The sequence below is a fragment of the Lytechinus variegatus genome, chromosome 19, assembly GCF_018143015.1.
Source record: "Lytechinus variegatus isolate NC3 chromosome 19, Lvar_3.0, whole genome shotgun sequence".
In the NCBI taxonomy this organism is placed as follows: Eukaryota; Metazoa; Echinodermata; class Echinoidea; order Temnopleuroida; family Toxopneustidae; genus Lytechinus; species Lytechinus variegatus.
The window spans coordinates 5,082,838-5,227,016 of NC_054758.1; the positions used below are offsets into that span (position 1 = coordinate 5,082,838).

Below are 144,179 nucleotides of genomic sequence, written 5' to 3' on the forward strand. Positions count from 1 at the left end.
TAATTATTCATTCAGTCGTTCATTCATTCATTCATTCACCCATTCATTATTTCATTCACTTGTTCACTTCATAATTTGATCGTTATTCATTCATTATATTCATTCATTCATTCATTTTTTCATTCATAACAGCTGACACACCCATATCAATCCATCCATTAAAGGACAAGTCCAGCCCAACAAAAAGCTGATTTGAATAGATAAGAGAAAAATCAAACAAGCATAACACTGAAAATTTCATCAAAATCGGATGTAAACCGGGGATGTAAAATAAGAAAGTTATAACATTTTAAAGTTTCGCTTAATTTGCACATCCTGTTCAGTATATATGCATATGAGCAATGATGAGGATACTGATGACATCACCCACTCACTCACACAATTTCTTTTGTATTTTATTATATGAAATATGAACTTTGATTTTCATTGTCATGTGAAACAAAGTACATCCTCCCTGAACATGTGGAATTCCATTGCTTTAACAGTGTGTGGTTCAAGCATGGGGGTCAATTCAATTCAATTCAATTTTAATTGAATTGAAAATTGAATTCAAACATGAAAAACAAAAGAGATGAGCGAGTGATCACATCCACCCTCTCATATCACTGAATTGAGCATAGAACTGTTTTGTGAAAGATAAGCAAAACTTTAAAATGTCATATAGTGCGCTAGTGACCTTTATCCTCATTACCAGGCCCCTCGGAGAGAACCTTATTAAAGCCGTTGGTCCCCTGGTTGCTTAATTGCTCACAGGCACTCGATCAGCATAACTTTCTTATTTTACATCCGATTTCGATGAAGTTTTCAGCGTTATTCATGTTTGATTTAAATCAACTTCTTTCTGGGGTGAACTTGACCTTAAATGTTGTTAATCATTATTATTATTAATATTTCGTTCGTTCGTTCGTTCATTCATTCATTCATTCATTCACATTTTAATCGCGTCGTCGAATTGTGGCGCTACGCTAGCATCCATTTCCGCAATCTCTGCCTTTCTGGATCGATGCAGGTAGAGTTTAACGTTACATGTAAGCAGTATTTTGTTAATTTTGTGAGATATTGTTAGCCATATAATCAGCGTGATTAACGGTCCGTAAAACTATAATGTATTATATTTCATTTGTTTCATTATCAATTCTATTTCTCCGTCTATTTTGCACTGTTTCTTGTGATAAACTTCGGTATTGTGAATCTCGCAAATCCCATAAATTCCATATTTCTGAAACCGGGATTTAGCTCGTGTGTGTTTCGAGTGATAGTATCACAGATTCGTGATATCGCAAATTCATATGTGTGCATTACAATTTTGTGCATGAGCAATATCGATGCCTTCTATTGTGTGTATGTATTCGGAATGAGACCTGTGCAGCATGCAGAGCCAACTAGAGCTGCCAACTGTAAATCTCTACTGTATGGCAGTGTATCCTATTGCCGGACACCTTTATTTCAGTGCTTTAAAAATGACAACTAGAGGAAATACAATGAAGAAAAATTATAGTTTTATACCTTGCTATTCCAAATATTCTGAAAATTATGAATATGATGAAATTATTTCATATTTTCCAACCGTTTTCTTTGCACCGCACTTGCCGCATACCCCTCCGCGAAAAACAATTATTTTCGTGCGTGACAAATTACATCATAATTCCGGACGCGCGACGGACGGGTAAAAATATTCTTGATTATAATGATGTAAGAAAGAGTTGGTGTGATTTTTTCATGATATATCATCTCATGAGTAAATTCTAAGTTTTTGTTTGCTTTCTTATATCGATTTTGAGCAGATCTTTGTAATAAATTGGTGTTTGCTAACTAATTTCATTTTAAATTTTTTTTTTGATTGCGTGTTCGATATGGCACTTTCCAGTATTAATGCTCGTTCATATCGTGACCCTCAGTCAAGTTCTATCGATGCGCAGACGATCGTTGACGGCTCTCTATCTACCTACCTCGCGCACGGACGGCCGGGGTACATACCTTGAGAACTAGCCGTCGACGATCTGATCGATGGAGCGGACGAGATTGAAATTCGGCGAATCAGGCCCGAAATTAGGTCCGTATTGCCATCAGAAAATAGACCGATTGGGATCAATTGTTAATGCAAAACTATGTTGTATGATATTTTAAGCATTTTCTGTCATTTTAGAGAAAAATAAGGTAAAAGTTGGATTTTTTCGCCTTGTTTTTGCAAACTTGTTCTTTGAATTGATCTGTGAAATCGAACTGCGGAAGTCTTACGGTACGAAATTGATTTCGTACGCAGTATACAATATGCGCGTCCGGAAATATGATAATGTCCGGTAATACAATACGTGACTATACTTGTTGTGTGTATTAAGTACCGGTACTGAAAAATGGAAAGAACACTGAAGGTTTCATGTAAATACTGATTATAATATAGACTTTGTTCCACTTCCAGAATATCTAGAATAGATGCTTGATTGATGAAGACTTGAAGTTGAACTAGGCCTAGTTTAGATCTAGACAGTAACAACAAAGTTAGAATACTTCAACACCAGTCCAGGGGCCCGTTTCTCAACACATGGACAAGTTAGTCATATCTTTATCCACCAACCATGGAGTTAGTTCCAATCTTACTAAACCTGCCTGTTTCTTGAGAGGCTTCCTACATGTCCTAACTAGAATAACTTGATATGGATACTAACAGTAAAAAGAGCAGACGAGACGTAGCCTTAGACTTAGTCACAAAATAGCATAATTTTCAAAAAGAAAAATTATGACAAAATTGCAAATATTGTGATAAATTGGGAAATAAATCTTTTCAAAATAATAGCACAGGAGGATTATGCATCATACATACTTAGACCATGAAGACTGGAGCATTCAATTGCAGAGAAAATTAAATAATGAATAATTCATTTCATGACTAAAAAATCACTTGTGGACGTTGAGATGGGTACCCCGGGATATCCAATTTTAATAGTTTACAAAAGTAAACCATAATGGTTTTATTTGTAAAATGATGACAATTATACGGTCTTACGATTCCAAACGTCATCAACATATAGTGTAACAAAACATTTTTAATCATTGACATCGAAACATACGGTATTTGACAAATTATATGCATTATTAAAGATACAATTTATCTTACTGTTAATAGGGGTCTGAAAACAACAAATACGAGATCAGTTATGGATGGCGTGACGTGGTAGAATCGTTATCGATTAAATTAATTTAACTATTTCAAATTGAATGGTTGCCAACAGTTTTTATAGTTTCTTTATAAAAATATTACAATTATCATTGAATGCATTAACCCACTTGTTTTGTGATTTAATTTCAACCTCTATGATTCATTACGTAAGATTATAATTTTCAAATTTCCAGGCACTTTCGTATGTCATAGTCTACCCACTCATTCAATGAACAAGGTTATGATATAACCTTGTTCTCAGTTATATCTCCATGTGTGGCAAAATAAGGGTGGCAATGTTTGGCTTATTTTCCCTTTTCCTTTGGGGCAAATGCTTGATTTTTTTACACTGACAGTTTTCATTACACCTATTATTCATACAACTTGGCTCTTATTTAAATTTGATTCTTTAAATCATTTTATTTCTTAATTAAAAATAGAGATCAAAAAATGAAAATTTTCTTGCCATATTACTTTCCACCAATAGAGGGCGTACACAAAAATATGCCCAAAATTCAAGTTTTTGAGCGCTCTGGTGAATACAAAAATTATTCCCAAGTTACTAATGAAAAATAAATTGCAACTGTATGGAAATTAGTAATTTTGGTCACAAAAGTGATATTTTAATAATTTTTTAAAGTCTGCTCTGTACAGCATTGGCATACCATAGTCCTACCTGTAGATTCTCCACAGGCAGGGTGGTAGCAGTGAACAAGTGAGTCTACCCACGTGATGCCACTACTTCATTAAGATTAAGAAAGGAGTTATGACAGGTTCGGAGGCGTCATAAATATTTAGTGAGGTTGTTGTACCCGATCTTGGTAAAGAGGGCTTCGTGAAACGGTTAGCGGACAAGTAGTGCACTATCTCCGATTTAGTCAAGAAGTTAGACTTATGACAGTGTTGAGAAACGGGCCCCAGGCTACATAGCCCCAGTCAGATTGCAATGGACACACTGAATGAATGGAACTCAGGAACTCGCCCACATGATACATCGAGGCATGGTCAAACTTGATCTAGCTAGATCAAAATAGGGTCTAGAAATAAAATAACAAAATTAATTTGTATGATGCCTTAGAAACTTAAAGCCTCATCAAACAAAGCCAAGGGACTTGTTGACATAAGATTTCTACTTGAACCAAGTACATGTAGTAGGATGGGGGTCGGGTGTCCGGACAGTTTATCTTTTTGAAGCCTTCTTTTTTGTCTTTGGATTATACTAAAATATGAATTCAATACTTGTAATCATCTTCTATTTTGTTCTTTATAATATTTCCTAACATTTTGTACGAGAAATTGATGAAACTTCACTTTTTTTCCAAATGACTTTCTAAAATTGATCGTCCGGACACACAACAACTGGGTATATCATGATCTGTTTCCGTCAATCCATCATTTAGTGTGCCTCTTTCTTTTTTTTTAAACAGGGTACAACCATCTTAACAATTTGTTAATAATAATATTATATATTATACATAAAATTTATACAGTTCAGATATTGCAGCTTGAGATCATCTCCAGCGTTCACTCAAAGCACAATGTATTTCATTGTGTGAGGAGGCCGTGGTCGGCTTCTGCTTTCCTGTGACAAGGGAGACCCTCCTTCATAATCTTGAATGCGTCTCTGGCTAGGATGGAAGGCACTTCAGATGCAGGGTCAAAGGTGAAAGATGAGAGGTCAGACGAAGATGAGGTCACTATAGTTGAGGATGCAGATGAAGCACAGGAGAATGGAGGTGGAAGGTCAAGCGAGGGCACTTCAGCTAAGAAGAAGGTATGTTTCTCTTCTCACTGCAGTTCTTCCCATCCCTCCCCTTTTCCCAATAGCAGAATCCCCAAGGGTGAATAGTTTTGTTCAATGTATCAACTACTAGTATCTTATGGATTTGAGAAGTGGAGGTTAAGATGAGGGTGCTTTAAGGCCGGGTTGCACCAAAGTCAAATCCCCCCCAAGATTCTGTCCATATTCGCCCTGATTCAGATGGTTTTGGTTGATTCAAATGTTCCTGAATTCCCCCTGAATACAGAATACTCCTGAAACCACCCGAGTATGTGTATTTAGATGAATTTGCAGCTGATTTGGTTCCAGTGTATCCCTGGCTTTAGCGAAGATGAAGGTACATCCTCCTTTTTGCTGCAGATCCCTCACCCCAAATCTGCAACACGTTCCAAATCACTTTGATCATTGTTTATTAGCAAATGTGTAATGCCACTATTGATTATTTTTTTATGCAGGATGCTGTATATGTATATATACTGGGAAGGGAGCTAAATATGATTTTTATGCAAATGTTTATTCACTTTATTTGAGCGTGACAATGGGTGATTTCAAGTTTGGTATTCGGAGTTGGTGTTGAAAGCGCAATTTGGATTGCGTTTCCTATCTCCAAAACCTATTCTATTTCTAAGTTCACAAAATGATAAAGAAAGAAATTTTAAAAGCTCAACACTAATAGTTAGTGACTTTTCAGGACAAATTTTGTTTTAAGTTTGGTGCTATGCTCATGTAAAAATTGACAAAACGCCAACACCAAAAAGGTCAACATTGAACTTGAAATCACCATGAAGATTCTATGACTGAAGTCCCAACAGGCAACAAATTTATTCAAGCAGCTGTTCATTTCTAAAGAATCACAAAAGAAAGAACAGCAATAAGGACTTTTTGATGTGTCTGCCTTCGAAGCCGCTAGTTTCAGTGTAGAAATCCGAGGGGTGAAATTTTACAAATATCCATTTCAATATCAATTTTCCATCTTTCATATTATTAAACAAACTGAAATTTGAATGCATGACAAAAAATCAATAACCAAGCACTATTACGACAAGATATTTGCCAAGATTTTAATTATACAATCTACCTTTAATTGGTGAAAAAAGAAAGAATTTGACCTTTATTGAAACTAGATTTTAACACTTTTCCGATTGTTTGCGGCGAATGAAAATTTCAAATGTGGTCGGTGGAATATTGTTGTTCATTACTGTATATGCCAGATGAGTGCCCGCACATGCCCAGACAAGCAAATTTCAGGACATATTGCATAGTTTATTTTCGCATGCCTCCAAATTATGTACTACACATATATAACCAGATCAAGATGCGGCGATAAGCATTTATCACAAAAGCATATTTCCCTTTATGTATGACCTATAGCTGCGGAGTCATGCAGGAATCATTTGTCTACGCAATTGCAAGAGATGTTGAGCAAAGTGCATGCCAGACATACTTTCTGCTGGCGGCTTTTAACCTTGTTCAAAGAAATTTTATTTGCTGTTACTCCATCTCATTTGAAACCTCCTTGAAATCACCTAATAAATTTTGAATATCTGAATATCTGGACTAGAGTTTCAATATCTTTGAGTAGAACATGCAGACATATGTAGATGTATTGTACATTCAATGAATCCATTATGCTTTAATACAATTAGATAATCACTTTGATCATTGTAGTATTTTTAAGTGTGTAATGCCAGTGTTTATGCATTTTTTTAATGTAGGATGCTGTTGACCAGGAGAGGAGCCAGAGTTCTAATGTCTTTGAGTACAATATGCAGTCTGTCCTACATGTAGATGAAGATATGTCTCCAATAGAATCCAGACAAGGTATTTTTAAAAAAAATACAAAAGTCTGTTCATAGATATTATTTAGATTAATGTTAAATATATGATTTGAATGAGAAGAGAAAAAAGTTATTGTGAAATGGAATATGCTTGAACATTTGTTTGTACAGTGCGTCCCACAAAAAAACTAAACTGAGACTTATATAATAGACAAATGATCTACCAATGTAAAGCTTTAACCTCTTCTTTCATCTGAAATTACTTGAATTATTTCTCATTCACGCATGAGTGAGTAAAAACAATTTGAAGAGGGGATACCAAAAAGTCATTTGGTGGGCTGTATCTGGGTTTCAAAAAGAAAACCATATTTTAAAAAAGTTCAATATCTTATCTTTAATTTGATACCTCAATTACAGAAAATGGTCAAGAAATAACAAAGTTCTGGTTATTTGAAATAAGGCTTGAATTTCATAAAATGAAGAGGTTTTACAAGCTAGCGTTCAAACTCACTGGACACTCCGTTTTGTTTACAATCAGCCATGCATTAACTATTTTGTTAACCATGCGATAGCTTCTGTTGGAAACCGGTGAAACACGTTTATTTAATGAAATTATGGAACAAGCATTGTTTCGAGGGAACATAACATCTTGATCATTTTTGTGATTAAGGTATCAAATAAAAGAGCAGATATTGATTTTTTTAGGCATGTGATTTTCTTTTTAAAATTCAGATACCCCTCGCCAAATGAGTTTTTGGCATCCTTTCTTCAAATTAGTTTTGCTCACTCATGCGTAAATGAAGAATAATCTAAGTAATATCAGATGAAAGAGGAGATTCTAAGCTTTACATTGGTAGGTCATTTGTCAATTGTATTTGTGATTAAGTTATGATAAATCTAGTTAAATCATAGCTTAATCTCGGATTCGTTTTTTTTCTAAAATGCACTGTATAATTCATGTTAACTATTTTACTTCTGTAAGTATGCAAGTTTTCTTTTACTGTAAATGAAATTTCCCATTGGGGCAAAATTATAGAAAAAATGTTTAATCCATGGTTGAATTTAATATCAAGCGATTTTTTACAAAGAAATATCAAAGATGATATGACACCATTTGAACTGGGAACATTCTTCAATTGGGAATTTGCTGAATTCTTTCAATTTTGCAAATTATTTCCATTTTCTTGTTAGTCATTTAAGCTCATAGGTATTCATAAGTTAGAAAAACATTGCCAAATTGTATGGTAAATTGATGGTTGAATTTAATATTAAGCGATTTTTTACAAAGAAATATCAAAGATGATATGACGTCATTTGAACTGGGAACATTCTTCAATTGGGAATTTGCTGAATTCTTTCAATTTTGCAAATTATTTCCATTTTCTTGTTAGTCATTTAAGCTCATAGGTATTCATAAGTTAGAAAAAAAATTGCCGAATTGTATGGTAAATTGATTTGGACAGATCCATTGTGTTGCCAATTTGAGGGACTTTAGTGATTATTTTCCTTTAAAATTGTTTTAGATTTAGAATAAAAAACTGAAGAAATTAGAATGGGTGCTTTGCTAGTAAGCCTTTCCCTATTTTTTTTGTGTAAGTGTTTTTGACAGGTGATTGGTATCATCATATTCAGGTCTCTATATTAAAGGTTATTTCCCCTTGAATTTTGTTTCCGTGATTTTTTTTTTCTTCTTTGTTTCAACCAGATTCTCATGGTACCAATGTAGACTCAGATTTCCAGGCATCCATGGACCAGGGCCTGGACCAAGGGGGATGGTCCTGGAACAAGGAATCAGAGGTGAGATGAGATAGGGGTTTATAAGCAGGGGGTGTCTCACAAAGATTTAAGTATGAGTTAAGTATTTAAGTATTACTTACCGGCGTGCCTAGTTCATGCATTATAAATGGCATGGCGGCATTGGTCCGACGCGCAATACTTCGTATTGATCAGTAAGTTCGTGCGTTGCATATTACGACTCTAAGTCATACTTAAATCTTTGTGAACTACCCCCCATATCTCACATAGCAATATGACGAGAAAGGCAATCTTTTTTTCTGAATTTGACATTTATTTTTTTAATTTTGTCTTTCACAAAAGTTGGAAGAAATTTCACTCAAATGTGAGTTTTTTTTTCTCCTCTGAATAGAATATTTTTAGTATTGTAGTATAATAGTAATCAAAATTTACAGTGGAAATTGATGTTACAATATTTTGTTGACATATGATGGCGATGGTTGTTATTAAGTTACATAGTATGTAATTGTTTTTTTTTTACTTCTTTTGTAATATTCTTCATTTGTTGATATCATTTGTGTGCTTTTACGTTTTGTGAATCATTTGCCAATTTCAGCTGTTAAAAGCTGCAATCATATGCTTAATAAATCTTGAATCTTGCATTTATCCTATTTAACATAGCAAGTTTGGATGATGATTGGTTAATGATTTATTGTCACATGAACTCAGACAGAATGAATGCTAACTTTCATGATTTTATGAACTTTTCTTATAGCATGAATCACATTTTTGAAAACAATTGGTTTGAAATCAACCTTTTTATGTTATACAGCACCACCTCCCTTGTATATTCTTCCCCATGTCTATTCTGTCACGAATATAAACTTACTGACATTTATTCAGAATTCATATATGAATATTGATAAAAAACAGTAGGGATTCATAAATGAGAATTATGAGTGTCTTCATATTTTTCCCCATTTTCCCCTCAATAATTCTGTATTTATAACAATATCTCCATTTACTCTGCAATAGTGAAATATTTTGTAAATGTCCTCACCTGATCTCAACATTTAGAAAGCATTTCATTAGCTTGGGTATTAAAGTGGTCTTTTTGCAGCAGTGAGAGTGATGCTCTTCAATATATATCCTTTCTTCCAAAGATCATCCAACCAGATATGAGTGGCACCCCCCGTAGCTTCTTTTTCGAGTGTGAAATCTGTCACAAACGGCTGTCCTGTAAGTCTAACCTTGGTCGCCATATGAAGGAGCAGCACAGCACCGTGAAGCATGCCTACTCTTGCCTCCAGTGCTTGGCGGAGTTCAGACGAAGGTGCGACCTGAAGGCTCATTATGTGAAGCGCCACCCGGACGATCTCTATGAGGCCGACACTATCCCCTACCAAGCCTCCAGATTTGCTGCTGCCTTTACAGATCAGCAGTCTCCTGCAGACTTCCAGGAAATGATCCAAGTACAAAGACAGGAACAACAGAACTTGCAGTCATCCATGATTGTTGTGACACCGAATGTCAATCCTTTTGACCATCATGCTTCAATAACCAGTCAAGATAGCCTAAGCCCTCATACTTTCACACAGGATATAGGCCCACCAAACTCAGAAACAGACTTCTTGTACCAAGGCACGCGAAGAAGTCAAGCTTGTTTGGACAGTGGAGCGGTCCAGAGAACTTCTGATCCTGTAGGAATAGACAATGCTAAGGCTAGACTTGGAAGAAGTGTGACTCAGGGTCAGAGGAACAGTGGCTTTTCTATTTCCAATAGCCCAGTCAACCAAATGGCTACCTCTGTCATCTCTGACAGACCATCACCAAGACAAATTGGTGGCAAAAATACTGAAAGTGGTGCAGGACATTTGCAAGTGCCACCTGGTAAAAGACATCGCTCTGACAACACTCAAAGTGCAGTTCAATCTGAGACTGATGTCCAAATTGTCAATGTGGTTGGTGCAGGTGACCTAGAAGGTAGACATGGCCATAATACAGGCAATGATCGTGAGGGTAAAAGGAATAACACTGGTCAAGGAGCACTATTAGAGATACTGGAGAGCAGGTTTCCACATGACATGCCACAGTATCCAGAACCTGTTGATCAACCTAGAACATCAAATAACAAAGCACAAAACAAACAGAATACACCCATGATGCTTAATACTGTTAATGAGAATTTAAGCATAGGTACACATAATGAAGGAGATGATAGTGTGAATGATATACGTTCTGAGAATCAGAATAGAAAATGCTCTCTTAGAAAAAATGATATTCCCTCTACCCTGAAGAAGAAACATGGCAAGAGATTAAAAAGAGGTCGATACCAAATTGATGTTGATGATCAGCAATGTAGAATGCTACTGGGTACCATATCCAAGTCAAGAACTTTACGCAAGAAGAGGAATTTGTATGTCATATGTAAGCAATATGTGGCTGCTTATGAGAAAAGAAAGCACAATGCATCAGAAGAGAGTTGTACTTCAATGCAGACTCCTGCAGCTGTGCATACAACGTTGAAGACACAAGGAGCGAATTCTGCAGTTCTTGGAAGTCCCTCAAATTTGTCTTCTGATGGTCAGTTTAATGTCTCTCAGGTACGGCAGACCACCAGTACTAGAGGAACTGCAATGGATACTACTAACAAAAACGCTGCAGATGAAAGCAAACAGGAAACCTGTGCAACACAAACTGACCTGTCATTGGACAATGATCAGAGAGAATGGACGGATACAACTCTTCGTGAGACGAAAAGGCAACAGAGAGTCGCAGGGCGCTGCCCTGAAACTGCCTCTTCTTCAGAAACTTCACTTCCTGTCTTGCTGGACTATTTTGGTCCTAGGCTGACTGAATATGAGGAACGTTCTATCGTTGAAGACTTTGGAGCAGATGGAATGCTGACCCAGCGTACAACTACAGAAAGAAAGTACAAACTAGAGCCAGGGGAAGGAAGGTCTATTGTCAAAACTGAAATAGGATAAGGTACATGTACTTTGCTGCAAAGTGTAAGGTGAAGCGTAGCCACATTCTTAGGAAATATACCAACATGTGAATCCTTTGAGCTTTTGTTTGCATTGACTCAAACTAAAACCAGACTAAGCAACGTTCTCATACAAACATTTTTCTTCTTCTCTGTTTCAAGGTTCCACATGGCTCAAGAGAGATTGTGCCAGCATCGAAAGGATCGGCCAAGGTGCGCAGGTTCCAATGTGGCATCTGCGGGACCAACTTCACTCTCCTCAAGAACGCCAAGAGACACTATCGATGTCAGCACCTGAATTACTTCTACTGGTGCAAGTATTGTCCCAGGGGAAAGGAGACGAGGAGGTACACACGAAGAGAATTCCTTGAGGACCATTTCCTTTCGTATCATCCAGATATTATGTGCGAAGTTGAGGAAGTGGGTAAATCTTGTCCCACTGATGAATATAATATTATATGTGTAGACATCTATGAAGATGAGGTTGAAGAAGATGATGTAGGTGTTGATGTAGTCACGACAACCGATACTATACCCCAAGGAACATCGACACTTGAACAAGCTTCTTCTAGAGGGATATTTGAAGGTTCGGTTCTCCTACATAATACAGAGCAGAGAGATAATGTGAGATCCGAGACAAATATTAGAGGCAACTATATAAATCTTGCCGATTACCATGGCTTCGCGAATGATTCGCATCATTCAAATGGTTCGGGGGCAGTTGCGGGTTCTTCTCAGAAGCGAATGCAACGGACGTCCCCGGTGAACCAACAGAGTAACAAAGTAAGGAGGGTTGAGAATGAGAGAATTATCAACATGGATTGTGATATGCCATATGCTGAAGGAATGCTTCATGAGCGAGATGTTTCACAAGGAGCCAATAGGTGGGTGTCTCCCGTTGGTCAGAGTCACCAGTCTCAGGTGAATTTAAGCGTTCCAAATCAAAGTGCCTCAACTAGTTCAAGGAGTCTCGGTCCGTTTCCCAGGCAAGACGGATCTTATGTTAGCCATCCAATGCTCCATGCTCAATCTGCAAACACTCATGATTGCCTCGTCATTGGCAGTGCAATCACACCCCTGGAAAAAGACACTATGACACCTTCCCCTCCATCAGTCCGACCTTCTAGCAAGCATACATCTCCTCAAATAGCCAGTTCCAGTACACGGCCACCTTCAGGCCAGTCAGTAATGCAGAACATGCACCAACCAAAGAGAAAAAACCACTTCTTGCCTAATCAACGCCAGCTTATCAGTCTAGGACCTGAAGCAGGAAGGAGCATGAATGAAGATGGGAATGTTGTAATATCGAGTAGTGATGCATCTTGCCGCAAGCAGCCGAGAGAGGCATCACAACGACAGCAACGCTCCAAGGAAGTTGTTGTCATCGAAGGAGATGCCCCTGCCACAACTGTTCTCTCCTGCAAAGAAATCTTTGAGAAATACCATGATAGCATCGGCAAGTACAGCAAGGAGATCGATTTCAAGTATGACTCGAGCGGGCGAGTGGTGAGACGAAAAGTTATCAAACACACGTTTGTTTTTAGCAACTCACAGATGCCAGTATCACTGGCAGAATCAAAAGAAACTCAGGCGGGAGATAGAAGTGCCTCTAGGTAAGGAGATGGAAGCTAAGAGGTGGAAGAAAATGAAATTTTGCCAGTTATGCTTGATGTGATTACAATTATGAATTTACAATTGCTATTTACAATTTTGTATCATCAGGACAACAAACCATTTACAGATTTGTGCCTCTGATATAAAAGGGAAACCGAACAGGAGAATTAGGGATTGGATTACAGGGTGCTAAACAAGTTCACCAAGTGCTTGCTTGCTTAGTGGAACTCTCAAAGGACAATGAAATTTTAAATGTAGGCCTCTCTCAATTGATTGAAATTAGTTCGTTCTAATGTGTATAGATGTCTTTAATACAGCAGAGGCAGTAGCTTGGCAGTCCTACTGAATATTCGCGTCTTTTATAGCATTTTTTTATGGGGCAATGACAGACAGATCTAGTTTATACTTTGATTGATTGCTACTATGTTCAATGCTATTCCATCTGGTGCTAATTTGATCTTGTTGCATATGGTTTAATTCTATTTTGTCTGTAAAACTTTTTGCCCACAAATATAACTTTAAATTCATTGGAATCACCACAATGCAAATTCAACAAGTGACTACTAAATTCTTGAAAACCCAAAGGTTTTATTTTAAGAGATTATTTGGTTTCAGAAAGCAATTGCTTTAAAATCTTTATTTTCCTTCATTTGCATTTCTAGTTTATGTACCAGACAGTGTTTCCCCACTTCATCTTCATGTATTGCAAACTTAGTTGATCAAAGACTACAACACAATTTTCTCTTTGTAATTGTAGATAAACTCGATACCAAATTATTGCTAAGCAACTTTGGGAGAATTAAATGTGTAAATTTGACTGTATGATCATGAGATGCATCAAATGATTAAGTTTGGACAAAAGCCAGATAGATAGGACAAATTGTTTTACCCATAATGGTGTAAGACAAAAATCAACTGATATCGGATCAAGAGACTCAACCTGGGACACATCGTCCCGATGCATGACTTTGCCATGCAGTGGTAACTTCCATAGAATCCTTGATTCTGATTGGCTCTTGATCAGCGTTACCATGGTACATGTATTTACCATTGGATGGCTTAAGTGACCATAGTAGGAACTTTTATGAAAGGGAGCTCTGGAGTATTAGAGCTTGGTAAAAGGAAGCAACCAACAAATATGTTATTTTCTGTAAAGTAGCAAAATAAGTCTCATTTGCACAGATGTCAATGCAGTAGCATGATTGTTAACCACTTGTATGGTATCCCATAGCAAGATTGTTTTTTTATAATTTTTGTCCCTGGAAAATGAAATGAAAATTTGTGAAAGAAGAGAACATTAACAACTCATATTTTTTATTGATATTAGATGTTACGACATGGCTTTATATTATCAGAATATATGTACATGTACAAGTAGTTATAGAGTGCGTCCCAGAAAAAATGGAAATCGGGATTCTCATGTCTTTTTTTCTTCAAAGACAAATGAATTATGATATTTACATCATCATGCAATTCAATTATTCCTGTGTATGTTGAATTGATGATACCTAATATGAGACTAACATTTCAAGCATTAATGAGAAAGAGGAGTTTGAAAACTTAATGTCAAAATCAGGAAGTGCAGTAAAATTGGTCAAGACTCGATCGTGATACGGCGACCTTACTTATTCAACGATTGACACAGCATTTCTTTTGTATTTAACTATCTCTCACTGATCCTTGACATGAGAGGTGATTCAGATTCACACATGAGTTTCTGCACAAATTGCTTAGCTGTTGTTCTCAAATGATGAGATTCCACTCTTGTCAGAGGTATCAAATCTATGGTAACAACATACCGTGGAGCGTTGTGGCCCAGTTGATTAGTCTTCGGGCTTTGAAACAGAGGGTCGTGGGTTCGAATCCCAGCCATGGCGTAATTTCCTTCAGCAAGAAACTGATCCACAATGTGCTGCACTCAACCCAGGTGGGGTAAATGGGTACCGGTAGGAAATAATTCCTTGAAAAGCTGTGTGCGCTATGAACGCCTAGCTTAGCCGGGTAATATAGGAGCGCCTTGAGCACCTAACAAGGTGGATATGTGCGCAATAAAAATACCCTATATTATTATTATTATTTTGGAATTGTGAAATCTATCTCTGAACGGGTTTCCTTTTTTGTGGGATGCTCTGTATATCATGGTGATGGAATTTGTGAAATCTATCTCTGAACAGGTTTCCTTTTTTGTGGGATGCTCTGTATATCATGGTGATGAAAGGGCTGTGCAACTTAACATTTTCCGATAAAAGGCATTGTGTTATATTGTTTCATACCATGCTTTACCATCCCGTACAGCATTGATGAATAATGTTGCCTACCAAATTGATTCGCATTTAATGTCATAAAAGATAAGTTCTCAACTCAGTTCTGTTCAGTCCTATACACAAAGGACATTTTGTGTGTCAGTCTTTTAAATTGTGGAGCAAATTGCTATGTGATGCCAGGAAAACTATTCCCTGCAGCATGTAAATGTCATTTATGACTATTGGAATGTTCCAGTATTCTAAGTATTTCAGTATTGTGAATATTGTCGTAATTTTTGTCCTTAAAACGAGGCATTATATGGTGTACTTATTTGCATTTGAGCAGGCGTGCTTCTTAAATGAGATATGTGTAAAATACTGCACAGTTTTATGTGCATGCAATGTGCCTTAAATGTATGATTTCAGTTTTTGCAACTGAGGATGATTTGTTACAATCATATGTATTGCAATTTGGGTTTGCAGGGCATCTAAAAGAAATATTTTTTTCATAATTAGTATCATAATTATTCAAGATTTCCTTAGCCAATTTTGTGCAATGTATGGATACTTGTAATGTCCAGGGAGTGTACACAGCCCATTACAAGGTAGTGTGACTTTGAAGCAGTGCCAATGTGCATAAACTTCATGTATTTTTAATGCAAAATATCCAATACCATGGGCCTCAGAACTGGAGGGAGGGGGCTTTAGACTTCCCCTTTTTCAGTATGCACAAAAATTTGAAAATAACTAAGCCCCACCATCTGCCCCCTTCAAATTTGTTGTGCGACCACCGAATACTGTGATACATTTAACATTGCAACTGTGATTTGCCTGATTTTAAGTCATACTTAATTTTTTGTTATCCCCCCCTCCCATTATGAGTCAAACAAGTGGAGAATAATCTAAATTTTGCAACTATGTAAGCATATTTAAGGAAGCACATAAAGAAGAAATAGAACAATGGAAACATTGCATCACATATGAAATACAGTAATTTCTGCTAAGTCCACCTTCTATTATAGGTAAAATAATTGCCCAAGTCAAATCAGTTTTACATTATTTACCTAGTGTAAAATGAATTGAATTCCTCTATGTTACAAAACATCTGTGGTTTCAAGAGATATGACTTACATAGATTTCTTATACTTTTATTGCTTGTGGAACTTTTCGGGGGGGGGGGGACAAGTCCAGTCCCCCCCACATACAAATATGTATACTGTATGTCAGTGCCACCATTCCAATTTATTTTTAGATTATTTGATTGCGTATGTCCTAAAACAGCTTGTGGTTAAAGAGATGGAACTTGTGGCAGACTTGGTATGTATCATGCCTAGTCCAAATCTTGAAAACAAGCATGACTGTTGTGTGATGAAATGGAATAAAATTACCTTTTTGGTTGATACAAACCCTGAAACTCTCTAAGGGCCCATTGTATAAAACTTGTTATAATAACAAATTTGGAATGACGGTTTAAATCTATTGAAATCATTCAATGCGATTGGTGGATACTGGAGTTGATAGAGAAACTGTGAATTTGTTATTAAAACAAGTCTTTATGACACAGGATGTTCTTTTTATTGTTGTCTATGGCCCGTATTCTGAAGTCGGGTGTAATTTAAACTCTGGTTTTAAGTTGTGATTTAACTATGGAAAGCCAGTTGTTACATAAATCTCTAACAGTAGAGGTTTAGTGTGTATCAGCTCATATGACTCCCAAAACATTGATTAACTGCCTGGGAAGGACAAGTATGACGATTGTCTCCACCAGCACAGTTAACATGAGAAGCATTCACTGTAAACAAAATTTTGAAAATGTTTGGCTTCCCATAATCTTAGCACAGACTTAGACCATGGTCTAAGTTAAACCTGACTTCAGAATACGGGCCTATGAATTTAAGATAGATAATTGCCTTTTTCTTTTGTTATATTTATGTCTAATTACATGTATGTGTAATTTATATTATTGGACAATGCAGAGCATGCTTTATTTTTACAGTCACTTGTCTATGAACAAGTTTTCCTCCTATGAAAAATTAAAAAATATAACTGTATAAAATGTCTTGTGTTGTTTCTTATGAGGTGGAATATAATGTGATTGCCTTTAGATAAGATACAGTCAACCCTGTCTAAGCAGCCGGTGACACCACATTTATTATATTATGTTGTAATTTTACTACACTGCAAAAACTCTGGTGTTGACTTAACACCAGCCCGGAATCTATATATGTCCACACCAGAGAAGTATGGAAACAACACCAGTTTGGAATCAAATTGATGCTGTTTTAATACTACATGCAATTGGTGTTGTACAAACACCTATCTGGTGTTAGACCAAAGCGAAACTGGAGTTGTTTAACACTTCTCTCGTGTGGACATATATAGATTCTGGGCTGGTGTTAAATCAACACCAGAGTTTTTGCAGTGTAGTGATAGATCAATCTTGGCTGTAGCAAGTCAGATTAAACTTCTCGTTTCAAGAAGCAGATTAGCAATCAATCGCAAATTTGCAATTAACTTTCAGAACTTATCGATGTAGGGACCGAAAATAGACTTGCAATTGATCGCATGTTTCTTGCAACGCCCCATTATACAGGCTTGACTCTGTATCAGTCCATGTTTGATTTTCGTGTGTCATAAAGCAATCTATGATATATGATTTTGAGAAAATGGAAGGGGGGGGGGGTATGCTGCTTGTTGGTGATGACCCTCCTTTCACTTTTTGAATAATGGTCCTTGTTATCAATCCCAACAATCCTTGTGCCTTATTAAAGGGGTACTCCAGGCTGAAAATAATCACATCTGAATAAATAAAGTAAAATTCACCAAGCAAAATGCTGAAAATTTTAATAAAGTTTGTTAGCTAGTAACAAATTTATTGAATTTTGAAGCAATGTTTTGTGTAAACTCATGTTATTTTCAACCTTGAGTATGCTCCTTTAAAAGCCTGACTCCCTGCTAAAACAATTACTATTCAAAGTTGATATTGTCAAGAATCATAAGATTTTATTCTTCCCAAGAGGGGGGGGGGGTAAAAATAATTCAGATGTGGAAGCAATGAAGAAGATGAAAGAAGAAAAATATAGGAGAGAAGGAGAATTTAAAAGAGAAAAATTGGGGAGGAGAATGGAAAAAATGCCAAGAAAAGAACGAGTAGATAAGATAAAGAAGGCAGGGAAAGAAAAGGTTGCATTAATTGAGGTATTTGGGTAATTCAAAAGAAAAACATGGGGGATATGCCAGATTATTGTAAGATGATTAAAACATGTGGTTAAAAATGAGTAAAACAAAGCATATTATAACCTATGACAAGACGGGGGAGGGTGGCGTAGAGTTACAAGAGTTTAATGTCCATTTTATTTATATGATATAATGACAAATAGATGAATCAGGAAGCTCCTGAAACAAAATAGTTTAAAACTTCATCTGAAAAATATTTAAAAAATAGCTGCTGAAAATAATCTGAAAAAAAACACACACACAAAATAGCTGAAATACCATCTTAAAAAAAGAACTCTCACACCCCTGTTATATGACGGTACATACAGCTATGTTGTTGGGTTTCTATTATTATTAACGATAAAAGAGAAAACACCAGGGGGGGGGGCAGGAAAGACAGAAAAATTCGGGAGAAGAAGAAAAAGAATACAGTCATTTTTCTGAGGAAACTATTGAGAAAAAGTTTAGGGAATTCTTTTAGCGCCATCTCTTGTTCATCAATGATAAAGAGGCGGATCTCGCACATCAAAATAAACTTCTTGGAAGTTCCCGCTGCTGACGTCGACTGTTTCTCTGCTGTGGACGTTGTGTAAGTTCCATCAAAGCATGTATTTTCATATTAATTCTTATCTAAATGGCTAAGAATGTTCACTGGAACACACGCATTTTACATAAATTGTTCTTGTATGGGTTCTTTAAAGTGATGTTATGTTTCAGATATGTGTGCGAAACTCGCTCGGTTTAATCAGTCCCATCCATCGAATTCTGTGTATGCATGGTTCCTCCAGAAGAGGACGGTGGGGGGGGGGGTAGACCAAAAGCTTCGGTCTCTGTTATGTTGGTTGTTCAGCTGAACTTCGTTGGCTTCACTCACCAAATACATAGACCGAAGTTTAACCGTCGTCTGTACGGGGGCTCAATGGCCACGGCTAATTTCTTGTTTTTCTCCTCAATACCGTGATATTTTACACAAACAGTGCATTCATATGCACCTTTAGGTGATAATGTTTAAGTAACGACAGTTTCTTACCCTAAATTCCCGCTTTGAAACTGGCATTCAGAGGATTGTCTCTAAAAGTTGACACTTGCGACTCGGAGAGTGGGCAGCCATCTTGATAATGAATTATTCATGAAAAGTGGCCGGCGAAAGTTAGACTCCGCCCCATGACCTTTACGTCACACATATACAGTGCCCGGATGTTGAAGTTTTATCAGCTTGCCTGGCGAGCGCGAGCAAACGTTGGAAAAAATATTAATATTCATAAGCCTGACGTAAAAGAGATGATCTGATTGGCCAACGGTTTCGATAAGCAGTTGACCCGGAAGTTCATCCCACCTCATATGTTTGTGTACATTATCGACTTCGGAGGAACGAGTGAATTGGGAGCTACACGACAGCCGAGGAAAGTCACTGTTTTTGTTCCTTTCGAATTGATTTTTTACCACTTTGATGCCAATTAATGCCTAGAGGAAATAACAAGCTGCATTTTGGTAAGCTTCTTTTTATATATAGTTTTTTCATTAAGTTAACAATCGATGAGCCCCGCCGGGGGGATTTTGCGTTGTACCTCCCCTAATGGCGAGGACACGCTAGCGAGCCGTCTGTCGACGAGGAGAAATTAAAAAATTAAAAAATGTTAAAAAACTCCTCGAAACAGACGGCTGCCAGCTGTCTACGGGGGGGGGTGCCTGCCAGCCAGGGGTGTATGTATTTCTTTGAGACTCGGATGGTGACTGTAGGTGTATTGTGTGTAGTGCTGTCTTGTGATGATTGTGCACTAACCAACTTTGACAGCTGGCAGCCGTCTGTTTCGAGAAGTGGCCTCATCATTTTCAATTTTTGTCTGTATTTCATAAAAATATGAAAATAGAACTTTAGAACTGGATGAAAATCAAGATAGATTATTCAGTTTTTTGGCCTGACAATATTAAATGCATGAAAACTACCTGGAAAAAAAATAAAAGGGGAAAAAACAGTGACTTCTTTCAGCTGTCGCGCAACTCTCACTTCCCTGGTTTATCCGAATTAAAAGAGAAATGCCAGTAGTTGCAGTAAATACTGATTTCATGAGAAAGTCTGTAAAACAAGGCTTAAGTGTCAGTATATCATCGAGGATCTAGATCTTGTACAGTTACGTAAACTGAACTTTGTGAAATCTTGAAATCTACGCTGAAAAATGTTCACACTGAAGATCACCAACACAGATAAGCGCACGTGGGACAGTGTTGCCTTGAATGTCGTGCCCGACGCTTGACCCAAATCCTGTGCTTATTTGCTGATTTCTCAGCAATTACACAATTTCTTCCTTTTGGCACATATGTTTTATTTACACAAACAGACACTTTGGTCGCGTCATTTCATTGGATTCTGTACGAACTCATTTTGATTTCATTACCACAACTGGAATTTACCTTACATAAACATATGGCCATTGAGTCCCTGTCCAGATTGAGTTAGAACTTTAGTCTCTGTAATTGGAGAGTAGAGCCAACGGAGTTCAGCTGAACAACAACTTAACAGAGACCGAAGCTTAAGCGTTTGGTCTAATGCTAAGTATTATTGCTTGTTGTTAATTGATTCCGAATTGTAATATCAGTCATTGACATTCATTGTTCAAAATCAAATTCTTGAACTTCAAACAACCAAAACTCTTAACTTAATAGTCTTAATGTTAAAGTTTAGTTTCCATATTTTTAATTTTGTCAATTCAGTCTTTTCTAGCTAGCCATGCAGATGCCATGCCATGTTCGTCAATCAATTTTCGCTGTTGTAACATTGACATTCTGATTAGACTATTAAAGACTAAAGTAAAGAGTTGAAGCATGCGCATGTGAATGGTATAAAAAGCAAGAGGAGATAAAGAAAAAAAAAAAATCGCTCTTTGATTTTATATTTTTATATTTTAAGGAAACAAAGTTGAAAAAAATATGAAGGCAAAAATAGTCAAATTGACTGGTTACCAAATAATAAGACCCCCCCCCCCCCCGAATTTAATTGTTCATGCACAATACTCTGCTTGCCCACCTCTTTAAAAAAAAAAAAAAAACCTTTTGATCACATTGTTCTGGAGCCACTTTTTCTTTGATCAGTCCTTATTCTATTTTTGAAAACACACACAAAATGATATTATGTATGTGTGTATGTGGATATATATACATATATGTGTGTGTGTGTATATGTATATGTATATATATAGATATGTATATTTTGTAGCAGGGCTCCACACTAACCATTTTTTCTACTGGTCCAACCTATTCATGTCGGACCAGTAGATACCCAGTTTTTCAAATTTTTACTGGTCCAAACCTAAAATCTACTGGTCCCAAAAAATAAAGAAAACATTAAGAAAAGGCGCAAGTTTATTTTTCTAGCCTTTCGTTACCCCCCCCAAAAAAAAAAATGAAGGAAATGAAGGACAAAAAGAAAGCAAGACCGAAACGAAGAAAGACAGAAACGAAGAAAGAAAGAAAGGAAGGAAGGAAGGAAGGAAAAGAAAGAATAAAAGAAAGGAAGGAAGAAAAAAGGTAAAGAAAGGATAGATGTGAAAGAAGAAAAAAAAGAAAGAACTAAAGAAGGAAAGGAAGGAATAAAGAAGGAACAAATATAAGAAAGAAAGAAAGAAAGAAAGAAAGAAAAGAAAGAAATGAAGGAAGGAAATGAAGCAAGCAATACAGAAAGAAAGAACAAATCCAGAAAGTAGTAAAGGAAAGAAAGAAGAAGCAATAAAAAAGAAAGGGTAAAAGGAGAGATGGAAAGACGGAAAAAGAAAGAAAGGAAGGATTGAAAGAAGGAAGGAATTAAGGAAGAAATGAAGGAAAGGTAAAATGATAGATAGAAGGAAAGAAATAAAGGAAGGAAGGGAAGGAAAGAAGCAAGCAATTATAAAAAAAGAAAAGGTAAAAGAATAGATGAAAGGAAGAAAAAAAGAAAGACCGAGAGACAAAGAAAGGAAGGAATGAAAGAATAAAGGAAGCAAGCAGTCAAAAAAAAAGGAAGGTAAAAGGATATAATTAACAAAGGGAAAAAGGAAAGAACAAGACAGATAGAAGAAAGGAATGAATGTAATAAAGAAAGGGCTGAGAAAAGAAATAAAAAAGAAAGGGTAAATAAATGATGGATGGAAGAAAGAAACAAAGAATGAAGAAAGGGGTAAAAAGAAGGAAGGAAGAAGAGAAGAGATGAATATAGGATGGATGGACTCAAAAACTAAAGAAAGAAAATATCAGAAAGAAAGAGAGAGAAAAAGGAAATAGAGAAAATATTTTATAAAAGGATAGAATTTAAAAGAAAAAATGAATTAAAGAAAAAGGGAAATTAAAAAAAAGACAGTAAAAAAAAAATCGAGGGAAGAAACAAAGAAAGATTAAGAAGGAAAGAAAGATAGGAAGAAAGCTAAAACTATTATCATAAATAATTTATCAGTTTCTTTTTGGCTCAATTAAAATAGCTACGAAAGAAAGTCAGATACCAAGTGTATCAACACACACATAAATGCATATGTGGGGCTATTATGTATTCAGACGATATCACCCGAAACCCGATCTGTTTGAACCAAAACAGAAGTGAAAATTTCTCCTTTTACTGCTTACAAATGACAGAGTTGCTCCAATTTTTAGGAAATATGGACATAAGAGCCTTTCATGAGTATGAACCTTGAATTTTGACAGTTCTGTGAGAGATTTCTGCCAGAGTTTAGCCAGGCTTCGTTCGTGCGGCCAGTGGAGAATTTACCATGTGAGTTGTGTGGCTGACTACATGTACACTGTATGCATGCTGTATAGTACTCTAGTAACACTTACGTGCGATTCATTCTGTGTGTATTCTGTGTGTGAATGGCAGAATTTAACGGGGGAAATGGTTTGCTGTGAATTTGACCATTTCTGGAAAAGTTATTGGCCCAACAATGGTTTTTATTACTGGTCATGTCGGACCCTTAAATCTTGCTATTTTTGGAAAAATTACTGGCCCGACAATGATATTTTTTACTGGTCATGTCGGACCAGTACATCTTCCAATTTCTGAAAATCTACTGGCCTGACAGCGATTTTTACCGGTCTGGGACCGTCGGACCGCCGCTAGTGTCGAGCCCTGTTTGTAGTATTTTTGACCTTGTTTTGTAATGTTTATCATATATTGTGAAACAGAAATAAATAAATCAAATCAAATCAATAAGTTTCACTATGACAAGATTATACAGACAGAGCCATATGTTGAACATTTTTTTTAATAGTTTGAAATTGATAATGGTGGATTATTCTAGAGTGCATTTGTCCGTCAGGCATGAAGCTCATGGTGCTATGTACAAAGGATATAAATAGGCCTACAAATTGTTTGAGACATTTATTACAAACTTTGAAACTAAATAATAACAGAAGAAAATTTAAGAAAAATATAAGTATAACCTAGTTTGAATTACAGAAACTTATTTTTTTCAGTCAAATGATAATTTTTTTTCAAAGAATAGAATGATTGATTAAAGAAGTCCACCCCAACAAAAACTTGATTTGAATAAAAAGAGAAAAATCCAACAAGCATAACACCGAAAATTTCATCAAAATCGAATGTAAAATAAGAGAGTTATGTCATTTTGAAGTTTCGCTTAATTTCACAATACAGTTTTATGCTCATCCTGGTCAGTATGTGAATGAGGGGACTGATGACATCACTCACTATTTCTTTTTTATATTATTAACATATATGAAATATGAAATATTTGAGTTTTCTCATTGTCCTGTGAAACAAATTTTAATTCCTCCCTGAACATGTGGTATTACCATTGTTATAACATTTTATGGTTCAGTTATCGTAAGTTGGTAAAAATTGAAATATTCTATAATTCAAACAATAAAGAAACAAAAATAGTGAGTGACGGACATCATCCACTCTCTCATTTGCTTGTCAATGAGTTGTGCATATAATTGTTTTGTGAAAAATAAGGGAAACATTAAAATGTCAAAACTCTCTTGTTTTAGATCTGATTTTGATGAAATTTTCAGCATTATGCTTGTTTGATTTTTCTCTATTTATTCAAATCAACATTTTTCTGAGCTGGAATTGACCTTGAAAATAATAGAATGATTGATTAATACAATATACTCAGGAATGAATTATGAAAGGAATAGACTGTTTTTTTTCTTCTTGGAATCACTGTGTGTTGTTTTTCTTTTAGGTGGTGAATTCGAAGCAAATAGTTTTCTGGACCATTATCTGCAAGTTCTGCAAACTTTTTTTGTGCAACATTTTGCAATTGAAAATCAGCGCCTTTTATTGTTCCTTTTTACTGACTTTTTTCCTCTTTGCTTTTGCAAAGGAAAAATTAAAGTAGAAACACAAAATGTAATAATGTAATCTTTTCATTAAATGATGTAAAAACATGATTTGAATGTTCCCTGATAATTAAAAATGGTATTGTGGTTCAATCAAGAGCTTCTTTATGTCATTTTAAATCAATAAAAGTTTAAATATTCTAAAATAGAAAAAGAAATAGTTATTGTGTGTCGTCGCAAAGGCCTCTCTCACTTTTCTTTAGATCTTAAATTATTTTTTTTTAGTTTTAATTTGATTAAGTACTAGAGTAGAGTCCCAAACAGAATAATAATACTCAACCTTTGGAAGAGCATAGGTCTTTTATGTGTGCACTCATTTATAGTGGCTTGTCATTCCCTGAGGTTACATCATTGAAGGAATTGAGAGTTCTAATTCTCTTGAATAAATGTTTTGTCCTTAGGCGAAGATGGATAGCACCACGCACCAGTTCCTGGTCCCACACCTAGACCAGCAAACCCCAAGATCTAGCAGCGATCCTGGCCCACTCAACAAGATTGGAGAACCAGAGGCACAGAGTCGAAGTAGAAGCCGAGAGGAGAGTGTATCTGAAATTGACAATGACGGGACGAGCAGTAATTGTAATGATAAAACAGAGAGGTATGTCAAACAAGGCTTTCTAATGAGAAATGGACTAAAAAAAGGAGGATGTTGCTTTAAAAAAAAAAGTTGGCTGTCTTCTCTTCACTGCAGAGTTGGATTCATAACCTTATTAGGGGCTGCATTGTTTATGTACCAGGCCTAATTTTTCAATTTTCAGGGGCTATTTTTGACAATTGACTGCCTAAATCTGATGGAGATTTTTTGGTAAAAAAAAAATCAGGGCTTTCTTGATCATTTCTTGGGCGATTTTGCCCCAGAAATGATCAAGGAAGCCCCGAGTCCTGTGTAATTTTTCCCTGTTGGTATAATAACCAGGCTCCTATAGGCCTATATCTATTTTGTCTAATCTGGCTCGATCCATGCCTTTTCTTCTCGAAACAGAATAAGATAGGCAGGCTGGATGAATGAAAGTGAAACCAAGTAAATGAACAAAACAAGGAAATAGGGAATTATGAGAATAAGAAGTCAAGAAAAAAGTGAGGGCTCGTATATAAAATCTAGCGATGAACCACACTTACGTAAGTACCAGTCAGATTGGTTGCTGGTCAGATTTTTTTCCAGTTCCGCATGCAACTATGATCTTGATTGGTCATTAGCATTCATGCTTGATTGCAATCCAGTGGTTTGCAATCAAGTTATGTGGCCCAGCAAAGAAAGAAGTATTACAGCTACCACATATCCTTAATGTGTGCTTACGTGCATAGTTCATGTGGCCAGTCATCACGAAATCAACAATAAGTCACAGGGGAGGGTTCTCTGTAAATAGTCAAATAAATATTTTGGTGTACAAGAGATAAAAATTTCAAAATCAGCGTACCTCAAAAGGTAACTCTTCATACTTTCAAAGTTTGAAGTTGTAAGTTAAAATAAAAGACAAGATGCAAACGTTTTTTATACCTTTTTCTCCGGGACTGCTAGGAAGTCTTACTGAGATAGATTGCACAGTGTGCATATCTCATGGAAATTTGTTGCAAAAGAACCGCCATAGAAAGTCTAATCAATTTGCCTTCTACCAGTTGTCTAAGTACTGTCCATTTGTGTAATTTCAAGTAAGGCTATACCCATTTTTTCTTATATCCACTTGGGCCACATGATTGATTCTATTAAGAGTAAGACAAACCTTTTATGAACCCAAATTTCATTTGACAAAGTACAAAATGATTAGTAGATGGAAGTGGAAATTACACCAACTTGGCATTGGATGAATGGGGCTTGTGCCTTGACATCGGGTTGTTAGGTCGCGCAATCTCGTTTGCCTGATCATTCAAGAAAAGGACCCCCTAATTTCTTGAAAGGACGGGTCCAGTTTACCTGACCATTCAATTATTTTCACAAAATATTGGGTAAACTGGACCCGACCTATCGGGAATTTAGGGGGTCCTTTTCTGGAATGGACGCCTTACGCAATTGCCCGACCCGACGCGATAACCCAATGTGATGGCACAAGCCGATGAAATGACAGTCTAACCAAGTGATTATTAGACCAAGTGGTGATTGGACCAGACAGTAATTAGACCAAATGAATTTATCCATAATTGTGTAAGATGGTCTGATTGAGAATGAATTAGACCAAGTGGATATAAACCTTGAACAATCCAAACCATTTTTTAAAGAAAATGATGTTTTACACCTTTCAAAATTTAGAAATGAAAGATATATACATGTATTTTGTTCTGCTTATCATGACTCATGAATATCTCCAATCTTTACATTGCAGTGACCTTGATGGAGAATTGGATGAGCTTACCATCAGAATTGACCCTCCTGACCTTTTGCCAGGTCAAAGGTCAAGGCTAGATAGTCTTGTTTCTAAGAATTGTTCTGTTGCCGAAGCTCAGGCCCAGGCTTTTCTGAAGCTACAGGAGGAACTCATGAAGGCAAAGGAAGTGAGTAGGAAAATTTAGACTTTCAATCATGTTTTTTTTTTTTTGTAGCTTTTTAAATTTTCATTAATTTTTGTCACTTTGAAGATGTTGACAATATGATTTGCTGATTACAATGTACTCTGCATGTGGTCACGCACCAGGGTCCCGTCTTAAAAAGAGTTGATTGATCCAATCAATTGCAACTATGGAAAGCCAGTAAAGTCAACATATAAAATGCTTGTTTGTTCAAAATATTTTCTAGATATGAATGTATATCCATAAATTCATTGATTTCTTGACAATTTGGTGTGTTCTCCTTTGTTTACAATGGACATTTTGCAAATTTCCTGTAGAAAAAATTATGGCACTGATGGATTTCCATAGAATTACGATTGATCAGATGAATTGTAACTCTTTGTAAGATGGGGTCCAGTTGTTCCGAATTGTTATTTCAGGGCCCTGCCTTACAAAGAGTTACAATTGATCCAATCAACCACAATTATGGAAAGCCAGCAATTCTCAACATTTAAAACAAACACATGTTATTTCAAAATGTTTTCTAGAAATGATAGGCCTATATATTCATACATTCATAGTTTTCTTGTTTATTAAGAACGTTGTGCAAATTTCCTGAAGAAAAAATTATGACGTTGATGGATTTCCATGTACTGGAGGTTGATTGGATCAATAGTATTACATTAAACTCTTTGTTAGACAAGACCCTGTCATAATATTTTTCGATCAATTAAAAAAAATGAAATAAGGCAGTACACACAATTTTCAGGGTAGATTTACTTTTCCACCAGTGTTATTTTTGTTGTCAAAATAACAATCCAAATGGGTGTTTGCAATTAAAGATAAATTCCAGTTTTGGTAACTATCTCAAAATTACTTTGTACAGAATCTAATATAATGACCACCCAAGTGTCTGTTTGTATGAATAAAAAAATATGTGCCAAAGGATTCTGGGAGAAACTGTAATTGCTGAGAAATAAGCAAAATAAGCGCAGATTCGGTCACTTCCGTCAGGTCTTTATTCCAGCAATAATAATACACTGTCCCACGTGTGCCTATCTGTGTTGGTGATCTTCAGTGTGAACGTTTTTCAGCGTAGATTTCAAGATTTAACAAAGTTCAGTTTATGTAACTGTACCGGATCTAGATCCTCGATAATATTCTGACAATTAAGCCTGGTTTTACAGACTTTCTCATGAAATCAGTGTTTATTGCAACTACTGGCATTTCTCTTTAAAGTCAGTTACTATTTGTCAAACTTCTAGAAGTTGTTGTTAAAGCATTTTTACAAAGAGAAACCAAGCAAAATTGAAAACTATATCTATTGTTTGTCAGAAGCAGAATTAGTGCAGGAATATTATTTCATAAAGATACACCAGTGAAAATGGATGCATCCCCCTTAAATACATGAAATAATTCAATATAATGGATTGTATGTATCCAACTTTCTAGAAGCTACCCACATAAATTTGTATGGAGCAATGCCTAATTACAGGAAATCATTAGATTCTGTACAGGATGTAATTAAATGCTTTTAGAATTTACACATTTCCTTTTAAGTATCTGTTGATGGTATTAAATATCATTGAAATTTATATTGGACTTCCTTCAGCCCAGTCGAGCTTCAATCCAATGTGCATTGTATGTATACATGTATATATCTACCCCAACTGTGCTTTACTTGACAAATACACATCAGTATAACACAAAATTTTGTAAATCAATGCAGTCATACAATCTATTTTTTTTACTCCGCATCGTATGCCTTGAGAACAATGAAAACAATCCCTAACAATGCAAGGAGAACTATGGTTAGAATTATGAAAATGAATATTAAACTGTAAGTTTGAGGTAGCCTCAATCAAAATTACTTTAAGTTGGGCTTGTTATAATTTTTTGATAATTCTTGTGGCCATTTTTTCTTTTTCATTGGACATTTTTGTTAATTAGCCATTTACAGATTTGTTTGATTGAATTTATATTTATTCAATGTAATTGATTTGTTTAAAAAATTATCAATTTTATTAAATTATTTTTTATCCATTTGATTATTTCTTCACTCTCCATGATTTGTTCATCCATTCTGGGCCCAGTCTTACACAGAGTCTGGATTGATTTGTTCAACCTCAACTATATGTAAATCCATCAATATTATACATTTTTGACAGGAATTTGGCACAATGTCCTCTGTTAACAAAGAGAAGCACACTGAATTTTCAAGAAAACAATGAATGTATGAATATACATCAGATCTACAAAATATTTTGAACAAACATGGATTTTATTTTTAGATGTTGACTTTCCATAGTTGTGGTTGATCTGATCAATCGTAACTCTTTGTAAGACTGGTCCTAGGTCTATCTGTTTCTATTCATTTAGGAATTAAGAGATCTATTTTAGAACTTTTTTAGATTCTATTATTATCCATGTTACTTGTCATTTATTGTGTGCTATCATTATTCATCCGTTTTTTTCTCCCCTCCAGACTCTACAGCTGAAGGATGAAGAAGTTGAGCAGTTATCACGGGTAAGAGAAGAGGTCGACAGGGAGATTACTGAACTTACTGCAAGCTTGTTTGAGGTAAGGCTGACATGTCTTCATGGGTCCGAGTCAGAAAGATTTGCAACCAATCACAACTTAAAAATCAATCGTAATTTATGTTTCAGCCAATTAGAAGCATGCAATTGGAGTGGTCTTAAAATACACCACTGTCTGCAAAAGGTCTTACCAGTAGTTCTTTTCAGGATTCAAGATATTTATTGTCTTTTAAGATACAAAAATTCATTTCCACTGGTGGATAAGTTGATCTAAAGAATATCAATTCAGTAAAAGCCTTTCTTTGCTTGAGGTTTTTGTCTCACCTGCATAGCAGGTCTTTTATGCCTTATTTAAAATGTATTTACTTTTAAATGTATAACCGTTTTTAATGCATTTTACTATGTACTTAATAATGTGCCAAAACCAACTTGTAAGCATGATCTTTCCAGCTTTTGCTGTTTTTTCATGTATGATTGTTAACATGTTTGATTATCAATAAAGACCATTTTTGAATTGAATTGAATTGAATAGCAGAGTAATACCATGGTCACATTTGTTCTACGGCGATCGTACAGCGAGTCAAAAACAGCCGTTTTATTGATTTTAATTCAAACCACCTGTATGTAGTTGGTACAACAAATGTTAAAACGGCTGTTTTCGACTCGCCGTACGGCCGCCGTAGAGCAAATGTGACCATGGTATAAGACTACAGGCGCCGCTTTTCTGACATCAAATCTTAACCTGAGGTTAAGTTTTTGAAATGACATCATAACTTAGAAAGTATATGGGCCTAGTTCATGAAACTTGGCCATAAGGTTAATCAAGTATTACTGAAGATCCTATTAGAGTTTCATGTCACATGACCAAGGTCAAAGGTCATTTAGGGTCAATGAACTTAGACCATGTTGGGGGAATCAACATCAAAATCTTAACCTGAGGTTAAGTTTTTGAAATGTCATCATAACTTAGAAAATATATGGACCTAGTTCATCAAACTTGGACATAAGGTTAATCAAGTATCACCAAACATCCTGCATGAGTTTCACGTCACATGACCAAGGTCAAAGGTCATTTAGGGTCAATGAACTTTGGCCGATTTGGGGGTATCTGTTGAATTACAATCAAAACTTTAAAAGTTTTTGGATCTGATTCATGAAACTTGGACATAATAGTAATCAAGTATCACTGAACATCCTGTGCAAGTTTCAGGTCACATGATCAAGGTCAAAGGTCATTTAGGGTCAATGAACTTTGGCCGAATTGGGGGTATTTGTTGAATTACCATCATAACTTTGAAAGTATGTTGGTCTAGTTCATAAAACTTGGACATAAGTGTAATCAAGTATCACTGAACATCCTGTGCGCATTTTAGGTCACATGACCAGGGTCAAAGGTCAATGAACTTTGGCCATAATGGGGGAATCAGCATCAAAATCTTGAAGATCCTATCAGGGTTTCATGTCACATGACCAAGGTCAAAGGTCATTTAGGGTCAATGAACTTAGACCATGTTGGGGGAATCAGCATCAAAATCTTAACCTGAGGTTAAGTTTTTGAAATGTCATCATAACTTAGAAAATATATGGACCTAGTTCATTAAACTTGGACATAAGGTTAATCAAGTATCACCAAACATCCTGCATGAGTTTCATGTCACATGACCAAGGTCAAAGGTCATTTAGGGTCAATGAACTTTGGCCGATTTGGGGGTATCTGTTGAATTACCATCATAACTTTGCAAGTTTATTGATCTGAATTTTGAAACTTGGACATAAGAGTAATCAAGTATCACTGAATATCCTGTGCAAGTTTCAGGTCACATGATCAAGGTCAAAGGTCATGTGAGATCAATGAACTTTGGCCGCATTGGGGGTATTTGTTGAATTACCATCCTATCTCTGTAAGTGTATTGGTCTAATTCATAAAACGTGAAAATAAGAGTAACCAAGTATCACTGAACATCTTGTGTGAGTTATAGTAGTTCTCAAAGTCAGCACTGCTGCTATGTTGAATCGCGTGATGCAGGTGAGACGGCCAGAGGCATTCCACTTGTTATTTTTGGACATCTCTCTGTGAATATATTGGCATGCTGCAAAAGCAATACCAAAGTCCCCAACATCAGATGATAGAGGTTTGCATAGATGTTGTAGAGTCAATAGCATGTAATATTTTTACCTTAAAATGTGCTTTGAATAAAGCTTGAAAAAGATGGCTAGATATAAATGATATTTGCTCAAATGTTATTATTCCCAAACAAATTGATTTTTTCAGCAAGTTTTCATAGTTGAATCATTTATTTTTAGGAAGCTAATGCAATGGTACAAGAGGCTAATATCAAGAGGGCTGCAGCTGAACGAAGATTAAAGGAAGCAAACGGGAAGGTAAATATAAGCTTCTGGTGAAGTACTACAAATTTCCCCCCCTGTAATGATGATAATGATAATAATAATAATAGACCACTAGCAATTAAACTTTATATTACTGAACCGAAAATAACTAAACCAAATGTTACTATGAAATACTGGCAAAATTTCTTTGATATTGACAATTTCAGTTTTCTTTTGAATTTAGGAAAATATTCGCCAATTTATGATTTTTGACATTTCCTTGATTTAGATTGATGCGTTGCAGGCTGAGATCGGGGCCCTCAAGATGCTCGTCCTTACCTCAACACCGAGCATGCCCGTACCGAAGGATGCTACCCAGAAGAAACCATCTCTATTGAGAAAGTCTAAGAGCAGTCTACGGCTTAGCATACAAGGACACCATAGGTAAGTCGTATTTGATTTGCTTTCATCTTCAAATTGGCAAAATGTAGCATCTGGAATAATTTGCCGTTGAATTTAAGAATTGTACCATCACTATAGACCTTAAAATCTAAACTGAAGTCTTATCTTTTCCAACAGTATTAGTTATTGGCACTTTGACACTCATCCAACCTTTCTCATTCTTCTTTTCTTGTAATATTTCTAGATAGATGGCGCTATATAAATACCAATTATTACTATTATTATGTTAGTTATATTGCTTTTATATTGCTTTATATTGTTTCCTTTCAAAGAAATTGCTGAAAAATAAGTTTTCAGAAATTGGAGATTTTACAGCTATGAAAAATAGAAGTAAAGAGGGTTCCAGTATTGTAGTAATTATTTTATTCAGAATTTGTCTTGTGGTATTGAACAGGAGATATTGAAAAATTGTTGCTTGTTCGGGATAATAAGTTCAAATTGAAGCCCTATTTTATCAGCTTCCATCTTCAAATTGATGTCAATAGTATTATTTTGTTGCCATTGTTCTTCTTTTAAAGTTTATGTAGTAGAAATAGACAGAATTTTTTAAAAGTATGTTTAAATAGTAGAATGTGCCAATACGGCTTGTATGTCCATACCAAATTGGTAGACACTTAGTTATTGTCTTGTACACTGTTTTCATAACATCCACCCCCCCCCTCCGTTATACTCAATACAGCAACAACAAAAAAGAGGAGGTGAGTAAAAACATCCTTTGACTGTAATCCTTTGACCGATCAATTAATATCCTGTCTTTAAAGGGGAATGAAACCTTTGGAACAAATAGGCTTGTGTAGAAACAGAAAAATCAAAGAATAAGAATAAAGAAAGTTTTAGAAAAATCGGACAAATAATGAGAAAGTTATGAGCATTTGAATATTGCAATCACTAATGCTATGGAGATCCTCGCATTGGCAATGCGACAAAGATGTGTGATGTCACTGATGAACAACATTCCCTTTTGTGGACTATAAAATACCCTCAAAATGTCTCTTTTTGATTTTTCTTACGATGATACAAACTCTTTATCCATTATGTATTCTTAAAAAATATGTATTACATGCCCTCATGTAGAAAGAACACATGATCTATGGATAGATGTGATAAAAGAGGCAATTCAAGTGAAATATATACTAAAGTAATGGGGAGAGTTGTTCATCAATTTGCTATCTCCATAGCATTAGTGATCGCAATATTCAAATGCTCATAACTTTCTCATTATTTGTCTGATTTTTCTCAAACTTTCGTTGATCTGTTTCTTTGATTTTTCTGTTTTCACACAAGCTATCTTGTTCCAATGGTTTCATTCTCCTTTAAAGTTTGACTATAGATGCATGGAAATGATGTAATTAGCTGTTTTCTATGTATCCTCTTCCCTCTCCTAGAACACATAGCCTGCAGGGCCCAATCACAGCTGATTGTGGGATTTCCCCTACTGCTAATGGGACTTCCCCTAATACCAACGATGCAAAAACACCATCACCTAGCTCAGAGTCTAAAGAGGTTTGTTCACATTTCATCCTGTATTTCTTATCTTGTTAATTGCTGTTTCCCCGTTTTGATTACCTAGGTGTATTTTAATGTAAAGTTGAGTAAATGTATATTGACATTGCACAAGATAAATTCACAATTATTATGACCTTGTTTTCTTGATTTATATGATTCTGCACTGCACCATTAACTTCCCCTTTATCATATATTTTACTGTGATGTTTATCTACAGTGGGAGGTTAGGGGCAATCCCTCTATGATATTTTTCTCAAGTTAAAAACCAACCAATTAAATAAAGAGGAGAAAAATGGGGAAAAATGAAAAATAACGAGAAACACTGACAAATCAAGACCTGGGTCATATCACTGTTTCACGACCTCTATTTTTGTTTTCATTTTTAGGAACAAACACAAATGATTTGCCCTTAGGTTACTACCCTCGCCCCTGTTTGGGTAACATACTTTCATTAGAAAACTTTGTATCACCAAATATCTCTACATATATGTAACTATATTCTTTATTAGGATAGGGCAAAAGTTCCTGAGTTTGAAAGTTGTAAGTCTTTACAGTGAACTTATTGCAAAGTTTTTGTGTATCAATAACTTCAATTACTTGTATGATTGATGTAAGACTGGATTCATTCTCTTTTTGATACACGGCAATGATTTTCCCTGCTTTTATGCAAATTTCTTGTAATAACTTATTGATAACTCTCTGCTATCTGTACATTTCAGTGTAGTAATAATAATACATTGTATTTATATAGCGCTTAATACGTGATGTTTCTAAGCGCTTTACAAAGCAATTAAGTAACATACATCAATAACATTGGACAGTTAACATACAAGAAAGGAAATGTACAGTGAAAAGTATTTTCATATAACAAATTACAAATAAGCTAAGAAAACTGCCTACTCAAGTTGGGAAGTACATGAACAAATAATGAAATAATAAAAAAAACTATGATGTTTATTAATTAATTAAATAGTTCGAATACAATCATTTCAGTGTAGTCAATACTCAATATGGATTTGTACCACAACATATTGTAAAAGTTGTCAAAGTGTTCTTTGTAGGTTAGAGCAAAAGTTATTGAATTTAAAGTAAATTTTTACTAGGAATTTATTGCAGAATGTTTGCTTAATCCTGTATCAAGATTGATGTAAGGCTGGATTCATTCATTCATTCATTTTCCCCTGCTTTATGCAATTTTTTAAATAACTTATTGATACTGATAGCTATCTGTTATCTGTACATTTCAGTGTAGTCAATGCTCAATAATGCTATTATATTTGAGAATATGGATTTTGTACCAAAATATTGTAAATGTTGTCAATATGTTCTCTGTAGGATAGAGCAAAAGTTATTGAGTTTAAAGTAAATATTTACTGGGAATTTATTGCAAAGTGTTTGCTTAATCCTGTATCAAGATTGATGTAAGACTGGATTCATTCATTCATTCATTTTCCCCTGCTTTTATGCAATTTTTAAAATAACTTATTGATACTGATAGCTATCTGTTATCTGTAAATTCCAGTGTACTCAATACTCAATAATAATGCTATTGTATTTTAGAATATGGATTTTGTACCACAAAATATCATAATGTGTTATTTGTAGGATGGGGCAAAAGTTGAAAGTTGTAAATGTTTACTGAGAATTTATTTATCTCGGTTCCTCCATGACCTTACACATGGTGTACCATAAACCTCTTACGCGATTGCTCATACCATGTGGAGCATTGTGGCCCAGTGGATTAGTCTCTGGACTTTAAAACAGAGGGTCATGGGTTCAAATCCCAGTCATGGCTTAATTTCCTTCGGCAAGAATTTTTTTCCACATTGTGCTGCACTCAACCCAGGTGAGGTGAATGGGTACCTGGCAGGAATGTATTCCTTGAAATGCCACAGCGCTGTAAAAGGCTGTGGGGCTAAAGCCAGAGTAATAATATCCAAGTCCTTTGGAAGAGCATAGAGACGTTATCTATAATGTGTTATGCGCTATACTAGAACTGACTATTATTATTATTATTATTACCAATTTGCAAACCTTCAAACATCATATTTGTGCATGTCTTCTTCACTATCACAGGTTGACACCCTGCTCCTGCACAACTTCCAGAGTTGGAGAGAAGCGCCCTCGCTCGGCGTAGACAATCCATTCACCCAGAGGGTATTCACCGAAGACATTCAACCTTGTCTGTCCTTCACCAACGCAGACCTGTCGGTGCAGCTGCAGTCAAGTATTGAGAGGAACCAGCTTTGTATAGAACCCATCAGTATTAAGACTACAGTACCGAGGTAAATGTGCGTGGCCCTTGGCCTCTTTCTTGAGATTCATGCGGAGAAGATTACAATTTGGTGATGCCAGACTTCAAAATAATTCAACTTTCAAAAGACTGCTGAAAAGATTCTTTTTCCTCAATCCAAAGATACTACAAGGGGAAGATCGGACACTTTGTCGAGTTTTAAAAATGCTCGATAAATGCTCATGGGGAAGGACGCCCACTAGCGTTGAGTAAGTAATCCATCGCACATCGGCGCGCAGCTGTGTATAAAACATATGGGGGAAAAATGAGAGAACGGACTCAGGAGAGGGCTCAATGGCAGCGTACGAGAATATTTCCTCCTTTTATTACCCAGAAAACTCTGAAATATATTCATCTCTAAGTTAAGAAAAAAAATCTCAAAATGTAAAAATCCTCTTTTCACCCCTTTACCATTTATCTCATATATTTTGTATACAACTAGATCGGTACACGCAAAGGTAAAGATTGTTACTTAACGCTGTAGGGCGCTCTTCCCAAGCATTTCACTGCGCGGTTTATGTACTTTTGGATCATCCCCTTGTGGTAATCTTTGCTCAATCTTAGTCTATGCTTCGTGATTTATTATTGTATGTAATGTTATGCATTCACTATAATATGGAGTGAGGGATGGTGCGTAACAAATAGCAATTAGTATTATAGTTATACATATTGCTATTATAAGCTTTATAAATTGACAATTCTATAAGCTAATAAGGTCATATTTTCTGTTATATTGATTGATGCAGGCGATGTGCCCTCAGCGAGCAGCAGAGGCCGTGTCATTATCGTATCAAACTGAGTGAGAGTGAGAACTCATGGCATTCCATATGTGCACCTGTCAGAAATCGGGTAAGTCTTTTTGTAATTGGTAATTGGCAACCTACAGGGGAGAAAGAGAGTAAGGGGGATTAGTTTGATGTGTGTTGTTGAGCTTTGCAAGTTCAAAAAAAAAAATAATGTGGACAGTGCCAGAATTTTTATTACGAATTGTGTACAGAATGAAAGTAACCCACCTGCATGCTTTCGACTGTGCAGCTTTCTGGAGTCTTGCTCTTGCTAGCTAAATTCAGTTTGTACTTCAAGTCACATTTTATATCCCCCTTTATTATTCTTATTATTCTTAATAACATTTTTAGATTGACAGTGGAGCGTTTCATGAAAGGATATTATCTGACAAGTCATGTTTTATCCTACAATTTCCATAGTAACAGCACCTCTCAGCCAATCAGAATCAGGGAAAGTTGTCAGATCTGACAACTTGTCGGACAAAAATGTTGATGAAATGCTCCCCAGGTTTACCTATTTTTGTTGCAAAGAGAATTTTACAGTTCACTGTGCATAGGACCCTCGTTGCAAGTCCTTTTAAGGATTTCATCTTGTCTCACAAAATAGTTTTCTCTACTCTGCCATATATCACTTTCTCATCTCGCCATTGTTTTATATATATATTCTCATCAGTTTTGGTAGTATTTCACCTTCCTGACATTCCTATTCTTCAGGACTATGATGATGATGATGATGATAATAATTAAATACTACTACTACTACTACTACTACTACTAGTACTAGTAATAGTAATAATAGTAATAATAACACTGTTCTTGTTGAGCACTTATCACATTATGATATAATGTACCTAGGCGCTTCCAAAGGCCCCACAGCCTTTTACATCGTGGATGCATTTCGAGGAATAAATTTCTGCCATTTACCTCACCTGGGTTGAGTGCAGGACAATGTGGATCGATTTCTTGTCAAAGGAAAATATGCAATGTCTGGGAAGACTAATCCACTAGGACACAACGCTCCACTTCAATTCAATCATGGTTTATTTCGTATAAACAACAATACATGTTACAAAGCCAGAAGGCTGAAATTAACATGTTTACAATAAAACGTTCAAAGTCATGGATGAAAGCAAACAATTACAATTTACATAGATAATGAATAAATTTCAAAGAGCAAGTGTACATAAAAATTCATTAAATATAATAAAATAGAACGAAAAAAGAAATACAATATTAAAAAGTGAGGAATATTAGACAATTAAAATTCAAATATCAATTGGATTGAAAGGAGACTAAAACAATGGCAATCCAGTCCCATGGTGGACAAAGAAATGTTCCTTAAAAATCAAAGAAAGGAATTAAAGCGAAAAATAAATTAAGAAAATGTCTATCAATTGAGCCCTGATTAGTTATAAGCAAAAAGAAAGCTGAAGCTCAAAAAGAAATTCGACTTGCCAAACGTCAGTATTGGCAGTTATACTGCTCTAAATTGAGTCGCTTCACTCCACTTGGTCAAATTTGGCGTTTTGTTAAAAGATTGAAAGGTGTCCCTAATCCAACAAGGCGTAACATGCCTGTATTGTTCTTAGAGAATGGAGAAACGCTTCTCAGTGATACAGACAAAGCCAACGCTTTTGCTCGATCTTTTGTACAAGTTGAGAGAAACTACCAATGCTGACAGTTCGGATAAAGAGATCAATAGGCAGTTTGAAAATCTTCCTTTCGAGAACACAGGTAATATGCCTCTAGCAATTAACGAACAATTTCAGATGATAGAGTTAGAAAGTATCCTACAAGGTAAGAAACCCTCACTCCAGGAGAAGATGGAATAGGTTATCAAGTGTACGAGCACCTGCCGGAGTCCCTTAAACATATGATGCTATATGTTATAAATAGGATCTGGGAAACCGGTACAATCCCCAGTGCCATGCAAGCACTCCATACTTATTCCCATGTTAAAGCATGACAAAAACCCATCCAAAACAGTTTCTTATCGACCCATTGCACTCACGTCTTGTTTCATCAAAATTATGGAAAGTATGGGTAAAAAACGACTTCAAATGTACCTTGAAAAACACGTTTTACTATCTCCTATACAGAATGGATTCCGCAAAGGTCGAGGAACAATTGATAACATTGTTCATCTTGAGAATGAAATTCAAAAGAATTTGAAAACTGGTGTTAAAACATTAGCAATCTTTATAGACATAAAGAAAGCATTTGACTCCCTATGGACAAAGGGACTCCTAGTCAAATTAAGTAAATTAGGTCTTACAGGAAACATTCTACTTTTCTTAAAAAATCTTTTGACACATCGCACTATTCAAGTTCGAGTAGGGGATCATCTTTCTGACATTATGGAAACCAATAATGGAATCCTCAAGGCAGTAGCCTAAGTCCTGAATTATTTAATATTATGGTGCACGATATTCCAATTTCAACCAACCACACAATCTCCTTTATGCCGATGATTGTGTAATATGGAAATCTGCCAATGATATAAGAGAGGGTACCAAAGAAATCCAAGAATATCTTAATATACTTTATGATTGGTTTCTCTCTTGGGGAATGATAATTTCTTGTGAAAAGACGGTCCCGTACTTTTTTCTCATTCCCCTCGATATGATCCATGTCTCGAGATATATTTGGGGGACAACCTCCTAACGCCAAGGAAGGAGTACAAATATCTTGGTACTATTTTCGACTCTAGGCTAGCATGGAGACCCCACATACATGAAGTAGTTCAAAGATGTAAAAAGAGAATTAACATTTTGAAATGCTTATCTTATGCCAATTTCTGTGGTAATGTTGGAGAATTACTCCACGTATACCGGGCAATTATTCGGTCACTCATGGATTATTCATGTGAGGCTTATGACTCTGCAACCACAAATGTTAAAAATATTCTTAACTCCTGCCAATATCAGGCACTCGCCATATGCGCGGGAGCAAAAAGGGGCACTTCCCTTCGAACTCTTCAAGTAGAACTTGGAGAAATGCCCTAGATATACGACGTGAAATGCTGAGCGTAAGACTCAAGAAACGCATAGATAGTATACTAAATCATCCATTGAAACAAGATCTTCAAGACTGTTGGCAGTTTCAGTTTTACTCTGACAAGAACACGAGGAAGCCGTTCGGGGAAAGAATATCGAAATTACCCCAGCCTCTCAATATGAAATTGAATATATGTACTCGTATCTTTAATACCTTATTGGCATTACCGGTCACCAATAATATCCACGGAGATATCCGATTATATATCGAAAAGTGACAATTTAACATTCCAGAAACAAACAAGTCTTGAATTAATACACAAGAAGTGGTATAACTTCTTACAAATCTTCACTGATGGTTCGAAGTCTCCTGAAACAGGAAAAGCAGCAGCAGCATTTCACGTACCCTATTACAAATATATACATTCAATGAGACTCCAAGATAATACATCGTCTTATAGATCAGAGCTTGCAGCGATTATACTAGCATTAAATTGGTTGAACCAATTACCTGGCCTTTATACAGGAGCGGTCGTATTTTGTGATTCACTCAGCGCACTAGAGGCAATCAAAACTAAAAAGAAACTAACTTTGTGAATGAAATTTTGTTAATGTATACACAATTGTATAATAAAGGAATAACAGTGTATATTTTGAATGGATCCCAGGTCATTGTGATATCAGGAACAATGAGGTGGTGGATATCGCAGCCAAACAAGGTTTACGGCACAGCCAGATTGATGTAAAATAACAAAATTAGTAAGCACGAATCAAACTGCATTCTTAAAACGTACTTCACACAAATATGGCACAAAAAAATGGGATGAAACACAATCACCTTTGAAGGACATTCAAAAATCAGTTTCGAAAACTTTCAAATGTGTTCTAACCAGAGATATAACACATCTATTTTACATTGTCTCCGAATGAACAATATTGATCTTAACGAGAATAGACGGCTTGTCAACAACCATGAAACAGGTCTATGCTCATCTGTGCTGTGCCGGAAACAACTCTCCACTATCTCACAAAATGTCCAGAATACTCACAAGAAAGGAAAGCTCTTACTTGAAATAAATGAAAGCGAATTGGATATTAAGAGACTTCTCACATTCAGCAGAGTACTCGCATCAAAAGCTTTGGTATCTTCGTAAGAAGGACCCAAAGATTCACATAGTATATTCGAGTCATTTTAAACATATTGTTAATTGAAACAATTGAACGTTGTATTAGTTCCATTCATATATGAATATTGATATGTTTGTTTGAGTCTTATAAACCCATGTTGGGAAAAAAAAAAAAGATATATATATATACAATGATATACGTGTTAGATATGAATGTGTTAGATATGAATGCATTACATATATGTCTTCCGTATGATCTTATTAATTTGTAAACATATTTGATATATTGAACAAACTATGAGATGTGAAAATTAACCCAATGCACGATAACTGCACAAGACTCAGAATGTTTGTTTTGTCTCGAACCTAACCATTTGTATTAACATAGAGCTATTTTGAAATCGGTTGAAGGAGATCACTTCGTCAACAGACATCACACAGCCTTGACTGGTATTGGGGGGGCCTAAGGCAACGCATGCGCATCATGCAGTAGCTGAGAAACCTGATCAATGTACCGATCCGGGCTTGGCCAGGAATACATCATAAGTGGTTAAGTGATTTGTGATGACAGTCTGTTGTGAATCTCCAAAATTGCGCGAATAACGCAGCGGTACCTGACTTTTACTGAATTGATTTAAGTACAGAAAAAAAATTAAATAAAAATTACCGCAAATTATGCTGGCGCAAATATTCACTACTGAATGACACGCGCCGTATAAGCTAAAACAACAACAACAACAACATTTAAGTTGATTTCAAGGGTATGAAAAAAAAAATTAGAATTTAGTAAATCAATGAAATATGGTATTGCACTTTTTCTAATGCGATCTGTTTTGCATTTTAACTGAGCAAAGTTTGGAACACTCCTTAATGAGATTGAGACATTTTTCCTTTTTGGTAGCCAGTTATTACAGTGAGGGTTTATTCCCATGGTGAAATGTAAACCTCTTCGTTAAGTGTGCCACCCGGCAAACCCTAAAAGGATGTTGGTATTCATGAATCTCACACTACATACATCTCATTCCAGATAGCGGCTGTTTGTGACTTCTACACCTACCTACGATACATCAAACAAGGCATTGTCAAGAACGATGGTGAGTTGTTTGATAATTAAAAACTGAATGGACATTGCTTGACGAGAATGGTTCTTTTAAAGTTATTTACTGAACAAGGTTGTGTGATTGCGGTGATTAGGTGGAGGAGCTGGTAGCTTGGATATGGATAAAGATCGTGGTGATGATGACTATGATGATGGTGGTGACGTTGATCATGACGATGATGATGGTGATGATGATGATGACGGTGGTGATGATAATGGTCGTGGTGATGATAATGGTGGTGATGACGGTGGTGTTGATGATGAAGATGAAGATGATGATATTGATGATGATTGTTATTGTGGTGGTGATGCTGCTGCTGATGATAATGGTTGTGGTATTGTATGATGATGATGATGCAGCCTCGTAAAAAGGTAATTCTTCATTGATCGAGTGGGATCATTGGTCATGTTGATGATGATGATGCAGCCTCGTAAAAAGGTAATTCTTCATTGATCGAGTGGGATCATTGGTCATGTTGATGATGATGATGCAGCCTCGTAAAAAGGTAATTCTTCATTGATCGAGTGGGATCATTGGTCATGTTGATGATGATGATGCAGCCTCGTAAAAAGGTACATATGTAATTCTTCATTGATCGAGTGGGATCATTGGTCATCATGATGATGATGATGATGCAGCCTCGTAAAAAGGTACATATGTAATTCTTCATTGATAAAGTGGGATCATTGGTCATGATGATGATGATGATGCAGCCTCGTAAAAAGTACATATGTAATTCTTCATTGATCGAGTGGGATCATTGGTCATGATGATGATGATGATGCAGCCTCGTAACAAGGTACATATGTAATTCTTCATTGATCAAGTGGGATCATTGGTCATGATGATGATGATGATGCAGCCTCGTAAAAAGGTACATATGTAATTCTTCATTGATCGAGTGGGATCATTGGTCATGATGATGATGATGATGCAGCCTCGTAAAAAGGTACAAATGTAATTCTTCATTGATCGAGTGGGATCATTGGTCATGATGATGATGATGATGCAGCCTCGTAAAAAGGTACATATGTAATTCTTCATTGATCAAGTGGGATCATTGGTCATGATGATGATGCAGCCTCGTAAAAAGGTACATAAGTAATTCTTCATTGATCAAGTGGGATCATTGGTCATGATGATGATGATGATGCAGCCTCGTAACAAGGTACATATGTAATTCTTCATTGATCAAGTGGGATCATTGGTCATGATGATGATGCAGCCTCGTAAAAAGGTACATATGTAAATCTTCATTGATCGAGTGGGATCATTGGTCATGATGATGATGATGCAGCCTCGTAAAAAGGTACATATGTAATTCTTCATTGATCTAGTGGGATCATTGGTCATGATGATGATTGATGCAGCCTCGTAACAAGGTACATATGTAATTCTTCATTGATCAAGTGGGATCATTGGTCATGATGATGATGATGATGCAGCCTCGTAAAAAGGTACATATGTAATTCTTCATTGATCGAGTGGGATCATTGGTCATGATGATGATGATGATGCAGCCTCGTAAAAAGGTACATATGTAATTCTTCATTGATCGAGTGGGATCATTGGTCATCATGATGATGATGATGATGCAGCCTCGTAAAAAGGTACATATGTAATTCTTCATTGATCGAGTGGGATCATTGGTCATGATGATGATGATGCAGCCTCGTAAAAAGGTACATATGTAATTCTTCATTGATCGAGTGGGATCATTGGTCATGATGATGATGATGATGCAGCCTCGTAACAAGGTACATATGTAATTCTTCATTGATCAAGTGGGATCATTGGTCATGATGATGATGATGATGCAGCCTCGTAAAAAGGTACATATGTAATTCTTCATTGATCGAGTGGGATCATTGGTCATGATGATGATGATGATGCAGCCTCGTAAAAAGGTACAAATGTAATTCTTCATTGATCGAGTGGGATCATTGGTCATGATGATGATGATGATGCAGCCTCGTAAAAAGGTACATATGTAATTCTTCATTGATCAAGTGGGATCATTGGTCATGATGATGATGCAGCCTCGTAAAAAGGTACATAAGTAATTCTTCATTGATCAAGTGGGATCATTGGTCATGATGATGATGATGATGCAGCCTCGTAACAAGGTACATATGTAATTCTTCATTGATCAAGTGGGATCATTGGTCATGATGATGATGCAGCCTCGTAAAAAGGTACATATGTAAATCTTCATTGATCGAGTGGGATCATTGGTCATGATGATGATGATGCAGCCTCGTAAAAAGGTACATATGTAATTCTTCATTGATCTAGTGGGATCATTGGTCATGATGATGATGATGATGCAGCCTCGTAACAAGGTACATATGTAATTCTTCATTGATCAAGTGGGATCATTGGTCATGATGATGATGATGATGCAGCCTCGTAAAAAGGTACATATGTAATTCTTCATTGATTGAGTGGGATCATTGGTCATGATGATGATGATGATGATGCAGCCTCGTAAAAAGGTACATATGTAATTCTTCATTGATCAAGTGGGATCATTGGTCATGTTGATGATGATGATGATGGTGGTGATGATAATGGTGGTGATGACGGTGGTGTTGATGATGATGAAGATGATGATATTGATGATGATTGTTATTGTGGTGGTGATGCTGCTGATGATAATGGTCATGATGATGATGATGATGCAGCCTCGTAAAAAGGTACATATGTAATTCTTCGTTGATCAAGTGGGATCATTGGTCATGTTGATGATGATGATGTTAATGTTATTGATGATGATGATAATGATATTGATGATGATTGTTGTGATGCAGATGATAGCATTGGTAATGAATGAGGAGGGTAATGATTAGTAATGATAGTGATGATGGCAGTGTTGGTGTTGATGATGGGTTATTGTTGTGGTGGTGGTCATGGAATTGGTGATGATGAAGATAAGGATGAATATCATACAGATGATGGCATGGATGATGATGGTGATGATGGTGAAGATGATAATGGTAGGAGTGGTGGTGGTGATGATGATTGCGGTGGTGTTGGGGGTGAATCTGCTGATGATAACAATCATGATTGTGATGGTGATGGTTATGATATTGATAATGATCATCATCACTATGATACCTCCTATTCCTTCTATTATTAATACAATCTTAATCACATCATTGTTATCACCTTCCCTATCTCGCAGTGGTGGTGAAGCTGCTGCTGCTGCTGATCATGATAACAATGATAATCGTGATGGTGATGGTCATGATATTGATGATAGTCATCATCACTTTAATACTTCCTATTCTATTATTAATAGTCTTAAACACCATTATCATCACTCTTTCTCCCCATCTCATAGTGGAAAAGAATTACTGGGAGATCATCCGTCTCCGGAAGCAGATGGGGCTAGCCAAACTCGGTCTGGCATGAAAGTACTAATCTCTTCTAGCTTGGAACAAGTCATTCCTGAAATCCTACCCACCCGTTGTCATCACCCCAGTGCTAACCGTTTTGCTGCTCGTAGTGACTTCATCGGACAAGTGGTTGATAGTCATGATGGAAGATGCATTATTCTTGTTGCCATGGAAACCAACTGCGGTGAATGATTTACATGTTTTATATGTAAGGATCTAATCTCTTGGCATTCCAGTAGCAACAAGAGCACTCTCAGAGAATTAATCTGCTCTTTTAAAGAGAGCGAATTCATAAGAATTCCAGGTATTTGATACTTTTCTGTACTATTGCATAGTTTGTATGCATTTTAATTACATGTCGTATTGAAAGTTTTTTTTTATCTTAGTTGTATTTGTATGTCATTTCATACCTAAAGATTGATATGAATATATATAAATTTTTTTTACTTTAAGGTAAGTAACGCTTGCATTGTTTTACACAGATGTACAGAACCTATGCAAAGGAAAAAATATGAATATAGAATTGAATTTTATTGGAATATATGAAGGCAGTTGCGTGCTTGCTGTGCAGAATATGTGCTTCCACGATGCACAAATATACTTTTACAAATGTATACATTGGAATGTACTTACGTGTGTCATTGACCTCGTGGGTGTTTCCTAAAGCTGTTCATAAGTTACGACCGACTTAACGCAGGACTGGTGATCCTTTCTTTTGCTAGATGATACATCCCTATGTGGTTCTTTAAAGACATAAGAACACGTTCCAGTTGTCCGTAAAGTTGTGTTCAACTTTATGAGCAGCTTTATATGAAACACTCACTTGGTTTATTGACCAGTATCAGTGTCGTAGTTGTGAAGTTGGCATAAGACTCAATGACAGTTTCTTTGGGTTTTTTTTTTCAGTTTCACTTTGTATTTTTATCTATCCTCTCCCTTTCCTTCTCTCTCTTTCTATTTCTTTCACCTGAGTTTCCCTTTTTTTTTAAGAACTGCTCTCATATTTCTTCTGTCGGGCTCTCTCTCTTACTTTCTCTTTTTTTCTCCCCCCCCCCCCCCCCCCCGATTCTCTCTCTCTCCTTCCTCTTTGAGACTATTTCTATTTTGTTCTCTTTCAATGCTGTCTTGTATTCTATCTCTTCCAATCTATCATATACACTCTGGCCAAACTTGGGTTTTTTTCTAAGCTAAAAATTTTAATATTTCAAATCAGCACTTTTATCTTACTTTTTATTTTTTTTACTTTAACCTTTTATACATCATCTCCCATGTGTCTCTTTTTTTTCTAAACACTTTATTCACATATGTTTGCTAATCGAATATGATATTGCAATAACTTGATGCTGTAACTTAAAGGGGAAGTTCACCCTGAAGAAAAGTTTGTTGTAAAAATAGCAGAAAAAATAATAAAAAATATTGGTGAAGGTTTGAGGAAAATCCGTTAAAGATTAAGAAAGTTATTAGAATTCAAAGTTTTGGATTTGTGACGTCATATGCGAGCAGCATTCCTACATAGCGAATGGTAAAAAATCAATGAATTTCAAATTTTGTACGGTTCCTGATAACTTTATTTTGTTTTCTATTTATGATCGGGTGTGAAATGATTTGTCTATTGATATACAAAAGGCACAGTAAAAACCATTTTCAATTTTCTGAGAAAATGACATTTCATATATTTTTTACCATTCGCCTTGTAGGAATGCTGCTCGCATATGACGTCACAAATTCAAAACTTTGAATTCTAATAACTTTCTTAATCATTGACGGATTTTCCTCAAACCTTCACCAATATTTTTTATTATTTTTTCTGCTATTTTTACAACAAACTTTTCTTCAGGGTGAACTTCCCCTTTAACCTAAAAATGATAAAAGCATTACTTTCAAGAGTTTTTATACTAAAAAATGATATATCAACTTCAACAAAAGTATTTTATTCTTAGCAATAAAGCAAATTTCTATTCATAAATGTATTTTTTTCTGTAAAATAAGTTCACTGTATCCTCATAGTGTAATACTTAATACTGTTATTGTATTTTGGAGGCAATAGGCATTGAAGTTAATTCATTATATACCTGTTACTTTCATAGATATCGTCGCACGCACCATGAACCGTCCTCTCTGCGCACTTCGATGCGCACTGTATCTATTCCACGAACCGTCCTCTGTTACGATGCCCACTGTGGCGTAAATAATTAATTTCAAGAAAATATAAAGTTACGGAATGAAACCTTACAACCTGAACTTTTGAACGAAGACATCGTTAAATAATTTGCTCTCCTTGTAGGTGCTCTTATTGCTGGTTTTAAAAAAGCTTTCTTTAAATGCGTTTTCTGTAAAACTAACTTTCTCATCGAAGTGAGCAGAGAGGACGGTTCGTGGTGCGTGCGACGATATGTTACTAAGAAAGAAAACCTGGCACTTGTTACTGTACAAATAGCTTTAGAGCCTCTTAAATTGGACATAGAAATATCTAGAGCTTTAATGCAAACTGCACAAAATTTTATATATAGATATCAATGCACTCAAATTAAACAAAAGTATAGTTCAGCTGATATTTTCATGTACAGATATTTCAATTGATAAGAAACTATGCACCTCAAATTTATTTTTAAACACGCTTAACTTGTTTTTAGCCTTGCCAGATTCTGCAGTTTTTGCGGTGCAGGGGTGGATCCAGCACCATTTTAGGGGCGGTTATTATTTGTGTACAATATTCTGGCCCCCTAATGTCTCTCCAAGCCTGGCTGCGTACATGTACATGTGCTGAAACATTTTGATTGATGCATACAAGTTATGAGTATTGAGTAGATATTAGATCATTTTATTTTTGTATTCAGTAGACTCTGAGGCCTGTATTTGAAGTCTGGTTTCAGTTCGGACATGGTTTCTGTACTAAAATTATGGGAAGCCAAAAAGTGTTAGAATTTTGTTTTTTATCGTAATTTTTGTTTACTGTGTGTATCCTCATGCTTTAATGATGGAAAAATCTTTCCTAATTGTTGTTCTCAGACAGTTATGAAAGACTCCAGTGTTGAATAAGCTGATAAACTGCTCAAGTACCAATCGACGTTTATGTTTGAATTGGCTCTCCATAGTTGAACCACAACTATAGACCAGAGTTCAACTTAAACCCGAGTTTAGAATACGGGCTTTATGTGAAAATGTAAAATGGACTTGCCATGAATGCATCATCTCTACCTGTAAATTGAGTGTGTGTGTATGTTAGTCTTGTGGATTGGCTTTTATGTTGCTTTAATGGGATTTATCGTCTTACCATTCGCTGTTGATATTGGGTCCAGTAACACAAGGATTAGTGATCGATTGTAGGAGTACTTTTTTATGATTGATTGCATTGGCCATCATGTGCAATCCATTGTAAAGAATCAAGTGTTTAATTGATCACAAAGCTTTGTGTTACAGGACCCTGGTGTAGAAGGGGGGGGGGAAGAGTTCCCCAAAAGATTATTAAAGGGGAATGAAACCTTTGGAACAAAGAGGCTTGTGTAGAAACAGAAAATTCAAAGAATAAAGAAAGTTTGAGAAAAATCGGACAAATAATGAGAAAGTTATGAGCATTTGAATATTGCAATCGCTAATGCTATGGAGATCCTCCCATTGGCAATGCGACAAGGATGTGTGATGTCACTGATGAACAACTTTCCCTTTGGTGGACTATAAAATACCCTCAAAATGTCTCTTTTTGCTTTTTCTGATGATACAAACTCTTTATCCATGATGTATTCTTAAAAAATATGTATTACATGCTCTCATGTAGAAAGAACACATGATCTATGGATAGATGTGATAAAAGAGGCAATTCAAGTGAAATATATGCTAAAGTAATGGGGAGAGTTGTTTACAAGTGACATCACACATCTTTGTCGCATTGCCAATATGCTATCTCCATAGCATTAGTGATCGCAATATTCAAATGCTCATAACTTTCTCATTATTTGTCTGATTTTTTTCAAACTTTTGTTGATATGTTTCTTTGATTTTCCTGTTTTCACACAAGCTATCTTGTTCCAATGGTTTCATTCTCCTTTAAGAGATCTTTAGATTTTATGAACTCATGGTCCCGTCTAACAAGGAGAGATACGGTTGATTCAATCAAAGTAACCATGGAAATCCATCAGTGTCAATCATGTTTTCTACAGGAAATTTGCACAAAATCCTCTTTAAACAAAGAGAAGCACAACGAATTTTCAAGAAAACATAGAATGCATGAATATACATCATACCTAGTTGGAAAATATTTTGAACCAACATGCATAATAGATGAAAGATGGGGGCCCTGGCCATTTGCATGAAGAGATGCAATAAGCCAGTTCGTAGTTCCTTTCTGCGCATGATCAAAATATTCTACGCATGATCAGAGGAAGGTCATTTGTACTAAAGTGACATGGTGGGTTAAAATCTAATGAGATAAGCACCAACTTTGATATCTTGATTATTCATATATTCTTTTGAATTGTGGTTTTTTATTTACATCCACAAAAAGAACGTGTTCACGAACGAATGGTATTTCAAATTTTGCCAAGTACATTTTGCAACATGTTATATGATATGCGTTCAAAGTAGGAATGCAACAAATACCTTTATAAATTGTTCATTGGTGTGCTATTCTAGTCACCTGGTCTATTCAATTTCTTCATCCTGCTATGTAAGGCAAGCTTATGTAATATCTTGCTTTGAAATCTGCCTATCATGATGAAAGAAATGAAAGGTCATTTGACCAAAATTGTCCATGAAGAACTACGAACTGGTCTATTAAACGCAAAAAATCAGTTGCATTTTCTCTGAAACCAGATCCTGAACCAGAATTCTATTTTGAAGATACAAATGAATATCAATTGCACAGTTTGACCAGCCTATTCGTGAATGAATCAGAGGCTTAGAAACAGTCAAATGATAACATTCCCCAATATTAAAGAAAACGATGGTTCGAAGCATGCTTCTTTCGGAGCCAACTTTATTTTTTGTTTACTTACTGGCATTTTCCTGTTTGGTCTTCCAGTTGATGGAATATGCAAAATGTTTGTAGTAAAGGAGAAGTTTCCTGTGATATTAAGTTGGTTTCAGTTAAAGCAGGAAGAATACAGGTGTTTTCAGTTTTTTAATGGTTTATGTTGAAAGATACTTCTTACAAATATATGCTTTTTGTATCATAATGCTTAAAATGCACAGGTATATGGTAAGATCATTTTTGATTTCATGGATAAACAACACTTTATGGGACTTGTATTACTTATTAATATGGGAAAACACCTCACATTTACCATAACAAAAATAACTATTGCTTTTCAATAGGATTTTAAAATTAGATTTCTCACTTTTTTGCTTTTATGAAAAGAAAAACCTCTTAATATGTAGACAAACTTTTATTATTCTTGAATATTTATATTCAGAATTCAGAGAAATTATATATATGTTGTTTTGAAATATGGTGCTCACATTGGATATAAAGATGTATAGTTTTTATCAATTGTATCGTCAACTCAAGTCTATGCGTAGATATATGTATATGGTCTTTTGTGCGACCAAAATTATGTTCTGTTTGTTTGTTGATTTTTTCTTATAAGTAATGTAATATTACCTCATCATGTCAACATGTCATTATACCAATTTTGGTGGAGACTTATTTGCTACAGATTGTGAACTACTGCATACAGAACCATTTGAAATGGTTAGAAAATTATTATTGTTTCAATATTAGCAAATTATTATATTTTTGTTGCGTCAACTTTTACGTTATTTTGTATTATACAACTCCCAAGAATGTTCTGTAATCTGATTGGTCCAAATCGGGTCACATGATATTCAGTGAATCGCACTATTGCATCCAAAACGCACTATCCTGCACTCCGACGTCGTATCAAAAGTACTATCCTGCACTCTGACGTCAGAGTGCAGGATAGTGCGAGGTCGGGAATTAGCTAGAATTCAGATAAAATATAGCATTTGGGGCAACTCGGTAACGTGGAGGTTGTATAAAACAAACAATGCACGCATTCTTGTGCATAGAGGACCTAAATAATGAACTCTGCTCGACTCGCCAAATAGATATACCACACTCGGTCCTGCGGACCTCGGTGCGATATATCCATTGGCTCTTCTCACACATCGTTCATTATTTGGCCCTGCATGCACGCGCTTACGTGCAATATTTGTATGATATTTGATACTTGTGTGAAAGTTATACCCCAACTGATATCTCCATGATTCTCCTCTAAAAGAAGTTATTATATTTCACATTTTCAAGTAGTGACAACTAAAATCTTCAAACCAACATATGAAATGAACAAAAATGTTATATCTTTCATTAGATTTCACTATGCGGGTGCATTTTCTTAAATACACAAGAGGTTATAATATATTATGGTACTCAGAGAAAAACAAGATCAAGCATATTGTTGTAGCTTCATGACAATGATCGTAGCACAAAAACACTTTCAATTTTGATAAGAAATAGTTTTGATAACTTTATACACAATTCAGTGGCATTATTTCCAATCATCTAACCTGTGCAAAAGAATTAGACTTGGAAAATAAGAATTATTTTGATTACAAAAATGAATGTGTAAGTTTGTAATTGATGATCAATTATATGTTACGTTATGTTATAATGTAATGTTTTACAGGTAACTCAACATACAGTCAAATATCTTGAGAACACAGGAATCGGTTTGACTTTGAAGAAATTTTATTTACAGAAAGTGAATAACCTGTCTTGCATTATCTGGGTCCCATAACTCAAAAGTTAGCGATTAATTGTACGCTTGATTTTGATAAAAAATTGTACATTGTGGTCAATGCAATCAATTGTAAAAAAAGAAATGGGCACCTGGTCATGAAAATTACAACTTGGTGATTATTTGACTTAAATAAGGTAGCAGTCGACTGTATAATTTTTTGTATTTTTTTATGATGTTAATGAAAAACCCAAATTTTTTACAGGTGCTAACCATATTAATGGTTAAAAAGATTTAAAAACTCATTGTGTATACTTTTGGCTTTAGAATAGTATTCAAATTCTCATTATTTGAATAATTCACTGCTGATAAGTAATGGAATATCATTTTTTCAACCAAGACAAATATTCATTTGACAGTGAAAGAGGAAGTTCACCCTGACAAAAAGTTTATTGTAAAATAACAGAAAATATAACCATCCGCGTTTGCTGAAAATTCTTCAAAGAATAATAGTTATTAGAATTTTAATTTGTGACGTCATATGTGAGCAGCTTTCCTACATATTGTATGGTAAACAAAGTCAATGAAATTCTATTTTTGCAGAGAAAAATTAGACATTTTTTATCATTTCACACCTGTCTTAAAAAGAAAATAAAAAATGGTCATCACGAATCATAAAAAAATGAAATTTATAGTAACCTTGATTTTGATGGGCTGCTGAGCCTTGTTGCAATGGTCGTTGCCATAATGGCAAAGTTACAACAGTTGCAAGTCCTTTATGAAACGGGGGCCCCAGGAATTCAACCCAGATCAGAAATTACCAGGGTCTCATCTTACAAAGAGTTACGATTGATCCGTTCAACCTTGTATGGAAATCCATCAATGTCATGTTTTTTACAAAAAATATATAAAAAAGAGAAGTACACTAAATTTTCACGAAATGAAGAATGTGTAAGTATACAGCATATCTAGAATTTTTTTCAACAAACATGCATTTTAAATGTTGACATTGCTGATTTGCCGTAGTTGTGGGTGATCGGATCAATCGCAACAAGACGGGACCCAGGTATGTTCGATAGATATATGGACCTCAATCTAGCGGCCTTACCATTTATCAAAATTGAAGATTGATGAAGAATGTACTATGAAATTCATCTAAAAAATGTAAAATAGTATTACATTGTAGTAATGAAATAAATTATTGAAAATTATTCTTTTATTAAGAATTTAATCTTGTCTTCAGTCAATTGTTGAAAAACAATGCTGAAAAAAATAAAATTCTTCCAATTTATATGCTTCCATTTCTGTTGATATATGTTACGTGTATGTGACAACCAATGGAAGATTCGCATGTGACATGTAGACCTTACTCAAGTCAAATCTCTGTGTCCCACTTACCGGTATCTATTTCAACAAAGGCGAAATTTGACTTGGAAAATGTGGATAACTGATATTTTGCAGTTTACGATCTGAAAAATCTATTTGACTTTATTGGCGAGTATTTGATTATAGCAACACCCATGCTAGATTTGAATAATTGATAAGCATTTCCATTTGGGTTATTGGTTTATTTTGTTTTGTTTTCTATTATTTTGTTTTTGGGGGGGGGGAGGAGTGGTTGATTCATTGGTCAAAACACATTCCAATCTCATGAAATAATTGCACAATCAACTTGACGAGCTTGGTGTTCCATCCGTAGCTTTTAATTAATTTAATAATTGCTGTACATTGTTGTATTTTATCAATAAAATAAATATCAATTTATTTACAAACAGAAACTTAATTTGCTTCATGATGTCATTATTTAATGACATAATTCATCAACATACATTATCACATATGAATTATGCTATGGTCTGGCAATTTTTTTTATGCAAGAAACAGACCATCACACAATTGCACTTAAAGATTATATGACATAAATTGGCTTGCAGCTGATTCAAGTTTTGCAAAACTCCCACTATTGATTGTTGAGAAATGTGAGCGTAAAAGAAATATCTTTTCACTTGTTTACATCACATAAAAAAATGTTAGTCAAAACAATTTTTGGGGGGTTACCCTGATTGTAAAACAACACTTTTATAAAAATCAGGGGTGTGAGTGGTCACAAATAAAAAATTCTGAAAAAAAGCTGAAGAGTGTAGAAAGTCTGAAATAGAAAGATCTCCCATACTTTTTGTACAGAGGAAAGCCCAAAATAAGCTGAAATTAAGCTGAAAATCAAAACAAAAAAATCTGAAATCAGATAAAAATCTGAACTCTCACACCCCTGAAAAATTCCTTGTAAAATTATGCTAATTGTCACTTAATTTTGACAAAAAGCGTTATGAAATGAGACCCTGATTGGGATTCATTCATTGCAATGAAACTCGATTGGAACAAAAAACAGATTTTTTTTTCAGATTGCAGTTTCCTTGGAATTTACAAAGAAAAAACGTGTAGGACCACTATCCATGGACTCAAATAGTACTGTGACAAAATACCTTCACGTGGCAATTAATTGGAACTCCTTGATTGGAATTTAATCTTTACCATTTATTACCATGACAACATCATTGTATTGTAAATTTTCTGATTCCACATCCTTGGAAGTTATAAACAAATGTTTATGTCCAGTAACTCGACTGGTAATGTAAATGATAGGCCTTAATACAATCTCTTCATTCTCCTGGTATATCTTCCTCAACGATCAGTTCCCTTGACTGCGAAGATACCATAGCATCTAGGAGAGGTCACTGGGTCAAAGAGCTGAACAATGCATGCCATCTCAATGTTAGGCTAGACAGTGAAAAAAAACAATTTAAAGACGAATTAGTTCTTTGTACGTTCCAAGTTTTCCTAAATGAATATTTTCATACAGCTGTGAAACTTCGGGAAGAAAAGCAAATGAAATGTCACAAACCTCCACCCTTCTACAAAATCATTTGATATAGACACTCTGGCCCGTAATCTGAACTCAAATCTAACTTAGACCGTGGTCTCGAATTTAACTTAGACCGTGGTCTAAGTTGATCGGAAGCCAAACATTCCAAATTTTGTTTACACTGTACATTAATTATGTTTACTGCGTTCTTTCCAAATGTAGTAATGGTGAAGACAATGATCTTATTTATCCTTCCCAGACAGTTAAGAATGATTTGAGTCAAATGAGCTGATACTATGATCCTCTACAGTAAGAGATTTATGTAGCAACTGGCTGTCCATACTTAAACCACAACTTTCGACCAGAGTTTGAATTAAACCCAACAGCAGACTACAGGCCTATATGTACATACCACAAAATGGATTCATGTGATCACTGAACAGCATAGCATCCAAAATTGATAATTCAATATGCTTTGCAGTGATTGATCTGCACTGCAGCTAGCCACAGATCAATGCTAGTCTGCAGGTACAGACCCTGATTGAAACTTTGATCAACAAGTGTGTCTCCACGCAAAGAGTAGCACATACAAAACTTGCTAGAGGGCCTTCAGTACACAAGGCATGAGTAGGCTGCAATTCAGACCCTTTAATCGAGTGAAGGGTTTGCACAGCAGACTAGATCAATGCATGCATGTAGCTTCCATTCATGCAAATAAAGTACACAACAAATGAATCATTTATCAGAATAAAGAAAATCCCTCTTTACTACATCACATTTAATTCCCACCTTATATCATACCTGTTCTTTCAAGTAGAGAAGCCTGTCAAGTAGGATAATGGCCTCGATGCTTGGTGACAATGCTGCCCTCAACTGGTTGTAAGCGGCCAGGTGTCCGTAGGAAGGCCTATATTTGGCCTCATAAGCACAGATCTCTTCATCAGATATCTGAATTAAAAGTTGATAGCATAAGTGCAAATAATGTATCAAGCAAAAACCACTTTGTCTCATTTTCAGATGGACTTTATTTAATAGGCTGAATCAACTTGGCCTAGCTGGGTGTTTCATAAAGCTGTTCGTAAGTTAAAAGCGACTTTAAGAACTACTGGTGATCCTTTCGTGGTGAATAAGATATTCATTGACGATGGTTCAGCGCATGAGAAAGGATCACCAGTCGTTCTTACAGTCGCTCTTAACTTACAAACAGCTTCATGAAACAGGCCCCAGGTGTCATTTCATCTAACTATCACTTGGTCTTATTTCCAGAATATACTTTGGCTATTTATACTTAGGTCTAATTTTGCAAGTTTAAATAAGACTTAGTGGATATTTGGTCAAGAGATTGATTCTGGATGTCAGGTATAATAAATAATAATCCATATTTTATTGTTTGAAATAGAAATGCTCTGAAAATTTGTTTTGCCAAATTGATTGTGGGTCCGGCAGCCACTAAGCAGAGCCAGAACGATGTTGCTCTATCTCTTAAATCATTAAATAACAAGACAGGGTAGCAGCAACTCTCATCTTTTAACATCGTTTGGTCTGACGTGGCCGGAGCTTGAACCTCTGACCTCCCAGGGGTGAGGTGGACACTTAACCAACTGAACCAACACATTGGTTATCATATTATACATATAAATAATCTAAAACCCAAGTACTCACAAAAGAATCCAAAGTAATTACATATAAGTGTTTGGTACCGCAAAATGGTAAAACAGCCTAAACATTGACGTACTGAAGCTTTTCGACATGCACTCATCCGAGTTAAATCGCACGAATGACTCGAACGCTAGAGCGAAACAATACATATAAGAACCAAAATTACATATAATAAATCATTTCCCTGCTGAAGTAATCTCTGTATAAAGCCTATGAAAATAATAGAAAAATAAGTAGTCAACAGGTTAACCCATCGCTTACTGGAACCAGATGGTCCCTGCACACAGCCTATGGGTATCAAAGAATTTGGTAGTCAACAGGTTAAGTATCTAATGAATAAATTGATCAACCAACCTTACTATTGTCCATCTCTAATTTTCTAAGTGCTTTCCTTGTATACTCCAGAAAGGATTTGCACTTTGGTGCAAGCTTCCCGATGATCTGTTTTCTGAAGTAAAGTAAGAATGGAGAATGAATCAAAGTTGATTGATTGATGTTTAACGACACTCCCAACACAATGGCCCGTATTGAATTAAAATCCCTGATTTAAAGTTGAGTTTTAAGTATGGAGAGCCAATTGGGGGACAAATCACTAACAGTGCACATCCAATTTATTAACTTATTGGACACTCAAATTGTTCATAATTGTCTGGGAATGATAACTGAAGTATTTTTCTTCATTATGAAAGCAAAAGGAGAAAAAAAAAGTTGACAGGAAATATACAATATAAACAGAATATTTTGAAATTTTGGTTCCCCATAATTTCAGCACACAGTTAGACCGTGGTCTGAAACTGAAAACTCCTCGATTCAATGTTGAATAGTCAAAGAAATATTCTGGGGAGCCATCATAACTTCATGAAAGGTTTTGTTTTTTATTTTCATTCACAGATGTAGCTATTGCCTATTCTTTCATCTGATTGGCCAAGAGCAAATTGGACAGTGAAAGTCACCTCTTATTTGCAAACTTATTTTGTTAAAATGACTTGAACTTTATTTTATCCCAAATAATCAAAAACTGTTTTTATCAGATAAAAGATGTCATCTGATTCATAAACTTCAATAAAGAAATGCATTAATAACTCAAAAGCTCTTGCGTGGTCTCATATTGTGACTGTTTAAAGATTGTATGTCTAAAGTCACATCCCATGAATTGATCCACATATTCTTCTCACCTGGTAGGAATAGTAAAGTGATCTCTGCAGATGACTTGAAACACAGCTCGGTAGAACAACCCTGTCACATCTACTGTCTTCTGTGAAGCTATTCTATCTGCTGCCTGAACAACAGTAAACAAAGAAGAGAAGAAACAGTTTGGCTTGAAATTGGATTTTATAAGTTCTTTGACATTTACTGCAGCAACAAGTTGTAAATTCCACACATGTAATTACCAACTTCAACCCCAGACTTAACACTACCCTATCCTAAACCTAAACCTCACATAAAACCACATTGCATATCTGCAACCCTAAGCCTAACGCTATACCTTAGACAAGTTGCCCTGGCATATGTTGTATCACCGGAAATTGACAAGATGATGATAATGATCCACAGCATTTATATCGCACCATATACATGTAAAAACATTCATAGGTGCAGGCACGATGTAGTTGATTGATATAAAAGGACTGTTTGCCAGGCCTGCTGTCCGCTAAATCCGATTGATTTGTCTATTGAAAAAGCATTTTGTTAACCTGAGTATGCCTGTTTGCACCAGAATATGTTTGAAGTCTTAACATTTATTTCGTACTGAGCTAGGGAGATTTATATATTAACATTCCCATTTTGAACTATAACTTTAGTTAGTAACTTATTGTGGAGGAATGGAGGGGTTGGGAGGAGGGGGTCAAATTTCTACTTACCAAACAAGCTGCCATCCGAGTGCCCCGCCCAAGAGCAACTTTCTTCTCCCGAAGATATTCACTCATTGGGAAACCACACGACCCCGCCACCTTCATCCCTGCGTTCTCTCGGTCCCACTCGTCCTCCCTAGCAAACTCTTCAGTGACCAGATGATAGCAGCAGCCGACGTTACACAAGCAATGCATGCTGGGATTGGACTGGAAGATTCTCAGCATAGAGGGGGCCAGATCACCACAGGTGTGCAGTCCAACCATCATGAATGGCTGCAAAGAATCAAATTTATTTCAGAATGATCATCCTTGAAGGTGGCAAAATCTTGTCTTCATCAAACTTTGATTCAAGAAAAAAAAACTATTTTTTTTCTCCATCTCTAAATGAGTCATCAAGTACTACTGGTTTTGTTCAGTCTAAACTTCAACTATATTTCTTAAAATGATGACATTACCCTTTCTTGTCAGTCTTTAAGTGCTACGAAAATCACATAAAGATTCTTTCAAGTAATATAAAAAACTTGGAGACTGGATCAATCAAGTTGTAATTCATCAGGATCTCATTTTATAAAGAGTTACATCTGTTTATCAATCACACTAAAGAATGAGAACAATCTCAATTGATGATTAGATCGCTTTGACCATATTTTTTGTAAAGCGCTATATAAGTACCTGTTATGTATGTTATGTATGTATGATTTTACTCTATTTGTGTTTGATGTTAGATCAATAGCAACTCTTTGCTTGATTCACTGTTATATTGCACTTTCACTGTGAACATTAACCAGTAAGATTATCTCTTTCTCTCAAGTCAGTCAGTGATCTAGTCCATAGGCTTAACAGCTTGATAAATGCTCTTTTCCTGTAACTAATTACCTAATGTAAGTCTAGCTAATCATTGCACAAAGCCTATGGAATTCACTAAATAGAGTAAATGATGGGTTAAATATTTACCTCTGACAGATCAAAGTATTGTGCGTTCTCATCACACTGCAAGAAGTCCCCGACCTCTGTCTCTTCATCAACAAATCCTGTTACAGAAACACAGGCTGCATGCTTGTTCCCTCCTGACTCACTCTGGTTTCCAATTCTCCTGTCAGTTCCTGGTGTGTCATCTCTCTTTTGGCAAGTTGGTTTATGGCAAATCGATTCATGGCAAGATCGTTAATCGCTAAGACCAGACTTGTTCCGCTCATCCTCTTTTTTTGGTTGGCAAGATTGTAAGAGGCAAGAGGTTTCTAGCTGATGTTCTTCTGCTGGTTGCACTTGCTTTGCAGAAGGTAGAAATATTTCTGGTGATGGGTTTGACAATGCCACTGAGGGTTGTGCAGAAAGTGTTGGTATTTGGGTATTGAATGATGACAGAGGTGATGGTATTGATGAGGTCGTTGAAGTCAAAGAAGATGATGATGATGACTCTAAAGTATAGGTTGATGGTGTTGATGATGATGAAGATGCTATTGATGATAGTGATGCTACTGATAATGATGGTAATGATGATGATGAAAGCAATGATGAAGTTGCTCTTGATGATGATGAAGATGGTGAAGATGATGAAGGTGCTATTGATGATGGTGATGATGATAGTGATGCTACCAAAAATGATGATGATGAAGATGACACTGATGATGATGATGAAAGTGATGATGCTGCTACTGTTAAAGAAGGTGATGGTGAAAATGGTTGCATAGATAAAGACACTGAACTTGAAGTTGGTGCTTCTTCCACCGACCTGTCAACAGCAGAACAAGCCACTTTCCCTAACCCAGTTGGAGATGAACCACAACTTTTCTCAAATGATGGTTTAGTCCTTTCATTTTCAGGTTCTGTACAGCCTTTATCTTGAATTTCCCCAGACCTGCTAGTATTAGAAGTAGTAATTCTACTTCTTAATCTGCAGTCTTCTTGCTTCGCACTAATATCTTCACAAGTTTTCTGTGTGGCATTCTTCACAATCCCTTTCCATTGTTTGGATAGCCGGTTGTTCCTCTTGAGGGCGCCATTCGTGTTGGTTTCTGATGAATCAACACTGACGACGTTAATGCCATACTGCATGCTGAGAAACTGACCCAGATAGCCCTTTCCACTCCCGATATCAATAACCTGTAAGGTGGAGCAAATGAGAAAACAATGAAATAGTACACAAAAAGTCAGTCAATGAAAAGGAATAAAACAGATGTTCACTGAACACTTAAGAAAGATTGGAGTTTTAAAATAATTTAAACAACTGAACTACGTGTATTGTCAGACTTCAACAAAATTAAATGTCAAGTCTCCCCTAGAAAAATGTTGATTTGAATTAATAGAGAAAAATTGAACGAGTGTAACAAGGTAACACTGAAAATTTCATCAGAATCTGATGTTCAATATAAAGAAACTTATATTCTAAAGTTTCGCTTATTTTTCGGAAAATGGTTATATACACAACTCAGTGATATGCAAATGAGAGACTTGATGATGTCCCTCATTCACTATTTCTTTTGTTTCTTGAACCCCTATTCCACAGAGAGCAAGACCAATGAAAGACTGCTGTAAGACCATGAAACTTGCTTGATTTTTCACAGGTCTTTCAACAAACTTTCAAAGATCTCTGAGTTCTTTCACGATTCCTAATGGATCTTTCAGTGGTCTTCATGGTCTCCATGAGCACCAAAACTTTTTGAAACTGTTCAAAACAGTTTTTCAGGAAATTGGTCTTTTGGTAGTCTTTCAATGAACTTTCAAAGTTCTTATCAGTCTTTCCATGATCTTTCAACAGTCTCTCAAGATTTTGGGGGAGATCACTGTAATACTCGTGAGAGTTCATTGAAAGATCATTGAAAGACCAGGCAAAGTCCATGGAAAGAATTCTGAAAGATCACTTGTCGCATAAAAGATCTCTGAAAGACCATTGAAAGATCTCTATATAGGAGTCCTATATAGAGATCTTTCATACATGTAGGACTACAGTCTAAGTCCTGTAAGGCCCCCATTCAACAGAGGAGAGACCTATGAAAGACCAAAAATTGTTATACAATATTTCAATTTTTTACAGATTTGACTAAAATGACTAACTTGGCGGAACCAAAAATTGTTAAAATAATGCAACTCCTCATGCTCAGGAAAGAATAAAACTTTGTTTCATATTACAAGGGGGAGAAAATGAAAATATATTCTTATATAATGAAATGCAACAGAAATAGTGAGTGGGTGATGTCATCAGTCCCCTCGTTTGATGTGCATATGTATTGTTTTGTGAAATTAAGCAAAATGTCATAACTTTCTTATTTTACAATTACATCCAATTTTGATGAAGTTTTTAGTGTTGTGGTTGTTGGATATTTCTCTTTTTATTCATATCAACTTTCTCCTATGGTGGACTTTTATAAGCTTAACAGCCCTTTCACAAATTTAGATCTGTATTCATTATTCAAGTTGTAAATAAAGCATTGGTGATTCTAAGTTCTATTCTTTTGGAAAGAGCTAGCCATAAATGCTTATTCAACTAAAAATTTGGCTTTGTTTTACAGATCGATAGCATTCATTAGTCAAAAGTGGCTGACATTTCTTTTAAAAAAATCTTCTGTTTCCACATTTTCTGGGGGGGGGGGCATTTTATTTCTAAAGAAAGAAATTTATTTGTTATGTTTAAATATCTTTATAACAGGATAAAAACAGAATCAGATGTACTCACAATACTCACTATATTTCCATGAAACATAACCTCTTTTAATTAATTTAAGGAATTTTTAAAATCAATTGAAAACTAGCAATGAAATTTCTTTCACTGTAGCTGTGGAATGTACAATGACTGACTCATTTGTTTTGGTTTATTTTGTGTTCAAATTTCATTAAGCCTTGGCCTACATTAATATTTATTAAGACTTTTCATAATTAAAAAAAATAATAAAATGTCAAACAGTCAAGCATCAAAATAGTTTTTGAATAGAATTCCACTTTTTTTCTATACAAAATATTCAGGAATTACTTGCATGTTAGGTGCAATAAAGACAGACACATCCAGACCCACCCCCCCCCCATAAAAAAAAATCAGACACCACTGCAGACAGTGTTTCCACTTTGAAGGAAATTACCCGAATTCCGGGAAATCCAAACAATTCCAGGTAATTTCCGGGAAATTAAAAAATTCCAGGAAATTCCAGGAAATCCGAAAATCAAAATGAAACAATTAAATATAGCAAGTTAGCAACTATTAATATTCATGTTATATTTACATGATTTTAACCTCCATACGTAGCTCAACATTTTTCACTTGTGCTCCACATTTTGTAATGTTGTTCCTATTTTTAAAGAGGAAGGCCCGAAGGGACAAAAAAAATGCTAAATTCCCTGATTTTTGCCACCTGGAACAAATTTCCACTCGTTGTATTATTACCCGATTTTTGTTAAAAATTAAACTTGAAAATTCCAGAAAATATTTATAAATTTCAGGAAATTTGGAATCCAATTTCGGGAAATTTAATTTGGAGCTGTGGAAACACTGACTGACTGCAGAATCGCAATAAAGTGCACTCGAGAATAGTTTAGTTTAGTTTAGTTTACTCCAACGATGTTGTAGGACGAAGCCTGTTCATCGATCAAAGTAGAAATGTCTATTGCTGCTCTCCTTCAGACAAAATTAGATGCGCTACTTATGTTGGCATAAGTAGCGCAAATCTGACTGATCAACCCCACAATCGACCACATGCTGCTCATCATGCTCATGTTATGTAGGCTCAAACTCAAGTCAAAACGAACCTGCTTAATGCCAGTCACTGACAAGATGTCAGCAGATTTCTGAGCCATCGATGCTACTTCATGAGACTTCTTCTTGCTCATTATCCGTTTGGTCAGCTCTGCCTCTGCGACTGTGCTGTTGACGCTCGTCAGACTAGACTCTCGCTCCTTCCGAGGTGCCGCTTCTTTCACCGGCTCCTCCATCCGACCCTCGCCGAAACTCAGGGCGTCATGTGCCACCTCTTGCAGGTAAGTGCGTGTGCGCGTGCGATGGTCATCTTTTCCACAATTTTGGGCCACTTTTTCAAAAGGCAGTATCACCGATTCCAGACGGTTTGCTACCATTTCTTTCAAAAATTCCCGCAAATCTGAAAATTCTACGTCCTTAGATTCGACTTGATTTGGGAGGAAATCTTTACCAGAAGGAAATTCTGCCAGTTCACGGACTGACAATTGCAAAATTTGAGATGCAAAGCTTGGGCCGGTTGTTTTGATTACGCGATCCCACATGTTATTCGTGTAAAAGTTTACTAGGCTGCACTCTACAATTGACGTGAATTTACTCACGAATTGAATGATATCATCTAGTTTTATTCTTACACCCTCCATGCTGAAAATTACTATTTAAAAGTAGTCATGTAAACAATTTCATATTGCTTTCGTAGAAATAAGAAATGTGATGGGCGCTGCCATGTTTTAATGAAATAACCAGTTTGATTCAATGCATGGGAATGCTGCTCGACTCGACTCGAGAGGGCAGCAATCTGAAATCAACTTTGGTCGATCCCTTGGCATCTACGTATTTCTTTCCACTGAAAACCAAGAACAATGAATTCATTTATGTGCAATATTAATAAATTAAAAAAATTAGCAAGAATATGCTCGTGAACAATGATTTAAGAATATGGGAAAGACCTGGTCTGTATAAAAAAACAAGTAGAATTCCCCCGTGGAAGTTCACCCTGACAAAACTTTGTGGTAAACATAAATAGCAGAAAAGTAATAAAAATAATGGTGAAGGTTTGAGGAAATCCGCCAATGGGGTACTCTGGGCTGAAAACAATTTATATCTGAATAAATAGAGTAAACTTCAAGGAGTTAAGATCTGATAACCCCCCCAAAAAAAAATTATTATTATTATTATTTTTAAAGTTTGGCAATATTTGGCGTGATCAAGTGGGCTAATGATATACATCCCCGATTTCCTTGTTCTTATTTATCACACGAAATCAAAATTGTTTCATTTTTCATACATGTGTGAATGATGAGCCTCCCTTACGGGCTCCTTTTTAATTAAATAAGGTGCAGCAATCAGTTGTCAATCCAATGTTTATAGTTCTTGGAGGAAAAGAAATCGAATAGACCTAAGTTTTATTGATAAAATGCAAAAGAACACATTAGTGGGGATATGGCATCATCAGTTTGCTCAACGAATATTCATGAAGTCATGCCACCAGAATAATGCAAACTTTTAAATGCCATAGCTAACATTTATTCCTTGTCCGATTTTGATCAAATTTTCAGTATTTTGTTTGTCTGACTTTCTTTATCTCATCAAATCATATTATTTAGCCTGGAGTATCCCTTTAAGGATACATTATTTTTATTTTTAGTTAAAAGAAAAGAGCTAACATGCTGCCTAAATGGCATTGTCTAGAGAACTCAAATTTTGTTTTCAGTATAATTGCAAGTGAGAACTCCCACTTAACTCATATAAAACAGCTTGTCTCGAACCGAAGAGTAAATTCTGTGTATTCACCCTTTAACAACTACAAACCTTACAACAGACCTAAATCTTGGATCTTATAAAATTCTTCAGATTTTAGTTTTTCATCAAAAAATATTATTAGGTGAGCGCATATCACAAAGCGGAGATAATAATATCTTGCTCCTGGTCTCCCCCAGGTTATAAGCGCTTCATAATTGAGGTATATTACAGTAACTGTGGGCAACATACCTCTTCATTTTCTTGTCTTCCCATACGGTATTTGAAACCTAGGAGGGAGCTATAGTGAGTGCCCCCACCCCTGTAGGCCAGGAGTGAAAGCAATGAATGAAATTTATTTTTATAATAATACTTGCGTTTTTTGGTAAATTAGGTTTGAAAAAAATGAGGGGTAAACATGCGGGCCGGGTGAAGAGAAATGTCTCAGGGCATTCTCCCGCTTTCTTCACCACCATCTTATATTTCTCTCTCTCTATCCCTCCCACAACTTACCACTTTTCCCGGATTCTTTCTTTTACCTCACAATTTCTCTTATTTTCACCACTTTCAGCACTCTCCTCATTAGTAACTTTAATTTAAACTAAAGATTTGAGACAATTTCTCATTGATTCTTTCTTGAATATTTGGTGGCTCTTAGAAGAGCCGTTTGTCTCGAGCAAACTAGGAGACGATTTCCAATTTACTTGGAGGTGGTGTACTTGGTGACAGCCTTGGTGCCCTCAGAGACGGCGTGCTTGGCCAATTCACCGGGGAGGAGGAGACGGACTGATGTCTGAACCTCACGGCTGCTGATGGTGGACCTCTTGTTGTAGTGGGCAAGACGGGATGCCTCACCGGCGATGCGCTCGAAGACGTCGTTGACGAAGCTGTTCATGATGGACATGGCACGGCTTGAGATACCAGTGTCGGGATGGACCTGCTTCAGAACCTTGTAGATGTAGATTCCGTAGCTTTCCTTTCGGCGCCTTCTCCTCTTCTTGTCTCCGCTAGGCCTTGGGGCCTTAGCCTTCTTCGATCCCTTCTTTCCAGCGGCTTGTGCTTTGGCAGGCATGGTGTGTATCTCTTCGAATAAGATGATGAGAATGTGGTGACAATCGAATCGAATTGTATTTATACTGCTTGCGAGGATCGCGCGGACTCACTAATGGTAATGAGGGCCGACTGCACGCGAAAAGAACCAATCACTGCGAGCCATTCGTTCGAGTGCGCACTTAGGGAACACCACCCGAGCGGCTGCCTCACTTAATGTATTATTCATGAGGTCCGAATGCACGCTTTACCGACCAATCACAAAGGGCGTGCGATGCAATGCGACTGCACGACCCAACGCCCGGTGTTCGATTTGCATATTACGTGTTGCGATCATAAGCGTATGCTCGACGAATATGCAAATATGTCGCTCGGCGAGCTGAGCCACCTCGTGTCTGATTGGCTCCCGCTGAATCCCTGATCGGTTTACGGTCTTCCGCTGAGGTATATAAACCTAGCTCGCCACAATTTGAACATTTTACTACTCGCTTTGTACTTGCCGTAGTCAACCAACTCACAATCAAATCATCATGTCTGGACGTGGTAAAGGAGCAGGAAAGGCCCGCGCCAAGGCCAAGAGTCGATCTGCCCGTGCAGGACTTCAGTTCCCAGTTGGTCGTGTCCATCGTTTTCTTCGCAAGGGCAACTACGCCGAACGTGTAGGTGCAGGAGCTCCAGTCTACCTGGCTGCCGTCCTCGAGTACCTCGCCGCCGAAATCCTCGAGTTGGCAGGCAATGCCGCCCGCGACAACAAGAAGACCCGTATCATCCCCCGTCACTTGCAGCTGGCTGTCCGCAACGACGAGGAGTTGAACAAGCTTCTCAGTGGAGTCACCATCGCCCAGGGTGGTGTCCTCCCCAACATCCAGGCTGTCCTCCTGCCCAAGAAGACCTCCAAGGCAGCCAAGTAAATGGGTTGCTTTCCTCTTCGGAACTTCCCAAAACGGCTCTTTTAAGAGCCACCAAAAATTCAAGAAAGAATCAAATGAGATCATGCTCTCTGATAAATCTCAAGGTGTTTTTCTTTAATTGACATCTTTTTTTTCAGGATTTACAACTCTGGCGAGACCTTTGTAGGACTTATTTTGTTCCATATTTTATATCCAGAAATTTGTAATGCAGAGCTGCCAAGTAGTAGGATATTTCCTGTGTAGTCGGTAGCATTTTAAGAGTAAAATGACTCTACATAAGATCTTTCAAACTAGTAAGAATGATGAATTAAGGGATCACAAATCTTTGAAGAAAGTGGGATTAATTTTAAAGAGAGGGGCGGACGGTAGTAAATATCCCTCGCCCTCCTGAACCGTCACCATGTTTCCACTCCATAATACGGAGGGGGGGGGGCATACCCCCTAGGACCTTTTTTTCATAAGAGGTTCAGGCACAAACAACGAGAAAAATTTTTGATGTTCCAGGCCCCCCCCCTCAATATTTGTTCCGCGGCACTTGCCGAATGTCACAGGTCAATCGAATAGGGGTCCCATGGGGGGGGGCAACTTCCATTGACGGAGAGGATACCATGCGTGACTAAAAAACACGCGAAAGGATCTATTTCAAGATAGGGTGCTATGTACAAACTCTAAAAAAAAAGGTTTACCCAATACTGGGTAAAAATATGTTGGTTGAGTAAAAAAATACCCAATATTTTGTAAATTTTACACAATGTTGCGTTGAAATAGCCCAATGTGGGGGTAAAAAACATACTCACAAACATGAATTGGGTAAAATTATACTCGGTGTTTTTAGAGTGTAACGTAATAAGGGTGTCAAAAACAATAAAATAATGAAAAAAACTACGTGTTATATTACTAACAAAACAAAACTTTATAAAGGATGTACTTTTTGCCCCAAATACGTGGTTAGGGTCCGATTTGAGCAAGGTGTGAGGGGTAAACCCAATGAAAGTAAAGATAAAGTCGACGACCGTGGCATAACAATTTTAAGAGTCAATTCAGGGAATACTTGTCAAGGGTACCGTTATGTTTATATAAGGATAGAGTACACATGCACGTCAATACAGTCTTGTTAAGGGGCGCATTGTCAGAATATGGAAAATACGTGTTAAAGGTGCTTACTTGAGACCTCATTGTCATTGGCGGCGGTTAGCCAAAGGGGGTCCACCTGAAATTTTGGTATGGAAAAAAGGGTTATCAACAGATAATTTAGGGGGGGCAGGACCCCCCTTCCGACGCCTAAGCGCATGGTATCCACTCAATTGAAATCCCCTCCCCCGATAAGGGTGAGGCGAATGAAGCTTCACCCATAGCACTTTTTCAGTAAATGTACGTGATGGATGTTCAGCACCCCTCCCTCAAATAGTTTGGCCCCTGCCATAATATGTACATTATGGCTACCGCCCGCGGCTGCTCACTTTATTCGGATGACATGCAATATAAGTCAGGGGCCGCGGAACGGTTTTCAAGTGGGGGGCTGACCATGCTAAAAATCACAATCGTATGGTCATTTAAGCGTTTTTTGTACATGGTTTTGGAAAAAAGTGGGGGGGGGGGGGGCTGAGAGCCCCCCCCCCCCCGGTTCCGCGGCCCCTGAATAATACAAGATGATTTTTAGAAGGCAAGTAACCAATTTAGACGTATGGTACTTTCATTTTAATAACACCGAATTTTTATGGATTTTTATAATGAAATATGAACGGATGTCGCCACATGTAAGTAACATAACATGCTCACTTAAAAAGTGAGCATGAATATCCTTTATTTTGTGTGCATTCATAACAAATGAGAATACATAATTATTTTTGAACAACTAACGTTTTCATGAAGAGCGTCATCTACGGCCTCAAAGATATCCTTAAAAAGACAATATTAGTATTCAATGACCATGATAATAAAATTAGTGATTCTTTTATGTCCATCAAGCGCTTTGCTAAAATAATTGAGCAGTGTTTCAAACCATTACTATAACACAATTTGCAATTCATTCTCATAACAAATTATAACATGATAAATATTGTCAATAATAAGGGATACTCCTGGTTGAAGATATTTTTATCTAGATAAAATAAAAATCGAGTGAAATTCACAAAGCAAAATGCTGACAATTTCATCAAATCGGATAACAGATAACAAAGTTGTTGAATTTTAAATTTTAGTAATATTCTGTGAAAACAGTTATGTTCACTTCACCATGAATATTCATTAGTTTGGCTGATGATGTCACATCCAAATTTCCTTTTTTCTTATGTTATTACATGAAATAATAATTGTTTTATTTTTTCAGACATGTGTAGATTATGAAATACGTTACAGTAATAAATTACTAATGCACTTAATCAGTTGTCAATCCAAGTTATTGGTAGATTTTTTTTTATAAACCGAATTTCATATATCAAAATACAAAAGAACAAGTGATGATTATGACATCATGAGTTTGCTCATTGAATATTCATGAAGACATGCCTAGAACTGTTCACTGGAATAATGTAAATCTTTAAAATTCAATAAATTTGTTGTTTGTAATCTGACTGATCATTTTGCTTCGGAATTTACTGTATTTATTGAGATATGAATATCTTCAGCCTGAAGTACCCATTTAATAACCCTATTAAACAGTTTTGGATCTTCAATCAAATCTTGGATCCGGGATGTCTAAAAGCCTGATCCAGCGTTTACACTCATTCGTGTTTCTATAGGACTTCCAACATGTCCAAAATGGTAAATACGCCTCCTGTGGCCTGAAATATCGTGACGAACGTTGAATGTCTTTTCTTGGGTCCTTATGGTGCATTTTATACTCCACAAGGATCCGCGTTAAAATCCACATCCACCATTGTAATCTGGCGTCATTCCAGTTCCTATAAGCTCTCAAGGATGCTATGGTATAAAATTAATATAGGCATATAATCTTTAAATAGAGAATATTCAAAGTTGTATTGAAAACTGAGCTAGTCTACGTGAGGTCGATCTTGAAAATGTTCTTGTTGCTTGAATCGTAAGTGTCTTTGAAACAGCATCGACAATACTTCGGGCAAAGCTCTCCACTTGCTCTCATCCCTTGGGGTCGTCTGTTCAAAAGAGAGCGCCACGGTGGTGACTGCTTTATGATTTTAGCACGATAGTGGGCGCTGTACCACGCTTCTCTTTTCGACGGTAAATTTCCATCTGCCCGTCTCGATGACGATGGCGACGACAAAGGGTTCGGACGCACAGAGTTTTGTTCTCGCTGTTGAGAAGCTAGACATGTCGATGCTTTCTTTGTTTCGTCACCGGTGCAGTACCCCGATTCCGAGGTTGAAGAATTTGCATAACGAGGAACGAAGGGCATCGTGCTAGTTCTCAAAATAGGAATTCTTTGCTGATCTCTTGGAAATTCGCGTAAGTAATTGGACGGCAGTTCTCGATACCTTGCACCTGCGGTAGACTTTGCACATGCGCGTTGATACGCGCGCTCCATCTGTACGCGCGTCATCCCGTTCTCTACGTCACGAGCCTTCGTGCTGCCCGAAACGTCAGTGCGCAAAGTAAACGGATCAAAATAGGAGTTCGCGCTGATGGATCGGATCGGTTTCGGACCCGGAGGTTTGGAGTACACACTTTTAGACGGATAATACATCTCTTGGTGTCCGTTGTTGAATCTATTTACCATCTGAATCCAATCTGCGTCGGTTTGAGGAATGCAAAATTTTCGGGTTTCAGAACTGCTGCGCGTCTGAAGAGGAGGAGGAAATACGTTGATGCGCATGAAGTCTCTGTCCAGACTGCCACCCGTGATTGGCGGAAGACCCATTTCGTCGTCATAATCACAATCGTAATGGAGGCCTAATGACGTCATTGCGAGTGGACTCCTTGATGACGTCATCATCTTGAATTTGACGAACGGTGTCCTCTGTCTGGATTTCAACGTCAAGTTGAGCTGGATGCCATCAAAGTAATCTAAAGTGAATTGAGAAGGAGAAGAAGGAGTAAGGAAATGAAGTAATGAAAATAATTAAGTTTCCAAGTTTATTAGCCTTATCAAAAAATTGGCACATCACTTCTAGCCCCATATCGCGCAGACCTCACTGCCTTGTACGAGATCCAGTGTATTGTTCAAGTGTACTGGGTAGCTGTCTAATATGAACTAGAATGAAACAAACTCGAATTGACCAAAGTTGACCAAATTCGGAAGAATGACGTCTAAGGAAATGTTTGTGAGCGACTGACCAACAAACGAAATGATGCAATGTTTTCTTAAATAATTTGTCATAAAAATAGTACGCCCTCTGTTGCCTATGCTCTGTAAATGATGCATAGGTCATGGTCAGAGTGCAGTACACATAACAATCGCAGAAATCAATATTGAATGACACGGTGCACTATGAAGAAGCGTCGTTATCATTCCTTCTTGAACAGAAAAGCTTGTATTCATGTGTATTGATTATATTGGGTCAGCAACAGGGCGCCTATAGAGTATAGACATAATAATGTGTGCCCTTTGTGAGAGCTATGTTCATTTATGCTCTCCATGCAGTCCCCGTTCATACGATGAATCACATACACAGAAATACATTTTTCGCCATTAGCCTAGTTCTGATTCGAGATTCTACAAGATCCAAGATTTCTATTTGATTTCCCAAAAAAAAACAAAGTAAAAAAAGATGAGAGAAACTGTCCTTATAATAATCAGGCACATTCCCTTTTCACTTCACTAAAAATTTCATCAAATTCTGATCTTCCTAAAAAAATCAATGTTTAGATTAATATGTTAATATATGAATTTAATCATGAAATGATAATGTACGTATCATGATTAATAAACAAGCATTTATTCAATTATTGTAGATAGTATTCATTATTTTGCTTTTCTTATATAGGAATCAGTGGCAGATCCAGGATTTCCAAAAGAGGGACAATCCTCGCTTTCAAGAGGGGGGGGGGGCACACTTTGCTAGAATGTAAAATTTACATTTAAATGCCTCTCCAAGGGGGGGGGGCACGGGCCGGATGTGACCCCCCCCCCTCCTCTGGATCCGCCAGTGATATGAATTATGTATGATCCAATTTAGTCATTACCTGTTTTGTCGTGTGTCTGTCGGTCTGTGTGCGCGCGGGGGGGGGGGGGGTATTGTATTATTTATCTGCTTGATCGAACGTGCATCATGCACTTTCAACTAGAATCCTTCTCGAAAAAGTACGGAAGCGATCGAGCCGAAAGAGGAAGATACATTCCGCGAGGGAGCTGGAGCGAGAGAGCAGACTGATAGAAAATAAATAAGATGGGCTGAAGGTGAAAAGTGCACTCATCACTATAAAACACAAAAAACTGACAAAATAGGAAGATTTGTTAAACGGTAATTTGTATGGAAGCTGAATGAGCATAATGAAATTGCAAGGATTCTGTTACATCGGTTGCCATGGTGATTAAGAGAGGCAGGTGCCGAAGGTGATGAAGGTCTAATGATTACCGTCATCAAAGGTCGTGCATGCCATATTCCGAAGAATATCTTACCCCGAGACTATAAATTATTCTAATGAATCTCCACAACGCTGACTGGGACGTGTAAAATGCTTTTCCTTTAAAAGAAAATCTGATAAATGATTATGTTGTAATATAAAATTTTGATATTCCGTTCAATAAATTATGAAAGGGGTATTTCTTTGGCTGTGGTATGAAAGTTGTTAGGAGGAGCGAATAAATGTATTCTGGCGAGCATAGAATTATTATAGACCATAATTATCAAAATGATGCATTAATCTACACAGACCTCGAATTAGAGTTGTTTTATTATTTCAATATAGTCCTGATTCAAAGTGATACCTTTCATGGCTTTGAATATTTCAACCATTCAATTATTTATGCTATCTCCCCCAAGTTGCTATGGTTACGGACATCTATCTCAGTAAAGGAAGACGCAATATACAATACATGTATTCGATGGCACTATACACTATTTGGTTAAGGCCAATTATTTTAATTAGTTTTGTTCCGACCTTGTTAATTGTTCGTAGGTATTAGCACCTTCCTCCCTCATGCAAACAAATTTCTAACCATATTGACATCGGCAAGATTTTGTTAATGCAATTTTGAATCATCTCCTGACCCGGAATTGACTATAACAAAATGTGTTGACCAAAATCATGAAAATCCTAATTGAAAGTGGGGTTTCTACAAAAAAATATATACTTCACTTTTGTGGGGATTGTATCAATAATCGTGTCCATTCAGGAGCAGCTCCACGCGTATTAACGTATTTTTTTTTTGGGGGGGGGCATGGGGCGCTATTAAAAAAAAAGAATTGTGAGCGAACGAAGCACGTGCATGGACATTTTGAAAAAAAAAATCGTTTTTTCTCAAGAAATGATCAGTTCTGCTCTAGACTTGCTAGATTTCGCATGTACAATAAACAGACCACACATACACGTACATTATATGAAAAGTATGGAGTTGAAAATACAATGTGATGATTTTTTTTAATGTTGAACATTTTCCGTCCCTTAGTTACCCTAATAGTATGAAAGTGCAAGGTATAACACAACATTTAGATAATGTAATCGCTGATGTTATGCCGTTTCTTAAAGGAAACCAAAACCCAAGAAGAGAAGCAATCTTATTGGAAAGAGAAAAATGAGAGGAACAATTTCAAAAGTTTCATCAAAATCGGTTATGAGATTAGCAAGTTATGGACAATTAAAAAGTCTTATTGTAACTATGTGGATCCTCAAATTGGCAAACTTGCTTCAAAATGGCTGATTTTGTGGACAACTCTCCATTTGTTTTGTACACATATTTTCAGATTTCCCCTTTATCTTACATATTTCACATTATCTCCTCCTGACCTTGACATATATGGTGTGGATTATATTTTCCCATGACATATGTTGTGCTCAGAAGGAGGCAAGATGCAATTTGAAAGATAATGAGGAAAATCTGAAAATTTGTGTACAAAACAAATGGAGATTTGTTCATAAAATCAGCCATTTTGAAGCACGTTTGCCAATTTGAGGATGCCCATAGAAAGTACAACAAGAGTTTTCAAACTCCCATTACTTGCTTATTTCATAACCGATTTTGATGAAACTTTTTTTTTTAAATTGTTCCTCTTATTCTACTCTTTCCAATAAGATTACTTCTCTTCTTGGGTTTTGGTTTCCTTTAAAGCATTGCCCTGGAAAGCGGGTGGTGCTCACCATAGGCAGCATGTGCACCCCCTGGAATTCTGGTAGGTGTGGCAAGATGACCTATAATTTGCAGTGAAACCCTTTTTTGCTTATCAAATTTCTTGATACCAAATTGACCACCATTTTGCAATACAATCCGACCCCCTTTTTCTGCTTGTCACATAAGTCTAGTGGAAACCCTGTTTTGTTTTGCTTTCAAATTTATATCAGCACCCCCTGTAAAAAAATCGTTTTCATGGCCCTGTCATAAAGATGGCAATCATGTCGATATGGTAAATACACTCAATCTTAATTTTGATTTGTTGTCGGGTTATGTTCTATGGTAGTTACCATGGGCCTAATCATAAAAAAGGTTCAAGGTTCAAGGTTTTATTCATATCAAACATACCACATTTTCAACAATGTCAACAACTCAGTACAAACAATAATATTATACAAGACAAACAATAATATTATACAATACAAATTAATATAGGTAAGCATAAATAAATATCGTAAAATATGAGAAGTGTACCTAATATAATAGAAAAAAAAGTACTATAACGCATTCTTGTAAATGGTTGTAATATAATGACAGAGAAAGAAAAATGTGAGGTGAAGATATGGGGAGCCGTACAAACGTACCATAATATCAAGTACTTTGCGAAATAGGCCCCCTGGATTCAAACTGATTGTCAATATGGCCATGATAACGCTCTACCTATTGATTTGATTTATTTCCGTTTCACAATAGTATGATAAACATAATAAAAACAGGTCGAAAATACTTCAAGACAAAATATAATATATATATATATAACATAATCATAGATTTAAGGAACACAATTCAGTAAATAACGTCCTATAGGACGTATCACACAAGACAACACATAGGCCTATGTGTCAAAATTAATTGGCCTACTCTTTGATATCGGAATTATTATTTTTTTCTAAATAAGATTTAAAAAAAACTGTTTGATTTATTACCGACATGACAAAATATCATGAAAACTATCAATACTTTGCCTGTTTACTATGGTTTCTCCCGGTTGCAAAACGTCATGAATGGATCAGATCCTCTCAAAGAAAAAAACTAGAGAAACTCCAATCCAAGCATGCCTAGCTCACTTGCTTCTTGGAATATATTCTTTATCATCCTCGGTCACGAAATCTTTGTGATCACGATGGCTGTCTAACAATTTGATTGTGTCACGCAGCAATATAATTTCCTTCACGAAAAGCATGGAAATATTCAATTCGAATTCAGAATAAGAGATAATACCTATTCATCAAAGTTCATCTTGCTCATAAGAATATCAAATAACACGCTTTCATCCCATACCATCCGAGAAGTATGAAGAGAGTTTTTGTTGGTGATCAAACCGCAATCAATGTCATGGTATCGACTAATTAGACTAGTCGCGGTGTAAGCCGTTACTTCATTTGCTGGATACAGTACCTAGTTATTATGTAACTGTAAAAATCAGGGCGGAAATCTCTCCCAAAAGGTAGGGGGACAAGGGTGTGGAAAATTGACGAGCAAAAAAAAAAGGCTATTAGGCCTACCTAAAATTTAAGGTCATTTCGACGAAAATATATTTGACAAGCAAAAAAAAAAAGGTCATCTCGTCCGAAAACGCACGTTTTATTCACATTTTGAATGATATATTTCTTAGCATCACCAAAGACCCAAAATAGTAGGGGGGACATTTGATATTGTGTCCCCCTACTATTTTGAGTAGGACACGTCCCCCTGTCCCCCCTGGGATTTCCGCCCATGGTAAAAATCAAAACAAACGGACGACAGAAAACCAGCGGAGAAAAAAAAATGTAATTAGACTTGGGTTGACGTATCAGAAGACATAGTGGAGGTGACGATCGATGATTATGATAATTATTAGTAGATCTTGATGATGACAATGGTGATCTGCTGAGCTGATTTTGGTGGTAGTGGTGGTGATTGTGGTGGTTGATTTGCGGGTGGTGGTGGTGGTGATGTTTGCGGGTGCGGTATAGTGATTTTGTGTTAATTATGATCATGATGATAGTGGTGAGGATAATGATGATGTTGGTGGTACGTGATAGTGGGTTTTGTGGAAATGGTGATGATTTTGTGTTGATAATGATATAATGACGGTGAAAGTGGCGGCGGGGTTTGGTGATGGCGGTGCCACCGTGTTGATATTGATAATGATGGTGATGATGGTGATAATCGATGGTGATCAGGCCCGATGATGATGATGAGTGTGCAGTGGTGCATATTGGTTGTGGTGATAGTGATGATGTCAGTGATGATGAGGAGGAGGAGGATGATGATGATGATGTTGGTGGTTTTGGTGGTGGTGACGAGAATTATTGATTTTGGTTACGACAGAGATATTGAATGTTGATGACGATGGTAATAATAACAACAGTAACAATACGGTTAAAAGCAACCTCAAAAGAAAATATCATTTTGAAAAGTTTTAAAAGCCTCGGTGAAGACTAGCTATACTATGATTTCATTTGCTTTTGAATTCACGCGTCAATTTGTGGAATCTTTACCATTGTTTATTCAGACTCACAGAGCTTAATTGTTTAGCCGTGTTTGACCGTCATGTGCTGTCACTTGCTCAACAGCCTTGGAGGGAACTAACAAAGAAATAGATCAATACCAATACTATAGTGATTGCTTAAAATAAATAGAGATGAACAGAGATAGAAAATTTCTCGAGGGAAGGGGGGGGGGGTGGAACAAGCCCCAATTTTTTTCATGAGTCGTTTCATGCAATAGGTTTGCAATATGATTATGGAATTTCGTTCCTGTGATTGCACCCCTGGGCCCCGTCTTACAAAGAGTTACGATTGGTCCAATCAACCACAGCTATGGAAAGCCACCAACGTCGACATCCAATATACATGTTTGTACGAAATGTTTTCTGGGGCCCGTTGCAGAAAGAGATGCAATCAAACGCAACTCTAAAAATCATGCGCAACTTCATTTTCAGCCAATCAACAGTGCACATTTGGGACTTGCGATTGATTTTTTTTTGACTTGCGTTTAAACGCAACTCTTTCTGCAACTGACCCCTGATGTATATTCATACAGTAATTGTTTTCTTGACAATCAGTATGCTTCTCTTTGTTTTCAAGGACATTGTGCAGATTTCCAGTATGAAAAATTATGACATTGCTGGATATCCATATACTTGAGGTTGATCGGATCAATTGCAACTATGGACGGCCAACAGCGTCAACGTTTATCATTCATGTTTGTTTAAAATATGTATATTCAGCATCCATTGTTTTCTTGTAAATTCACTGTGCTTCTCTTTGTCTATACAAAAGACGTTGTGCAAATTTCCTATAGACAAAATTATGACACTGATGGATTTCCATAGAGTTACGATTGACTGGATCAATCGTAGCTCTTTGTAAGACGGGGCCCAGATGATTGTGTAGGCCTACATTCGTTCTGCAATTTCATCTAAAGATATGTCGTCAGACATATTTTGATATCCTTTTCTATATGTGGAAAATATTTGTATTCATTTTGTTCTATTAAAAACATCAGATTTTATGGAATTTGTATTACATGATATAGTATGGGAACTAGCTGCTCGCGTAATATGGCGTCACAAATAAAATAATGAATAACTTCCTTTGATGGATTTTATATGGAGCTGTTCACATTATGACGTCACAAATTAAAAGTTCAGAGCTTTCTTATTATATGATGGATTTTCATTTTACCAATGTTTTTCTTTCCTTTTCCCACATAGGCCCTATCATCAGGTTGAATTTCCCTATTTCTTTGATTAACTAATATATCGAACATAAAACAGCAGAGGGCGTCGTTCTGAAGCACACGTTAGTGTATTTATTTAGTGTGGAGCGTTGTGGCTCAGTGGATTAGTCTCCGGACTTTGAAACAGAGGGTCGTGGGTTCAAATCCCAGCCATGGAGTAGTTTCCTTCAGCAAGAAAATTATCCTCATTGTGCTGCACTCAACCCAGGTGAGGTGAATGGGTACCTGGCAGGAATTTATTCCTTGAAATGCCCCAGCGATGTAAAAGGCTGCGGGGCTAAAGCCAGGGTAATAATATCCAAGTCCTTTGGAAGCGTATAGAGACGTTATTTGTGTTATGTGCTATACAAGAACTGTCTATTATTATTATTATTTATTCCCCCCCCCCCCCATCGTGGTTCATGACTCGAGTCATTTATTTCATCATAATTATTCTTGATTTATTCACATACTGATTCGTTGCTTGCTTGGTGATATTGATTATTAAGATCTACTTATTTATTTATGTTTGTGTGATTCCGACCATTCATTGTTTATCAATATCTATTTACTCGTTATTTTCTTTTCATTGTACGTCAGTTTTACCTCTCGAAATGCATTTTATTTTTCTTTCTATTTCCTGTTTCTTTCCTGCTTTCGTCTGAAATTTCTATTATGAGATGAATTTCCAAGTGTTTCTGTAATTTATTTATGTATTTGGTTATAAAAATGCATTCCAATGTTATGTGCTATTTGAACTTATTGATGATGATAATGGGATGAAATTCTTGAAACTCACACTGGGCTGTCGTCGAGAAAGTAGTGAACTTGGCGATTAATGTGCCTGGCATGCAAATAATAATGTCAATTTCAATTAGATCCAATTGACGGCGCTGTCTGATATGCAATATCGCCCCCTCTTGTTGGAATACTCGCAGCGACGCACTGTGTTTTGAACTCCTAAATTGATCTTAGCCATCCCAAACGATAAAAAGACTAAGGACACAAGAATCTTTGATAAACAGTTCGGTATTATATCCTTTTGAGCCTTTATGAGGCCACATATACAGTTCGGCAAGTAATTTAGTTGACGACGATCCAGTTTATCATCAAGATAAGAGTTAGTCAAAATGAGGTGGACGTTTCGGCATATTTTAATGTGGAGCATTGTAGATGGGTTTTTTGTGTACGAGTCCTAACTCCCTGGTGAGGATAGGCAGTTGATTGATACAGATAAAGAGCTTTTTTCTCGTTCATCGTAATAAGCTCGAAATTAAATTAATCACTATGGGAAGAAAATTCGTTACTGAACGCATTTTTAAGAATGCAATACAATAATGATATTATTAATTTTATTCGCGTTAGTCGCGTAGGCCACATGATGTTTGAAAGCAAAGTATAGCGAACTCATACAATCATGTAAAATGAATCTAAATCGATTTTAAGATATTATATAAATACACGGAGAACTTTATTAAGCAAAGAGACCTATATTGTTTTGAATCTGGAAATAAATTAGCCTGAAGTGCAAGACTAGATGATGATGCTCATTCCATAAGACGTTACCATGGATACATAGATAATGACACGCGCGTCCAGTCGACATACGACATACCAAAGTGGAACTCGTCCCAAGATCTTTATACAAACCACGCCCACATAAAGGACTTTATTTGACTCCGTTACAAAGGCCACGCCTCTTTAAACGATGCCCACGCGTGCTGACTTTCTCTTTTCTTTTAGCTAAATGTGGGTGTGGGAGGATGTGTGCACGTGTGTGTGTGGTTGATTCTTAAAGAAACAGAATGGTATAGGTGTGAAGCCGCGCCCACTTTACATGATAACCTCCCCACGTGCCTTAATTGATTTAAGACACGAGTCGCTTTGTTCGAAAGAAATTTGCATTTTAAAAATCGACGACAGGTTGAAGTAAGTTTGAGAATGCAATCGATTTAAGAAGCAAACAAGCAAGTAAGGAGGTAAATAACAGATGGTGTTTAGAATAGAGGGAGAGAAAGAAGGATTGATAGAGAGAAGGTGTATGATAGATTGATGAATTTAAGGACCCCATGGAAGAACAGTGGTATGTTGTTAATACCGCTGAAATGGCCCGGGCCATCCTTCATATTTTATGTGAGGTATATACGATTTGTTAAATTTGAACATGTATAATTATGTTTTATTATTTTCATAAATTATGTAAATAAATGCAAACAAACTATGAATGAAGAGATATTGAAAAGGAGTTATGAGTACAAATTTCCTTAACAGAAGGAATAATGAATATGAGAATGAAAAATAAATATATTTGAATGCATTTTTAGCATCGGTTAATATTATTAGGTCGATCATTCTAAACCATGAAAACAGTCTGGTCTTGAAATAGGTTCATTTACCAGGTAAATATGTTGAAAAAGGAGAGTTTTCAAGTAACGTGTAAAACAGTATCCAAAATGGCCCATGGCTTCGGATGCCTTTTCTAGATAAGTGCCATAAAACATAAAGTTCTTATAACAAATAATGACGTCATACATGGTAGTCACTTCTGCTTTATGAGCTGATCTTTCAACAGCCTACACAACTTTATAAATAATGCTAATATTACCTTCCTATATGCCGAGCGCCTGAATAGATAGCAGATTATCTATCAGAATTATTCAAAAGTATTTGGTATGACTCGGCCAGGATTGAACCCTCGACCCCGGTCCCTTTCAAGAGCCGGACGCTCTACCACTGAGCCACCATTCCCGATGTGGATTTCGAGATCTCTACTCTCCCGATTCGACAGTCACACCAACTATTATCCAAACCGACTGATGATGCACCAATTCAAAATAACGAAGTACTTTTGATCGGTGTGCAGTCAATTTCATTGGTATGAATGTGACGCAATGTTACAGTCTCACCAATGAAACCGACTCCAAACCGACTGTATGACGCACCCATTCAAAATAACGTAATAGCTTTGATCGGTATGCAGTCAATTTCATTGGTATGAATGTGACGCAATGTTACAGTCTCACCAACGAAACCGACTCCAAACCGACTGATGACGCACCCATTCAAAATAACGTAATAGCTTTGATCGGTATGCAGTCAATTTCATTGGTATGAATGTGACGCAATGTTACAGTCTCACCAACGAAACCGACTCCAAACCGACTGATGACGCACCCATTCAAAATAACGTAATAGCTTTGATCGGTATGCAGTCAATTTCATTGGTATGAATGTGACGCAATGTTACAGTCTCACCAACGAAACCGACTCCAAACCGACTGATGACGCACCCATTCAAAATAACGTAATAGCTTTGAACGGTGTGCAGTCAATTTCATTGATATGAATGTGACGCAATGTTATAGTCTCACCAACGAAACCGACTCCAAACCGACTGAACGACACGCCGTTTAAATCAACGTTGGTAGGTTATGACTGATTTTGTATGTGTATCTGCAACAGCACAATGCACAATAAAATGTCATCTTGGAAACATCGACGGTGATTGTCAAAATCCTCGTCACGCAGTCGACAATAATGAGTGTTGATTAGATTTCTGGCACCCTGCCGGCTCTCCATGCTCGCTCGCAAGCCAAAACAATGACTCTTTATGCTAGTGCATAATAGCTAATATAACATGGAAAGTGGAAAATGGAACATATCGAAGGGGGTTAATAGTTTTTATGGAGGGTTCAAGTTCTCGAAACCCCGTTCGCCCACTATAGTTTTTCACAAAAAATGGTTCTTTATCGCAGAGCCCGCGATATAATCGTATCAGAAAGTTTGCAATTTCGGAGATGGCGTCTACAGCTATGCCATTTTTAAATCGAATAGATATGAATTTCATTTCATCTACGGAAATAAAAAAATATATATCATAGTCGTGATCGTTCGAATGGTGACTTTTGTAGTTTAAAACTACAATGAAAAACTTTTTTTTTAAATACGAACACAAACTAACATACCCAGTATAGGACTATGAATATTAACAAGCCTAGCTGTCACGAAAAAAAATGGAAACCCTAAAAATTAATTTCGGGGGGGGGGGGGGGGGATTTCGAAGCGCAAAGTCCTGGGATTCGGCCAAACTCATAATCAACGAACATTTTGAAATTGGCACTTGGTACAAAAAAAATGTTCGGAGGGGAAAAAACACTAGAATCATGAGAATTATCACCATTTCAGAAAACGACGTGTAATTGGTTCCCAGCTGCGATCCCCGGCATGCCATAAAACAACACAACATTTAAAGACAGAGGAGACAATCATTCGAAAATGAGACTTCTCATTCTAAAAAAATACTGTGATAACATGATAAGATTCATCATATTAAGTTTATCTGACTTTATAAAAAATATTGAGCTGGAAAATTTACTTTTAATGGATATACCGATAAAAGTGAAACTAGTGGGCGCAATGGGGTGTCAGTAGTATAGTCAACCCGTTTAAACCAGTATATTTCCAGCTCGAATATTGCCAATATCTCCCAATAATATTGCCAACTCGTCTACTATCATTTGGTCTACCATCGGTTCATCCAATATCGACATGGTCTGGTCTAATTGCCAATTTGTCCACTCATAATTTCGTCTAATAACCAGTTGGTCCAATAGCCATTTGGTCCATATACCATTTGGTCTTATTGGACTAAGTGATAATTGTGCAAAATGAAAGAAAATTAAATTGATATTAGATTTTCAAAAGATAATATAAAACAATGAATTACGAAGTGACTTATTCATGTCAATGCGACCAGGGGCGCGTTGCAGAAAGAGTTGCGTTTAAACGCAAGTCAAAATATCAATCGCAAGTCCAAAATGCGCGTTCTTGATTGGTTGAAAATGAAGTTGCGCATGATTTTTAAAGTTGCGTTTGATTGCAACTCTTTCTGCAACGGGCCCCAGATGGTTTCATCAATCATCGTTTCGCAAAATTACAAAATAAGTTAATGAAACAAAATGAGGACTACGCCCTAAATCACAAGGAATACCGAATATTAGGAATATTATGGGCATACAATAGCTCTATGAAATAACTTAGTTTTTTCAGCCTTAGACAGCCTGTTTTATGAAAGTGTTCGTAATGGAGTTGAACCGCATGAATATCCTAATGGCATGATTTGATGGTATAGCGCGCAAAATCAAATAATCTTTTGAAAAAGAGCGATTGTTGTTTCCTTTATTAACCTTTTTAACCTGTGTCGGTAGGCGAAACCAGGACTAAATCATTTGAGTGGATATTCACACAATTAAGCACTAACAATGGAAGCTTTTACAGATTCGGAATAATACAAATATTGTTTTTGTTTCTTTACCAATAAAGGAAAGTTTTATTTGCTTATGAAGGCCTTAAGCGCCAATAATCCCGTTCTATAATATAATATGGGAAGTGATTGATTAGTTTGTTTTAGTGGTTTTGTGGCAAAACTTGTGGCTATTCATACAGTGAGGGAATAAGCGAAATTGGGGTATTTTCTGATTTCTGTAACTTTTTAACAAGTTCGAAGCTCTTTGACCGTACAGCTGATTTCATTGCGGAACATGGTCAATGCAATCACACATAAAATGTGCCCTGTGATCAGGTGATGATCTTTGTGGCATGGGGTCCGTTGTAAAAAGAGTTGCAATTGATCCGATCAATTGCAACTATGGAAAGCCAGCAAAGTCAACATATAAAATGCATGTTTGTTCCAACATTTTTTTTTATTTTTTATATATGTACACTAACTTAGATACACACAGTACTCGATAAAAAACTGAGCATGACTGAATTCGTTGGTGTTACAATCAAGACTCCCTTTATTTCTACTAGTCAACTATATATATTATACACTGTACATAACATGATATTCTCTGTGGGGCAGGATGATATTGATAAGGAAGTATAGACCGGATGGAGAGAACAAGGGTTGTTCATGATGTGGTTAATAGGGTATGGTCAATGTTTACATAACAAGTCTGGAGGATGGAGACAGGGATGTAGGTGATCCTGTGAATGGAGGTATAACAGCAGTTGAGATAATGAAGCATGAGGGTGTAGATGAATAACATGATAGAATGACAGAATGAGAGGATGACTTGATGAAGAATGAAATGTGTGTGTATGAACACAATATCCCTCCCTTGTTTGGAATGAAACTTGTATCATGGTTGTATCATCATAAGATCCTCACTATGCGATCACTGGATCTCAGTTCACAAAAGTATAAACTCATAATCATAATCATCATTATCATAAATGAATCTTACTTTAACATGTATATTTCATAAATGAATTTCTGCTTGTTAGATTCTTGCAGCTATCAAAATTTCAAACATGCAAACATGCATATCTAGCATTTGCCAATCTACTTGAATAAATAACATGAAAACTTTTATTGGTTTAATTTTCTTAAGTTCTGTATTGTAACTTTTGGGTTTCAAAAGTAATTTGTTAATACAACGATTTAGCTCAACAAATTTTACCTTTCTTTTTTCCTTTTTTTTTTTTTTACAAAGCAATATACATATCGAACATAAAACCTGGGGGTCAACTTTATGAAATAAAGCCTCTCATCCAGCGTATCATAGAAAACCATTACCATAATATAAACAAAACATCAAAAGATCTACTAATACACAAATTTCCAAGAAATATGAGGATAGATTAGAAAAAGTACATCAGGATGTAGAAAGATAGGAAAACAAACTGAATAACTGATCAAAATAACTTTTTGTACAAATAGGTGATATGAGCAGAAGCGGAAAGATAGAGAAAATCGAAAGAGGACTGAATCTGAAAGATAAAAGATTCGAAAATCACATGGAGAAACAAATAGAAACTTATTCACATATAAACATCCATGGTAAACAAAACTGTAGGTTTTAAGTTCAATCGAGTTCTGAAAATATTGAGAGTCTGAGAGTTCGAGTTCAGTCTTTGATATAAAGATCCAAATGTGTAATTGCAAATTGTTGAACTGTTCAATGTAATGTGCGAATGAAATTAGAGTTATTGAAGTTTTGTTTACTCACGATAGATAGCAGTTTGTATTTCAAACTAGGGGGTTCCCTCTGTCATAGTAATTAAGACGACTGGGTTCCCTTCGCTCTCTCGTTGACCGGCGGGGTGCGGTTGAAGAGCTGTTGTCGTTAAGATGCGGTTGAGGAGGCACGTAATCATCCTCGATGTCGCTACCGACGTCGTTATCGCGTAGATGTTCGTCGTGTCCATGGTAGCGCTTCACTTTAGACAAGTGCCGCATCGTTGATTGATTATTCCGGGTGATTTCGACACAATTTCCTTTAATTTTGACAACTTTCCACGGTTGTGGATCATATCTTGGGGCCATTTTGTTAGGCCTGGGCCTTAGTATAATCACCTGATCTCCTATGTTAATTGCTGATGTATTCCTCTTAGACTCAGCTTTATCAGCAACACTCATTTTGTTTTTGTAGGCAGAATCAGACTTTCTAGCTTTTCTGAACTCCTTGCTCATTTTCGATTTCGACACCGATGGCATTTTGGTGCGAAATTCGCGATTACACAGAAGGCGAGCTGGGGTCGCTTTTGTAGCGGCATGTGGGGTGGTTCGATATACAAGTAGAAATGACTGTAAGGCTTCGTTCAATTCTCTTCCTTCTTGTCGAGCTCGTCGGAGAGCACGAAGAACCGTCGCATTAAATCGCTCTACTGTCGCGTTCGCTTGCGGATGGTACGGTGCCACGCGTCGATGTTCGATACCGTTGTCGCGCAAGTATTCTTTGAATTCCGCGGACACGAACTGCGGACCATTGTCACTAACGATGGTGTTGGGGATACCATGAGTAGCGAAAATGCGTCGTAGGCGGGTAATGATGGATCCGGTTGTCGTCGAAGTGATGATATCTACCTCAGGCCATCTGGAGGCGTTGTCGACGACCACCAAGAGAGATTTTCCGTTCGGAAGCGGACCACACAAATCGATGTGTAAAGTATGCCATGGCTGTTTTGGCATTTCTGTAGGGCATATTGTCTCTTTTCTCGGCGGAGCTGATTCAACTTGACAAGCGGGGCAATGTCGGACCGCGTTTTCTGCGTCGTCATCGATGTGGGGCCACCACACCTTTGTTCGGAGTGCTTGTTTCAATCGCACTATGCCTTGGTGAGCCTCGTGTGCGATATTCATTGTGCGTTGTCGAAGCGATCGCGGTATGACTACACGGTGGTCACGTAAAAGTACACCACGTTTCACTGAGAGCTCATGTCTCACTTTGTAGAAGGTCGACATCATGTCGTCTTTCGACCAAGAGTTCGAACGAATGCTTGCCATAACGCGTTGAAGTTCAGTATCGTTGGATGTCGCGTTTGCGATCTCGCTACGAGTCATTGCCCGGGGTACTGCATATGACAAAATAGCGTCAATGTAATCCTCTGCGATGTCACGTTCACGATTAGGTGCATTGACCACGGGGAGTCGAGACAACGGGTCAGCAGGATTACCTTTTCCTGGTATATGCTTGATTCGGTATTTGTAGGGCTGCATACGAAGAACCCATCTTTCCACTCTAGCAGGCGGCTTGCCTGTCGGGGAGTACATGAACTGGAGCGGTTTGTGGTCGGTTAGGAGATCGAACTCGGTGCCGATGAGGTACATGTGAAATCGCTCACAACCCCATACAACTGCCAACGCTTCCTTTTCTGTCTGGCTGTATCTACGCTCTACATCTGAGAGGGTGCGGCTGGCATAGGCTACTGGGCGTGTGATACCATTGACTGTCTGCGTCAAGATGGCACCCAGCCCTACTGGGCTGGCGTCGACACGTAGTTGGGTATCCGCTCCGGTGACAAAGTGTGCGATTACCTTGTCGCTAGTGAGAGCATTGCGAAGTTCGTCGAATGATCGCTGATGTCGTTTCTCCCACTTCCATGGTGTATCTCCACGAGTGAGCTCGCGAAGTGGTTCTGCGATAGAAGCAAGATTTTCAATCAAACGAGCACAATAGTTGACCAATCCTAAGAATGAACGAACTTCATGTACATTCGATGGCGTCTTCGCTTGCCTAATCGCGTTCACTTTCGCATCTTCGGCTGAGACTCCGTCTCGTGAAATTTTGAACCCGAAGAATGTCAAACTTGGCGTGCGAAATACACACTTCTCAGCATTCAATGTGAGATTCTTTTCTTGCAGACGCTTGATTACTGCGTGAAGGCGGTGGTCGTGCTCCTTGTCGTCCTTTCCAAAGACGATGATGTCGTCAGAAATATTCCTCACTCCCTCCAATCCACTGAGGGCTTGTTGAATGGCATACTGATATATCTCGGATGCTGAAGACAATCCAAATATCAGACGTTTGTATCTCATCAATCCTTTATGTGTAACAAAGGTGGTGATATCTCGAGACTCGTCGTCGAGTTCGACCTGGTGATACCCCCACTTCAGGTCTAGCTTGCTGAAGACTGCTGCTCCATTGAGGGCTTCTAGAGTTTCTTCTAGAGTAGGAATGGGGTGCCTTTCTCGCACTACTGCTGTGTTTGCTCGTCGCATATCAACGCACACACGTACTTCTCCGTTGCTCTTGGGGACGACGACGAGCGGGCTCGCCCATGATGTCGGGCCTGAAATCGGTTCTATTATGTCCTTGTCAAGAAGCTCTTCGATCTTTCCTTCGACCTTTTTCCTGAGGTGAAAAGGAATGCGCCTTGGAGGCTGGGCTACTGGTTTCACTTCGTGGTCGACGTGGACATGGACCTGGTAATCGACTAGCTTACCAAATCCGTTGAATACTGCAGGATATTTAGTGATAATATCTTGCCTGTAAGTGTCCCGTGTTGGAGTCTGGCTCTCGATATTATTCAAATCAGGGTGTATTGTCAGGAGCCCGAGAGTGATTGATGTCTCTCGACTAAGTAGACAGCCACCGTTGCCATCGACGATGACGATCTTTGCATGTGTCGATTTCTTTGTGGCCACCGATGTCATCTTGCTCGTGAACTCTCCGAGAACAGGGAGCTGTTGCTTGGAGCCATATCCGAAAATTTTCCTGTGACTGGGGGTAAAGTTGGTAAACCGAAGTCGGCGATCTCGGCCTCTCATCCAGTCCCAAACCGTGCCGTCGACGATATTGACAGAAGCTCCAGAGTCAATGATCATGGGTACATTGTGTCCTCCAATATCTATATCCGTGCGAGTAAGAACAGTTTTCGCTGTGTGAACCTCAAAATTACATTCCTCGTCAGTGAGGTGATCATTTGGTCCCTCTGAATGACGATCCTCGTCGTTAACAGTATGAACAGGGGTGCTGCGAGTGCGAGGTTGACGAAACTTAGAACTTCGACATACCCGTCCAAAATGTCCTACTTTCCTGCACTTGTTACACGTTTGCCCTCTGGCTGGACAATCAGAGTCCCTTGATCTGTGTCCTGTTCTGCCACAGTTTCCACAGAGTTCACCTCCCGACGACGTTCTCGGCGGTGGCGGTCCACGCGGTGGTCCACGTGGTCGACGCTCACCACGAGATTGTCCCGGATTTGCAGTCACTTTTGATGCGTATTCATGGGCCGATTTCCCCTCCATCTCATCAGCTTGGCTGGCAGCTGCTTCGCTCGCTCGGGCGATGTCGAGAAGGGTTGTCAATGTCAAATCTCGTTCTCTTAACAGTCGTCGTCGAAGACTTGACGACGCACACTTGTCCACAAATTGATCTCGGACATGCTCATCCCGGTTGTCGAAATTACATGATGAGGCGAGGCCTTTCAGGCGGGTACAAAAATCATCTACCGATTCATCTTGTCCTTGTTTGGCCTGCCGAAACAGATGTCTTTCAAACGCAATGTTGGCTGCTGGAGCGAAGTAGCTGGTGAGGGCAGCGAGAGCAACATCGTATTCATTCTGCTCGTCAGTTGGGCTGCCGACTGTTAAAGTGTCAAAAAGTTCCTGGACGTCTGGTCCTGCGATATGTAAAAGAAGAGATTTCTTCTGTGCAGCCTGTGTGATGCCTGCTGCTCCTATGTAATAGGAAAAACTCCTCATCCATTTTGACCAAGCGGATGACGACCTCGATGATGACATCGAGAAAGGATGGGGCGGAGGGACATCGAGACGCTGAGCCATGTCTGCTGCTGGTTCGAAAAAGAAACTTCACCTCGTCGCCAATTTTGTATATGTGTAGTCTAACTTAGATACACACAGTACTCGATAAATAACTGAGCATGACTGAATTCGTTGGTGTTACAATCAAGACTCCCTTTATTTCTACTAGTCAACTATATATATTATACACTGTACATAACATGATATTCTCTGTGGGGCAGGATGATATTGATAAGGAAGTATAAACCAGATGGAGAGAACAAGGGGTTGTTCATGATGTGGTTAATAGGGTATGGTCAATGTTTACATAACAAGTCTGGAGGATGGAGACAGGGATGTAGGTGATCCTGTGAATGGAGGTATAACAGCAGTTGAGATAATGAAGCATGAGGGTGTAGATGAATAACATGATAGAATGACAGAATGAGAGGATGACTTGATGAAGAATGAAATGTGTGTGTATGAACACAATATTTTTTTTTTTAGATATGATGTATATCTATAAATTCATCGATTTCTTGACAATATGGTGTGTTCTCCTTTCTTTACAAAAGACATATTGCAAATTTCCTGTAGAAAAAATTATGAAACTGATGGATTTCCATAGAGTTACGATTGATCGGATCAATCGTAACTCTTTGTAAGACGGGTCCCTGGTCAATATTTTATATAGGCCTTAAAAAAGTTGCTTTTTTGTGCCAATGAATGTATTGTAAAATTTAGGTATCTTTCTCAGAAAAATATCAACGCATTTAATTGTGTTTATATGTTTCTTTTATTCTATTTTTTATTTTTTTATTTTATTTATTTATTTTTTTATTCAATTAATTTTATTATATTCTATTTTATATGTAGAAGCTAGATTATTGCAGAGTGTGTGGTTGTACAGTAAAAAAAGTCTACCACTAATTTGAATTTCATCCAATTTGAAGCGTCATTTAAGACTGACCATTGATTTTTCAAAACTATTTTTGCGGGGGGGGGGTGTTCCATTGAAGATGCAATATTTAATAGAAATGTGTAATTTATACCATAACTTCATTGATATGTATATGGCAATTATGTAAGGGCTATTAGTTCTTATGTTGAGTATACCCTACATAAGAACTGAATGAATAAACAAAGTAAAACATGTAAAAAGAAGATGGAACCATTTTGTTATCAAAGGAAACGGAAATATCCCTTTTAATTTGACTCCAGAATTAATTACACGTACTTTGCAAACTAAACTGGAAGCAGATGGATGGCGAGTATCCCAAACGGACCGAGTCAGAGGAACAATAAAACGAAGACAGAAAACAGGAAGTTTTTGACATTTGGACGTAAATCGAACAAAAGAACCGACTCATGATTGTGATCACGGTGATGACCAAAGGCAGTCTTGCTAAGTACGCCCCGAGTCTAATGAGGACAGACTCTTTATCAGAAACACGTTTAATTAATTATGATGACAGAAAGAGACATATGATTGATGTATGTATTCTTATTTCGCTCTTTCCCAGACGAGTTCGTCTTCCTAATTTCTTTTATTTCTTAGCTACCTCCCAATGTAGGCCCAACTTGTTTCCATTTGTTGCATCTGCTGCAACTAAAATAGTAGTAGTGGTGGTGATGATGATGATTTTGATCGTGGTGGTGATCGGGGTAGTGGTTATGCTAGTGGTGGTGATGATGTGTGATGTTGGTAGTGGTGGTGTTGATCGTGGCAGTGGTGATGATGGTGGTGGTCGTTATGGTAATGGTGGTGGTGGTGATGGTGGTGAGGATGATGGTGTTGATCGTGCTGCTGCTGGTGATGATGGTGGTCGTAATTGTGGCATTGGTGGTGGTGGTGATTGTGGTGGTGGTGATGGTGATGATATGATGATGATGGTGGCGATGGTGATAGAAGTTCCTGTGTTGGTGGTTTATCCATGAATAGGCCTAATATCTCCATGGTTTATCTAAATTTAATTTATAAACGCATTAACAAATCAACATTGAATACAATATGTCGAGAAGTGGAGAATGGAGACGTCCTATCAACCATGTTCACCAATCATCATGCTTTCTAACAAAGAAAATTGAATCAAAATGTTTTCCACACTTTAAAAAAAGGAAGCGGAATAATATCTTTTTAATATTGTTATCAGTCGTTAATTACTCCCTTATCAGCCACGTTTGGCGGGTTATTAACCTCATGTATCATCAAAACTCCTCATTATTGCCAAGTTTCTATGATCATGGTGATACTTTTAGTTTCGTTGTACTGCCTGGGACATCTGTGCTTTCTTTCTTTCAAAATATCGCAGATGTCACTTAACGTTTATCATGATCGAAGGAATCCTATAAACTTCTAAATGAATTGGATTTATTTAAAAGTTTTGTGAAGAAACAAAAGGAAATTGAGCATCACCTAGCCAAGAAAAGAAACAAACTCACTGTACACTTTAAGAAGTGGCGATTTGATATATGATTTTTATTTTAGATACAGGTAGTTCCCCCTTTTCCATTCTTTTTGTTTTTGTATCTTAAATTGAGACTTGTACAATGCACAGAGTAATATGCTACAATTGATTATACATGTAAATTTATCTCGATGTGTATTCCCTTTAGAGTAACCTGTATCGTCCAATGTTTTATTTTGATTTATGTCACCCTTTTTATTTTTTTTTCCATTTATTTTTTTATTTCATCTTTGTTTTGTGATTTTACTGCTTTTGAACTGTTTCAAATCATTTCAATTACCTGTAAATATTGTGATTATATGTGATTTTGAATACCAATAAAACACATAATTAAAAAAAAAAAAAACTTCTAAATGAATTGACAAACAAGTTATGGATTAGATTCAACGCCGTCTTAAATTGCCAACCTGCCATCGTGGCGCTATGATGTCTTAAAAAAAATAAAAAGATGGGATTTCTTAAAGCATCACCAGTGTTCCGGAAAGCTGAAGTTAATTATGAGTCCGTAAACAGTTAGACACAAAGACCAACTTCTGTAATTAGACCATTAAATAGGACAGTATTCTTTCAATGCGAGGGGGTTCAGTGAGAGGAAATGGGGGCAAAGAATGCAACCAGGGGAGTAGAAGAATACGACAGGGGGTAGTGCAACGACCCCTTGAAAACTATTCAATATCCCCCTCTCTTTTCAATATCCCCTCTCTAGATGTTTGGAGAACAAGAGGAGTCAGGCAAGAAGAATGGAAGCCATGCGGGGAGATGAAAATAGTACCTTAATGATTTAAATGATTAATTGGTTAAGGAGAGGGGTAAATTGAGATAATGGGGATAATGAGCTGAGTTGGTGTTTGGTGGCGATGGTGAAACTTATGTATTCCTAAGTCCGGCTTAACTTGTCAGTTGTCTATGTCACTCTGAAAACAAATCAGTCAAAAATGACTGGTTAATAGGGTCAGCTGGGAGCAACTGTTATTCTAGTCATATTTGACTATTTTCTAGTCATATTTTACTAGAAAAGAGTTATTTCTGACTAGAATATATGTCAGAAATGTGAATATCAGTGATTGCCATATCAGTTGCTCCCAGCTGACTACGGGTCTAGTCAATTTGACTGATTTGTTTAAAGAGTGTATGTCTTTGTTAAAATTATCAAATATCAAATCTTATGTCCTCATTCTTTTACTTTCAATGCTGGTTATGAAAGAAGAAAAATAATTTCAGTGTACTAATAATTGTAACATTTTTTTGAGTTGACCAGATTTGAATTAAACACGAGTTCAGAATACTACAAAAACACTGAGTAAAGTTTTACCCAATATTGGGTAGAAAGGGAACATGCATGTTTGCTGGGTATTTTTTTTTACTCAATATGGGACTATTATAACGCAACATTTTACCCATGTTCCCATTTCAGTCCAATACTGGGTAAATATTTGTTTTAGAGTGAATACAAACGATTGTTTAATCGGAGATAATCATGATAATGGTGACGGTCGTCATGATGGTGATGTTGGTGATGGTTTTTGCGCAGGTGATAGCTGCAATCATCAAGATGGTGATGCTGATAGAATGGTGTAACGGAGCGAAATGATGCTGGGTGACGGTGGTGGTTAAAACATGGTAACTGCCATGATGGTAGTCATGGTAGCGGGTGTGGTGGGGATGCTAATGACGACGACGACGATGACCGTGATATTTGGAGTGGGAATGGTTATATACTGTGATGGTGATGGTGGAAATTATAGTATCATGATACTCGTGATAATAAGGGGTTTATTTTAGTGAGAAAATTAATTTGGGTCTCGTGGTATAATATGCTTTACGTAATTCCTTGGGCAAAGAGGTCCTGGCGAGACTCCGAAACAATAAATTAAACAAGAGGTGATAACGAAAGGACGACATTTATTCAGTTCGATTGGAGTCCAGTTAGCGTGTCAACAGAGAATGATTTTACAGCAGACAGATATCTTCATGATTAAACATGACATACATAAAAGCATGGATGAACACAAAAGGACTAAATCATACACTCATTGTTTTCACAGTCAGTGACATTTTCGAGGTTACTCTCGGGCAGACGATTCAAGAACGTCTCGTTGAAAAGTCAGCGAAGAGACAAAGAAGACGATTAAACGCAAAATGTCACGGTGAACTGATCCTTTATCTCCGGGAACCCAGCGGCCGAGATCCCATTCAAGCCCCGGTATCTGGAACACTGCCCTAAGCCTTCATCTTGTGAACGTGTTCATATTTTCACGGTCGATTGGCCCCGTCGTCCATCTCGATACGAAATTCATCTCATTCAAATTTGTGTCATTATTTCATTTCGTGACAGAAGGGAAACGCCTAAATGAAGCACCTGCCAAGCGATGGAGAAGGCCTATATAATTCAATGCATTTTCACCGGTTTTAAAGACCTTCCCCTTCGCCTGTAAAGCATTTATTACAATTCAAGCATTATGTTAATTAATAACGACTGCATTGTTCTCGATGGGGCATTGTATTTTTTTTATATAGTGTACGTCGCCTTTTGTCTCTTGCTAGCCAATGAAATATTCACTTTCTCCCTGGTAAGTATTTTTTCCTGCTAAGTCATTGGACGACCAGTTGCTTTGTTTGAAAATAATTATATACTTTACTATATAGGCCTATTGGAACTTTTATGAATTTGGGACTGATTAAAGGTAAAAGACAGTAGTTGCAGCAAACGATTATTTCATGAGAAAGTCTTAAAATTGTAAAAATATATCATATACATCTACATCTGGTACATCAATGTAAACTTATCTTTGTAAAAATCATGAAATCCTAGTTCAAAATCGATACTTCTGATGATCACTATAACGCAGGAAGGCATGTGGGACAGTGCATTCGAAAAATACCCGCCATTTTGATGAAATTCCGTGCTTATTTTGCTCATTTCACAGCAATTACGCATTTTTTCAGAGCTATTTGGCACATAATTTTATTCATACATACAAACACTTCGGTAATTTTAATTTGATTCTGTTCGAACTCATTTTGAGATCGTTACCACAACTGGTATTTTATCTTTTAACATGTTAAAGGTGACCCAATTATCAATATTTTCACCGATACAGTGTAATGTTTGGGTAAGACTTTATTTTATTTTTTTATGTTTGTTGATCAAGTTGTATCATGCAGGTAAACAGATCGAACGTTAGTCAATTTAGAATACCCTTGAGTTATTATACATACAATATTTTTCAGTGTTCACAATAAAATATAATTATGTCTCTAGATATCCTTAAAACATTAATATATGTTATAGAAAGTATTTGAAAAGTGATTCAATTGAAAAATAATGAAATAAGACGTACAAGAGGGCCCAGGAGAAACTGAAAGTAATGGGCGATTGAGAGAGAGAAAGAAAGTGGGGGGGGGGAAGAAGGGGGGTATGGGAGGAACGGGAAAGCATATAAATGGATGAAGATAACAATTGGCTTTTCGGCTCTAATGAATCACCCGCATAAAAAAAAAGAGAAAAAAAGTGTAGCAAACTCAGTTTGGTAGCAACAAAAAAGGTCGATTTTACTCCTTTTCATTCACAAAAAATCGATGTCCACACCACATAAACTTCGAGGATAAAGGTAGCCCAGTTTGCTAAAGGTTTCAAAACAATGCTGCACTTTGTGGGGTGCACGCGTGTGCCGTTCTTTGTTCCTCGCTGTCGTAATCCGGGGTGTTTTTGTACCCCTTCCACGAGCGAGGCTCGCGACACGAGCAACCGCAAATAATGTCCCTGCTTTGATGAAAGGCCTTGCGCAAGGAGAGAGGTGAGGGTGATGGTGGATAAAAATATATCAAATTTTTATGGCATTCATGACATATCAATTACATACAATAAAATGAATTTCCTGACTAAATAGTCATGGTAGTTGTGAAGTGGGATCAAGAAATTCATTCATCAAACTAAGCCAAATTATACTCAAAAAAATAATTTCGCTTTTAACTGTGCAAAGAAGAAGGTCAGATAAAAGTAGTCTGCGCCCTTGTTTTAAACATCACATTTGCATTAATATTTAAAGCTCTTTCAAATATATAGAGAATCGTGCGTATTGGTTCTTGAAACATCATTTAGCCTAACAGAATTCATTTTCCGAGATCAAACTATTGATGAAACATGTGTTAAAAAATAATTATTTCGTCTCACTTTGTGTTTATAACGATATTTATAGCAAAAGCAAATAACGATCAAAGTGGTGGAGGGCAGTGTAGCTAGCAACTGAACAAAAATAGCATAATTATGACTCAAACTTGATATTGTACTGAGAAAGGAGAGTTGAGAAAATCGATTTAACAGTTTCCACATCGGATGGGACACCTTTTTAATCGCCCGATCATTATATCCTAAGACATGGACCCCCTAAGTGCCCTCCCGCTGACCCCCATCCAATTTCATCAAGGGGGCAGAACTGGAGGGGAACTAAAATTGAAAACCTACAAGATGAAAACAAAAACTGGAATATAGTCCCTTCTCCTGGTCCTAATCCCATCTCAAACAAGCATTATTTCTCCTGCTTTATTTTGGAGAGGAATTTACACCTCCATTCATGGTAATATCTCCCCAAGAACAAGCGAGGATTGAGAAAAAGTAACTAAACGGACGCCTTTGTCATGAAATCCCATCAGACCGACAATAGGACCTGTAGTGTGAGACCTATACTATAGCAGCAGGGCTTCTGAGCGGAGAGATGGCGACAAGTGCACGGGGAGTTCTCCGGGTTGGGCTTTGTCCCCCTTTCGCTATTGATGATCGAGATTTCGTCACACCCCCTTTCGGGGGCTTGTTTGCTTTCGTTTAACTCATTTTCGGAGGGGGAGCTTTTGTCTCTTGAAATTTCGACTAAATTCAATGAAAGTTCTTTGTTTAATCAATGAGATTGTCCTAGAGCGAGCGAGTATAATCCATAAGCCCATGCTTATAAGCCTACTATTTTTTTCTCTTATTACTTTCGCTGTTTCATTGCCCATCTGTTGATACTTCAATTATGTTTGTTTTTTGTTTTGTTCTTTGCAGCTTTAACGCCCCCTTATCTTACCTCTTTCATTATGTACTATCATATCCATGTATAGAAATTTTGTATCATTGATTAATAATAATGCGCAAGAACCTGATAAAAATTTGTTGTTTATAACAAAATATTCGCTTACACAAAATCTAAAGCGCTCCAATTGGCTCTCCATATTTAAACCACAACTTTAAACCAGTGTTTAATTCAAACCCGAGTTCAAAACACTGGCCTAACAGTTTACGATTCGCAATATCAATTACTGGTGAAAGAGCGTTCGATTAGAACATGGTTCGAATATTTTTTTGTATTGATTTATTCATATCTGATATTTGTACAGAATGACACATAAGTATTACCAACTTGGTGATCTTTCATTGTGATACATAGTTTAGATAAATGAATAATCAAATACATGTAAACTATATGTTACACTGCACCCCCCCCCCCACGATAAAAAACCCAACAGTACAAGATAATTTGAAGGGAACTAACTTACGAATTGAAATTTTGGAGTATATAAATCCCAAACAAACAAACACCTTGTCAATCACGAGCTTAGTCATTGGTCCGCAAGATTGAGAGTAAAAACTAAAACGTTATAGTTGAACTTGAAAAATCGCTCTTCCGTTTACCGTTAAAATGTGTGTAGGCAGATTATACTCATGGTCAAGGTCAAAGTCACAGAAACATGAGGTTGTATGAACTTTGAGAAAGTGCAAATGCGTTGTCATGGTTGTTGATACCATGGGCCTGTTGAAACGGACACCGGTGAATCGTTTTTCCGGTAAATTGCCAATTCGTCTACTACCAACTCGTCCACTCACCACGTGGTCTATCTTCATTTAGTCTAATGCCATTCCGTCCATCAACATTTCGTCTAACAGCCATTTGGTCCATTACCTATTTGGTCCAATCATCTCTCCGTCTAATTGTTTTTGACAATTTCGTCTAATAACCAATTGGTCTAATATTCATTTTATTTTCATTCATTTTGCACAATTAACATGATTAACACTTAGCCTAATTAGACCAAGTTGAATATGGACTCAATGGCTTTTGGACCAACTGGTTATTAGATGAAATGGTAAGTGGACGAATTGGCTATTAGACCATGTGGATAGTGGACGACCCGATGGTAAACCAAATGATGGACGAATTCGTAATTGGACGAATTGACATTAGACCAATATTTGAACTAAACCCATATGAAGTATGCATGAGCTTGCGAACTTCAGGATTTTTTTTATAGTGCCTCGGAAAGAGAAGCACATGATTTTTCTCACTCACTTGATGATTTTTTATTTAAATGTCATTCGAAATAGAAATATTGTCTGCCCTCGATGTGCATCTGTATAATATGTGAAAATCATGTATACAGTTGTTTCACAAAGGTTTTGTAGGATGGAGCTAGACATTTGAGAGAAATCCAAATTGCGCTTCGAGCGAAATTTTCTAAAAAGCTGCGAGCGAGCAATACTTGCTGCCCCCCCCCCTCCGAAAAAACCCATTTTAATCAAAGAATAATATATCACAGTCATTTCACCATTTTCTCTTTCCTTTACTTTATCTTGGTCGATGATAATATGTATCATTATTATATTATTTATATTTTTTATTTACTTTTCTTATGTATTTTTTTCTTGGGGATGGCGTTGATTTTTCTACAACCGAATTGTGTAATGATGGCAGAAAGTTTACGGGCAACTCAACTAGCTATCAATGCTGACCTTGTTAACTGGGTTTTTCTGTCACGGGGCCTGTTAAAACCATTCCAAACGCTTCTTTAAAAAACTGGTAAACATTATGAAATTCTTTGCCTTTTGATGAGAAAGCCAAATTTGTCCAAATTGTTGGGAAATTTATTCCAAATTTCCGTTCTGCCCGCCTCTCGGCGACGCGAACAAAACACGGGCAGGGTTGAGCTGGGGGTCAATCGGTCATTTTGAGGGGGGTAATGAAAGATTGGATGTTCCGCTCTGGACGATGGACGCTGCTTGATTGGTGATGGATTGGAGAAGGGGAAGGGAGGGGTGGTTCAAGTTCAAAGGGAGGGTCAAGCGGTTCGAGTCACTAGAAGGGGAAGGGAGGTGCCGAGCATTCTAGTTTTGTCGAAAATTGTGTCGCGAGAATCTTATCTCTCGATCCCTCATCCCTCCTCTTCTCCCTTGCTCTTCCTCCCATATCCCTCTCTCCTCTTCCACCCACTTCTCCCATTCTCTTCCCCTCCCACCCACCCGCCCGTATAGCTCTGTTTCCCTCTACTTATCCCTCCCCTCTCCATTCCTCAGGACATAACCTCTCCTTCTAGAGGGGGGGGGGTAAACACACATTTCAGACATTGCACAGTTATCTATTTAAAAAAATAAGGCAATTTAAAAAAAAAAGTGCGGCACGGCATTTATGGCCCCTCGGTACATTTTATTTACATTGCAGTTTTTTTTTATATCATACGTTGCAAATATTTATTCAAAAAAATGTTTATAGGTACAAACGTAAGCACGAAAAAAAAAACCTATAACACAAGGAAAAAACAAGCCGACCCCATTCTGCGTTTTCCTCCTTTACCACCCATCCTCTCTCTCTCTCTTTACATCCCAACTGTACCCCCCCCCCCCACAACAACAAACAGGGACGCCAGTGAAAGCAGTCCCCTTGTCTCATGCAATATCACAACTATCAACGCTGACTCCTGTATGGGATTATGTCAGGTGATTATTTTGGCGGGTGCGTCGCGTGCCGAACTGTCAAAAATCATCACGATCGATTTCTCTTGAAGGACGATCGTCATGATGATCGTCGTCTGTCGCTCGGGTCTTCGCCTCGCCACTGAAAACGAATGGATGACGATGTTTTTTCTTCAAATCATTTGCTCCGATGTTTTCAGAGCAAGCAGGTAACGTGATCAATGACTCGTCTCGTCACAAGTGACCCCTTTCATACACTCATACAAGTGCATAACTCTGCCAACTATGACATATATGAGATAATGATGATATGAATGAAGTTCGACAAATCAAGCGATTATAGCGTTTGCTCTATTGTGTACAATTCCAAGTGATGTTTCACGGTTCAAATTAATTCCTTCCAAAACGCAATCTTTTATCGTCCAAGTGCCACTTTATAATTATGTGTTTGATTTGAATCTAGGCACATTTCAAGAAAGCCTTTACAATGTAATGTAACATGGAATATTTTGTCTCACATATTTTATTGCAAACAACATTACATCATATATCATGTACAAAGTTATCAGGCGATTACAGCACATCTGTGGAATGAATATTACCCGCGTGGAAAACCTCTATCTTTTAGAGACATGTTGGTAGCAAAAAAAATTGAACTAAATTTGGCGCGCTTTCTCGGTCTGACCCCGCGCTTTTTTATTGATCGACTGACGTAGCAATCGAAAACGGATAACCGGCTATTCATCTCTTAAAACCACTCTGGAGAAGGGTTTGTTTTATTTTCTCGAAGAAATCAATCTTGTTCCTTTCAAAGGTCTACTTTGAGGCAAAATAATGAGTCTGCAAGAAGTCTTACAGCTTTCCTTTTGACTTTCTAAGCGTATCGATTGATACATTTGAGCCTTCAACAATACCGTGGTATGATGTCGCGTGGTCTTTTGTAGGCTTTATGATTGCTTCTTGATGATAACAACAATAGGAGCCACGCGCTCAAATTGATGGCAAAGTTGGAGTTTTATAGTTTTATAGATCGGGGCAATCATCCGGGAACTTTCGCATATGGCAATTATGGCATCGACATTAATCAAACAACCACGTGTAACTCAGGCATGACCAGAAGCTAAACGACGAAAACTTTTAGCGCCACTCACTTCGACAAGATAGTGATATATTTTACAAGTCGACTTCACAGTCTTAACAATCTCGACTCATCAGCTATTGAGGTCGACAAGGCGAGACGAAATTATCTTGCCTGGTAACCATGACGACATAACTTTTGAGTCGACTTGGGAAGATAACTTTGAAATGGTGATAAGTCGACTTCAGTAGACATGATCTGACGTCATGGACGTCGGTCACTCCAACCAACACAATGACGGGCATATGGGTCCTCTTGTAGTAAAAAAAAAGAAAACTGTTACATGTTGCTGATCAAATTTGCCAAGATTCGAGCTTACTTTGAGCTAAGGTCCTATTGTTTGGATTGCTATATTTGTTTTTGATGTTAATATTATTCACAGAAAATCTACAATTATTCTTAGCCCGTCATAAAACCAATTTAACACAAACATTATGTAAATAATATAATAGAATAATGTTTTAAAATATATTTTTTATTCTATTATCTACATGAATAGCAGCTGATTTCAATCACGTCGATGATTCCATCAAATCTTTTTGGCGTGTATCTTGAAAGGATCGGGTATGTTGGTAAGACCGTGCTTGCCACCGATGCTTGTCGGTGCATCCTCTGGCAAGGTGAGCGAGAAATGCTGTAGAAGGCTGGTCATGAACAAGAATACTTCCATGCGAGCAAGGTGCTCCCCGGGACAAACTCGCAAACCTGTGTGATTCATCGACACAGAAAGAGTATCGATAATACCTCGGTCACATTTGCTCTATGGCGACCGTACGGCGAGTCAAAAACAGCCATTTAAACATTTTTTGTACCAGCTACATATTTGGTTTGAATTGAAATTAACAAAACGGCTGTTTTCGACTCGCCATACGGCCGCCATAGAGCAAATGTGACCAAGGTTTTAATAAATGAATTAAAGATAAATGAATGCAGTTGCAGTTAACACCGATTTAATAAAAAAAAAAGGTATGTAAAACCATGGACCTACTACCTTGCTAGTAGGTCCATGGTAAAACCAAGGTGAATTGCCACCATTATCATCGTAGATATAGATCTGGTACATTACATGAATTTTGTGAAACCATGTAATCAAAGACACCGGCGGATCCAGGGTGGGGGCAAAGCCGGCCCGTGTCCCCCCCCCTTGAGAGATACACTTAAAATATGTCATGTAAAATTGCCGGTGAAACAGAAGTGTGCCCCCCCCTTGAGAGGCACAATTAAAATATGTCATGTAAAATTGCCGGTGAAACAGAAGTGTGCCCCCCCACCCCCTTGAAAATGAAGACCTTTTTCTTTCTTCCTTGTCAATTTTTTCGGGCCACAATATCCTTAAGTTTTGGTTAAAACCTTTTTTTTCTTTTGTTTTTTTTGCTTGTCAAATTTTCCTCGGAAAAATGTGCCCCTTTTTTGGAAAATCCTGGATCTGCCCCTGCTTGGGTGGTCATTTAATGGATTTTGTATACAAATTCATTTTGAAGTCATTGCCACTTTCTTTTTCTTTTCTTTTGTCTTGTTTTCCTTTCCTTTCCTTTTCTTTCCTGATAACAGGAGCAAAAGTCTTATTTCAAGGAACTTTGAAGCTCCTTGCTTATTTGCACCAGAATCCAACACTAACAGCACCTTGCGGGGTGCAATTTTGCATGCTATGTGGAAAAGGGTATACAAGTGATTACGTGATGAGGATGACAATGATGTAGGCCTAAATGTTGATTATGCCTAACGTGATTACTGGTAGTGGTAGTAGTGGCGGTGGTTGTATTGCTCTCATTATAGTGGTAATGAACTACGCCTTACCAAAACCAAACGGAAGCGGCTCCAGCTTCTTGTTGAATTGCCCTTCTGCATCAAGAAACCTCTCCGGCTTAAACTCTAGAGGATCCTTCCAAAGATTACCGCTCCGCGACAGGTACCACAAGTTGGCAATAACCGCACTCCCCTTTGTGACGTCATATCCGCCCACCTTGCAATCACGCGACGCGATGTGGGGAACGTGGATCGCAACCGCCGGATGAAGCCGCATGCACTCCGCCAACGTCGCTTCCGTGAACGGCATGGAGTGGCGATCGGAGAAGCGCGGGGACTTGTCGCTTCCGACCACATCGACAATCTCCTGGCGGACGCGTTCTTGGATTCCAGGGTGAACTGCTAACGTGAATATCATCCAGGAGATACTGGTTGTAGAGGTTTCAAAGCCACCCAAGAGCACGTCGAAGCTGGTAGCCAGTAGATTGAGCTCATCGAAAGTTCCTGGGTTATTCTAAAAACAATTGAACGAAAGACGCAATTTTAGGAAGTCTAATGTAATTTCATCCCACGTAATGTAATTCCTTTCCTCAATGCATGAATGTAGCCTATACATGAAGCTGACATAGCAAAACCCTAAACCACCTTTCATTGAGTAACTAACATAACCAACATCTGAACATGTCAAGGATTCGCAGATCTACGCCCAGGAAATGAAGTGTGGAACAGTGATTATTCTTTATGGCATATTTGGTTTTTGTCTAATAGGCTATTGATCAAAGACGATTGAAATTATGATTGTCTTATTAAAACACAGGGACCAATTAAATGTTTACTTGAATCTCTCATTTGATTTATTTGGTTTTGGTATTGACCTCAAAGTTTGAAGTCCTTGACCTTGGTCTTGGTGTAGGTACTCAATCGAGGGAGGAATGAAGCCTGACGGGGCCAGGGAATATGATTAAGAAGGTAACTACAAGTCAATGCATAATATAGCACCTATTATGATCATATAGACCCTGGCCTTGGACTCTAGGTATATTTGGTCGTGTGGTCTTGTCTAGTAATTGACCTTGGCTTTGGACGTCTGGAGGCATTTGCTTGAGATCATTGGCCTTGACAAGTGGCGGACCGTGACCCGGAGGAGACAAAACATTGGAGGGGCACTGTAATGCTGTGCTCCTCCAATGCTTTGTCTCCTCCGGGTCACGGTCCGCCACTGGCCTTGACCACAGGCAGTGAGGCATTGTCCTGTCTTTGACCTAGGTCTGTGTGACCTCATCTACAGCTTTCTGGCCTTGCGAACATCAAAGTACCTACTACAGTACTAGCATGACAAGTATGACCGACGGCCTTCAACACCCCCTAACAATTCCACCTACCTCTTCCTTTCGTTTGTACATCTCCTTCAAGTAGCAGCCGATGAAATCTGTCCCAGGTTTGTCCGGGTCGAACTCAGCCTTGTGAGTCTCTACGGATCTCCGGAGCACATCAAGCATCTCCACGCTGAGGGACACGATTTCCGTCTTGGCCGAGGACGGAAGCTTCGCCAGGATCGGCATGATTGAGAAGAGACCAGCCGGTCCGATGATCTTGTAGATCCGGTGCGAGCATTCGATGAGGTGCTTGAATTCTTCGTCGTCGTGGTCGTAGTTGATGCCGGTGATGATGCGGGTGATGATGTTTGCGATGGCGATGTTGATCCTGATAGCTGGGTCGAAGCTCTCGTTGCTTTTATTTTCAATCTCTTTCAACAGCCTGTCCACCTCGGATCCGATGATTTCCTCGAATCTAACAGGAGAACAAATTTCATAACTAAACTTAACCATGTTAACGATGACGATGTAAAAAATATGCAACTTTAGGCATACTTAAATCAAGACGTTGAATTTGATAACAGTGCCTATATAATAGGTTCAATCGAAGGTACCGACATTATGAAAAAAAATCACCTTTTCTTCTATCTTTTCTTCATTACATCCGACTTTTCTGATTGATCAGTGATTCGATCTCGATTTGGAAGAAAATGGAAACCCAAATCAGAAAAAAAAGTGATGACTTGCATCTTCAATTCACTTCATAAAATCCATGTACATTATGAATTACAATGTAAATATATGGATTTGTCAGTCGAATTGTCCCTGCAACGAATGACCTGTAAATTTGATTTTTAATCAGAATGATTTGCTACTTTGCTTGACCTTGAAATGTTTGAATGAGTAGTCACTTGAACGTTACTTCTTTTTACCATGTTTACGTGTGTTTTTTATCCAAAATAAAATTTGATTAATTTAATTCAATTGAAATACCCTGTTTTTTTTCATCGCCATCAACATACTGATACAGTTTCAATCTATTGTCGCAAACCAGTCTTGGGTTTCAAGAAATTCATAAACCATGCAAACGGGAAGCGTTTCATGAAACAAAGAATCAGGAATTTCCACTATTGTTATAAGCTACTGAAATCCTTGCATCTGATTAGCTCAGAGCGATAAAACTCTTCATGAAATGCTCCCCCATTGCTCCATCTTACCTTATCACACCCGAATCGATTTTCTTGAAAACTTTTAGGAAGAATCGACGTTGTTCCTTCCATACCTCCCCATTTGAGGCCGCAATTCCTGAAAAGGGACGAAATTAGGGGAATGTTCATCATCACAGTCATTAATCATCAGCATCGTCGTCCTCACTAATAATCACCACCATCATCATGATTCAACATCGTCACCGCCATCATCAGTATCGTCATCATAGTCACTTTAATCAAACCCATCATCGCCGTCACCATAAACATCGTCATTTTCATCATCATCATCATCATCATCATCACCACCACCACCATCATCATGACTACCATCATCATAATTACCATCATCATCATAATCATTATTACCATCGTCATCATCATCGTCATCCACATTACCATCATCATCATCGATCACCATCCACTTCATCATCATCATCATCATAATCATCATTTTGGGGGTACTATTCATGTGAGGGAACTTAGCAACCGAGCGAGATATTGTCAAACATGAAATGAAAACTGGTGATTTTAGTTCACTTTAGGGCTTGAATAGGAAGCTCATGACGGCACTTTGGGCTAGTTACTATTTACATTATTTTTTCTTTCAGCTATTAAAAAAATCTGTAAAAAACCTGGGAGCAAAGGATTTGATTGGAGGAAAAAAAAAAGGGGGGGGGGGATGAGCACTTGTCTACAGGCCCCGTCTACACCTCACCTGATGGTGCCATTTACTGCAGGGCGGCTAGCAGCCATTTGTGATTCCACTACCACCCCCTCCCCCATCCACCCCAAATTGAGCAAAAAATAATCGTACACAAATTCATACAAACGATAATCATGATATCCCACAATGCCTGCACTTAAATTTGATATCAGAACAAAATTTGCAAATAATGTGTTTCGTGTTATTATTCATTCTCACATGCATGCATTGTCATGCATAATAGGCCTGTATCTAGAATGTACTTTGATCGGGACAGGGCAATGAACTAGACTTCCAGATCACGTGCATTGATACTAACAATTCATGGCAATTCGCACGTGAATATAGCTATAGAATTGGGGTTGGTGTTAATTTGGCTTGGATTTTCCAGAAATCGCTCTTGGGAAACATTATTCAGACTTCCATTCTATTGAGATATTTCCTGAAAGTATTGTATGGTCTTTGCTATAATCTACGCAGTAGTTCCGTCGATGTTCTGAATTGTCTGAGACCATATTTGTTCTACTATATCGGCTCTATCATCTCTAAAATACACCATTGAAATAAAACTCTGTTGTATAGGCATAAAATCAGGGGCGGTGCAGAGGGGCGACTATCCCAAATTATCAACTGATTGAAAAGTGGTATTATTTAGTTCATAAATATTATTTGCAAACGCGAACTAAGAAAAGGAAGTTGCCATTTTCTGGTCATAGATACAGGCCTAAATCGTCACAACCATATTTCGTTTGTTTTCACGTTTTATCACATGTGAACTAAAAATCATATCAAAAGAGAAAATAAAGCTCAGAACTTGGCTAGGTTTGTTGAAAGCAAGGATATTGTGACGTCATGAGCCAGAGATTGGGAAAGCAAACATGGTGAACGGGGCCAAATTTGTTATAAAAAAAGTCACGAGCTAGGCGAGCGAGCAAGACTTTCGACAAATTTAATACGAAAAGCTTGTTTTGCGATAGATTATTCAGAAATATGATATTTTCACTCATTTTTGTCTTTGCCCTTTTTTCCCTCGGCCATGCCACTTTGGGGCCGGGTCCCAACCCCCCCCCCCACCCCTGCTATACGCCAGCGGTTGACATTACATCAACATCGTTCTGTCTTCTGATCAACAACAAAATATAACGTCCTTTTAGGTCGATCGTCATGCCCAACCCCATCAAAATATTCTGAGGTCGCTACCTGATATTTCTGAGAATGTAGGCAACACTAGCGAGCGCCCCCCCCCCCCCCCAAAAAAAATACAGGAAAATCAGGCAAACCCGGGGACCTGGCCAGGGGGGGGGTATCTATTTTCAGGACGGTATATGATAATCAATGTTCAGTACCTCCAAGTAAAAATGTAATAGTTCTTCCCTGGCCAGGTCCCTGGGCATACCCCCTCAAAATAAAACAATTTATGTAAAAATTGTCAGACCCGAGCCCCACGATCCCCTACGGTTCTCACCGTTATTCACTCTGCCCGTCTTGTCGTCAGCCATTTCAAAAGTAATCCTGTCGTTGATATACGGGATCTGATGAAAGGCCTCTGAAATAAGACCAGGATCTGCAAGGATGTAGACCCTGGTCCCAAGCAGCTTAAAAGCAAAGATGGGTCCGTACTTGTGACTCCACTCATCCACGACTTCATGCTGCTGTCGTTTGGTGAGGATCAAACTCAAGACGTTCCCAAAGATCGGAAGACCTGACGGTCCTGGAGGGTAGTTCCTGGACTCCTGGAAGAGGACCTGATAGATCAGGTACAGTAGAAGGGTGATTCCGCCAACGACAAGCGCAGAGGAACTGATGTGGTTTAATACGGATAGCTGTACGACGCTCTCAACCCCCGCCATGTTTGATCATATCATCTCGATAATAACACTGACGGTGAACGTGATAGTATCCAGGAATTGTATTGTATTACATGTATCATGATTGTCGATATCATGTGGAAAATATAGTGGCCCTATATGGTGCACTCAGGCGGAAGTTTAAAGGAGCGGATGATCGGAGGCACGTATACACCTGGAAAGCTCGGTGCTTGGGGGGGGGGTACCGTCTTATTTCTACGTGTAGCTTACTTTCAATATGCCAATAGCGTACTTTTCATATTGCCAATTAATCTATATGGTAAATTATAAACCGATAGACATGACTTGAGCTGGGCTATAGCTTTTACTATTGCCCTGTTCAAAAGGGAATATGAAACAAATTCTGACAACACTGTTATTCAGGATTTAAAAGCATAATCCCTCCATAATAATTCGGTCTCGGGGAAAATAGGTCGATAGTCTCAAGTTCACTTCTGGGCTTCTGGCATGTCCGGCAATGTCTTTAAACGTTTTACCATTGCCTTCATGAGCAGTTAATATAGTATAAAAGTATAAATGATAATAATAGTAATAATCGTTCTTGCTTATTAAGTGTTTAACACTTAAGTCATCAGACGTCTTTCAGGGACCTTCAATATTCATGATATTGCAATGTCTTAAATACCCTGGCTTTAGCACGGCAGATGTGACACGCAATGCATCTCAGGGGACGAATTCCTGCCATGCAGATACACCCATTTACTTCACCTGGGTTGAGTTGAGTGCAGCACAATATAGGGATAATTTCTTGCATATCGAAATTGACGCTTGAGTGGGATTTGAACTCCCGAGTTTCTGATTAAGAGACGGGAATTAAAAGCAGTAAATCATGTCCCCTCCACAATGAAATGAAATAAAATGAGATGAAATGAGATGTAATGAAACGAAATGAAATTACATGAAATTTGTTTAAACCCGCTCGCTTCACTCGATTGCATTAAAAAAATAGATTAAAGGGGAATGATTTCATGCCTCGAATCCAGCACCCTCGTTTTTTTCTCTCTCATAATGGTACTGCCATACACCAATACAATGGATGTTGACAGGAATCATGATTTCGATCATGATTATTCCACCTGCTTCAGAATCAGTGACTGTTAAGTTTGTTTAAGGTCAAGTCCACCTCAGAAAAATGTTGATTTGAATCAATAGAGAAAAATCAGACAAGCACAATGCTGAAAATTTCATCAAAATCGGATGTAAAATAAGAAAGTTATGACATTTCAAAGTTTCGCTTATTTTCAACAAAATAGTTATATGAACGAGCCAGTTACATCCAAATGAGTGAGTTGATGATGTCACTCACTCACTATTTCTTTTGTTTTTATTGTTTGCATTATACAATATTTCAGTTTTTACGAATTTGACGATTAGGACCTCCTTGCCTGAAGCACAAAATGTTAAAATAATGGAATTCCACATGTTCAGGGAGGAATGAAACTTCATTTCACTGACAATGACGAGAAAATAAAAATATTTCATATTTCATATAATAAAATACAAAAGAAATAGTGAGTGAGTGATGCCATCAGTTCCTCATTTGCATACCGAACGAAATGTGCATATAACTGTTTTGTGAAATGAAACGAAATTTTAAAGTGCCATAACTTTCTTATTTTACATCCGATTTTGATGAAATTTTCAGTGTTATGCTTGTTGAATTTGTCTCTTTTTATTCAAATCAAGTTTTTGTTGGAGTGGACTTGTCCTTTATCAAAACGATTTCCTCTAAATATTCGAAAGGAGCGTTTTTTTTACAAAGTGAATGAATTATCCTCTCTATAGCATATAGCAAGCTGTTGCGTAATATTCATCATGGCTGCAGTTGATATATTCGTTGTTAAAGGGAAGTCTACCCTGACAAAAATTTTATTGTAAAAATAGCAGAAAAAATATTTAAAAATATTGCCGAAGGTTTGAGAAAAATTCATCAAACAATTAAAAAGTTATTAGAATTTCAATTATTTGATTTGTGACGTCATATGCGAGCAGCATTCCTACATAGCGAATGGTAAAAAATCAATGAAATGTAATTTTCTCAGAAAATTGAAAATGGTTTTCACTGTAACTTTTGTATATCAATAGACAAATCATTTCACACCCGATCATGAAAAGAAAACAAAATTAAGTCATCAGGAACCATACAAAATTTGAAATTCATACATTTTATATTACATAACACATGGGGCAGCTGCTCGTTTATGACGTCACAAATCCCAAATTTTGAACTCTAATAACTTTCTTACTCTTTAACAGATTTTCCTCAAACCTTCACCAATATTTTTTACTATTTTTTCTGCTATTTTTACAACAAAGTTTTCTTCAGGGTGAACTTCCCCTTAAAGGTAAAGTCCGACCCAAAAATATTGATTTGAATAAATAGAGAAAAATTCAATTCGGTTTTATTAGATATAAATCAGAATACAATACTTTAGTCCGAAGACTAATTGTGCAAAGTTTACATTGAATATTATTTACATTTGAAGATTGTATATATATATACTTTAAAAAATTATTCACACATAAATGAGAAACAGCGGTTGATTGAGTCATGCACAAGTGAGATTTCAGTAGATAAGCATGGGATTCAGATAATTGTGTACTGGGGGAAAAACCTGTCTGTATTACTATAAGTAAGTAGACTGGTATAGAAGATGCATCTTCAGGATAAACAAAAATAGCAAAAATTATAGAAAAGCTGGAGAGCTCTCACACAGTGTAACTTGAGGCGCCACTTCCACAAAACACCACAACAAATCAAACTAGCACAGTGCTGAAAATTTCATTAAAATCGGATGTAAACTAAGAAAGTTATGGCATTTTTAAGTTTCGCTTACTTTTTTTTATAACTTATTCCATGGAACAAAACATCAAATCATTAACAATACATCAAAATAGGCTGGTAAAGACGGAAATCGTGTCAACATTAATCGATGAACGCAGATTAATTCAGTGATATTGGTCACTATACGCTCTGGGGTCCGTTGCAGAAAGAGTTGCGTTTAAACGCAAGCCAAAAAATCAATCGCAAGTCTCAAATGCGCGCTGCTGATTGGTTGAAAATCAAGTTACGCATGATTTTTAGAGTTGCGATTGATTGCAACTCTTTCTGCAACGGGCCACTGGTTCGTAACTGAGGCTCGTTTCCATACATGCAAATCAGGGATAAAGATTCCCTTTACATTATAATGTATAAATTCGCATTATTGATTAGTAAACTTAAATCCTACAAAGAATTAATTGTTTATTGGTCGATTCGCCGTCTCGTCAGGTATCAATGACCAAAACAAGCGCAAACAGTGACAATAACAAATATAATAGCAAATAAAGAATGAAAGATATAACTGCGTCTAGACGGTCTAGTTGATAATGTATTGAATAGTGATGAGCGCAGATTAGATTGGTTAATTGGATTACTAATCTATTGAGATTATAATTGATTGTTTGAATAATACATCGTAATCCGACATTGATAGTCCTTTGATATAGAATGTCTCCACTTAGGGTGTGGTTTAATTACAAGCAACCATGTCCTTTGGAGAAAAAAAAATCTCAATTATACCTAACAGTACTAAACAAAGTTTAATCAGATAATGTTTAATCCTATGCAATAATTAATCCTAAAGAATGGTAAGCCCTCTTTATAGTCAATTAATAATCACTTTAATCATGGCGACAAAACGTAACACGATACAGGCGTGGGTCGAAAATATAATGAAATATTGATCTATTTCACTTTATAACTTTTGTCTATCTTTCTTTTCATTTTAAGTTGTTCCATATAACCTGTTCCTGCTTGTAAGTTGGGTAGTTAAATTTTGTTGTATAGCAGATACGCTTTTAAAGGTAAATGCTAGTTTTTGTAACGATATCAAAATGAGTTCGTACAGAATCCACCAAAGTGTCTGGTTGTATAAATAAAATAAATGTGCCAAAGGATTCTGGAAAAAATTGTGTAATTGCTGAGAAATCAGCAAATAAGCACAGGATTCGGGTAGAGCGTCGGGCCCGACATTCAAAGCAATAATCATACACTGTCCCACGTGTGCTTATCTGTGTTTGGGATCTTCAGTCTGAACATTTTTCAGCGTAGATTTCAAGATTTCACAAAGTTCAGTTTATGTAACTGTACCAGATCGAGATCCTCGATGATATACTGACAATTAAGCCTTGTTTTACAGACTTTTTCATGAAATCAGTGTTTACTGCAACTACAGCAATTTCTCTTTAAGCCAACTCAATTCGTTTTCAAGAGGACTTTTAAAGACGTTGGTGTTGTGCAGGTCCCTGGGAACAATTTCATTATTTTTTTTACAGGGGGTGCTATTGTAAATTTGAGAAGCAAAAAGGGGATCATTTTGTTCCCGAGAAATTTGACACGCAAAAAAAAGGGGAATTGCTCTGCAAAAACTGAAGGTCATTTTGGTCCCGAGAAATTTGACAAGCAAAAACGGTTTCTCTGCAAAATGTATATGTCATTTTAGTTACATTTCTCCATATTGTCACGCCTACCAGAATTCCAGGGGTGCCACCCATGGAGAATAATACACGAAAACAGGAGAATGTGGGGGTACTTCAGCATCCCTGCTTCACAGGGCCATGGGAGTCGGGTGGGGTCACTTTACACAGGGGCGGATCAAGGGGGCACATTTTCCCAAGGAAAATTTCACAAACAAAAAAAGGGGGTGGTTAACCAAAAATTAAGGGTATTTCGTCCACAAAAAAAATTGACAAGTAAAAAAAAAATGTCTTCACTTTCAAAAGGGGGGCACACTTCTGTTTTAACGGCATTTTTTACATTACAAATTAATTGTGCCTCTCGGAGGGGGGTGGGGGCATGGGCAGGCTTTGCCCCCCTCCCCTCCCCTGGATCCGCCAGTGACTGTACATGAGGACAGAACATCGTATAATCCACAAAAAGAAACTTTCGCGCGCAAAACGCATCTGATGATCGATAATATCGGCAATACAAAAAAAAATACGTGTACGTATTGATTGTCATTCACACACGCGATTGTCGCGTGTGGAAGTAACATCGGTAAACATTGCACAAGCGGGAATCTTGAAAATAATTTCCCCATTTACGTGTCAGCATATGAAGGCTCATGCCCTTCTTTCTCCGAAATTATTGGATTAAAGAGACAATGAAATATCTCATTATTATTTTAAAAGAATTGTCAGACCTCTAAAGTTTGTAACCATATCTTTTGAAAATGATTATGTGCTTCCTCTTATTCCTTTCAATGCATTGTTGGGTGATATCAGGCGAATAAACCGGTTCATATTTTGAATTATGAAATCGAAATTTAAATTATTTCTCAAGATATTTAATATGAAATCCTGAAAGTGGGAAATTGAAACTTTCAATTTTGAAAATAATTTCCCCATAGAGGTGTCAAATGTCGGCATTATTATGAAGATGCCATTCTTGTTTCGAAATTATTTGATTAAAAAAATGAAAAAAACACCTTGAATTTTCTATCTGAATATTTTCTGTTGATGTGCCTAAAGTTACAACATGCACCTCCTTATTCCTGATATCGTATTATTGGATGATATCTGGACAACAAATCTGTTAAATTTTGAAGAATGTTATAATCAAATCTATCAGAATTGTATGACATTCTTAAAGTAATTTGAAGAAATGCAGAAATGGGTAGAAATTTGCCATTCAGGAAGACTGAATAACATTCAAATAAGGGGATGCCCCGGGGGGCAGTCAAATACACACGCGTGACCAAAAACGCGTTTAATGGGGTGTTTTTTTTCAGTTTTGGACGCGGGCCGCGCGTGCACTCGATAAGGGTATCAAAAACACCGATTTTCACAAAAAGGGGTAGTGTTGAAAGACTCTTCAATGGTCAATCGCAGGGTCAAACGTATTTGGGTATGTTTTTTTCCAAAGCTTTTTTTTTAAGACTAGCCAAACGCTTTTTCCCCGGGTTCATATTCTGGCGACAACTTGTTTAGGGGCCAAAGTGTGAAAATAAAGCCCACAAAAAAATTGATTAGGGGGTTATTTTCAACACAGAGAAAAACTCGTTTAGGGGGTGTTTGGAAATAATTAAGCCACGCGTGTGTACAGCAATACATTTGACTGCGCCCCCCCCCCCCCCGGGTGGGGGTGGCAAGCGAAGAAGGTCCAGGGTGTTGAGCATGGTTGGTCACAGTTGGTCATTATCTGGAACAATTATAGTGAAGCCATAAAAGTAAAAGAATATTGAATGATCCTTCCACGTGCGAGCCACCTGCCTCAGAGCAAATATTGATTCCAAGATGAGCGGTGAGCTCATAGAAAATAGATTACATAATATAGAAACGGGGTTGGAAATAAATAAAGATGATTGTTTCGGGAGGCGGGGGCTCACCGCAATAGTCTCCCATCCTCAAAGCATTTGGTGAACCTCCACTCACTATACACATTATCTGTGGGATAAATTAAGAAAAAGAATCTATGTGGCAGTGGCATATTTAGGGAGGGACAGGGGGGCACGTGCCTTGTTACAGTGGTGCAAAAAGTTCAAAAGTGAGAAGGGGTTGGGGTGAAAGAAAGAGAGAAATGAAAGCATAAATGAAAATACTGACGCCTTGTTTAAAAAACAATTAGTGGAAATTGTGAAAATCTTAAAATAGAAACTGCGAAATAGTAAAATTGAGAAGATTCACCAAATAATATTTAAAAAGCTATATCATATTATAATATTATATTATGTTGTGATATTATATCATGATAATGTTATAAAACTCTTAAGTTTTAGTTCTGCGACATCCAGTAGCGGACCGTGACCCGGAGTAGACAAAGCATTGGGGGGCACTGCATTGTTCGTGAACAATGCCGTGCCCCCCCAATGCTTTGTCTCCTCGGGGTCACGGTCCGCCACTGGCGACATCTATGGGAACAGCACCCCTGAATAAATTGGATGAATTTGCAAGCAATGAAATATAAAATTCACACTTTATATCTTACCTACTTCAAAATCATGGAATATTGAAGTGGGATTTGATGTCACGGGGGGGGGGGGTACTTATCCAGTATAAAGACTGCAGGAGTGTGGTGTGGTTCGTCCAGTTGGATGATTTTTAAGGGGGTGTCAATTTTAGAAGATTTGGAAATCTAACGCCCCGTGGCTTCTCTTCTTAAAATCTTTTCTTTTGTTCTAATCCATCTTGACCAGTACAGCCACGCGCCTCGTCAATACCCATCTTGATTGGTTTTACGCCCAAGTGTCAACACTGATTACATAATAATCTTTCTCTAGCGGTGCATATGAGATGCACCTGCCTCGGAGGTGTAGAGCCGGATTGGAGATTTGAAAGAAAGACAGGAAAAGAAAAAGAAAGTCAAAACGAGTTTACGGTAAAATGATTGAATTAAAGACTTTCAAGTGAAGTGGAATTAGATTTGTCAAGTGAACGGTCTCGTTGGTGGAAATTAGAGAGAGATGACAAGAGACAGAGAAAGAAAGAGATAGAAAGAAAGAAAATAGAAAGAAATAAAGAAAGAATGAATGAATGAAAGAAAGATATAAGGGGAAGGGGATTGTGGGGTGTGGTCAAGACAAGCCTAAAACACATTCGATATATGCGATAGTCGAATGTTCAACGTCTGTTACCGTGCATGAGCCGGGATTTTTACCACAATGTTATCACGATAATCCAGGCAGCTCTTAAATTTACTTTCTAACATAATACTATAGGCCTATTTTGCAGTCTAGGAAGGGAGGGGAGTGGTCTATTTCTATCTTATTTTGCTCTTTGTTTCTCAAGACATGTTTACTGATCTGATGGGACCCAAACCCGCGTCAATGAACGAACAACACCTAAAGCGTGACGGTTTCCCGCCAAATAAGTCTAAATTGCCTTGTTAACCCTCGACAGAGGTGTGAGCTTTTTAACACCGTCATCTTCGAATTTATTTGAAGTCAGAAACCGCACCCCATCTCTTTTTCCTCTTCCGTGAATGATTTCGATAGCCATTATCATGGGTGTGTAAGAAGGTTTTGTAAAGAAAAGGTATATTTGAACTTCATGTTAACATAGACCTACCACATAATTGTATTCCAGATAAGCCTGTAGCTCGAGGTCGCTTATTGTAACTTCGAAAAGGCAAATGTTTGACTAAAGTTTTAGCAAAGCCTCTCGAAGCATTTGAAATCCCGTTATTTTGAACAGGAAACTAATACCGTGTTTTCCTCGTTTTACCAAGGCTCGTGATGATCGGAGAATCATATATCAATATATTTATTAGTTTCGAAGCATTTGAAATTCCGTCATTTTGACCAGGAAACTGACACCGTATTTTCCTCGTTTTACCAAGGCTCGCAGTGTTCGAAGAATCATATATCAATATATATATTTACTGTTAGATTTTATTCAGCATGTTATTTTGATGACAATCCTATCGGCGCAACCCAAATTCTGTGCCAAAATGAATCCCTTTTAAAAACAAAATGATGGACCCCTTTCGACAACAGCGATGTTGTTTGTTTTTGAAAATTCCCAATATTAGAAGACGTTATGTTTAATGGATATCCCTGCCTACCCCCCCCCCCCCCTGTGCCTTCTGCTAAATATTCAGCCCATTTTTAATCATTGTTGCTTTCCAAACCCCTCCCCCATCCTCCACATGTACTCTCCAATCTATTTGTTAATCTGGAAATCTCATCTTGTACTAATGAAATATGTGACGACAAACCCACCGGGGTTTCTACTTGTTCTCTGTTTTAATCTCCTTATTCAACAGCTGCAGAATGAATCCTGATCGGCCTACCTGTCAAATCCACTCGATTAAAAAGTCAAGTTCAGATTAAAAGGAAGATCATTCGAGATAATCACCGATAATCCCTCTTACATCAATCGGATCCAACATGGTGTTCAACTGTGACGTCACGGGTGATTTGGTCGAGTCGGCCAACGAAGAGTGTGGAATTGGCCAACGCCAAATTCAAGGTAAATTTAGATTGCAGAGTTTGTTGCACATTAAAACTGTATTGGTTTACATAGCATTTCTCAATAACATAGTAATCAACATATCTTAATGATCAAGCCGCGGTATGATAAATACTGATGGTCCACAATTTAACTGAAAACCCCTAGATTGAATCCCCACAAAATCGCCGATCCCTTCTTATATAACCTTTTCAAGCAACATGCATGTGTGTGCACGTATAGCAGTAATGTTTGTTTACTCAAATAAAATAAAATGAAAAGGGGAATCCATACATGATAATTCTCATTAATCATGGATGATCACGTATCAGTGTATTGTTTATGTTTGAGGCCGTGTTGTTTATCCACTAAAAGCCTCGATTCACGATATAGTCGCAGATACAAGGATGTACACTTTAAAAACGCAGAGTAAGAAATTAGCCAGTATGTAGTTATGAAGCGAGTATATTTGTTGTTTGGGGTAAATAAAATGTATGATTCGTCGGTAAATTTTTCACAACATAGGGTAAAATTATACACATCAGGCGTCTTTTTACCTTAACCCCATGCAGCGTACTCGTTATTTCCTTATGAAATATTCGACTGATTTTTTTTGTCGATAACAGCGCCCTCCACGGAGAGGGCGCTTTCCATTGTAGATGGGGGGAAAAACCATTTTTGCCTCAATGTTTATGCAAATTTGGTAACTTTTGGAGCCAGCATTCGGTAACTTTTAGAGGTTCCTCCTTTCAACCAACTTTATGTAAACAAAAACAACCCGCTGGCCAACACAAAAAGAAATAATCCGAAGCATTCTCTTATGCCGACGGGCTTTTAGCGGTTTGTCCGTTCGTTTTGCTTTGAAGATTGCCGCAACATATTGACTTCGCAGATGGGTTCATCACCCCCCCCCCCCCTCCTCCTTCTCTCCCTCTCATCATTCTCTCTCTCGCTCCTTCTCTTCAAAGCGTATTATCAAGGAGCTTCAAACTCCTTGGTATTATGCATCCTTTTGTTTAATGGCGCGCATCTTGGAGAAAACAATATCGTCTTATAGGTCGAGATTCCAGCCTAATTGTCAAGAGCTTAGATAGTTCATCTTCCTTTAGTTTTGTTTTATCAAATTTTTCGTAAATTAGGGTCAGTCTTGTCCATTGTTGAAATTTTCTGTAAGCGCTGCATAATATTTCCACCGTTACTAATGCACAACGAGCATTCAAGGAATTCCTTCTTACCCATATACTACACCTGGGTGCATAGGGAGTGGCAAAGGACGCAAGTGCTGCTGAGGGATTTGAACCCCAGGCCTTGTGGTTAAAAGTCCCAAGACTTATCCACTGAACCACATCACCCTTGACGGTGGTATGGGGACGCCTCTGTCTCATCCCTTTCCCTTAATAACCATGCTTCTTTTATGATTATGTAATGTGTATTTTTTCGACTTTTTTTACGAAATTAAACTCGTCTTCTTTTTCCTCTTTTGTTGGGAAGTCGCAATCGCTCATCTCATTATCTGCTGCATGTTTTTTGGTGAGGAGAAACTTCCTTGTGTTTGTTTTCTTCAATGATTATCCAAAGACCAAGAGAACAAAGGAGGAAACCTAACAACCTACAATGGGCAACTGTCATAGTACGGTCACACCAACGAAACCGACTCCAGACCGATCAAAGCTATTACGTTATTACCAATGACATATCATCGGTCGGTTTGGAGTCGGTTTCGGTTACAGTCACACCAACGAAACCGACTCCAGACCGATCAAAGCTATTACGTTATTACCAATACCATCGGTCGGTTTGGAGTCGGTTTCGGTTACAGTCACACCAACGAAACCGACTCCAGACCGATCAAAGCTATTACGTTATTACCAATGACATACCATCGGTCGGTTTGGAGTCGGTTTCGGTTACAGTCACACCAACGAAACCGACTCCAGACCGATCAAAGCTATTACGTTATTACCAATGACATATCATCGGTCGGTTTGGAGTCGGTTTCGGTTACAGTCACACCAACGAAACCGACTCCAGACCGATCAAAGCTATTACGTTATTACCAATGACATACCATCGGTCGGTTTGGAGTCGGTTTCGGTTACAGTCACACCAACGAAACCGACTCCAGACCGATCAAAGCTATTACGTTATTACCAATACCATCGGTCGGTTTGGAGTCGGTTTCGGTTACAGTCACACCAACGAAACCGACTCCAGACCGATCAAAGCTATTACGTTATTACCAATGACATACCATCGGTCGGTTTGGAGTCGGTTTCGGTTACAGTCACACCAACGAAACCGACTCCAGACTGATCAAAGCTATTACGTATTACCTATACCATCGGTCGGTTTGGAGTCGGTTTCTTTGGAGTGACTATTGTGTTATTCTTTACGCTCTGTCGTTGAAGATGGGTTTCTCTTTGTATCGTCATCATGATCAACTGTATGCAAACATTCCAGACCTGTCTTAACTTCCTCCATAAACAAGTTCTCGCGCCGCCATCTGTCGCATAATGTTGACTTTAATTCATTCAAACCAATTAATTATCTGAAGCCCTATTGGATAAGCAGTCTTCTAATTGGTATATGTGGTGGGTGTTTTACCACCGCTGCTAATGCAGTTTTTCATTTTGAAATTTGTAAATTGGAAAGAGAGATTGAACGAACGAGAATATTCGCTTGTTCAAAATGTCTGTATTTGCATGTCCAACAACGATATTGAGATTTTCCTCTCATTGCCAATTTTTAAACGATTATATTTCTCTTTCTTTTTGTAACATTGATCGTAATATACCGCTGCCTTGAATGTTGCTTACACTGTATAAACACTGATAGAAGATGGGCTATCATCATCATGATAAATTGCTGTTTGCCAATATTCCAGAGCATTCTTTACTTCCTCCAAAACAAGTTCTCGTGCCACAATCTGACACATAAAGTTGCCTTATATTCATTCAAGACAATTAGGCGTCACCCCCGTAACGATAACAATTTTAATATGCATATTTATATTAAAATTAAAAAAACGAATATTACAAAGTGAAACAAAAATCATCCCAATGAATATAGATCCACTCTTATTCAGAAATACTTTTGAAAGCTATTTTCTTGAATCCTTAGTAGTACATGTAATTACAAATCTTTTCCGATCGGCAAATTGGCAACCAACATACATCATTTGTAAACAAAATGTCCATGAACTTCGGCGACTGTATTTTTCACAGGCAGTATAGTCTTATTGTTGCTGGCAGTGACGCGGAATAACAATGAAAAGAGGGGTTTTGGAAGGTCATAATTACTACTTTGTTTGAAACCCCTTAATGGTTTTCTTCAGTTGACCTTCATTATATTTTGCATCTGAAGTGTTTTTATATTGGTCAAGTTTAATTTTGATCACGCATCGACATTTCCTTTTAATATTGAGGAACGTGATTCCCAACTGACATTGTATGTTATCCCCGTCAAACATAATAATAATAATAGCAAATTTTTTTCATGTTTATAAAGCGCTTTTCCCAGAATGGCCCAAAGCGCGTTACAGCATATTATTACCCCGGTCATTGGATTCATTTCAATCAAGCACGAAAAGTGCACAATTTCCACTCCCTGGGGAGCATTCCTTGCATTCATCGCAGCCACATTATGGCGCTGGCAAAATCAAACATACAATATCTTTCGCATCCTACCGGGTACCCATTTAGCACCTGGGTCGAGAGTGGCAAAGTGTGGATTAACGCCTTGCCAAAGGACGCTAGACCGCGGTGGGATTCGAACACTAGACCCTCCACTACACCACGGCTCTTCCACTAACATGATAAGCGATAATGATGATTAGTATCTGTAAAGAATTACATCAATGTTCATGTTGTAATTACTAGCGCGAAGCGCGAGCTGAAGTTTGGGCCTATACACTAACCAGTAAGGAGCGTTTCATGCCGTATTCGTCATGTAATATTCTGTCAGTAAATTGGAATGCGAGCATAAGGCTCGAGATAATACTTTTGATATGAAGACCTAAGATCTGAACATTTTACGCACTGTTTGTAATCATGAACAGCTTCGCATAACAAAAAATAATACAACAAATGAGCTGAAATTTTTGAGTTACTGACATGTAAAATAAAAATTTCGAAGAATGTTTCTTGGAATTAATCAACGTATCTCACCAATCAATTAATACGAGCGCGAAGCGCGAGTTTCTAGGAATTATTATTCCAACCTGACGACGGAACATTGTAACTACTTTCGTAATTTATATATAAACAGGTTCCGTATCCTTCTAAACCGTGTGACTATGGCAACGGTCAATTAAGATCATTGTATACGAAAACACTTTGTCCAAAACACTCAGTCACCAAGAACCAATCAGAATTGATCTATAATTTTTCAAATCCATTTCAAACCCTAGCTCACCGATTGATCTCGAAACTGAAATTGAAGTTGGCCTGCAAGATCAGCGGCTCATTGCCAAATTTGGCAAGAAAGAAAATGTTCGGCTATCTTCAAGTTCAGGTATACGTGACCCCTGAATGACCTCAATGCTGACTTCGACACCCCGTCAGTCAGTGAGTCAGCTGACTGGCACAAAGAACATCGAAGAGGACACGTGACCGAAAGCGCTCATTACGATGAATGAAGAGGCTCTAGTAGTTTTATGAATGAAAGTAAAAGTAGTAGTTTATTTTTACCACGGAGTACTCTCGGTGCGGACAGGCACGCGCATATGCGTGGTGCTTGGCTTTTCAAGGGGAAAGGAATTTTACCTTGTTTTCGACGAGTTCTTGGGGGATAACAAAGAATTTCTTTCTGCGCTGGGGAGCGTGCCCGACGTGTGGCTATGTGAAAGTCGATGATAATGATGTCAGTTGGAAAATTATGTCCACTCCTCCTTGGCCAAGCCGACCCCCCCCCCCCCCCCTTTGCTCGAACAACCGAACTTCAAAATAGCATCTTATTTTGGTTAATTCTATCTCGCCTCTGTTCTCAAATTAGAAATGGTAGCATTAATTCGTAACAAAGTGAAATGTTGAAAACTCGTCGCCATGACATTTAAATCATTGACTTCGAATATTTATTTGTCAATGTCGCTTTGCAGGTAAACCGGACTCGCAAAGTAATCAGAAAATGATAACTATTTCTAAATGTTGTGACACAAATAGGGCTGATCATTTGTAATAATGATGATATACTTCTGATTAAACGCAGATAAATCATAAGCCAATATACATGATATATGAATCAAAATTCGAGCACATATGCATTGGGAATTTATTGAAAATCTGTAGAAAGTCTGAGTGGAAACTAAATATATGTCATCCATTACAAACATCACAAAATAATAAATTTACTGGATTTGATTATTCTTTGTCATTTCGAGTTCGACTTTGAAATTCGCTAGGAATAAGTGAATTCAGGCGGTCACCGATCTCTCTCATAATAATGTTGTCTAAGACTGTTATAATGATGAAAAACATAATCATGACAGAACAAGGCAACAGTAAGCCTGTTTAGGGGGACAACTATTCCTCAAAGACAGACCTCTCTTCCAATAACTGACCCGAAAGATAATCTGCTGGGGGTAATGCTTTTACTCGCGTGCCTCTGCGCCTTATAACCAGACGTGAAAGATTTCGATTCATTTTGGCAAGGTATTCTTCTGTCTGCACGTACTTTGACCGAGAAAAGTGGATCATAAAATTAAAAAAGGCTGGAAGTCTGGAAGTTGTTTCATATTATGATATTTTATTTATCAACTTTTCTGCTGTTTTTCTTTCACTTTCCATCCCTCAAAGTCTTCAAATTTTACTTTTAGCTTCCCGTTCTTTTCTTCATCGTCATCTCCATGTCTCGTATTTTTCTACTTATTGCCCAGTATTTTTTTCCCATTTCCTCCGTTGCCACTGTTGACGCCATCATTACTATATCACTACCACCACCACCACTACCATCTTCCCCAGCACCACTATCATCAACAAAAACAACATCGTTACCATCACCACCGCCACCACCATAATCTTCATCATCATCACCACCACCATCATCATCACCACTACCTCCAACATCATCATCAACAAAAACAACGACATCATTACCATCATCACCAATTCAAACATCATCACCACCATCACTGCCACAAACATCATCAACAACAACAAAAGCAATACCATCATCATCATCATCAACATCACCGCTACCAAACAAAAAAAAAATAATAATTCATCAGAATCACCTTCGCAGAAACCGAAACTCTAGCACACTCGAGTCTGCTCTTCATCATTTATTTTGGTCAATAATAATGATATAATTCGAACACCAAGGAGACATCCTCATCTCCCGATATCATCCAGATGGAACAAAGAATTCACGAAAGCGAATCGAGGAAACAAAGAAATCAAGGTTGAAATTAAAATTCTTTGCAGAATCTTCCTTGTTCTCGCTTTTCTTCGCCTTCCCGTGGTCAAGGGCTTCGGTTGTTTTGGAAGGCTTCTGGTCTTATTTTTCAGTGCCATGCGATAGCCTGTCAAAGACAAGATTGACAGGAATGACAAGTTTCTAGTCTCATCTAAAAGAATTGAAATTTTGTCTCTTTGCGTGTTGTCGAAAAAAAAATATATAAATATAAAAATGGTGCATGGAATGGTTGTAGTTTAAAAACGTAAGACAAACATTGGCATACCAAAAAATAATTAATTAATTTATGTGATATGATAAAGAAATATCATCTATGAAAAAAATCATGCAACTTACTTGTGCTGGTGTTTATCGTTCATAATTATCCACTATGCCCCCTCCAAAAATCTTCCCGACCAATCATGCTTATCAAATAAACATAAAAGCAAAACTATCCCAATAATGAAACAATGATCAAAATTATTTCCGATATTATACTACCATGAATAGTGCGAAGGCATAAATTTTAATTTCATGACGTATCATTATTACCTAACAATAATCTACTTGTAGTTAGGAATTATCAAAAAGCAAGAGGAAAAGCTTCTGTAACTGCTTACTAACGTTAAAATAACAAAAAATAACTATTTATTTTACTAATTATTTTACTACTTATTTTATTGAACTAATTTATCTATTTTACTAACGTTAAAATAACCAACAGAAAACAAATGGGAGCTAATAAGTAAAAGTTTGGCGAAATCCTTCGTAAACTATCACTTCATTGGATAGAAAAAAAATCAAGGGCGACTGGGAGAAGGCTGAGAAGATGTTCAGTCTCGAACCTAAGTTGAGTTATTGAGAAGCAGGAGGACAAAGAAATCACGATTGAGGATAAGATCCAGATGGGATAAGGAGAGATGAAGGGTGCATCAATGTCCAAATCAATGAAAGCATACGTCGGTCTACGTTTGTTATCCAGAAGAACATTTCCAAAAAAATTCATTTCATTTTGTATATTTACATTTCCAACATTTACAATTATTTCGTGCATTTTAATATACAAATATGACCAATAAAATATATAAAAAATATCTATGTACAAAATTATAGTTAAGATTATAAACGGGTTTGGAATGGAGAAGTGCTTAAAAACGCAAAGTATGTAAGGATGCAGTCTCCTATTAAAAATAAAAGCACCCAAATTGCATATACCATAATGTTTATTCGTCAATATCACACAATATAAGTTTCGATTATCCGAAAATGAAATAATGTTCGTTAGTACGAAACTAAATAATGAACTTTATACGCCTCTTCATTTTCGAACTATCGTGCCGTATTTAAAAGCGATTATGCGGATTAACAAACCTGATGTTAAATGAACCTTCTCGAAATAGAGTCGATAGATAATTTGCATTTTGCTTATTTATATTACAATTTTTTAATTAACACAAAGGAAAAATGAAATAATAATGCGTAATGCAATTTGTTTTCATAAACATCGAATGACAAAACCGAGCGAACAAGCGAACTTAGCTGTGACTAGCGCCCCCTTTGGTCCAATCTGAATGCAGCTGAATGTCGCAAAGTTCGGCTGAAAAAGTTTTACCGGGAAGCATCGATGCCGAGAATACGGCATCACCATCGGGAAGAGATCTCACCCACTGATCTTCTAAACCATTTCCATGATTAGTATTATCCAGTCGCGCATATCAACATGCTGAACGTAAGAATTCAAATGTAAATATATAACTGGTAAAGGATTCTATCTGGAAATTGCACTATTACTAAAGTTATTGTCCAAAAACAATGGAAACTTGTTTTTTCTATTTTCCAAATTTTGATTCGAAAGAACATAAGAAATAAAGATTATTTCTGTTTTATTTTACTGCACCATTTTCTTAAATGTAAATTTTGTATGGTTGACCTGATAATGACAATTTTGGGAAAATAAATATTAGTCAGCACTAAAAGCTCATTTTGCAATTATCTCCGTCTCGAAATTTGACACTAAAAACATGCAGTTGCAAAGCAATTTTCTTTTTTCAATACAAAATAGACTTGACTCCGTGAATGTATATCGATACTTCTGATCCAATCAAAAGAACTTTCATTTTATGAAATCACAGAAAATTTAAAATGTTTATATTTCCTAATAACATACGTAATAACATATAACTATAATAGTGAGTTTATGATAGGATTTCTCATTTGTATACCTCTCGTATTATGCATATTGCGGTCTTGTCAATTGCACTTACTCGCCACCGATTTTTGACGAAATTTTATCGGATATGTTTGTTAGATTTTGTTATATTTATCCATATATCAACCCTTATAGTGTTGGAGATGACTAAACCAATATGTTTTACCATTTTCTTTTATTTTTAAGAGTTTTTCTGATTACTGCCTTTGCAAAATGTCTTCGGCATGCACGAAGAGCTGAGGAGAGAAGTTGACGGACATTGCCGATAATTCGCGAACTTTTACGAACATTGTTTTGCTAATTGTATTTAATGCACTGACGCGCTTTTACAACGTAAACCTTTTGAGTAAACTGGTGAGGTCTTTACAAGCTGTGCTGATTTTCTTAAGTTTGGAAGCAATGTTCATCAGCGCCTCATCGATCCACCTAATTAATTTTCAATAGACCCAATCATCATCATAATCATCATCATCACTCTCTTCGAAAGACCGTCCCTTTTATCTGTCACCCTTACAATGCAGCTACCCAGCTACTTAAAAGGAGATTGTCGGCATCATTGTAACACAATCCCTGGTTAATTTGAAGGGCCTATTCATCAAGAGATTATGCACTTCTCAACGAAATCTGAAAACAGGAAAAAAAAGAAGAATACGGAACATAATGTTTCTCAAGCTAATTTGAAAGCTTATTCATAAAAGATTATGCACTTGCAAACGGAGTCTGCAAAAGCTAATTTGAGGTGCTTCTTCGTACATAGATAATGCATTTGTCAACGAAATCTGCAAAAATACTTTTCATAATGTTTCTCAAGCTAATTTAAAGGGTTTATTCATAAGAGATTATGCACTTTAAAATGATCTCCAAAAAAATACTCTGCATAATGTTTTTCAAGCTAATCTGAAGGGTTTATTTATAAGTGATTGTGCACTTTAAAATGATCTCTGAAAAAAATACTATGCATGATGTATTCAAGTTAATTTGAAGGGCGTATTCTCCCATAGTGCATTTGTCAACGGAATCTGCCAAAAATATTATGTTCCTCGAGCTAATTAAAAGAAATTCTTATTCATTCATGATGTACTTGTCGAAGAAATTTGCCGTATCGAACGTGCAAACAAATATTTCATAACGAGCATAGTAGGGCCTAATCCACAATTGTTCACAAGCAAAATAAAGTTTCTATCCGGGAAATGCTCAGTAGGCACTAATTATGCTGATCTGGAGAGTGTTAAAAGCCCGCTTGTCATTATTTTAATTGGTGCAATCTCCACTGATTTTAAAGGGATCATCTAAAGATTACACTTATGCTGGGTAGAAACCCAGCATGAGAAAAATGAGGAAATTCGCAAGCGTTTTCCTTCCTTGACTTTGTATTTGCACGATCATGTAATACGAGGAAATGTCCAGTCTTTTGAAAAGTTAGGGGTATCATTAAAACCAAACATATTTCAGTTACCCCATGATTTTCAAGTGCTGGGTATTGAATGATTTCGCTGTAGATTCTATAAATGACTGCTAAATCCCAGTTATAGGATTAGGTTTGGGTGCATGTAGGAGGGATTTGGGGGGGGGGGGTGGGTTGGGGTGTGTATTAACCATTGTAAGATATACATTTCCTGGTTGGGGGATATACCTGATAAATCCTGGATAATATTGTCGGGAGAGGAGTTAGGGTAATCATTGAACACTAATATTTCAAGTACTCTTGAAGATGACTAGGAGACTACAAAAAAGACTTATATAAACGTCCTATAGAAAAAACGATGGGATAAATGCTTACCTGCTCGGCTGACCCTGCACGTACTTGTTCAAATTGCATTCGATCGTTCTAACGAAATTTTCATATTCCATGATTTTCCCACGTTTTCAAAATTACCGTGTGGATAAATTTCAAGGAAATAGAGAAGAAGACGAAGAAGAAGAAGAAGAAGGACGACGACGAGAAGGGGAAAAGAATCAGAATAACATTATGCAAAACAGATATGAAGAAGGCTTATCTTCTGAAAACTGATCAATTTAGTTTAGACGATGGCAAGGAAATGAAGGGATAAAAGAGGGGGAAAAACAGAACGAGGAAAGTAGTAAACTTAGTAAAATTGTATTTCCTCTTCCAATTATTCATAAATACTCTATAAGTACCATGCATGTAATAATTAAAGAAACCGAGAACTGATTAAAAGCAAACAAGAAATTTCGATAAATAAATTGACGAAGATGTTGTTACTTGAAATTGGCTTCCGTGAGCAAAGAATTTCCTTCTTTTCTTCATTGTAATCAAAAGATTTCTAATATGGACACTCTCTGCTTTGATTCTTGGAATACGAGTGTTTTTAAGTGCCAAGTCCGAGAAAAAAAAATTAATCGGACTTCCTCTTCCAATGCGATTGGCGTGATACCAAGTAATACAATAATCTTCAAACAATAATTAAAAATGGTAATGACAAAAAGAAACTCGGAACGATTCCACACCCTTTTCTTTTCGCACCTTGATTGATAAGTAATTTAGGAACGAGCGAAGCTAGCGATTTTCCCCCGACAATTTAGGTCTGACTAAAATCAGAATGGAGTTTCCTCTTCCTCATGATTTATTGTTCGCAGTCAAAATAACGACAGAATGAAATGACATCCTATTGGCATTTTGAAAACATATATCAATTATATTTTTATGAAAAGGAAAATAAAATTACTTTGAATGATATGTTCAAATGTAACTTTCTTTCGAACATATTTTACTAGAATACAGCAATTTCTCAATTTCTGACTAAAAATAATTTTAAAAGACTAGACATAACAGTTATACACCTAATCAAGACTAATGTCATTTTGACCCCCCCCCCTTTATTATTTTTTTTAGAGTACATGTTATTGTAGTTGGTAACAAAGCTGTCTTCTGGAATTCTTTTTATTGTTATCAGATGTTAATCAACTTTAAATGAATATGATATAGGCGTATAAGGCATGTTTACCCAAAAGCACCAAAGAAGAAGGGAAATGGGTTTTAAACGTCCCTGGGTTTCAAACAAAAAGTACCCTTGCTCATTTTATAAATCAATATCTCTGAATTCCTTTTTACGTATCCTTTTGAAATTATTCTAGGGTTTCTACCGAACAATTGCTATCCTCGAAAAGTAAGGTCCTTGATTCAAACAATTTTTGTTAAGACGTCTGTGATTTTCGAGGGCACAAAAGTTTGACCATGGCAAGCAGCCAATTAGGGATAAGAATAAATCGAATCGATTTGAAATGAAGAGATCATCCTTTCTTCAATGAGTGGATGGGATAGGGATGATTGGAGAAACCGTATAGCGTGAAACTTTGCATGCAAATTTCGGAATGAAATATTTTCAAACATTCCTTATTACATATCATATTTTGTTCCTTGTCTTTATAATTGTGTTGTAATATGATATTATACATTGTATTATTGACTTTGTTATCAATAAATTATAATACTCCTCAAGTCCTTGGCCTGACCACAACAAGCTCACACCGGGAAACAAAATGGTAAATGAAAAGTACTTGTTAGTCGTGATAATTATCATCTATTTTATATATCCACATTGTATTTCTTTTGTAAAAAAAATCCTAAGGAAAACCGAGAGAAAGGGTGAATACAGCAGAAGAGATTATGAACTTTGTCAGGAAAAAATATCTTTAATTATCGAGATTTTATGATTATAGCAATTGGAGCATAATCATGCATATTAATAGGCCTATACAAAATAACGTTTCACATCAAAACCCGTTTTCACCCATTAATTTAAAGAAGATCGCGATAACCCTATGGTCATCATTGAGGAGGGTGAGATAAAATTTAATGAACTGATAAATAACCTTCTTCATTATTCTGTTTATATACTTTGGTGTTTTGTTTTTATATTCTTAATGATTACAAGCTTACGGTCATTAAGTGATCGAATTTCTCGTGGGAATAGAGGATAACTAACGTTGTTTACAAAGAGAAAAATAGTTCATTAGGCAGTTCATTGAGCGATATTTATAAGATTACCATTCTTGCAGGTATTGCGCTACCAGGGTCCTGGGAGCGAATTTTTAACAGTGGGTGCTGGTTTAAATTTGACAAGCAAAAAAAAGGGGGAGAAAAAATGGCGTTTCACTACAAAATAAAGGTCATTTTGGTCACAGGAAATTTCAAAAGCAAAAAAAGGGAGGTTGCAACAAACTGAAGGTCATTTTGGTCCAGCAACTTTTGACACGCACAAAAACTATTTCTCGATACAAAATTTAGGTAAATTTGAAGGCACTTTTGCTATTTATCATTTCCAGGGGGTGCTGCTTATGAAGAATAACATAAGCAGCTACCCCAAGGTAAATCTTGGGGAGGGGTGCAGCACGATACCAGTAATTATTGGGGAAGAGACGATAGATTATTGCCCTTGTTGCGTCACTTCCTCATTGTCTTTAGGAAATCTGGACAGATGCCAAGAATTATAGACCATCGTTTACAAATATGGGACGTAGTTTCAGGTGTGTATATAACTATATTAATTTACTACCAGTATGTACTTTGCGATGTTTTGACCCTTCGTGAATGTATTGGCTGTAAAATTATTGCAAGTCGATGCTTTAACGGGTTTCGTAACTATTTCAATACTATGTATTGCATAATCATCTAGACTTATACTTAATGTTTTGGTTGAATATATTGAAATTTAACTTAAATCGTAACTGTTTCTCTCTCTTTTTTAAATTCTTTATTTACTTTAGGCCTAATTCAGGCTCTTGATAAGTAATTATAATGTGTGTATAGGCCTATTTTTTGTACCTTGCATACCATTCGAAGCTGAGTTTACACATTTTGACTGCTCGGAGACTTAACGCTCTTCGAGCCCAAAGATCGCTTTCTCAAAATAATTCATACTCCTAATCTCTGGACTCTTAAATATAGGTAATTTCCAGCCACTGAGGGTCTGAAACCTATAGTCAATCATGACCAGTAATTATGCAACTCCAAAAACTCGAAATCTGCATTTCTGTTAATGAGAATGTAAGAAACTGGATTCCATAGATTATGCTCCAAACTCTCAGGCGACGCGACCAACAAAGAAATTAGTTACCCATCTCGATTTTCCCGCCGTTTGGCTGGAAAATCGATACTCATTTGAAACACAGGTACCGCGTGCCTTTGTTTACCATGACGTAATATTACGTGTCTTGAAGAGCGCCACGCCGCGGCGCCTTATTTGAAAGCTTATTATCCTCTTTCCTGGTATTAATGTCTGTATTCTGTCTGTGTGTAGGTCATTCATAAGATCATAATAACGGCCCAGGTAGAGTGCCCTTCCCATTTATATCGATATCGATTTCGATCAGATTACGGCCCCGGGATTGTCGTCTGCCGTTTGTGAATGGGACAGATTTTGGCGCGTAAAAGTCCGTCGTCATTAGCAACCACGGTGATTGCATTTGGCTTTCACGTGGGGTGTTATGTATCCTTTGGTCGTGTTTGTTTATAAACAAAGAGAAGTGAAAGGATTCGAACGTTTGTGTGCCCCCCCCCCCTTTAGTCCCAAACGCGAGGTCTATTGATAGTCTTTATCTCGGTACCATTTCTTAAAACAATTTGAAGATGATTGCGGTTTATTTTAAATCGTGATCTTGAATGGCAAGTGACACATGGTACAATGTAGGTATGTGCGAGGTTGCGTGGGGGGGGGGGGGCAATCAACATAAAACATATCCTTTGACACTTATGAGCATATGAGGGTCAACCCATATTTCACAAACTCGGGTCAATAGAATATTTATATTTATTATATTTCAATTTTTTTATAAGAAAAGTAAAATTTATGTTACTGAAAAAAAAAATCATGAAAAATGCATGCGTCGCCTGCTATGTTGAATATTTAAAAAAAAAATCATTTTGTGTTTTTGCTTGATCTATATGGCACTCCCAATTTCAGTGTCACTTTGTGATCTACTTTAGTAGATATTAAAACGAATATCAACATGTTTTGCCAAAATTGCAAACCCTGTTATTAGGAAATGCGTGACTTTATCGAATATCATTGGATTATTATCCTTACACCCGCTGAGCGAACTACTTTCTGTGTGCTTGTATAAAAACAAAAATAATCCATCTTTTTTTCAATTGAGTTAGTCAGAGCTTGGTATCGTTGCAAAAAAGGGCCTCCGCCTGTGTCAAATTTTTAGGTCCTATCACTGGCGTTAAGATGGGCGGGGTGGGGACCTGTCCGCCCCCCCCCCCAAAAAAAAAGAAAGTTTCACGACTGAGAAAAAGGGGATAAAGAAAGAAGAGAAAATTGTAAAACAAAATGTGATGTCATTTTCCGAAGTGCTTCAAATTCTATCATAAAATTTTATTTTGTATTTAAAAGGTCAACATTTTGCTCGCTCGCTGCGTTTAAATTGTTACCCCCTAGCCCCCTCAAAATCGTTGGCACATTGCTCAACTGGCTCCTATTCGACAGCATTGAAGGGTAAGCATTCTGTTTGGTTAATATTTCACTTTATAGGGATATAGGGAGATGAATTAATAAATGAATGAGCAAACTTATGAAAACATTGCATGTTTGGAGTTAATAATTGATAAACGAATTAATTAATAAATGATAGATAAATGAATGAAATAGTATGAATGAATGAATGATTGAATGAATGAATGAATGTATGTATGTATGTATGTATGTATGTATGTATGTATGTATGTATGTATGTATGTATGTATGTATGTATGTATGTATGTATGTATGTATGTATGTATGTATGTATGTATGTATGTATGTATGTATGTATGTATGTATGTATGTATGTATGTATGTATGTATGTATGTATGTTTATGTATGTGTGATTGAATGAGATAAAATGGATGAATGAAAAAATGAGGAATGAATGAATAAATAAATTGGTGAATAAACCTATCAATCATAAATAGATTCGATCATTGAATAGATTGGAAAAAAATATATGGATAAACTATTAAAACAATACATGATAGGCTTATAAATATACAAATACACAAACATATTAAAATAAAACGCATTTTTAAATAAAGTGAGTTCTAATAACTTAAGAATTTGATTTATTGATTGCGCAAATCAATTGATTTGATATTTATGAAACATGACGATTGTTTGAATACTTCATAATAACACGAGACCATGGACTAGTCTGAATTGGCTTATGCATCAATGGTTGATTTTCCATTGGTCACGTACCTATTATCTGCAAAATCAGTTCAACAGAAATTCCCGCCAATAACTCGGTGGGAGAAGACTTCGACCTATATTCTAGCAATGCAAATCAAAGAAACGCAGGATGAAATACGGTGTTTAGGAGCCATTTAACACCAAACCCACTTTAAAGAATGCGATAAAAATTATCTTGGAGTTATTGCCCACTGACCAGAAGGGGTTATTTATTGAAATGATATATCAAAAAATAAAGAAATTATGGAATTCTGCTGTGATGGACGTGATGGCAATCCTAATGGGTCACTGGTTTCTAATAGTTACCGGGTGTTGACCAGCTGGCTTGGTGCATGGTCAAGCGAGTGAGTGGTCGTATGTCCGTGAGAATTGGACCTGTTGGTGAGTGGTCGCTGGTCAAGATGGTCCGACCGTAGTGGTTAGTCCATAGTATCATGGACCTATGAGGCGGATTCAAGATTTCACAAGGGGCACAGACTTTGTTTTGGCAAAAGTTCCGAGGGGGGAGGGGAATGCTTGTTTTCAAGAAATAACGTTATATGAAATTAAATAGACAAGCTACCCCAAGGAAAGGAATGGTTATTTTCGCAACAAGGTTTTTATCTTAAACAAAAAAAAAAATAAAAATAACAAGCACTTAAAGTCATCACTGATCCATGAGAGTGTATTAGGAATCAGTGTCTTCTTTCAACGGTCCGGCGGATATCCGGTCCCAAAACAAAATTCAAACAATGAATATCACCCAGAGATATCATTGAATCAACATATAGACAAAATTCGAAAATAGCCGAAAAGATGAAAATTGCCGCAAATCAAACTGAACAATAGGCCATATAACCAGCGTTGAACTTATGGGCGATTCTTTTTGCATAAACATGTCGAAATTACAATGAGATTATTTTTTTTGTCCATTTTCATAAAAAAAACATACGACAGCCATTGACTCTTCACGAAACAAGCATGACATGGGGACTTGAACTATCATAATGAGATCACTGTGATACAAAAATATTAGTACCTGATTGGCTAAGCAATACCACGTGACATTTGTTTTGATACCTTCGGCAGCTTGCGTGGAGTTGACCATGGACGCATATAGATCAATGAATTGACTCTTCTCTTTATAGTGGCGGCACCGTGAGGGACAGGATCCTTCAATAAGTTTCCAAGTGTATATGGTGAAGATAAAAAGAGGAGAATATATAGAAATATCGAACGAAGCGTCCTTTTTGTCGGGTGTTGATTACAACCGAGGACTTCTAGAGCGAAGTATGAAATAACTGCCACTCTAAACATGCGATAAAGCAAGATTATATGTCCGACTGAGAAAGATTGTCAAAATCGACCATTGTTGGTTAAAACCTACCAGGAATTTACTTGATTTCGACCAATTTTTCAAGAGAATTGTCATTCGGACCAATCACTTTTTAGTGTATCATACACTGTGTATGGACTAATATCAAAATGTCATCTGGAATATCCTAATTCAGAAACCACCCCTTATTACACAGTAAAAACGCTGTTTAAAATTTTTATACAACGCTGTTTACTATATGAACCTTACAGTAATTGTTTAAACAGTTTAAACAGATGTTTAAAATCTTAAACAACAAAGTTTAATTTTCAATATCTAATCTTCGATAAATTAAACATGATTGTTTTAAACTGTTAAACAAATACTGTAAGGTTCATATAGTAAACAGCATTGTAAAAAAAAACGTTTTTACTGTGTAATGCTACAGTCACAAGCATACTAGTGATGATTTTTATTTAACTCCAAAATTGACTTATGTTATGTCATTTGAAATGACGTAAAAGCTTTGGTCGGTCTGGACCCTGTTGCATTAATGCCATGATCCAACAGTATACTGTTGAATCATGGCATTAATGCAACAGGGTCCAGACCGACCAAAGCTTTTACGTCATTTCACCATGGTAACAAGGCTCAACAGCCAATCAGCATCAAGGATTTCGTGGAAGAATACCATTGGATGGCAAAGTTACCATAATTGTTACTTTTATGCAACGGTGCCCTGGGGGCGTTTCATAAAAGGACTTTTCGTTTTATCCGACATGTCCTGTTTTATCCGAATGTTACCATAGTAACAGCGCTTCTTAGCCAATCAGAATCAATGTAAGATGTACGAACTGACAACTTGTCGGACAGAAATGTTGATGAAACGGTCCTGAAGGTGTAGCTGTAAGCACAGCTAGGAGCACTGCAGGATGGCTGCATGGGGTCAAGTTCTTCGATGGGTGCGGTCACTTTTCGTCATCCCCTGGGTCCGTTGTAGAAGAGTCAATCGTAAGTCCCAAATGCGCGCTGTTGATTGGTTGAAAATGAAATTGCGCATGATTTTTAGAGTTGCCATTGATTGCAACTCTTTCTGCAACGGGCCCAGGCCTGATCGTGTCGTGTCCAACAATGTTCATTATCCTCCTGAAGACGGACAGTCAACCTGCCCGAAACGTCGAGTCTCTCTACTACTCATCATCTCTACTCGCCGACGCAAGCCAGCATCTCCTCATCAGCTCTACTACTCAAGCTGTTCTCACTCAACATTCCTTCTGGTTTACAGTCCTTTTCAGGACTATTCTCAAGAAAGAATACTCTATTCTCAAATCTCCACTTTCTCGCCTATCCACTTCCTTCTCTTCTTCTATCCACTGCTTCTATAACACTCCACATGGTGTACGTAAACCACATCAGCAATTGTACATGCACCATGCAAACCTTCAAACAACATCTGTTCATTATCCTGTAGACATACTGAAGTGGTCTCTCCAACTTTGGTGGGTGTTTCATTAAACTGTTCGTAAAGTTACGAACGACTTTGCGCACGACTGGAACGTGCTCTTAGGTCATAAACCAATTACATACGGATATCACGTAGCAAAAGAAAGGATCACCAGTCGTTCTTAAAGTCTTAACTTACGAGCAGTTTAATGAAACACGTCGGCCCCCGGTCTAAACCTGGATCAGGGTTCTATTTCATGAAAGTCATCATCATCATCATCACTACTAAATGGTCATTCTCGGACTCTTGCCAGAACAATATTCAGAAGCAATTAGAGCGCTTCATCAACATCTTTCGTCTTACAAGTTCTTAGATCTAACTTTCCTTGATTTTAATTGGCTGAGAAGCACAGTTCCTATGGTAAAAGTAGGATGAAACAGGACTTGTCGTCGGATAAAATGTCAAACAAGTCGTTTTATAGAACACTCACGTCAGTTTTCGGCGGACAATTATATTCATGAAACACCCTCAGGTCCCACCATGAAAATATAGCGGCTATTATCATGTACACATGCAAGAACTCTGCGATAGAAAAAATATTGGAAACTGGAAGGTATGTCAACATGATGTATATTATCACGTCTAAAGAACCTTTTCATAAAGACCATTGGCTAATCGAGACCAGTTTGTTGTCTCCCTTTCATAGCCATGATAGTGGTCTTTCTGGACAGGTTCGCCTACACACAGAGATTTATGTATCACCGTGATCTCTTTACTCATTGTCAAGGAAACGTCCTCGCTGGAACACTGTCTTGTTGATACACCATTCCTCGAACCTTACACTGGTTATTGGACATTGGTCACTTCCAAGATGCCCAGTCACATCTTCTAAACTGACCCCAGACCGATCAAATCTATTACGTTATTTCCAATGGCATGTCATTGGTCGGTTTGGAGTCGGTGTCGTTGGTGTGACTGAGACGGGGTACGTAACACTAAACTTCATAATTGATGTTACAGTTGATTCACACGATCGGATGCGCTTCATTATCGACGCACTCAATCGTTAAAATCAGTCGTATCATCAACCGCTGGGATTTGTGAAATGAGGTCCAAAGGTGTTGCTTTATCATGCCTTATTATGCATGTTATGTCAACCAACCGGAATATGAAGCTTGAATGGGGGAATCAATAAAGGTCTAATTTCTTTTGCGATGTTTTTATTTCCGAAAGAAAAGTACGCCACGCATCAAAATATGACAAAGGAATACGGTGAATGGTCAGAAAACAATGTCCGAATTTGACCGCTGACCAAACCTTTTTACCAAGCACCGACCAAGGATGTAGCCTTTCAGAGGTGCAAGAATTTATTGTTTGGATCCTAAATGAAATACATGTCTTGGAATAATATTTTGCGCACACTATTGTTGAGTTTCACAAAACCATATTATTGTTGTATTCTTACTGACGTCATTAATAATAAGGGTCAGTTTATATATGTAAAGTTATTTTCAAAAGGATCTAAATGCCCTTTTTTATGTAAACTGATTTATCAGTACACTCCTGACCATGATATGATATTTATTTGAAAAAATGACATATTTCTTGAGCTTAAATACAAGGAAAATGTTTTAGTATAGTTAATATCGTTTTTCTTTTGATAGCTTAAGAAATATCGTGGAAAATTAACCCTTTCCTCTGAAATCACAAAATATATATCTTTTAGGGCCTTTGTGCATTGAACTATCCACTTGTTTCTCTTCGTTATTAGGCCAACAGTGGGTGGAATGTAGTTCAAAATTATTAGATGTATATAGGGCAGTCGTGTGATTGATTGACAATAATAGGCCTATATTTTGGATGCCATATACTTTGAAGCATTTCTCAATTAGATACATGAAAAGATACCATTTTTTTTCTTTATAATCATTTTAAATATAGGTAATTGATTAATTTGATAGAGACCAATTCAGAATTATAACCACCAGTAATCATAATTATGACATATGTTTTGATATATGCATTATTATGTTACACTAAATTTGTTAATGAATAATGCAATATTGTAATTCATAACTGAGTGAACGAAACGAATAACCGATAAATCACACACTACCCGACACTAGTGGGGCATCTCTGCTTAACTTGACGAATTTTATTTAGAATTAATTGGGTTGGATGGCTAGAAGGGAGTCATCCCGTTTTTTTTTTCTTATGATTTCGTATGATTCTCTTTTAGTTGATTTATCTATTCTCATTTTTTTATGGCGTTTTTGCTTAAAAAACAACTAATTTCACTCACGAAGGGTACGATCGTTTTGATGAGCGCGCGATTCGATTTTAAGGGGGAAGGGGGGGGGTCCCTCACTTCCCAATTTGACGCATGCGCAACAGGCCTGTACCATCCTGCTATTAATATTTTTTTGCTATATTTTGGTATTGAACGAAAGCGAGAGAATACACAATGGGAAATCAATTCCTTTTTGCAAAATTTGCGAATGGTCCTGTCTGAGCAAAAATATGCCACTTCTGATTAATTAGGTCAAATTATCATGTTACTAAAACATCATATCATGGCGACGGGGGGGGGGGTAACATTGACAAAATGATTATCATAAACAACGCCATCTTCCATAACACCTGCTGTTTTTCTCTATTCGTAATATTATGTCCATTTCATCCACGCGTAAAGGGGAGTTTTGGGGGAAGTATGGGGATTTGTAAACGTTCGGATATAATTCTTGAAATTCGAGACTCATCTCTCTATTCTATTTGAAAATGAGTTTAGTTTTTCGGCTTTTAGAAAATAGGAGAGGCAGTTTCGGAGGACTGACTCTTTCGGATCGATGTCGGGGCTAAACGGTGGATCAGCTGTTGCTTTTGGCGGTGGGCTTGTGAAGAGGATTAATACCCCCATTATAGCCCCTATATTAGATCTTTAGGAAGACGCTTAAAGTCTTGGCGCAGTTCGCTTCGAGGAAGTTTAACGGAAACGATACCGATCCTTAGGTTAATATTAACAAGAAGTAAAACCAATTAGAGAGTAATTAAAAAGTACGCATGCACGGCTGTGAAAGCAGTATTTCCCCTTGAAAGGAAATTCCCGAATTCTTGAAAATTCTGGTTTGGGGAAATTATTCGAAAAGAAACCAACTACGAATGAAGGACATTTTCTCCTTTTTTTTCCTTTGCCTTATTGGAAATAATTTATTATAACACTGAATTATGAGAAATAATTATTGAACCCCACTCTATCTCTCTCTTTCTCTTCCTCCAACCCTCCAACTCCCCCCTTCTCCCCTCCCCTCTCATAGCTTCTCTACCTCTTTCCCGATGTTCCCCTTTCGGCTTTTTCTCCCCCCCCAGCAGGATGGAGTCCAATCCTTAATACCACTTTCCTTCTTTCACCAGAGTGCATAGAAAATGAAACTCGGCAAATTGAAAATTAATTGCGTTTTTAACCAAAGATGTAAGCCATGAAAATTGAAATTGACGGTATTGAAGGATTGCTAGGTATTTCCGAAGAAATCAGAAGTCGATTTGCTGATTATTTTCAGTTTCGAAGAAGGAAGTAAGATCAAGGAGGAATAATAAGGACTTCTCGAATCGCCCTTGACAGACGCTAATGAATTTTCGCTCATGGTTTCGGATATAAGATTCTTAGTTATAGAAATAACTTTGAATTTTCAAGCTACGAAGTTAACAAATCAAGACGCGAAATTGGGACTTCATCATCGAGGTGGGTTATTCGTTGTTAGGGGCGGCGCTGCGAGGGCCACGGGAGCAACAGTCCGCCCCTATTTCTCAATTAGTGAAAAAGGTGAAGAAAAGGGGGAAAGGAAGAGTGTGTAAAAGAGAGGTACGGGTCATTTATAAACTCTATGGGCCTACCCCTCGATGATGTCGATATTTTGCTATAATGAGGACAGCTATGACTTGTTATAGGCATTATAGGCATTGGGTAAAGGGTTTGGTCCAGAATACAGTGAGAGTGTATAGTGAGGGTTGTGACTATAATACACAGCAAAAAACTGTGGTGTTAACCGGTGTACATAGAGGACCACACCAGTTAATTTACACCGGTGTTAAATTGGTGGTGTAAGTTTTACACCTATAGGTGTTATTATAACACCTATGGTTGTTACATTTACACTCTTTGGTGTTTAGGGTGTTATTTGAACACCTCAGGGTGTGGTCCTCTATATTAACGCCAATTGTTGTCAGTTTTAACACCACAGTTTTTACAGTGTACGAACCCCCCCCTCTCGCCGCCATCAACATTTTGACGCTGTTTTTTTTCTTCTTAGTTTGTTGCCCCCTACCACTTCCCTTTAAAAATACTTTTTCGATATCGCTGCATGGTCTACCATAGTACTAGCTACTCTTATATCATAATTTTTTAATCATAAATTTAGTCTATGCTAAGATTTAAAGGAGACTTGCAAAAATACACTCTCCATAATTATACACGCTCTTTTTTTCAGAAAGGGGGAACAAAGAATATTTTTATTGAGATTTTCTCCTTAAAATTATACAGGTGAAAAATCAAGCCGCAAGAACGTGTTGTTTGTCCACTTACAGGCACTATTACTCCGCCCGCTGACCATAATTTTTATTGAATGAAAATAATTCCTTTATAATTCATTGATACGAGTCCTTAGATCTCATGCAAGTTACGGAACGTAGTCCGTGAAACAGAGACGGGAAATATTATTATGGAGAGAAAGGGGGAAATCATAATCCATTTTGCAGGCATCGCGTTGTTTTTGAAGCGGCTCTTTCATGTGATGTCGCGTGCCCAACGCCCGCCCGAAGCCCAGGGGCTCGCGTCCATCAGCGCTCCGATGCTTAGGCGTTTGGCATTTCTGCCAGCGCTCCAAGCTTGAGTAAGGGGTGATTGTATTAAAATTTTAAAATCCCACCGCGTGCTTAGCATTTCTCTATACTACAGCTGCTCCACGCGCAATCTAATTTTATTATTCAAGGGGGCGAATAAAGTTTAAGGTTAAAAATTGATCGTCTGCTTTATGATTTTATGCTGAATTTCTGTCCTGTATTCATCATCTTTCCATTTTTTTTCCAAGCAAAATTCTAAATTTGCATTAAAAAATATTGATGAAAAACAGTATGCTAATCATGCTAATACAACTATGAATTTAATGACATTTCTGGCATATTCTCTCAATCCCCTTTACACTAAAATCTTTACCAATAAATTTGGTTTAAGAGAAACGCCAAATCGTGATAGGGAATGTGTGATCATGGTGATTGGTTTGATTTGATTTTTATTAGAAATAAAATTAACACGATGTCAGGCTATTCTATAGATTGTCTTGTTTTTAAATTCATAATTAAAATATTCATAACAAAAATCCCTTGCAAGCAAGTGGCGATATGTTTTCACACTGCATGGTGTACATTTGGTTGGGCATGGGCCACCCCCATCCCTAAAAAAAAATCACCACCAATAGATAAAGGGGGGGGGGAGAAAATTGAAGAAATGAATGAAATATACCATTTTCTAATTTATGACAAAATATATCACAAAACTAGATTTTTTTTCAGAAAATTTTCCCCGGATAGTTTGGGCCCCTCGAATATTTGGGCTAATTACGCTACTGCACATAAATGGGCGTGGTTTTTTCCAAGCCGCCCATAGGCCCATGCACCGACAGTATCATGGCCAAATAAAAACATCTACTTGTATTGGTAACCTGGGTTATGTTATTGTAGCGGTGTAACAGGGCGCGTTAGTTTGAAAGAAGGGGGGGGGGTGAACCGGGAGGCCGATAGTAAAGTTTACTCGTCATCGTTACTGCTTTCTTTTCGTTTTTCTTACACACTGTTGAGCAACATACTGCCCCCTGTGTTAGGTAATGTATGTTGGTAATATTCTGGGCAATTATTATCCAATTGAGAAAATTTATTACCCAATTATTAGTTTTTATTAACCAGTTTGGACAGATTTTAACCAATAGTTGTGTGGACAGTATGTTGCCAAGGGTTGGTTAAAATTTGGGCTACTTTGCCCAACTAGTTTAAGAGTGTACTTTTCGTTTTCTGTCAAATTTTAGTTTGGCTTTCTTTATCTAGCTTCACGGGGTAGGTAGGCAACCTAATAATTATTGTCCTATTCTATATTTAATAGGGGAAGGGGTGATTAAAGAATGATATCTGGAGACAAAAGGAGAAGGAGGTGTGATGGCGATGTAGAAAGAGAAAGGAAATGAGAGGGATGGATTTAGTGGTGTTCAAGATAGAAAGAGGTAAAGATGAAGGGGGTATTAAGTAGGGAAGTGTTCGTTCATCATCTGAGAACAGAATACGCCCGAGAAAATAAGAAATTTGAAACTTTGAAAATCTTTATTTAGCAGATCAGTGCTATAGCACGCAGACGACAGACTTGGGAGAAAGATCGAAAGATTGGTGGAGAGTCCCCCCCCCCAGCTCAAGCCCATTACCCCCTTGTCCTAACAAAGAGCTGGTAGCTTCGCCCCTTTGTCCAGTGCCGCGAGTCCCCCGATGCTGCTGATGAGACAAACTTGAGCGGTGGGAGGGGGCTAATAGGGGTGATGTTTTGACCCCATCTCGAACCTGGCTAACCACAACAAACCCTTAAATGGGTTAATGTATTGGGACGAAATAGGTGGAAAACAACAATTTCGGCTAGTCAGAATGATGATTTCATTTTTTTTTCAAAGAAGCTGGGAGAAGAAAGTCGGGTAGGGGTGGTTTGTGATAGGTGACTTTAATTGATTTTAATTAGTTCTTAAACCGAAATAAGAAGAAGATTCAATTTCAATAGGCCTATATCTCTATACAACCATAGAATCATATAGATTTATACTGCAATAAAAAGTGATCATTGGCAAGAACTTGTACTCATTAAAGCCCGTCCAAATCTTTGTGTCAACAAACAGGTAAATTAACATGATTACCATGACTACTGTATTCTCGAGTATAATCTAAAATTTAAACCTATTTTTACTATGTGTTTTATTAATGAATCAAAATAATACAATCTCATAAAAGTGTCCTAGATGTTGATTTTTTTTTCGGTTTTTTTTTGCAAATTATGAAAAAATACAAAATAGCGCCCTTTCTCGGTGATGATCATTTTTTTTTAATTTTCGTAGTTTTGCATTCAATTTCGGTAAATATTGTTTGATGTCCTTCTATTCAAATCAACTTAATTGTCAGGGTGAACCATCACTTTGAACGAAACGAGAGTGAGGCTGCCCAGTGATATTGTGTGTATCCCTCTCCTCCCCTTCCTCCAATTATATGGGATGATTACTTTCATTAATAGTTAACTATAATTTCAAGAAGGGGTCATTCGTCATTCCAGTTACGAGGAAGCGAAGGCTTTTTATTCCTTCCGCCTCACACAAAACAGAATGGCTGAAATGGGATTGTTTGGGGTGGGGTCACGCGGAGGCAATGGAGGGGGGGGGTAGGCGTTTATGGACAACATAGCACCAATATTTCTCCCCTTTTTCATCAATAACAAGAGTGAAACTGGGTTTTCAGGTCACCGTTTGTGGTCATCAACCATGCCAACTGTTAAATAATTTTCCCTGCTCGTTAGCTCGAAATTGTCGGAAACTCTAATATGTTAAATTTCGTAGTCCAATGGGGTAAATATTAAAAATAACTGAAAGAGCCACGGCACATCCGAGCAACCAATGAAAAAAACAATAATTGAAATTGAAGCGATGTACCTGAATATTATTTTAACGTTGGGCAAAACCTATTTCCTTTACTTTGGCATTCTGTTTCTTCTTCAACATGGGCAAACACACATTCGAAGACTTATGAAAAAACATACACGAGTTACATGTATCTGATCATGGGAAGGGGGAGGGGTGGGGAGGGGTGATTAACCAAGAGCTGAAAAGGGGGGGGGAAGATATACGGATACAACTCAAACTCCAACATTTGACATGTTTGAGCTCTATGATTTGATCTTTTTTATATAGCTTAACCTGTAGTGGTTTACCGCAGTGCTATTAGTCGCATTAGTGGAAAATGAATAAAATGAAGGAATTAATGAATGAACGAACGAATGAATGAATGAAGAGGAAACTGTTTTGCGGAAATAATCATAATGACATGACGATTATAGGTATTGATGATAACAAATGAAATCTGAATTAAAATAAAGAATCGAGCGGATGGGGGGGGGTCTCAAATTTGTCACCAAGCATACATTCTCAAACTTGCGCTCTCTCCTATATAGCAATGCCAGCTCCGGTTTGCGTCAATAAAGAAAATTTAAATCGACAAAAAGGAGAGGAAGAATCGTGAGGACGCATAAGGAGGACGCATAAATTTAAAAGCCCATCGTTTCGGAACCGGACAACGGAACAAAGAAATAAACGAATGGGACTAAAGATGGGAAATAGGACAAAGGAAGAGGGGGTCACCAAACTTCTAATTTGACCCTGCCCTAGATTTACGATCATAACAAGGAATCTGTTTGGGGGTTCCATGGGAGAAAATAGTTCTTACTAGGGACGTGAGACTGTTCTTACTCAGCATATCCACCAATAGTTTCTTGGGATTTTTTTTTCATTCATTCATTTTTTCATTCATTCGTTCATTCAGTTGATCGAGGTCATTCCGAGTTTATATTATTCTGATGTTTAAAGTGATGCTCTAGTTATGATAAATATGATGCGATAAATTTCCATTTTTACACTCTGTTTAGAGAGAAAACCCTATACAAATGCCAACTTAATTATTGCTTATAACCATTTCATTCCTATGACTATCTAATTTTCATGTCCGATATCATTCTATATCATTATTTAATTTCTGTGTTCAGTGCAGAGGTAATGGGATTATTCTTTGATAAATCGATTCATAGTTGTTAACATTGTTGATATTGATGTTCATACTGGTGATGATGGTGGTGGTGGTCGTGATGGTGATGATGATGATGGTGGTGGTGGTCGTGATGATGATGGTGGTGATGGTCGTCGTGATGGTGATGATGATGTTGATGATGATGATGGTGAAGATGAAGAAGATGATGGTGATGATAATATGGAAGATGATGGTAATCACGAGAACAGTGACGATGATGATGGTGGTAGTACAGATGATGAAGATGGTGGTGATTATGATGATGTCTATGATAATGGTGTTGGTTATGATGATAATGATGATAGTGGTGGTGATGATGGTGATGTTGAAGAAGAAGAAGAAGATGATGATGATAATGAAAACGATGATTATGATGACGGTGATATTGGTGTCGATGATGGGGGAGG

At 37.2% G+C, this 144,179-nt stretch overlaps 8 protein-coding genes across 10 annotated transcripts; 3 read left to right on the forward strand and 5 right to left on the reverse strand.

The window, feature by feature from the left end:
* The first annotated feature begins 944 nt into the window (after positions 1–944).
* Positions 945–14,200, forward strand: LOC121405852. Of its 3 annotated transcripts, XM_041596824.1 has the most exons (6): positions 945–1,028; positions 4,648–4,931; positions 6,653–6,758; positions 8,421–8,512; positions 9,613–11,437; positions 11,598–11,687. In XM_041596824.1, exons 2-5 carry the CDS (start codon positions 4,791–4,793, stop codon positions 11,434–11,436), a joined length of 2,163 nt encoding a protein of 720 aa, XP_041452758.1. In that variant the 5' UTR covers positions 945–1,028; positions 4,648–4,790; the 3' UTR covers position 11,437; positions 11,598–11,687. The 3 variants fall into 3 exon arrangements, with proteins under 3 accessions (XP_041452758.1, XP_041452761.1, XP_041452760.1); XM_041596827.1 differs by lacking the exon at positions 9,613–11,437 and having other exon boundaries at positions 11,598–14,200; XM_041596826.1 differs by lacking the exon at positions 11,598–11,687 and having other exon boundaries at positions 1,000–1,089; positions 9,613–11,582.
* Positions 14,201–19,018: 4,818 nt separating this feature from the next.
* On the forward strand, positions 19,019–47,197 carry LOC121405969 (guanine nucleotide exchange factor for Rab-3A-like). The gene is made up of 11 exons (XM_041596965.1): positions 19,019–19,097; positions 25,237–25,433; positions 27,154–27,322; positions 29,802–29,897; positions 32,159–32,236; positions 32,472–32,626; positions 34,030–34,147; positions 36,227–36,435; positions 37,190–37,292; positions 42,379–42,445; positions 45,795–47,197. Exons 2-11 carry the CDS (start codon positions 25,243–25,245, stop codon positions 45,863–45,865), a joined length of 1,257 nt encoding a protein of 418 aa, XP_041452899.1. The 5' UTR covers positions 19,019–19,097; positions 25,237–25,242; the 3' UTR covers positions 45,866–47,197.
* Positions 47,198–55,119: 7,922 nt separating this feature from the next.
* On the reverse strand, positions 55,120–64,328 carry LOC121406237 (methyltransferase-like protein 25). The gene is made up of 8 exons (XM_041597256.1): positions 63,654–64,328; positions 60,525–61,019; positions 59,871–60,074; positions 58,926–59,189; positions 58,239–58,342; positions 57,418–57,511; positions 56,206–56,352; positions 55,120–55,319 (listed from the first exon to the last, which is right to left on the reverse strand). The coding sequence occupies exons 1-8, from the start codon at positions 64,239–64,241 to the stop codon at positions 55,224–55,226; spliced, it is 1,992 nt and encodes a 663-aa protein (XP_041453190.1). The 5' UTR covers positions 64,242–64,328; the 3' UTR covers positions 55,120–55,223.
* Positions 64,329–65,949: 1,621 nt separating this feature from the next.
* LOC121406009 (late histone H2B.L3-like) lies at positions 65,950–66,771 on the reverse strand. The gene has a single exon (XM_041597006.1). It carries the CDS (start codon positions 66,407–66,409, stop codon positions 66,038–66,040), a length of 372 nt encoding a protein of 123 aa, XP_041452940.1. The 5' UTR covers positions 66,410–66,771; the 3' UTR covers positions 65,950–66,037.
* Positions 66,772–66,869: 98 nt separating this feature from the next.
* Positions 66,870–67,383, forward strand: LOC121406016 (late histone H2A.L3-like). Its single transcript, XM_041597016.1, has one exon. The coding sequence runs from the start codon at positions 66,918–66,920 to the stop codon at positions 67,296–67,298; it is 381 nt and encodes a 126-aa protein (XP_041452950.1). The 5' UTR covers positions 66,870–66,917; the 3' UTR covers positions 67,299–67,383.
* A 2,414-nt stretch (positions 67,384–69,797) lies between these two features.
* LOC121405933 lies at positions 69,798–71,309 on the reverse strand. The gene has a single exon (XM_041596926.1). The coding sequence runs from the start codon at positions 71,206–71,208 to the stop codon at positions 70,297–70,299; it is 912 nt and encodes a 303-aa protein (XP_041452860.1). The 5' UTR covers positions 71,209–71,309; the 3' UTR covers positions 69,798–70,296.
* Positions 71,310–85,282: 13,973 nt separating this feature from the next.
* LOC121406238 (uncharacterized protein K02A2.6-like) lies at positions 85,283–89,320 on the reverse strand. The gene has a single exon (XM_041597257.1). The coding sequence runs from the start codon at positions 89,318–89,320 to the stop codon at positions 85,283–85,285; it is 4,038 nt and encodes a 1,345-aa protein (XP_041453191.1).
* A 10,035-nt stretch (positions 89,321–99,355) lies between these two features.
* Positions 99,356–107,552, reverse strand: LOC121406360 (cytochrome P450 2J6-like). Its single transcript, XM_041597396.1, has 5 exons — positions 107,046–107,552; positions 104,884–104,971; positions 103,733–104,141; positions 102,402–102,864; positions 99,356–101,309 (listed from the first exon to the last, which is right to left on the reverse strand). Exons 1-5 carry the CDS (start codon positions 107,428–107,430, stop codon positions 101,134–101,136), a joined length of 1,521 nt encoding a protein of 506 aa, XP_041453330.1. The 5' UTR covers positions 107,431–107,552; the 3' UTR covers positions 99,356–101,133.
* Between the last annotated feature and the right edge of the window lie 36,627 nt (positions 107,553–144,179).

Coding starts and splice junctions, on each gene's coding strand:
- LOC121405933 (XM_041596926.1), bottom strand. CDS start 71,208: ATGATGACGTCATCAAGGAGTCCACTCGCAATGACGTCATTAGGCCTC.
- LOC121406009 (XM_041597006.1), bottom strand. CDS start 66,409: ATGCCTGCCAAAGCACAAGCCGCTGGAAAGAAGGGATCGAAGAAGGCT.
- LOC121406016 (XM_041597016.1), top strand. CDS start 66,918: ATGTCTGGACGTGGTAAAGGAGCAGGAAAGGCCCGCGCCAAGGCCAAG.
- LOC121405969 (XM_041596965.1), top strand. CDS start 25,243: ATGGATAGCACCACGCACCAGTTCCTGGTCCCACACCTAGACCAGCAA. Junction 34,148..36,226: donor CTAGCTCAGAGTCTAAAGAG/GTTTGTTCACAT, acceptor TCACTATCACAG/GTTGACACCCTGCTCCTGCA. Junction 36,436..37,189: donor ATTAAGACTACAGTACCGAG/GTAAATGTGCGT, acceptor TGATTGATGCAG/GCGATGTGCCCTCAGCGAGC.
- LOC121406360 (XM_041597396.1), bottom strand. CDS start 107,430: ATGGCGGGGGTTGAGAGCGTCGTACAGCTATCCGTATTAAACCACATC. Junction 104,972..107,045: donor GACGGGCAGAGTGAATAACG/GTGAGAACCGTA, acceptor GTCCCTTTTCAG/GAATTGCGGCCTCAAATGGG. Junction 102,865..103,732: donor TGTACAAACGAAAGGAAGAG/GTAGGTGGAATT, acceptor AATTGTTTTTAG/AATAACCCAGGAACTTTCGA.
- LOC121406238 (XM_041597257.1), bottom strand. CDS start 89,320: ATGGCTCAGCGTCTCGATGTCCCTCCGCCCCATCCTTTCTCGATGTCA.
- LOC121406237 (XM_041597256.1), bottom strand. CDS start 64,241: ATGGAGGGTGTAAGAATAAAACTAGATGATATCATTCAATTCGTGAGT. Junction 61,020..63,653: donor CAGTGACTGGCATTAAGCAG/GTTCGTTTTGAC, acceptor TCCACCTTACAG/GTTATTGATATCGGGAGTGG. Junction 59,190..59,870: donor AATACTTTGATCTGTCAGAG/GTAAATATTTAA, acceptor GATTCTTTGCAG/CCATTCATGATGGTTGGACT.
- LOC121405852 (XM_041596824.1), top strand. CDS start 4,791: ATGGAAGGCACTTCAGATGCAGGGTCAAAGGTGAAAGATGAGAGGTCA. Junction 4,932..6,652: donor GCACTTCAGCTAAGAAGAAG/GTATGTTTCTCT, acceptor TTTTTAATGTAG/GATGCTGTTGACCAGGAGAG. Junction 8,513..9,612: donor CCTGGAACAAGGAATCAGAG/GTGAGATGAGAT, acceptor TTTCTTCCAAAG/ATCATCCAACCAGATATGAG.